At 38.7% G+C, this 121,809-nt stretch overlaps 13 protein-coding genes across 17 annotated transcripts; 6 read left to right on the top strand and 7 right to left on the bottom strand.

Annotated features, from left to right (window-relative positions):
• Positions 1–2,215: 2,215 nt before the first annotated feature.
• Positions 2,216–7,364, top strand: LOC129721447 (DIS3-like exonuclease 2). Its single transcript, XM_055674003.1, has 4 exons — positions 2,216–2,410; positions 2,707–3,749; positions 3,818–5,971; positions 6,036–7,364. Exons 2-4 carry the CDS (start codon positions 2,736–2,738, stop codon positions 6,219–6,221), a joined length of 3,354 nt encoding a protein of 1,117 aa, XP_055529978.1. The 5' UTR covers positions 2,216–2,410; positions 2,707–2,735; the 3' UTR covers positions 6,222–7,364.
• A 731-nt stretch (positions 7,365–8,095) lies between these two features.
• Positions 8,096–11,695, bottom strand: LOC129721448 (protein disulfide-isomerase A3-like). Its single transcript, XM_055674004.1, has 3 exons — positions 11,310–11,695; positions 10,137–10,982; positions 8,096–9,890 (listed from the first exon to the last, which is right to left on the bottom strand). The coding sequence occupies exons 1-3, from the start codon at positions 11,462–11,464 to the stop codon at positions 9,419–9,421; spliced, it is 1,473 nt and encodes a 490-aa protein (XP_055529979.1). The 5' UTR covers positions 11,465–11,695; the 3' UTR covers positions 8,096–9,418.
• A 3,001-nt stretch (positions 11,696–14,696) lies between these two features.
• On the top strand, positions 14,697–16,514 carry LOC129724606 (actin-related protein 6). The gene is made up of 4 exons (XM_055679616.1): positions 14,697–14,793; positions 14,882–15,050; positions 15,106–16,095; positions 16,156–16,514. The coding sequence occupies exons 2-4, from the start codon at positions 14,971–14,973 to the stop codon at positions 16,283–16,285; spliced, it is 1,200 nt and encodes a 399-aa protein (XP_055535591.1). The 5' UTR covers positions 14,697–14,793; positions 14,882–14,970; the 3' UTR covers positions 16,286–16,514.
• Positions 16,347–17,688, bottom strand: LOC129724607 (protein lin-7 homolog C). Of its 2 annotated transcripts, XM_055679619.1 has the most exons (4): positions 17,515–17,688; positions 17,390–17,454; positions 17,048–17,314; positions 16,347–16,919 (listed from the first exon to the last, which is right to left on the bottom strand). In XM_055679619.1, exons 2-4 carry the CDS (start codon positions 17,424–17,426, stop codon positions 16,630–16,632), a joined length of 594 nt encoding a protein of 197 aa, XP_055535594.1. In that variant the 5' UTR covers positions 17,427–17,454; positions 17,515–17,688; the 3' UTR covers positions 16,347–16,629. The 2 variants fall into 2 exon arrangements, with proteins under 2 accessions (XP_055535594.1, XP_055535592.1); XM_055679617.1 differs by having other exon boundaries at positions 17,390–17,688.
• Positions 17,689–33,764: 16,076 nt separating this feature from the next.
• Positions 33,765–37,803, top strand: LOC129719668 (uncharacterized). Its single transcript, XM_055671059.1, has 2 exons — positions 33,765–37,062; positions 37,283–37,803. Exons 1-2 carry the CDS (start codon positions 33,765–33,767, stop codon positions 37,801–37,803), a joined length of 3,819 nt encoding a protein of 1,272 aa, XP_055527034.1.
• A 194-nt stretch (positions 37,804–37,997) lies between these two features.
• On the top strand, positions 37,998–38,690 carry LOC129719667 (uncharacterized). The gene has a single exon (XM_055671058.1). The coding sequence runs from the start codon at positions 37,998–38,000 to the stop codon at positions 38,688–38,690; it is 693 nt and encodes a 230-aa protein (XP_055527033.1).
• Positions 38,691–42,222: 3,532 nt separating this feature from the next.
• On the bottom strand, positions 42,223–52,328 carry LOC129725670 (protein nervous wreck). Its single transcript, XM_055681725.1, has 9 exons — positions 51,820–52,328; positions 51,521–51,750; positions 48,431–49,514; positions 48,226–48,361; positions 47,612–48,168; positions 47,258–47,498; positions 47,060–47,179; positions 46,966–46,988; positions 42,223–44,763 (listed from the first exon to the last, which is right to left on the bottom strand). The coding sequence occupies exons 1-9, from the start codon at positions 51,838–51,840 to the stop codon at positions 44,107–44,109; spliced, it is 3,069 nt and encodes a 1,022-aa protein (XP_055537700.1). The 5' UTR covers positions 51,841–52,328; the 3' UTR covers positions 42,223–44,106.
• A 2,981-nt stretch (positions 52,329–55,309) lies between these two features.
• On the bottom strand, positions 55,310–83,094 carry LOC129725668 (PHD finger protein rhinoceros). 3 transcript variants are annotated; one of them, XM_055681723.1, is made up of 7 exons: positions 82,307–83,094; positions 72,348–72,458; positions 68,958–69,486; positions 68,704–68,898; positions 68,431–68,647; positions 68,174–68,363; positions 55,310–66,869 (listed from the first exon to the last, which is right to left on the bottom strand). In XM_055681723.1, exons 3-7 carry the CDS (start codon positions 69,191–69,193, stop codon positions 57,289–57,291), a joined length of 10,419 nt encoding a protein of 3,472 aa, XP_055537698.1. In that variant the 5' UTR covers positions 69,194–69,486; positions 72,348–72,458; positions 82,307–83,094; the 3' UTR covers positions 55,310–57,288. The 3 variants fall into 3 exon arrangements, with proteins under 3 accessions (XP_055537698.1, XP_055537697.1, XP_055537699.1); XM_055681722.1 differs by lacking the exon at positions 82,307–83,094 and adding an exon at positions 74,006–74,422; XM_055681724.1 differs by lacking the exon at positions 82,307–83,094 and adding an exon at positions 72,816–72,834.
• Positions 83,095–86,907: 3,813 nt separating this feature from the next.
• On the top strand, positions 86,908–91,941 carry LOC129723095 (BTB/POZ domain-containing protein 10). 2 transcript variants are annotated; one of them, XM_055677063.1, is made up of 4 exons: positions 86,908–87,473; positions 87,750–88,285; positions 91,244–91,621; positions 91,677–91,941. In XM_055677063.1, the coding sequence occupies exons 1-4, from the start codon at positions 87,283–87,285 to the stop codon at positions 91,835–91,837; spliced, it is 1,266 nt and encodes a 421-aa protein (XP_055533038.1). In that variant the 5' UTR covers positions 86,908–87,282; the 3' UTR covers positions 91,838–91,941. The 2 variants fall into 2 exon arrangements, with proteins under 2 accessions (XP_055533038.1, XP_055533037.1); XM_055677062.1 differs by having other exon boundaries at positions 91,674–91,941.
• A 200-nt stretch (positions 91,942–92,141) lies between these two features.
• Positions 92,142–95,153, bottom strand: LOC129723094 (glycerol kinase). Its single transcript, XM_055677061.1, has 3 exons — positions 94,379–95,153; positions 93,444–94,325; positions 92,142–92,588 (listed from the first exon to the last, which is right to left on the bottom strand). The coding sequence occupies exons 1-3, from the start codon at positions 94,868–94,870 to the stop codon at positions 92,409–92,411; spliced, it is 1,554 nt and encodes a 517-aa protein (XP_055533036.1). The 5' UTR covers positions 94,871–95,153; the 3' UTR covers positions 92,142–92,408.
• A 14,209-nt stretch (positions 95,154–109,362) lies between these two features.
• Positions 109,363–111,714, bottom strand: LOC129719665 (uncharacterized). Its single transcript, XM_055671057.1, has 2 exons — positions 111,001–111,714; positions 109,363–109,677 (listed from the first exon to the last, which is right to left on the bottom strand). Exons 1-2 carry the CDS (start codon positions 111,712–111,714, stop codon positions 109,363–109,365), a joined length of 1,029 nt encoding a protein of 342 aa, XP_055527032.1.
• A 258-nt stretch (positions 111,715–111,972) lies between these two features.
• On the bottom strand, positions 111,973–116,267 carry LOC129719664 (uncharacterized). The gene is made up of 3 exons (XM_055671056.1): positions 116,032–116,267; positions 115,399–115,954; positions 111,973–113,562 (listed from the first exon to the last, which is right to left on the bottom strand). The coding sequence occupies exons 1-3, from the start codon at positions 116,265–116,267 to the stop codon at positions 111,973–111,975; spliced, it is 2,382 nt and encodes a 793-aa protein (XP_055527031.1).
• A 686-nt stretch (positions 116,268–116,953) lies between these two features.
• LOC129722328 (acireductone dioxygenase) lies at positions 116,954–118,113 on the top strand. The gene is made up of 4 exons (XM_055675693.1): positions 116,954–117,207; positions 117,430–117,635; positions 117,696–117,792; positions 117,854–118,113. Exons 1-4 carry the CDS (start codon positions 117,085–117,087, stop codon positions 117,977–117,979), a joined length of 552 nt encoding a protein of 183 aa, XP_055531668.1. The 5' UTR covers positions 116,954–117,084; the 3' UTR covers positions 117,980–118,113.
• The last annotated feature ends 3,696 nt before the right edge of the window (positions 118,114–121,809 follow it).

Below are 121,809 nucleotides of genomic sequence, written 5' to 3'. Positions count from 1 at the left end.
TAACAGCAGCAGCAGTACCTAACAATTGCAGTGGAACCAATGCACTTGATAAGTCTTTTACAACGGGAACTGGAACATTATAGGCAATCCTTGTGGTAAGACACTATTGATATATTGCAATATATTCCTAATATTCAGTATAACAAATTATTTATCGTTGTATTTTTGGGCACCCCTCTCTTTATATCTTAGCTCATTGACGTTGACTTAACGTTGGAGGGTTGTCAATTAACAGATAAACGATAAATATCAAAATATATCAACCAATATCGAGTAATATTATCGAAATATTTTTCGTAAAAATAAAGGTGTCTAGCTCCTAGAGGCAATCAGTATTTTCGCAATGGAAATATTTCCAGTGGTCGCTTTTGGAAGCGATTCCAGCCGTGATAAACAACGGTGGTGGACTCAATGGCACTATGGCACTTTCGGAAATAGTTATAGTGCTCTACTGCAATAAATCAGCCTGCTTCGGTGATTACGAAGACTTAAATAAATTTTCTAACAAATAGCTTATTTCATCAAACAAAAGTATTTTTCTCTGGGTTTTCGAGTAGTGGTTCACATACTTTTTCACTATAATATAAAACTTTCGATTCGTTCTCGGCTACGGCAAAATAGTCTAGCATATCGTAGCGCATGCATCAGTAAGGAATCTTGCCAAACTACTTGCACATTTGATTGCCGAAGGTGGATTTAGTGTTACTAGTTCAACAGGTGATAAATAGAATGATAGTTGATGGAAAACGACAAAGCTTTGGTTGGCGAGGTGAATTGGAAATTCTACTGATGGGGGAGTAGATTTAGTGTCTCGAGGTTTTCATTCAATTTGTCCTAGTTTTAAGCTGAAGGAATTCAAGGATTTGTTTGCCACTATTTCTGGAACATTTTCTGAAGAGAGGAAATACAGTCGCAGCAGCAACGATTAAATCTTGCTGAACGGATGCTTGATACCTCCGAATCGAGAGTTAAGTTTAAATTTCGTTATCGTACGAGTTGCGGAGACTTTTTCGGTCCAGTTCCGAAAGAATTTTGTCAGGTAGTTTGTTATTTCCGTGTAGAAGTTTTTTCATAGTATATAGAACGATGCTTGGTTTTGTCAACAATTCCAGTACCAAGAACAGGTCAAAAATGACAATGTTGCCAAAAAGTTGGGGTGAATAATATCCGGACTACTTCATGATTAGGGCGAATCTTACGATAACTACAAAACTCAAACAAGACAAACAAAGTTTTCAATCAAAAATTCAAATCATAAATAACGGTGAAACAATATATTTGTCATCCAAATACTCTAACGAAAGCAAAATTTTTCTAGCTTTGTACATGGTTAACCTAAAACTTGAATTTCAGTCGCTTTACATTGTATATTCGAGAATTTATAGTTTCGCCCTTTACTATGCAACCTTTTCGATCTGCTCGAAAGTATCGTCCTTTAATTTGCGCCTTATTTAGATCTGCTCGAAAGTATCGCCCTTTACTATGCACCTTATTTTGATTTGCTCGACAGTATCGCCCTTTACTACGCGCCTTATTTTCATTTGCTCGACAGTATCGCCCTTTACTATACGCCGTGTTTACGTTATTGTATTGGAATACGCCCTTTGCTTTTAATGTTTCACTTGTTGACAACTTTGATTTCGCCCATTCATCAAGACGAAGTCAAGATTCGCCTTTTACTAACGTAAACAACAAAAAGGGCGTATTCCTCATTCTATTTCGTTTTGATATAAAGTAGATTCCGCCCTTAACAAACATCGGACTTTTTAATAGTTAGAAAAGAGATACATTATTTTTTGGAAGTTTGATGGTAGATAGTAGCTCACTTGATACGTTTTCGGTAAAATCTCTATTTGTTTACAGTTTGTTAGATTCGCCCTTGTCACGAGGTACTCCGAATTTGTTCGAAGAGTTATGTCTGTTAGTCTATGGTATAACATTAACGAAATATTTCTCATGAAAATAAAAATGTCTAGCCCCTAGACGTAAATATTATTACCGCAGATTATTACTAAGCAATGTATCCAACTCTTTCGAACACCCCTTGAAACGATAAATTACTTCTCGAGATATTTTCCAATCCCGATCGAATGGGGATTTTCAAAAATTGTCGAATAACAGAGTTAAGAAAACCACAAGGATTTTTTAGCCTGCTCGCGCCCAAATGAAGACTCGTAAAGAACTGTCAGCATATGAACAACATCAAAAACAACAAATATTACTCGTACCGTCGTACCTGTGCCACATTTTCCCTGGTGAAATCCGTACAAACCAAAAAAAAACACATCAGAGACGCATGTTGCTCATGCAAATCATTCGTTAGTATTATTAATTATTGTTGCATATACTATCTCTAGCTGTCTGAATTAAATCAATTACATTATACGGTTGATTTGTTGAATTGGAACAGGTGAGTATTTGTTGGAACTTGAATTTCAACATGTTTGTTAAAGCAACGTCACTAAATGGACTGTTGAGCTTTAGTCTTTTATGTTATGACAATGATTATTATGATTTTCAAATAATTACCCATGAAAAAGAAACGAAATATATTTTCTAATGTATCAAGTCAAAGTACGTTCACAAAACTTCTGTTTATTCTGGGTTTCATCGATGATCTCGCGGTATATTGATAGATGAATTTTTTCCCTATGAGTTCTTGTTTACGCAAAATTTCTAATAGTTTTGTGATGTTTTTCGTTGAAGCTTGATTGGGACAATATTTCTGCCAATAAATGTCCCAAGACGACAATTTCCGTAAAATACGAGAGGAAATAAAAATAACAACCGCTAATATGTTAGCGAATACTAAGCCATCCTCAGAACCATTGACGGAGGATACAGATGCAGATGTATCTGCCCCAAACATAAATGAAACAGATGGCGGTTTTGAGTTTGTTTCGCTAACTTCTGCGAATAAACCCGATATACAGAATGCCCGCAGTATAAAAGAACCCATTTCTTCCGAAACATTGAAAACGGAAATAAAGAAAAAGTTGGAAAGTATCAAATTACAACTAGAAGATAAGAAAGAAAAATGTTATAAGCTGGAAAGTAAAAATAAAGAAGCGCCCATGTCGAACTCGATTAATAATAAAAATACCACAAAAGAGAGTTCTGTTGCAGAGGCCACTGGCAACGATGCCACGAATAAAAAAAATAGTGCAAAACCTAATCAACCAAACCCCCCAGTAACTACTAAAACTGTCACGCCAGCTAAAAGCAGCAGCAATGATTCATCGAATAAACTTCCAGTTGTGCTAGACAAAATTACAGAGATTAAACTTAAAATGGAACAAATATCCTTATCCACACAAGCAGGACCAAGCAATATAAATAATACCGTAAACAAAAGCGGTAGCACTTCAACTCTGTCCAGTAGTTCAGAGTGTCCGAAACGAAAAAGACAGAAACCTAATAAAAACACAATTAATAAGTTATCGGACGCGAAGACGAATGTCGTTTCTAAGGAAACGGTTCCAGCAGAGGATTTACTTCTTCTCACATTATTATCGCTTAAGCCTAAGACTCGAGATAAATATTTACACAAGATTGCGAAAAAACGTGGTCTGGAGGTTCCCGATTACCAAGGAATTATTGAACCAAGGTTCGCACCACTAGCTAACAAACTTAAGTTGGATGCTTTGGAGTTCTGCTTCGGAAATCAGCAAAAAGTGGTAACACAGGATGATATAAATAGGCCCTGTTTGGTCGTGAACGATTTGGAGAAGATTCAGAGTACGAAAAAAGTTAGTAATGTAGTGTTTGCTCTCTGATTTGAATTTTATTTAATTTTCTTTCTTTCAATTTGATGTAGGTAATTGAACGTCGCACATTTGAAGACGAGGTGTCATACCTATTAAACAACGGTAAGACCACGAACTTAAAAGATTATAGAAAGGAGTTAGTGTTGGAGAATGTCTGCAAAGCAGAAACTAATAGTTTTCTCGATGAAAAGAATCGCGCAGCGCTAGAACAGCTAGTGAACCGTCTGGTTTCCGAAAAATACGGCTACATAGTTGAGGGAGTTCTACGGGTCAATATGTCTAATAACGCTCAGGCTTTTGTTGACGATCATACAAGAGAAGCTGATGTGTTTATAAATTCAATTCTTTTGAGAAAATGTGCCATGGACGGGGATTTCGTAAAAGTTTTCGTTCGACACGGCGAGAACGGAGATGTGTCACCAAACAAAAGCAGTTCTCTCAACAACAACGATATCGAGAGGAACTCAGCAGATGATGGACTATTACAGGAGGAATACATTGAACAGGAAAAACCCAAAAACAACTGGGGATTTGTAGTGGAGATCTTGGAAAAACGTCACAGTCGTTTGTGTGTTGGTACTTTTATGCCGTTTTCACCTAACAGTAGTCAGTTTATAAAGTTCACACCCAGGGACCACCGGATTCCTATCATGCGGGTTTACAAACAAAACTGGCCAGAGGCAATATTCAAGAATCAGTTCAGTGAAATTGAATCAGTTATTTATCAGGCTGAAATTATCGACTGGAAAAACGATATTCCCGTTGGTAATGTGCTGAAATCGATTGGAAAGTGCGGCGATCTTGAGGTCGAGTCACAGGCAATTCTAGTGGAGTATGATTTGGACGTTTCCCCATATTCGGAAGCCATTATCAAAAGCTTGCCTTCGTCGCCGTTCCAAATTCCGGCGGAAGAAATTGAACGGCGCATAGATTTACGAGATGAGTGCGTATTTACGATTGACCCGCTTACTGCGAGAGACTTAGACGATGCGCTGAGTTGTAAGATTCTTAAAAATGGCAACTTTGAAATAGGAGTTCACATTTCCGATGTAACCTATTTCCTGAAGGAAGGTTCTGAGCTGGATGAATTAGTAAAACTTAGGGCCACATCAATCTACATGGTAGACAACGTGTACCACATGCTGCCGAAACCATTGTGTTTTCTGTGTTCTTTACTACCAGGAGAAGATAAAATGACCTTCTCTGTTTTCTGGGAAATTACACCGAATGCGAAAGTTTTGCGAACTAGATTTGCCAGAACTATAATTAACTCCTGTGTTCAGCTTGCCTATGAACATGCACAAATCATGTTAGATAATCCAAATGAAGACTTGAATCCAAACGATTTTCCCGAAATTTTGCATGAGTACACACCGAACTTTCTCAGTCGAATAGTCAACCAATTGCAATCGGTTGCAGTTAAACTGAGAGCACAGAGAATGGAAAACGGGTGTCTAAAAATGAATCAGCCAAAGTTGACTTTCACACTGGATCCGGAAAGTGGTAAGCCAACTGCTTTTGCTAATTATGAATTGCGCACAGCAAATCAAATGATTGAAGATTTTATGCTTCTGGCAAATTCTGCAGTAGCCGAATTTTGTCGTTCGAAATTCCCCGACAAAGCTGTACTCCGTAACCATATGAGTCCGTCAACAATTCAAATGAGCAACCTTGCAAAATTGCTTGCTCGATATGGCCACGAACTACGAGTGGATACGTCAAAGGCTATTGCGGAATCGATAGAGTCCATTGTCGCGGCTTCCCCACAACCAGATGCTGCTCGTACTGTCTTGAATGTAATGCTTGCTAAACCGATGACTCGTGCACAATATTTTTGTTCGGCCTTTGCCTCTACTGACGAAGAATTCTTACACTATGCATTAGCCATTCCCATCTATACACATTTTACCAGTCCGATTCGAAGGTACGCAGACTGCATGGTACATCGTGTCCTTGCTGCTGCTTTGGAACTCACAGAACCGCCCACTCGCACACCAGAGGAGCTTAGCAAACTTACTGGTGTTTGCAATGTCAAAAAGTACAATGCCAAGTTAGCTGGTGATGCTAGTTGTTTGTTATACTTTAAACACTACATTCGTGATGTGAAGAGCATGGACATGGAAGCCGCTGTTTTGGATGTTACCCAACACCACATGGATTTAATATTGATTGCGGCAGGGCTGCTGATACGAGCGAATTATAAGGTGAGTTTGCTGGAGGTTTATCGAGCCAGATGTCTAATGCAATATTTCTCTTTTCACGCATCAGCGGTTGGCCAAAGCTAGCGAAATTGAAGTCATCGAGAAGTCTAAAAACGTACGACACTGTGTACTCAAGAGGAAAGATATCCCACCGGTCACCATTCAACTGTTCTCAAAGGTGCTCGTTAAAGTAGAACTTGTTAAGGATGCAATCACTGCCACAAGCGTTATTCCTTTGGTGGAACGACAGTGAACAAAAAACTTCACGAGCCACCGACAACCTACGCAGTGTACATTTTATTGCATACTTTTACGAGTATTTAATTTTACAATTGCCAAGAACTGCATTGATTAATTACAGCATTGTTCAAAATTCGTTATATGGGTGAAAAATGAAACGGACTTGTTTTTTTTTCTACATTCATTACACAGTGATAATAATTACGGAGAATTCCTCCGGACTGAGCGGCTTGGTGTTAGTATGGTAACCAATAAAATGGAGATTAAATTTCCTTTTGTTTATTCATAAAATAACATTTGGAAAAGTTCTGAGAGCTCTGAGTTGTTTTAATGAAACCTGGTCACCTATTCTACAACAATGAGACTGAATTAGTCTGTTAATGAAAACAAGAATAATAAAGACTAATAAAAAAAAACATGAGGCCGTTTTTTAGGTTTCACCTCTTGCTCCAACGACGTTGTATAGTTATCGTTTCCGAGATAATCGATGCACATCCCAGAATACAGATGAGGTAGACTTTAGAACCTGCTTGCATGTGTCATCTATTGATGCATCGATATAGAAGATGCACAACCCTATACACTACTCCTAATCTTCAACAAATGATTGGCTTATCCTTGTTTTCGTACGAAAGCATCGACAATTCGTATCCCTATTTTCGCTCCAATCAATTCGAACGTACAAATGTCCTCTCATTTACCTCATTCGAAAGCAAGATTAGCCGCTGGTACTAATTCTAGAAATTAAGGAAAAATAATTCTGCTGGCGCCTTAAGAATTTTTCATAGTTGACTCCCAGAATTTTATTAATAATTTGCTGCAACATAACACGCAGCGTTGTGACTTTATTGATTCGCTTCTTAGTGATGCAAATTTTCAATTGGCGGATTTGCGATTTGATTAAATTTGTTAGAAATTTGGCCTTTGAAACACAAACCGCTGATTCGCAAACACTTCAGGAAAGCAGTAGAAAACGTTTATGCATACTTCGTGAACTGCTGATAAAAAGTAAAAATCGCTTTACTGCTATAGTAGCTTTTAGAGCATATGTTCCATCAAGCTACTCTAATCAAAGAGAACCTAAACATTTAAGTAATGAGCATAAATATAGTACATGGAATATGATCGGTTTTTCTTCCCCTCCTGGTTTTGAGGTATGTTACTATGGTCTATTAAACCAGTTGTCATAAATGTGACAGCTAAATCGTCCAGCTCAAACAGATGTAGCGGAATGAACAATAGCACAAATCACTTTTGTTCACGAAAATAAGTTGCTGTTTTTTGTTTGCTAAGAACGATAATGGATATCGTGGGTTGAGGAAAATTGTACGTTGTTACCACTTTGCTACATTATGAACCGCTAACAATAGATTTCGTCATAGAGCGACTCTCTGATAAAACCATGTTAGCATTGTTTCCATCAAATAGAAGAGAAATTCAGGCATTGTTTGGCTATTTTCGATACTTTTTTGTCGTATTCCTGCGGTGTTTGTCATCATATCATTATAAATAATTGCGATCGCTCGCAGTAATGTTTCTAACCCTTGAATGTGCAATGTTGTTTTAAAAAAACTTTTTAAAATAAATAGGTATATTTTAGTTTCACAATAATAACAATTCATTGCAACAGTTATCTATGCTTCAATATTTCTTTAAGCCTAGATAACTTTCCCAATGATTTATTATTCTGGAAAAAAAACTAATACATTTGATTTGAAACGTTATTCGCAATTTTGTGTCGAAACAACATTGCGCATTCAAGGGCTGATGATAACTCCTAGATCATTATTTAGAAGAATTGAGAAATATAAAGTTCAGGACAGTCTTACCAGTTATTAACTATAGATGAAGAGTTCTTTCATGTATTAGAAAAGCGAACAACAGTCCTTAACCAAAATTGTTAGATTATCATTTATTCGGCTTTGTTTCGTTGAAATGCACTGCACAGATGAGCCGGTGAGAGCAAAAGTGGTACATGTGCCATTGAGTAAATTTTTCAGGAGACGCGATGGACGAAAACACTCAAATAGTAAATTATTTTCAACATTTTTTTCCAGCATAACTGCACTAAATTATTGCTGGAGAGGTTTCAAAAGACGGTACATGAAAGCATAACGAGTTCTAGTTGAGAAACTCACACAAACTTCAATGGAAAAACATGTACCACTTTTGTTCTATGGGAAAAATAATGACAACCAGAAAACGTTGAGAGCAAAAGTGGTACATGTCTAGCGTGAGCATGAAGGATGCATTATAGCTCTCTAACCTTAGGACATAGAACTTTCATGTCTTCAGAAGAGTTGTCCAAGTGATTAAGTACTATAGAATGATGACCTGATTGTTAAGGAATTCTGTCTCTTCGTGGCGCTAGTGTATATGTATTTGGTAACAGCATACGAGTTGGTACTGAAATAGGTAAAATGCTTTCTGTTACAAAATAGTCACGGATACACTAGCGCCACGTAGTGAGAAAATTCCAAAGCAGACAGATCTTCATCTGAAGGTACTCAATCATATGACCAACTTTGCTGAAGACATGATTGTTTTATATCCTAAGATTCTCGACTTACAATTCATCTAACATGCACAGACTGGACATGTACCACTCTCGCTCTCAACGAAATGGTGATTATGTTAATTACCAAAAAATATGTTGGCTATAAATTTGGTTTAGGTTATCAGATCTCGGTTTTTCTTGGATATTCTAGTACATTATTGCGTTCTGCATCAATTTATGCAAAAAACCCAAAAAGTGTAAAAATGGCACATGTACCACTTTTGCTCTCAACGGCTCAAATAACTTCTGCTTAGTACACATTCTTGAAAACGTGGAAACGTTTCGGTACGAGTAAACATTTTACTGTTTATCTCGAATTACACTTCGACCAATGAAGCATTTTCATTATTTATTCTTTTTTCACAATTAATACATAACTAAATGCATCTTTTGTTGCTTATCAGATGAATCTGTTGCACATAAATTTTTCTTGATAGTATCGGTTTAGTTGATTGGACACGCAACTGATATTAACGGAAGTAAAAGTTCCGAAATGGTAGATACAACCTTTACGTAAAATATTCGATGAGAATAGAATTTCAAAGGAACGATTTCTTTTTAACTTGAGTTGATAAATGATGTACTTTGGGGTGCGATTTTTGCTTCCGCACTTAATTTCCGATTGCCTACCCTGTTTTTTCGTACCTACGAGATTATAACTCTACTTTCTTTACATTACCTTTGCGATCCCATCCCTTCAGTTCTTTAGTGGAATGCTTAGCAATATATTTGATGAAGTCATCTACTTCGCGACCGCCTTCATAGCGCATGGGATTACTCTTGTCGTTCTTCGGTAACCAATAAAGAGTTGGAAAACCGCGAACATCGAACGTTGGCGGCACATCATTGGCAGTAGCATCCATCTTAACAATAGAAACTTCCTCGTCCTTTAGTTTAGTGGCCAATTCTTCGTACACCGGTGTTAGCTTCTTGCAGTGTCCACACCATGGGGCATAGAACTCCATCAATGTATCGACGCCATTGTTCATTACGACGTCTTGGAAATTCTTGCCAACAGCTACTTTCACCGGAGCATCATTACTCTCTGGCACAGGTTCTGATTTGACATAAGGTTCCAAATTGCCTGCTTCCAGCTCGGTGGCAAAAGCTTGCAGATTTTCAACTCTGTGAAGAGAGATAGAAACACATATATTTGTATTTAGTGTGACACAACGAATTACCTCTCATTTTGCGTAATTGTTATGCAACGAGATAATCGCATAGGTAGTTTACAATTACTCTGTATAATTTTCTAACTGACCATGCCATATTGATGATGTGTTAGCTTCAATTGATGTTTTATTATACGACAACGATTTATGAGACTTTAAAATCTTGTTTCTAAATCAAGTAAACAGCTAGAACACTTACGAGAATGCATCCTTCATGATGAACTTTTGGTTTTTAGCATCACGAGCTAGCGCCAATGGTTGGTCTCCAACGTAATCATAGCCATACTCATTCAACTCGTGCTGGAAGTCATCTTTGGCACTCACAGCAAAGCTGACTCGCCCGACAAATTCTTTGGCGACCTTCAACACGCGGTTGCGCCAATAGTTGGTTCCTTTCGGGTTCTTGATGTAATCTACAGCATAATAAACAACGACCATCGGGGGTTTAAAGTCGTTTACGGTGTCCCGGGTCCGAACCCCGCACAGTCCGTGGAAGTTTTCCTTGACGAAGGTACTCAAATCATCCTTAGTCTTGCCTTCGAACCTAACAAAGTCTGATTCGAATTTGTTTGCAAACTGCTTAGCCCGAAATAGGACAATGGCATCGGTTTCACCTTGCTTTTCCAGGACATCTTGAGCACTGCTGTGACCAAATCGTAGTCGTTCTCGCTGACTATCTGCATATTTCAGGAACACGCCTTTGAGATCGGACTCTTTTTGGAAGAAACCTACCAAGGTGGTCTCCTGCACTTTTAAGAAAGCCTCGAAGGCATCCAAAGTCAATAGATCTTTGGATGCTGGTCCGACTATAGATTTCATGTACTTTGCGATACCATTTGCCTCACGTGGACCATTATATTCCTGTGAAACTTCGCCATTCTTGAAGATTTTCAACGTGGGATAACCCGATACCGAATACTTGCTACATGTGTCTTTGCCTCCCTCAGTACAATCAACCTTGGCAAGCGTAATCGGGGGGTCTTCGCCACGCAACAACTCGGCTGCTTTGGCGTATTCGGGTTTTAACTTTTTACAATGGCCACACCTGTGTAAAAAATAATGATATGTTGAACGTTTGTATTAGTTTATAATACTACATATATTACTTTAGTATATTGTTTTATTTCAAAATAAATAATTTTGACTCACGGAATTCGTAATGTAAAATCTACATTATTTTAAATTTTGATAGTTGAATATTGAGGCATAACTTTTTTAAACACAGGTAGGAATATTGATTGATGTTCGGGCTATTTCTGGTAAACATAATGTTTATCAATGTTTGAAAAAAATTACAATGTGGTTTTCAGATGTCATAAGCAGGGAAATTATGATGCAGGTATGAATGAAAAAACAGCATTAGATTTCTTACCATGGAGCATAAAACATAACCAGTGTAGTTTCCGTGTCGTAAAGTCCTATCCGAGTGGAGAAATCGCTATCAGTAAGTTCCAGCACATCGGCTTCACCGGCATATCCGCAATGGATAATACCAAAAATAACGAGCAAAACTTTTGCTGGAGTCATTTATCCCGACTCAAGTAGCACCTAGGCGGCAGCAAATGTACAAATTTTGAGCTGCAATTTATGGTTTCACACCCCGTACTAATGACCGACTATTTTCCAGTTCTCAGCTCAAATCAGCTTCAGACAAGAGGGAGTAGACGTGGCCACACTGAAGAGCGCTTCCAATGCTGCTGAAATGGTGGACAACACAAATTCGCTGTCTCAGCACGATCTTTCTGCACTGTATTGATGGTGCGGTAATTTTTATGTGTTGGAGTTTGCCGGTGCGGTGCCTGCCAAGACGTTAGTTGAAAAGAGACAAGTTGAAGCCCAAAGCACTGGTTATTCTATTCTCGCATTTTTGAATGATTCGTTGTTGTTTGTTGGCGCTCGCTGATTGGTTACAAAGTAAGCGCTCTTTGTTGAATAATTTTCTTAAAGTAAATTTTCTTGAAAATATTTGTTACTGATTTGAAATGACGGGTGAATTCGAAGCTGTAAACCAATTGCTGGAACTATATGTGGAACAATATTGCCCCTTGCATGACTATTTGGTTTTCTGTGATAATCATTCATTGCCCAATTTCTTATTTCGCTCTATCAAATTGACACCTCAGTAGCGCAGTGGCACAGTTTTTTGGGTTCATTGTTTGTTTTTTTTTTAATTTGCAACATTAAGTATATATTTTTGAGCAGCTTTAGTTGAACATTGGATTGAATATCAAAACTAAACCAACAAAACTAAAGCCTGTATTACACTCTTTGACCAAGCGTCAAATATTTGTCACTTTTTGACAGATAAAAATTTGGTCAAATATAATTGTTTGTCACTCTCCAATTTTAACATGAGGCAAACACGGGCAAACAACAACCATGATGTCAAATAAATTTGACCATTATGTCAGAAGGTCAAATATTTGACCATCAGACAAAGAGTGTACTACAGGCTTAAGTGTTACATGATTGATTGGGTGATACTGAGTATCGATACTTTCTCAATCGTCATTGTATCGATACCAGATCTCATGGTTTCAAGTATACACTGGGGTCTTCTTTTACGCGGGTTAAATTTATGAGTTTTTTCAAACGCGATTTTTTTACAATAGCGCGGATTATTTTTACGCGATTCGGAAGATTATTTGTACGCGGTATCGAATAAGTTTAGTATAAGTAAATCTTATCTAATCTTTTAAACGGGGTACAATCAACCACGTAAAAAAAGTCCCCAGTGTACTTCATTAGTATATATAGGTATCAAGCACTGAACATTGCTGGAGTGATTTTTTATTAACCTACCAAGGTAGCAGTCATGATAGAGATTTTTTTGTCTATGTAATTAAATATTTCTGTCAAGCGTTTCGATAACGCTAGTATCGATACAACAATACCGCACGCTTAGCCTTGGGGCTAATAGCGGTCTCGATCAACTAGATTAGTTGAGAGAATTCGTTATCGTTTTTGGCACATTTTGCATGTGTAGGATAAGTACAACGATACACCGTGCCCCAGTCGAGAAAATTTCCAGCTCGAAAAGATCCTCGACTCGATCGGGAATCGAACCCGATATCGCAACCGTGTGGGAGAGCTAGCCGACCGACATCGCTAACCACAGAACCACGGGGACCACTGACCACTGAGTATCGATACCCATCACCCAATCTGCGAAATCGTGTGCGAGATTCGACTGTGATAATCGTGTATTTCGGGGTAGTCCAATTTGGCGTAAAAGTCGCAATAATACGTGGATGAAACTTTTAAATTTTTAGTTAAAGTTATGTTTAGAGCTCCATGCAAACTGAAAATATCATATAAAATGTTTATTTTTTCATTTCCGTGAAAAATGCAAATTGTCGAAATTTCACTCCCGACGAACTTTCATTTCGCTTGGAACTAGGGATAAACTCGATCTAATGCCTTGTTCAGACTACGCCGGATATCACCTGATATCGCCAGATGATATCGGATATCACTTCGAGCGTTCACATTGGAGTGAGCTGATATGATTTGGTAATTGGAAAGAGAAAAAAACAAAAACAGGTCAAAGCTAAAACAGGACAACAAGAGCAATGGGATTAGGATAGAGATGTCAGCTAGTTGGCTCGCACCAACGCGAACTCTCATATGCAATTGTCAACATGTGCGGGATGAAAATAGCAAAAATATTTCCTTCCTTTTTCCTCGCATGCAACGCGAATTGCGAAATTTGTAGGGTTGCGTCAAATGTCTGTTGGCCGTGTTGCCAACTGCTGGAAATGTGGTTATTATTGATTTTCGAACATGATATCCGCGATAGCATGTAGCCGAGGTGATATCCGTTGACAGCTCGATTGTATGGGATATCAGGTAATATCGATGGTGATATGGCCTCGATAGCACGAATTGCCTGATATCAGGTGATATGCAGTGTAGTGTGAACTATAGACACTATATATATAGACCTGCGGACTGAACCGCAGCGAGCCAAAATAACTGTCAAACGTGCGAGCCAAAATGAACACAATGAAAAATTTGTATCAAACAAATAACAAGAATATGAAAAACCAGCGATTCCAATGCTGCCGCCATCCACTACGCAGGTCTATATGTATAGTGTTTATATTTTTTTTTTCTCGCTTATTTTCCGTCGGTCTAGTCCCGCCACTGTTGTGGCCAAACACCGACGCCCAGGGAGGCGACTCCACACCCAGGACCCTAACTCACGACCCGTTTATTAACTATAGTGTTTATAGTGTGAACGGGGTATAACACGGGTAAAGGCCCAAGCACAATGGATACGTTTGCGTTGCGTTGACGTTAATTTGACAGAAAATGTATGGGCTAACTGTCAAATTGCCGCAAACACAGCCGCAACGTATCAATTGTGTTTAAACCTTAACACTGAACATCCTTTCTCTTTTCTACGCACAAGTATAATAGATTGTTTGCTCAATAGGAATCGCACTGACAGATAATTTTTATAACATTTTTGACAGTATCGCCACTCTATATATCTCGCCAAACATGTGAAAAGGGCCCTTTTGACAAATGTAAACACGTTTTTTAAAGAATACAAGTTTAATCTACTCGCACAAATAGCATTGTCTGATGAAAAATAAATTCTCTAATCAACAAATCTTATCGGTAAAGGTAGATTTCGCTTGCAGTAACCAAAAGAACAAGAAAATTTGGCTTGTTTTCATATGGCACATGGGCCCTTTTCACATGTTTGGCGAGATATGAGCGTGGAAAGCTGGATTGGAAGTTTTTACTATACGTTCATAGATGTCGTTTATACAAGGTTCAAATGAATGACCTTTTTCATTGCTTTCTTTGGTTCTATTTATGCTGGAAAATAAACATAAAAACAGAGAGTAGGTATTAAAAACAGATCTTTTTGAGACATCAACATATAGCAATTGTTTTCATATCCAAAATTTCGATTTATTTGGATGTAACAAGTCTGTAGGGTGATATGCAAAGTATCTCTTTGCCTGGAGTATTGTCACAAATAAACTGATTCAAAAATCCAGGTAGACGTTGTTGTAAGAATGTCTGATAGCAATGTCTTTGTTTTGGACAATGGTGCGTTTTTCGCTAAAGTTGGAATGTCCGAATGGAATGCACCTAAGTAGGTGGAGTAAGTTCGCTCTTCATTGCCTTTTTCAATGAAATTATCTTTGTAGAGTTGTTCCGAACTGTATCACTAAAGCCAAATCAGAACGAAGGCGTCCTTTTGTCGGCAGCCAAATTGACGAATGCCGGGATGTTTCCGGGTTATTTTACATACTTTGTTTTCAGCGTGGCTATCTGGTAAATTGGGACATACAAAAGACCGTATGGGATTATATTTTCAGTCAAGAATGTTGCCCAGTAAATTTTTCTGAAACCCCGTTGTTGATTACGGAGCCACTATTCAACTTTCAGTCTATTCAAGAAGCGATGTTGGAAATTCTTTACGAGGAATACGACTGTGATGCGGTTTGTAAAACTAGTTCAGTTGATTTAGCAGCATTTCACTACACTCATGGCGAGCAACGAAAGAAACCACTGTGCTGTGTGGTGGTCGACATGGGCTACAGCTTCACACACGTCGTTCCATTTATAAAAGGAACCAAACTTAAGGAAGCAATTCGACGAATCGATGTAGGTGGGAAGCTGCTAACAAATCATTTGAAGGAAATTATTTCATATCGACAACTGAACGTAATGGATGAATCATATGTGATAAATCAGGTTAAGGAAGACAGCTGTTTCGTATCGCAGAATTTCAACGAGGACATGCAAATTGCTCGAAAGCGATACCCAGACAATACCATTATAAGGGAATATGTGTTACCAGATTATACTCAAATTCGCAGAGGATACATGCGGACACTAGATCCCACTAACAGTGATAATGATGAATTACAAACGCTACGGATGAATAACGAGCGCTTCGTTATACCAGAAGTATTACTTCATCCTTCTGATATTGGAATATCACAGATGGGAGTTGCAGAAGCTATTGTGCACTCCATTAATGCTTGCCCGGAGGAAACAAGACCCCATTTGTTCAGCAACATTGTGGTATGCGGTGGCAGTGCGTTATTCAGTGGTATGCAGAGTCGAATACAGCAAGAAGTACGGGCTTTAGCTCCAGATGAGTTTATCGTAAACGTTACTATACCAAAAGAGTAAATCTAAATCATCACTTTGGTTGGCTTGTCACTAACCTTTTAATTTTTGATTTTCAGTCCAATATCATACGCCTGGTTTGGAGGTCAACAGTACTCGCAGTCGCTCAGTTTTATCAAATCTTGTATAAGTCGTAATCAATATGAGGAGAGTGGTATCAAACACCTAGTAGAGAAGTGTGACCAATAACTTCTTTTAAATGTTGCTTTGTAAGTTGAGAGATTCTTTCCATTGTTCATTGATACTGCTATTAACACGATACAAGATTTATTGGGTAAACTTTGACACCGGTGCAGTGAATTTATTGAGTTTTGGGTAAAACAAAACTTAGTTTGCTGATTAGTAAAAATAAACATCAAAGTAACATTAAATAAGAAATATTTAAAAACAATAAATCATGAAAATGCTTCAGACCTCACATGAGAACGTATGTTTTATATTTAGATAACATGAACGGTTAGGTTATAGTTGCACTGCTAAATAGTCTATCGATTAGCAAAATGCTGAACACGAATATCTTGAAAAAACATCCATTAATATTGCTGGCGTCTTCTAGCTGCTCGTTGTTTATCAAATCGTAGCTCCATTTCTTCCAGTACTTTGGGAGTGTATCGAACAACCAACTTTACTGATCCAACAGCCTGTTTTAATAGCTCAACAGCTTTTTCGTGATTTTCACCTTCAACTGAAACTCCATTGACAGAGAGTAGCTGGTCACCTCTCTTCAGCCCACCGTGACGATCAGCAACACCCCCGGGAATAATACGAGATATATATATGGGGGAGTTCTGCTCCTTCCCTCCCATAACGTTAAAACCCAAGCCTGTTACAGAAATTCAAATATAAAAACGTTTTATGTTACACTTTCATGCGAATAAGCAGATTAAACTAAATTGGGGGTGTGTCAAATTTCGTAATATTGTAACAGGAATTATAAGTTAATCTACAAACCTTCATCAGTTTTCGGTAGCTCAACTACTCGCGGATGAGCATGGCCTTCGCTGGCCGCGAAAGCAGCAATAGTAGCCTTAGCAGTAGCGGAAGCACGAACATCTAGTGAACCCTGAACGTCCACTGTCTCATAGACATGCTCGTATACCTCACGTACAGCATTCAAAAAATCACTCTGCAGTACTTTTTGCAATGCTGCCAACTTGGTCGCTGGGACTTCTCCACTCCGTTGTAGATTTTCCAGCAATTCTATAGAACGCTTAACATCTGTAGAAAACAAACATCGTGTATCATTGTACTTTATTTTTAGTCTCAGCTATAACACTTATTTCCGATTTATACCTTTGGCAAGTGTTAATGGCTCACAAACGTTGGCCATATTTTTTTTTATTGTAGCAACAAAGATGCTGTAATGAAACACAAACTAATCGATTTTTAATTACTTTCACGTTGCTTAGTATTATTACACAGAGAAAATAGTAGAATTCTCCGCAGAGTTACAAACAATCAGTAAGAATTTTGTTCAGATGATTATTATATCCAAAAATAGTCAAATAAATTTTGTTTTTCTAGGGAAAATGGGTTTCTGTCACAAACAAACTCAACTTCGTATTGACTCAGAAAACCACCACCGAAGAGTGGTGAAATAAACCTGCTGCTAATCAGGGATGCCAGTTTTTGTAGAAAAAAGGTGACACAGACAAATATCATGGTTGTTTCCATTATGTTAGGGGTTTTGTCAATTCAGAAATATATCGAAAGCGACGAGTCGCCCAGGTAAGGGTTCTCCAGCGTAGTATCACATACTTAGACATACGTAACACTGGCGATTTTTTCGGTACTCTTTGCCCCACATCACCCGGTACCAACATCAGTATGAACTGCTCGACAAAAATGAACGGAATGAATTTTCTTCGTAGCGGCTCTACTTGAGTCCCCAACAAAATCCCTTACGAAACTGTCAAAAAGTTGTTTACAAAATCAATGCTGCATTTTTCGAGTGGGAACGAGACAAATGTAGGGCTGCGCAGGTACACAACCTCCATAAACTACTCAAACAGAGGTTTTTTTACAGAGGTTACTTTCGAGTAGTTCATTTTGTACCAACTTTTTTGGAAGATTTCTTCCTGAGTGTTACGTATGTCTTATGTATGTGGTAGTATTGTCCTTTCACAAAAAAATTAGAATGCAGGGTATTTTCAAGAAAAAGAAGAGGCAACACCCGCAACTCACAGACATCACAAACACTGGTAAAAAGTGCTGTAAGGAATAGCACTCGATACACGTTCAACTGGGGATAGTGAAATCACAGAGAACAGACATTCATGTTCATATAAAGAAATTTGAAAATCGTGTGTAAAAATTTGAATCCAAATACATTAATACACTAACGACATCTGTCTTGTGGTGCCCCAGTTGCACTGCATAAATATTGCTGTATCGATATTTTATCGATATCTGGTTTTTGATTTTTAAAAGTTACGAGCGCCACATAGCGGGCGCATTACCACTTACTGTTAAATAACGGTTGCAAGTTTTTACACATATTTTAAAAATAAGATGAACGTCTGTTCTCTGTGGTGAAATGTTCGTAATTAAAATACAAAAATATCCGAATAAGTTTTATTCTCTACACCATGATGTATAAAGACATGGTGTAACGATATGCCAAAAGCCGAATCGGCCATATTGGAAAAAAATTGCCAGCGTACTCGTTTGTTTATAAACAACTAGGGCATGAAAATTATCACATCTCATAATACATCATTTGATACGTTTAAAATATAAATATGGCAATGCTACATACCTTGCTACCAATATTCATCAATTTAAGAAACAATTTCCAACTCAAAACACCTGAATTTGCGGTGTTCAATTGCCTGGTTAGTGAGGATATATCAATAAACACGAAAAAGTTATTCGCTGTTGCATAGTGATGCTTCGTCTCCAACCCTCCAAAGTGAAAAAACGCTTCCTTACCCCGTGCCTACTTTTTGGTCAAACCGTTGCATCATGTTCTACTCATCATGCTCTACACCTCATTAGTCAATTAGGGTCTTTTTATTTGTTTTTTAGGTTTTCGTTTGTCTGATCGGGCAAAGAATATCATATTCATCATCAAAGGCATGTACGATTCATTGCCATCAGCGATGGGCACCATTTCGTCTATTTTTAGATCGGTTAGTGAACATGGTACGACCACATACATAAGACATACGTAACACTCAGGAAGAAATCTTCCAAAAAAGTTGGTACAAAATGAACTACTCGAAAGTACCAACCTCTGTAAAAAAAACCTCTGTTTGAGTTGTTTTTGAAGCCAGTGTACCTGCGCAGCCCTCACACCAAAATTTCTCTTTATGGTTCAGCAAAAGACATTGCTGAAAGTGTATCAGCAAATCACTTGTTTACTGAATCACAGCATTTTTTTCAAAAGTTTACTGTAATTCAGTTCTACTATTTACTGAATTTCGTTCAGTAATTTTATTTTTGCTGTAAACCAGTATTTCATTGATAAATTTACTGAAAACCAGTAATCGATTCAGTGATTCGTGAAAATACAGCAAATCTATTTGCTGAACAGAAAAACAGTAAATGAATGTTTGCTGGAATCCAGCGAAAGAATTGATATGTCAAAATATTTTACGTCAAGCTGTCATTAGTAAAACGCGCCAAATCGCTGTGCAGCTGGTACGGGATCATCGCTAAGCTCCTGATAGCGGATATGGGACATAGCTAAGTCACTGTTGGGCTAGATGAACTCAAAGGTTGAAATGATAATCATATATCTCTAGTTCAACAGTAATTTGGCTATGATCCGATGGGCGGATGGAAGCTGGTGCCTGAGGGAAACATGGTTCCCTTGAACTAACTGGTTAACCAGTTAATTGATTTATGCTTTGCTGAATGTACAGCAAATTGTCATAGCTGACAACCAGCATGTTGTATTTTGTTTTACTGAACGTGCAGCAAACGATCTGTCACTTTAATGCAATTGAGCATTACTGAATAATCAGTAAATTTCATTTTGCTGAACAGATTGCTGGAAACACAGCACACCAAAAATTAGCAAAATTTTGCTGGTTGCCAGCAATGAAAATTTGGTGTGCTGCATTTGTCTCGTTCCTACTCGAAAAATGCTGCATTGATTTTGTAAATAACTGTTTGACAGTTCCTTATGGGATTTTCTTTGGGGCTCGATAAGGCCGAGAAAAAGAAAATTCATTTTGTTCATTATTTATCGAGCAGTTTGACAGGGCGAGGTACGGAGTACTATGGGGCAACGTGTACCAGAAAAAAACGCCAGTGTTACGTATGTCTTATGTATGTGGTACGACAAAATAGAACTGGCACATACATAAGACATACGAAACACTGCCGTTTTTTTTTTCTGGTACACGTTGCCCCATAGTACTCCGTACCTCGTCCTGTCCAACTGCTCGACAAATAATTAACAAAATGAATTTCTTTTTCTCGGCTTTTACGAGCCCCTAAGAAAATCCCGAGCCATTGACATCCCTATAGTGTCAGATAAAGGTGTATGAAAAGTGGCGGTGATATACTATCTCGTTTACACATACGTTGAGATTTTCGCCCTTGAAACATGGCGCGATGCCATTGGGCTGGTAAATCCCATAGACCTCTCCAATCGTGCATGTATTGGTGCACTATACACCGTGGAAGTCAGATTGAAAATAAGGCCAGCAATGTGCTGTCAAAATGCCTGCATTTATTGCGAAATTTTCATTTTCTTTCACTGACTTGAAACTTAATTTATTCCTACGCGGTAGGGATGGGCGATACTGTTTGAAGTATCGATACCTGAGTACTCGAATACTTTTGCACAAAACGATACCAAATATCGTGGTATCGGTATAGAAAGTATCGATGCCAAAATACTCGATGCTCTTGGCCAAAGTATCGTTACCGCTGGTATCGATACTGGTATCGCCTATCCCCAATAGAAGGCATCGGTGGTATCAGTATCGTTTCAAAGTATCGTTGGCAAAGTATCGATACCGCTACTCATCGCTAGCAACGAGTATCGATGCCGAAATAGAGATAAGTGACTTTTCACCTACGCACACTAATGAACGTGTAAACTCATGTAAAGTTGCTTGTGTTTCCTCCAAACTGTAAATCATCGCATCTCGCTGCTCCGACTTTTTATCACTTTTTACCATTTTTGGTCGATAATGTTCAGCAGCTTCCCCCGATTCATGATCACGAATGAAAAATTCATTCAGAAACGAGTTTAGAACTTATAATAAGTATTCAACTGAATATTTGTCCAGCTGCCAAAAACATAGCATAGCAAACAAAAAGGCGATTTGTAAATACTTTCCTCAACTAGGTGCACTAATACATTCGTACGTAAAAAGGTCTATACTCGATGCTTCAGCTCCATGTATCGATACCGTTGGTATCGATACAAGTATCGCCCATCCCTACTACGCGGATTGTGTGATTTGTTTACGGATAGTATCCTACAGAACGAGTATTTGATTTCCAGTACCGAGCAACTCAAAAAAGACTATATTTTTCGATTTGCTTAGCCCCGGTAGAGTTAAGCAAGAGTCATTTATGAGGCAAAAAATCCGAGTTTAGTGTGCGTGACTGAGCTGTCAGAAACAGGGCTATGCTATAAACGTCAAATCCGATATAAAAGTCGCGTTACCAAATTTTATAGCGGTACCACTGACATTGTGGTACCACTGCACAGTGGTCCAATAAGGCAAAAAGTGGAACTTAATTCCATAGCGCCTTTGACCTTCATCCTAGCTTAAAGTGTCTTCGGAACAATTGTTTGTATGAATGACCCGCATATTCGCAAATTGTCAAAAAGTATGAAAAGTTTACCGTACTAAAAATAAGAAAAATAACTTCTTTGTGTTAAGAGATAGAAGAATAGTTCATTCAGCAAAGTTGTAGGAGATTCAAAAATATGAAACTTTGTTGAACAAATGAAAACCCTATCTTTTTTTTGCTACAAAGTTATAAAGTATATAACATGAAACTTACCTAAAAGTTAGTTTTTTGTGTTTAACTTTTGTGAGTTGCATTTTACACGAAAGTATTGTTCGGAGGAATTGTTAGGGCACACAAAATACACATTTTTACCAAAGGTCATATATCTCCCGGACTTTTTCTTACAAAGTTATATCATATTTTAGCTTATTTTTTCGATAATTTCAAAAACGTACAGGTTAAAAAGGGGCAAGTGAAATCAGGATGACAATACTTTCCCTTGAAGTTAAGCTGAAGTACTATAAACATCTTTAGGCTCCATTTGTCCCAATCCACCCATATTGGAGTACGGCGAGCACATGTTACAGTAGGTTTTCATATATCAAAAATACAAACTTTGTTGTGTTAAGAGATAGAGGATTGGTTGATTCGGCAAAGTTTTAGAAAGTGCAAAAATATGAATCTTTGCTGAACAAACAAAATTCCTATCTTCATTGGGTACAGAGTTACAGAGTATATTATATGAAAGTTACTTAAAAGTTAGTTTTTTGTACTTAACTTTTATTAGTTACATTTTACAAGAAAACGTTGTTCTAAAGAAGCATTTGGTCATACAAAACACACGTCTTTGTTGAAGACTACACATCTCCAGAACTTTTCCTTACAAAGTTATAGCACATTTCAGCATATTTTTTCGATAACTTCAACAACGCATAGAATAAAGATTAGGTGGATTGTGACAGATGGAAATTATAACAGTTCTGAGCACTCGAGCTAAACTTCGAGAAAAAGCATTAACATCATGATTATACTTACCACTTTTTCCTTGATACGTTCTTAAAGTTATCGAAAAAATAAGCTAAAGCATGCTATAACTTTGTAAGGAAAAGTTCTGGAGATGTGTGGCCTTCAACAAAAACGTGTGTTTTGTATGACCAAATGCTTCTTTAGAACAACGTTTTCTTGTAAAATGTAGCTAACAAAAGTTAAGTGCAAAAAATTAACTTTTAAGTAACTTTTACAGAAAATACTCTGTAACTCTGTACCCAATGAACATAGGAATTTTGTTTGTTCAGCAAAGATTCATATTTTTGCACGTTCTAAAACTTTGCCGAATTAATCATTCCTCTATCTCTTAACACAAAAAAGTTAGTATTTTTGATATATGAAAACCTTCTGTAACATATGCTCGCCGTACTAACATGGGTGGATTGGGACAAATGGAACCTTAAGGAGTTTATAGTACTTCAGCTTAACTTCAAGAAACATTATTGGCATCATGATTCCACTTGCCCCTTTTTAACCTATACGTTTTTGAAATTATCGAAAAAATAAGCTTATATATGATATAACTTTGTAAGAAAAAGTCCGGGAGATATAAGGCCTTTAGCAAAAATGTGTGTTTTGTATGCCCTAACAATTTCTCCGAACAATACTTTCGTGTAAAATGCAACTAACAAAAGTTAAGTACAAAAAACTAGCATTCAAGTAAGTTCCATGTTATATACTGCATAACTTTGTACCAAAAAAAGATAGGTTTTTCATTTGTTCAAAAAAGTTCCATATTTTTGAATCTTCTACAACTTTGCTGAATAAACTATTCTTCTATCTCTTAACACAAAAAAGTTAATTTTTTTATTTTAAGTATAGTAAATTTTTCATACTTTTTGACAATTTGCAATTATGCGGGTCATTCATACAAACAATTGTTCCGAAGACACTTTTAAGCTAGGATGAAGGTAAAAGGCGCTATGGAATTAAGTTCCAATTTTTGCCTTATTGGACCACTGTGCAACGGTTTGATCGTTGGTGAGACCTTTCAAGACAACCTTGAACGGCTTGGCGTTCTTGGTGTCATATGTAAAAAATTTGTACATCTTGTCAGTTAAATACTGAACAAGACGATCACGACCCTTTACTGAGTCGGTTAATAAGCGGCATTCACCTCTACGGCCAATTTGATAGGTAACTTTAACGTCAGAAACAAACGTTGAAAGTTCCTTTTTGAATATATTAAATTCAGAAGAAATAGTTACCACAATAGGTGGAACTTTCTCCTTTTTTAAAGATTTTATATTTTGTATAGTTTCATTATTAATAACTTCCATTTCATCAGCTTCTTGCTCAGGCAAAATATCAAAAGGATTGTCACTACAGACACTCGAAGTGTCAGAAAGAGATGCCTCTCTTTTCCTCCCCGCAGCGATGCGAGGTTTCTTTTTCCGTCCAGCCATTTCAGGTGATACGAAAAAAGTTAAAACAAATGTTAAATTCAAAAGTAGGTAGTCTTGAGAAAGACTGATGGGAAATAACTTTCAGGTAGTCTTTAAAAGACACACTGACAAAACACAAACTTTGAAGCTATAGGCAGTCAAAGACCAGTCCACAAGCAACCGAAAAAACGTCTGATCTGTAGGACAGTTCAAGACGCACTGATAATCGTTTTGATTTAGAAATGAGAAGCGAAAGAAAAGCCCTTCACAAAAAGAACGGTTTGTCGATATTTCAACATTGGATTCAACTATGATTCAAATTTTCACCCAAAAATCAACTTGTACAAACTAACAACATTAAATATTAAATTCATTAAATTTTTCTGAAGTTGGAGGGATGTGCAGCAGGCACTCTATATTGACAGCAAAGACGCACAACCATATAGCACGCTGTCATGCAATCTCACACATTACCAATTGGTTCCTAATTTGTCACATATAGGGTAGGGAACATATTCTAAGCAGCTTTAGGAACTGCCTGTGTATTGAGACGAAATACTCAAAATGTGTTGGGTTAAATTCGAACAGAAGTATATCAATCTGTTCCCTATCCTTTTCTCTGTTAAAACTTGTTTTCAGATTGTAAAACTAAGTTAGCAAGCTTCAACAATAATCAATTAAAGTTACCAAACGAGGGACACTATTCCAATAACCCCGAACCTATTCTAAGCAGTTTCCATATGTTTTGCAGGCGTTTTATTTTAGCACCCGAAGTGGCTCCTGAATGGCTGTAATATAGGTCGATTTATTTCAATTGGAAATTGTCCACAGATTGCTTTTAACGGTATTTCTTATATTCGTAAGATTAACAGATTAACGGTATTTCTTATATTCGTAAGACAGCTAGACAATCAAAGTTTTCGGTTCCATCATTGAAACTGTCAATATTGATCAAAATTCAGGAATTTGAGGCCTGTTTTCTTCGACTGATTAAAATAGGCGCTACTGCTTAAGTTCCTTACCCTACGTACACTTCCGCTGCTGTCGAATTTAAGGACGCAGTGCAAGCCTAAGGGGCGACATCTGGCTTCTTACTCTTCTTCCTCATCTACCGCGATGATCCCTGTTGAATTTTTCGTAAGTGAAGCCATTCACTCGGAAAATACTTGAATGTTTTTAATGCTATATGCATTATGTACAATTCCTCCTACAGGCGATAATTTTACCGTCTGAGGGTTACCGGAGAGTCTGCATCTTTAATATACTTAAAATCGAACGTGTCATCCATCAATGATTATGATTCATTCATTGACCCATCTGAATTGTACTCTCCGCACCAACAATATGCCTCAACAGGTATGTTCCAAACTTAATCCAGAACGGTTTCAAAAGTAGAAATAAGCTCACACTACACTATTTACTCTCGACATTGTGCAGCGCACAGTGGGGCGACTTCATACAAAGGCTGGCCAAGCAAAAAAAGTGTCGAGAAATGCGGCATCCATTTTTTGTTTGAGGCCGTCCATAAAGCACGCTACCCAATTTTTAATGTTTTTGGTACTTTTTTCTTTACGTTTTTTTTATAGAATTATATTTTATAAGATCTTTGACCACACGCAGCGCCACTGGGAAAAAATACGTAATTTATGGACAACCCCTCGAATTAAACATTTTTTCCTAAATTTCTATATTTTTTATTTAATTAAAGCAACATAAGTAATACAAATTAATTACAAATTGAAAAAATCATCATCATCATTATCTTCCGCTGTGATTGCTTAAATCTTCTGTTAAATTGTTTCCAGAAAATTTGAAATTCATTATACTTATCAGCAGAAAAAAATCTTTCGCTGTTATTTTCATTTCTTCTAGTGATTTTCGATGTTTTATTGTTTCATATATATGTTGTCTTTCTAATCCGGTTTCTATGGTTAAAAGAGGACATGTAAAAACATGTATAAAACCATGAATTGACAACTTACTAGACATTGAATTAGGCGGAGCCTTCAACCATATTCAAATTTAACGAATTGACGAATTTGAAAACTAAGACACTGGAATGTAATTCCAGTTCTAACGTTCCAAATGAATACGAAAAGATGCGGAAGACGACGACTGTTCCTTGTTTTTTTCTCACTTAGCAAATTGTGTGCTTGACTTTTGTATGCAAACGAGTGCGAAGCAAAAAGCAATCTGCAAGCGGGCTATTGTTAGCCGGAGTTTGATGGTATGAATTTGCCGCTAGGATTTGACACTTCAATCAGTTAAGCGAATTTCATGATCCCAAATTGAAAAGGGCTGCATGTTTTCAATATTGTTTTAAATATGCAGAAAGTGATACATTAGTTTGATATAATTAAGATTTCATAAATATCTGTTTACTGTTTTCTTTTTTTAATACGTATTTTTATAACTTTTTATTCATAAATTTTGTGATTTTTGCCTAAACTTATAGTTTATCCTTACGGATTGAGTTCGATATCATAAATTTTCATTAGTTGGGGAATCATGGTTATGAATAAAATTAATCCTAGATGAAATTTCAACTTAAAAAAAAATAAATAAAAAAATCTGCTCTCGCTTTTTTCACAAAAGTGGCAATTTGCGCAGTTTCGCGCTACAGCGGACAGTATGCTTACGTTTTTACCTAAATTTTGAATGTAGTCACGACCGTAGCAACTAAACTTTTAAGCTACTTTTCTACAAAAAATGACGTTTTGCCTTTCTCCTAGAAAGGTATAGCAATCACTGGAAAAATCAAAGGTATAAAAGTGCTCCAAAGGGTCGAATCTCGTATATCAATCGACTTAGTTTAACGAGCATTTTCTGTATGTGTGTGTGTGTGCGTATGTGTGTGTGTGTATGTGTGTGTGTTTGTGTAACGCTCTCCCAATCTCACTCGATTTTCTCAGATATGGCTGGACCGATCTTCATGAAATTAATTGCAAATGAGAGGTCTAGTTGCCCCATAAGACCCTATTAAATTTCATTGCAATCGGATTTTTAGTTTAGAGGTTATGTTTAAAAATGTGAAAATCACGAAACATCATTATCTCAGAAACTACTCAGCAGATTTTAACAAAATTGGTTTTAAATGAACAAGATACTTAAAAAACCCTTAACTTTTGAGTTTCATGAAGATTGAACGTGTGGTTCAGAAGTTATTCAAAGAAACGTGTTCTGGAGAGTGTTCAATCTCACTCATGTTTCTCAGAGATGGCTGAACCGATTTCCACAAAATCAGTGTCATTTGAAAGGTCTAATTACCCCATAAGACCCTATTGATTTATTTTGCAATTGGACTATTGCTTTGCCTGTTATGTTTAAAAATGTGAAATCCAGCTTTGAAAAGAAACATATTCCGAAGACTACTTAAACTCACTCACTTTTCTCAGAGATGGCTGAGCCGATTTCCTCGAAATCAGTGTCAAATGAAAGGTCTAGCTGCCTCATAACACCCTATTGAATTTCAATGTAATCAGTCTGTTACTTTGTCTGTAATGTATCAAAATATGAAAATCACGAAACTTCATTATCTCAGAAAGTACACAACCGATTTGTACAATATTGGTATCAAATGAACGGGCTAGTTAAAGGTTTATTGATGAATTTTATAGTGATTAAACACGTGGTTCAAAAATTGTGAAAAGAAACATGTTCCGGTGACTTTTCAAATTCACTCGTTTTCCCAAAAATGGCTGGACTAAATTCAACAATCTTAGTGTCAAATGAAAAGTTTAGCTTTCCTATAGGTTCCCATTTTATTTGACTATAATCGTATTTTTATTCCAACCGTTATTTATTTAATTATAAACACAACGAAAGTCTATTATCTCAAAGATCACACGACTTATTTGAACATATCTAGTGTCATTTGAAAGGGTTGTCTCTCAAACTCACAAGTAAGAATTTCCATAGCGATTTGATATGTGGTTCAAAAGTTATGAAAAGAAACGAAATTCAAAGACTATTTAAAACTGTAACTGCTTTGATCAAAACATATGGCCTCAACAAAATTTAAATTTGGTATTGTGCTATTCGTACGTTCCCGGTATTGCTCGAGATTGAAGTGTACGAAATTCAAAGTCATTTTTTTTATTTCGCTATTTCTTCAGCACGAATATTTTACTCCTAATTAATAATTTTTTTCAACTTTTTGCCTTTTTCCTAGAAAGGTATAGCAATCACTTGCAAAACCGAAGATATGAAAGTGCGACAAAGGGCCGAATGGCATATATCACTCGACTCAGTTCGACGAGCTGAGCATTTTCTGTGTGTGTGTGTGTGTGTGTGTATGTATGTATGTATGTGTGTGTGTGTGAGTGTGTGTGTGAGTGTGTGTGTGTGTGTGAGAGAGAGTGTGTGTGTGTGAGTATGTGTGTGAGTGTGTGTATATGTGTGTGCGTGTGTGTGTGTGTGGTTTTGTGGGTGTGTGTGTGTGTGTGTGTGTGTATGTGCAGATTTTTATTTTCACTCACTTTTCCCAGAGATGGCTGGACCGATTTTAATGAAATTATATGCAAATGAAAGTTCTAGTAGCCCCATAAGATCCTATTAAATTTCATTGTAATTGGATTTTTATTTTACAGGTTATGTTTAAAAATGTAAAAGTCACGAAACATCAATATCTCAGAAACCACACAACCGATTTCAATAAAATTGGTATCAAATGAACGGGCTATCTTAAAAACTCTTAACTTTTAAATATAGATTTTTTTATATAGATTGAATATGTGGTTCAAAAGTTATGAAAAGAAACGTCTTCTGAAGACTGTTTAATTTCACTCATGTTTCTCAGAGATGGCTGGACCAATTTCCACAAAATCAGTGTTATATGAAAGGTCTAGTTACCCCAAAAGACCCTATTGATTTTTTTGCAATCGGATTATTACTTTGCCCGTTATGTTTAGAAATGTGAAATCTAGCTATGAAAAGAAACATATTCTGAAGAATACATAAACTCACTCACTTTTCTCAGAGATGGCTGAGCCGATTTTCACGAAATTAGTGTCAAATGAAAAGTCTAGCTGACTCATGACACCCTATTGAATTTTATTGTAATCGAACTGTAACTTCGTCCGTAATGTACCGAATTGTGAAAATCACGAAACTTCATTATCTCAGAAAGTACACAACCGATTTGATGAATAGTATTATGAGATGAACGGGCTAGTTAAGGGTTAACTGATGAATTACGATTGAACACGTGGTTTCAAAGTTTGGCTGCCCTATACGTTCCCATTTCATTTGATTATAATCGAACTAAGCGACCGTTATGTATTAAATTGTTAATAAAACAACGAAATTCTATTATCTCAAAGATTACACGACTTATTTGAACATAAATAGTGTCATACGAACGAGTCATCTCTCAAGCTTACAAATAACAAACTTCATAACAATTTGATATAAGTTTGAATGAGAAAGGCTGGGTCTGACCGCTAGATGGATTAATTTAGGTTTTTTAAAATATTTTTAGTGTCAAGCCTACTATGACCCAATTTTACAATATCTAATGAAAATCTTACACAATATTTACAACAACTTTTCTTTTGACGTCAAAAAAAATCAAGCTATCATTGAAGCTACAGAGCGTTTCAAAGTAATGTACTTTTTTTCAAAAAAAAAAAAAAATAATAAAATAAAATATTCAGATTTCATGATATTGCGCCCAAATTTTGGATTTAGACACTTGAATGTTATAGCAATAAAGGAAAATATTATGAAACAGCTAACGAAAAAAAAATTTTTTGGCTGATGGCCAGCGATTCCCCATATGGCAGCGGTATGCTGTTCTTATGCTTCACGCAAAACCGTCATAAGCCCTTGTGCACTTTTGGATCTTTTGGTAATTGATATTAGTGAAGATCCAAGTCGGATCTCTTACTACGCCCGTATTTGTACTCTTTTTAATGTTCACTTTAAATTATTTTAGATTATAACAGGTGACATCTTAAAAAAACATAAATCAAAACCACGAACAATGTTGTTCAGCAACACTGCCAGCAAGCCTGATGATAAATTTTAACGCACTCGGAGTTTTCAATTTCAACCAATCAGTGAGTGGTTCCCAAAGTGGATGCAAATCTATACCCAGTTGTCTCCCCTTAGGAACCATTCAAATATTACATAAGGGCAATTCCTGCTGAAACCAGGCCACTAGTGACACGATGTCTTTGAAAATTGATTTTTCTATTTTAGTTTAATTAAACACAGTAAAAAAATAATAACTGCACATAAATTTGTTCCATTTGGTGGACCCCTTGTTCGCCAAGGGGTGAACAAATTTTTAGAAAAGTGAAAATCGAATATTTTTATCGAGCTATATTTCAAATATTTGTCCCAAAACCCCCTACAAACAGCATTTAATTATACAGAAAACATCTAGAGCTTTCATGTGAAGTATTCAAAAGTTTGACCGCCATCTTGGATTCGCCGCCATTTTGAATTTTATCATTAAAACGCGTTTTTGAACAGGTTGGCAACCACCGATTTCAATTCTGAGACAACCATTGGAAAGCTGAGAAAAAATCCTACAAAATACATTTAAAGAATCAGGTGTGTCGCGAAAGAAACATGGCCGTCGAGCCAATTTTTTATACCGAGTTTTAACATTTCCAACGCGCGCCGCGCGATCGATATAGCAGCAAGCGCTGCTTGCCACGCAGCGCACACTGAACGCACATCGTTTAGTATGCGCGAAGTACATGTTTTGAATAGGTCTTTATAAACAACTTATTTGGATAGGGTAGAACTGCCATAGATGGACTACTTTCTTTAGTGGACAAGATACTTCGCCAGACAATTGGTGACCATTCACCCATTTGTAATTTACTACTTGAAACATGGGAGGTTAGAGCATGAAAGTTTAATCATAATAACACCTGTTCTCGACCACAACTATGTGCTTGTTCACTGTTGCTTCAATGAACTGTTTAGTTACATGAAGAGAAATCTGCCACACGTATAAAAACGCACTCTGACGGCGCTGAAAGTCAATACAAAAATAAGTATAATTTTACAAACATTTCGTTTATGAAAGATGATTTCCGAATGGACGTGGAGTGGAATTTTCACGCAAGCTCGCACGGGAAATGCCCATGTGATGGAGTTGGTGGAACCATCGAGCGAGCTGCCTGTAAATATAGCTTATCTCCCGACAGAGACAGGCTGTTTACAGATGCGGTATCGTTCTACGAATGGGCTGTGGAATACCAAAGCAAAACAATGACATTCGCTTACGTCGAGCAAGCGGATTACGAAGCGGCTCAAACTAAACTTCAACATCGGATGGAAAATGTCAAAACTATCAAAGTAACGCAGAATTATCACTATATTTTACCTCAAGAACAATATGATTTGTTTGCTAAACAATATTCCAATAGTTCTGAGAGTGAAGTCAAAAACCTCAACTGTACACTAGTGCCGCCTGGTGACCTTATCGCTAGAATAGATTTTTTTTCGCTGCTGTACGAGACTAACATCACTGGTAGCGCTATCTGGTTACGAATTGCTACTACAAAAAACTTCACACAAGTTTGGAACTCAACTTGGACGTCTGCCACTTGGACGTACCACTCAACTCCATACCAGGTTAGAAGCACCAATCCCAAAACATCAAATATGTTGTTCCGAATTGGGGCACAGGCTTACAACCAACTAGCTACACGCTATCAATGTAATCTGTGTAAAGCAATCGAGGCCAGCCACAAAAGACATTCATTCCTGTCGCAGTGGCACTTCTGCCCAATGCCCTTCAGGCATACAAACAATAAAATGTGATGCTATATATTCCGGCATAATTTGTCATAATTCACATTTGACTTGATTTGACCTAAGGTGAACAATTAGTATGTTCCCGAAAACCGCTCTGGCAGGATACGGTAGAAAATTTTTGTACGCTGAATTGAGGAGTGTTGTGATGCAGTCGAGTCAAACTCTAACCAGTCTGTTGGCAGTTGTTTGAATACTTCAGCTTTAAAGCTAAACCTATACTATAATCTAAACATATTTGTATCTTACACCTAAATTTGTCAACTTATCTTAAAGCTACTGCGTTATATACTAGAATCTAAACAACTACACTTACAATCTAATGAACCTACTTCCAATGTGAGATAAAAATGATAACACGAGAGAAATTACTCTCTAGTTGATTGGGCCATCCACACATGCATACGTGGATGAAACTCAAACGGTCATCGATCGTATCTGATCGAGAGCAATAAATTAGTCGAAATTAAAAGGTCAAAGCGTTCAGTTCGATATCAATCCATAGTCCCAAAGTAATCGTGTAAACCAACTCGAAGTTGAGTCCTTGTTCAGAAGATTGGCCTTATCCACTACTTTAATCGGCGTAAAGTGGGAAAGGCCGAAAGGATCCCAAAGTGAAGCCTAGAAGGCTAAATTTTCCTATTAGAAGGTGGCCTTAATTGCACCTCCCCGTCAGTGAACGCGGACGCGCTTTAGTAAATGCAAATGCACTTAGCCTCTGACTGCCACTAGTTTTTGGCGAAGAAAACCCTTCGGTTTTGGCATTACGATCCGACTTGGCTCGATCATTGGTCCTTCGAGCCGGATCGAAGGAGTCCCCGATCAAAAGGCATAGTGCGCCAAGCGATATTCTGGTCGAGTGCGTCGGCCACGTAAGTGAAGGGCGTTAGAAAGACGCCATTGCGATTGCGGTTAACCGCGCTAGATTAGTTGTGGAGAGTTGGCCATTGTGGTGAACGGCCATCGCTAAATTTATTGTTGAGCGTTACCGCCTTTTTTGATTAGCGTGGCTTGGATAGCCAACACCAGCAGCAATTATACGCTGATGCGAAGAAATATTGTGTGAATTTGGCATAAACTTTGACTATCTAGTATCTTGGTGGTAAATTCCGTTATCCGTATAGTATTGCACAAATCCACGAGCTCATGACGGCGGGAAGGATATTCGTCCGCGTCGGGAAGGAGCAACCGTTTTACGTCCGCGTCGGGAAGGAGCAAACCGTTTTCGTCCGCTTCGGGAAGGAGCAAACCGTTTCCGTCCGCGTCGGGAAGGATATTTTCGTTGTCGTATTCCGCGTTCGCTTCGTGTAGATTAGTGCAAAATGCCAAAATTTGAAAAACGATTATCTGAGCTGGTGGTAATAAGAACGGCGCTCAACGCTCACCGCGAATCAGTCGAAAAATTCATTACCAATTTCGACGATAACCGCGACCAATGCCAAATTCCAGTTCGAATTGAATCACTGGACAGAGTGTACAAAGAATATTTAACAGTGCAAGAAGAAATCGAGAAGCTAGAAGATTCGGAAATGTTAGAGACCCATATGTCAGAAAGATCGACTTTCGAGGACAAATAATGTGTGGCTAAAGGTTTTTTATTGTCGAAGCGTGTAGAAAATGCAAACCAAACCATGTTGAACGCTTCTTTGCCTGCGAACCCCCCTACTGCGTCGAATTTTCACCTGAGACTACCGAAGATAGAACTCCCCAAGTTTAATGGTGACTTTTCAAAATGGCTTTCCTTTCGTGACACATACACGTCGATGGTACACTCAAATGTTGAAATACCCACTGTAGCTAAACTCCAATATTTGCTACAATCACTTGAAGGGGAAGCCCATAAGATTTTCGAAAGCGTAGATGTAGTAGCTGATAACTATGCAGCCGTATGGGATAATCTGCTCAAGCGTTATGACAACAAAAGGTTTTTGAAAAAGCAATTGTACCGTGCTCTCCATGATTTGCCAGGGTTGAGGAAGGAGTCAGCATACGAATTGCATGAGCTTGCGGATGAATTCCAACGTCACGTAAAGGCCCTCGCTAAACTGGGAGAACCAATCGAGTTCTGGGACACCCCGTTAATAAACATGCTGTCCTATAAACTTGACTCAGCAACAATCCGAGCGTGGGAAGAGAGAGCCAGGCAAATGGACGAAGAAGATGTAAAGTTCACTGATCTAATCGAGTTCATATATCAACGGGTACGAATATTAAAATCAGTGTCGTCCGATATTTTCCAACGTGCGCAGCCGGCTTTGCCAAAGGTGGCCGGCAATTCTCTCGCTCCGAAGAAGTTCCTTACATCTAAAATCGCAGCAAATGCCGCTGCTTCCGAGAGCAAACGAAGTGCTCCATCCTGTTATGCCTGTTCCGATAAACATTATTTATACCAATGTCCGGCATTTGCTAAGATGTCGGTCAGTTCTCGTCGAGAATTAATTTCGCATCGTGAGCTTTGTTGGAGCTGTTTCCGAACTGGACATCACGCCAGGAATTGTGGTTCCAAATTCACCTGTCGTACCTGTCGAGATAGACACCATACGTTGCTACATGATGTACCCCATTCCGATAAGATTTCCTCTACTACTCCAGCATTAACCGCTGCCCAAGAACCGCAGCCCAGCTCAATCCCTCTTGCACGTTTTGACCACCAAGAAGCTTCGACGTCATCGAGATCCCAACAAGTTAGTATGACGGTTCAATCCAACACAAGTACGGTTTTACTGGAGACAGTAGCGCTGAACGTCGTCACTGATAGCGGAAAGGTGTTTCAAGCAAGAGCGCTCTTAGATTCAGCTTCAATGTCGAACTTTATGTCCAAAAAACTTGCTGTATTCCTCTCCAATCGCCAACTCAAGGTGGATGTCACGGTTGCCGGTATTGGTCAGTCCGTGCAGAAGATGAGACGCTCTGTTACCACTACCATCAAGTCTAAAATTGGTTCTTTCAACACTAAGCTGCAGTTTTTGATAATTGATAACCCCAGTGCAGATTTACCCACAGTTCCGGTGCAGATTTCCACATTCAAGATCCCAGATGTTCCCCTAGCAGATCCGCAGTATTGTGTTCCCAGTGAGATTGATGTAGTAATTGGCGGTGAGGCATACTGGGAACTGCACACGGGCAAGAAACTTCACCTAGGTCCAGGCCAACCACATATGATTGAAACCTTGTTCGGTTGGACATTCTCCGGTCCAACATGCATTGATTGCGCTGGTCCAACGGCCTGTCGTGTATCCACCAACGACGGTTCGCTCGATGCTACCCTGCAAAGGTTTTGGGAGATCGAGGCCATACCAACCCAATGCACCCATTCCGCTGTAGAGCGGACCTGTGAAGAGCAGTATAACGAAACCACGACCCGGGACACTGCCGGGCGATACATAGTTCGATTACCCAAAACCGACGATCCAGAAATTGTTTTGGGAGACTCCCGAGACATTGCCGAACGGCGATTTTTCAGCTTAGAGCGTCGTCTGGAACGAAGTTCAGACGTTAAATCCGCATACCATCAGTTCATGGCTGAGTACGAACGTCTAAGGCACATGAAACGCCTTGAAGAACCTGTAGATAATAACATACAGCACTGTTTCCTGCCTCATCACCCCGTGTTCAAATCCTCCAGCACGACAACTAAGACAAGAGTTGTGTTTGATGCGTCCTGCAAGACGGCATCGGGTTACTCTCTGAATGACTTGTTGTTAGTCGGGCCAGTCGTGCAACAAGACTTGCTGTCACTCATAATGCGATTTAGGACACATGCAATCGCCTTGGTAGGCGATATTGAAAAAATGTATCGCCAGATACAAGTTCATGAGGACGATCAATCACTTCAACGGATTCTTTGGAGAACACATGTGGGCGAACCCATCGCCACCTACCAACTCGAAACAGTGACTTACGGCACAGCGTCTGCCCCCTACCTTGCTACCAAAACGCTACAAAGACTTGCTAAGGATGCAGGTCATCTTTTCCCGCTAGCTGCCGAGCCGGTATCCAGTGATTTCTATGTAGATGATTTTTTATCTGGAGCTCCAGATGTACAAGCAGCACTGCAACTTCGACGAGAAGTGTCCACAATGCTCAGATCCGCAGGATTCCCAATAAAGAAGTGGGCGTCCAATTCCATCGAGGTACTCGAAAATGTTCCCCCAGAAGATCAAGCAATCCAGCCTTGGCACGACCTCCAAGATGAACAGTCCGTGAGCACACTCGGCTTAGTGTGGGAACCGCGGTCTGACGTGTTTAGTTTCAAGGTGCAACTTCCCCTACCAGCAGCCGTTTTAACGAAACGTACGATCATGTCGTACATAGCACGCATTTTCGATCCGTTGGGACTAGTAGGTCCAACTGTTACAAAGGCAAAACTATTTATGCAGCGCATGTGGGCGCTGAAATTTTCCGACGGAAAACGCTTCGATTGGGACCAACCTCTTCCACAAAACATGCAACTTGAGTGGAAAGAGTTTCACAACACAATTGATTTACTGCGCCAGGTGCGAGTTCCACGATTCGTGTCCAATTCGGATGCAACTAGCATCGAACTGCATTTTTTCGCCGATGCATCAGAGAAGGCATACGGCGCCTGTTGCTTTGTCCGCGCTAACACATCCCACATGGTTACCGTTCAGCTCTTGACCTCCAAATCAAAGGTCGCACCGCTTGCCACCCGTCACACTATTGCGCGGTTGGAACTCTGCGCGAGTCATCTTTCAACGCAGCTTTACAAGAAGGTAGCAGCTGCTCTCAAGTCCCCCTACACAGCTTACTTTTGGTCTGGTTCTACAACGACGCTTCAGTGGATTCGCTCATCCCCAGGACGTTGGAAAACTTTTGTTGCAAACCGTGTGACACACATCCAGCTCGCGACTCCAGTTGATAACTGGAGGCACATAGCAGGTATCGATAATCCTGCAGACGACATCTCGAGAGGCTTAAGTCCCGCTGAAATCCTTGAGAAATCACGCTGGTGGCATGGGCCTGAATGGCTCACTCTCCCCCCGGAATCCTGGCCTGCTGGAGCGCTTTCCAGTGCAGAATCACCTGAAACATCTCAAGAAAGTAGAAAAATTCTCATTGTCGTTATGACCACGGCGCAAACAAGGTTCAACGAAGAACTATTTTCCCGCTTTTCAAGTTATTCAAAACTTCATCGAATGACCGCCTATTGCCTGCGATATTTTCAGCTGGTGCGTCATCTTTCATCGTGACAGCCCAGAAAAATATGTACGATTGATCATAGTAAAAAATACAAAGGTGTTTGTACGAAGTCCAAACACAGATGAACTTCAGTCAGCCGAACGGACCCTCTGTCGTATAGCCCAGCGGGAATGTTTTTCCGAAGAACGCAGCGATCTTGCTGCTGGTGATAATGTTTCCAAATCCAGTCTTCTCAAATGGTTGAGTCCCCAAATTGACCAGTTCGGAACCATTCGCGTTGGCGGACGTTCTCGCAACGCTGCATTACCAGAATCTACCAAGCATCCTATTGTTTTGAGCGCTAAACATCCGTTAGCCGATTTAATTGCAATCCACTACCACAAAACATTACTGCATGCTGGACCCCAATTGATGCTTTCCAGCCTGCGACAGGAATTTTGGCTGATAGGTGGAAGGAACTTGGTTCGACGAATCTTTCACCAGTGCCACGTTTGCTTCCGGAAGGAACCCCAATTGATTCAACAAACTGTCGCCGATTTGCCAACATCCCGAGTCACTCCGACTCGCCCGTTCGCCGTTTGCGGCATAGATTATTGCGGTCCGTTTTCGCAAAATCTGAAATACGAAAACGAGGACCGATGAAGGTATATGTAGCGATTTTTGTTTGTTTCTCGACACGCGCCGTCCATATTGAACTAGTAAGTGACCTTACCACTGCTGCATTTTTATCTGCGCTGCGTCGTATGATTTCGGAAAGAGGACGGCCGGCGGAAATTCATTCCGACAATGCAACTACATTTAAAGGAGCTTCCCACGCACTTCATCGCCTATTAGAGATGTTTAAAAACAACCATGCCGCACGTAACGAGATGTTCGCATGGTGTGCGAATAATGAAATTCGATGGAAATTCATTCCGCCACGCGCACCCCACTTCGGCGGATTGTGGGAAGCCGCCGTAAAGTCGGCCAAATTTCATCTCCTCAAGGAAATCGGAAACCACTCTCTCACTCGCGAGGACCTGATAACGTTACTCGCTCAAGTCCAGATGATGTTAAATTCACGGCCTTTGACACCTATACCATCACAGCCACAAGACCTAGAAGCCCTGACACCAGGCCATTTTCTGATTGGCACCAATCTTCAAGCCATAGTCGAGACCGATCTGAAGGGAGTTCCAGATAACAAACTCACACACTGGGAGTTGACACAAAAGCGTTTCCAGAGTATATGGGCACGTTGGTACCCGGAATATTTACAACAGCTACAAGCACGGGCTACTAAAGCATACCGAACACCTACCGATATTCAGATAGGGCGAGTTGTCATCATTAAAGAGGACCACGTACCACCTGTCCAGTGGCCGCTTGGACGGATTATCAAGACCCACCCAGGAAAAGACGGAATAGTCAGAGTTGTCACACTGAAGACTGCGAAATCGGACAACGTTGTTCGACCTGTCGCGAAACTTGCTTTGCTGCCCATCCCCGACAATCGTTATCAATCAGAAGCTGCCATTAGGAACCAGTAGAGCAGTACAATACTAGCTCGAGGCGCATTTTGCCTGTGATCAGGCGGACGATGGGAGATCTGTTCATCCTAGGGTCATCCTCGAACCCAAGCTGCATCCAGGAGCAGCTATGTAAGATGTCATCAAGATGCATTCCATTTACACTAATGTTGCGACTAATGGAGCCAAAGAAGTGAGACGGAGAAATGTTGAATATTTAGAATATCTCAAAGGTGGCCGGAATGTTTGAATACTTCAGCTTTAAAGCTAAACCTATACTATAATCTAAACATATTTGTATCTTACACCTAAATTTGTTAACTTATCTTAAAGCTACTGCGTTATATACTAGAATCTAAACAACTACACTTACAATCTAATGAACCTACTTCCAATGTGAGATAAAAATGATAACACGAGAGAAATTACTCTCTAGTTGATTGGGCCATCCACACATGCATACGTGGATGAAACTCAAACGGTCATCGATCGTATCTGATCGAGAGCAATAAATTAGTCGAAATTTAAAGGTCAAAGCGTTCAGTTCGATATCAATCCATAGTCCCAAAGTAATCATGTAAACCAACTCAAGGTTGAGTCCTTGTTCAGAAGATTGGCCTTATCCACTACTTTAATCGGCGTAAAGTGGGAAAGGCCGAAAGGATCCCAAAGTGAAGCCTAGAAGGCTAAATTTTCCTATTAGAAGGTGGCCTTAATTGCACCTCCCCGTCAGTGAACGCGGACGCGCTTTAGTAAATGCAAATGCACTTAGCCTCTGACTGCCACTAGTTTTTGGCGAAGAAAACCCTTCGGTTCTGGCATTACGATCCGACTTGGCTCGTTCAGCAGTTCATCTTCAACCCACACCCTTAAGATGAGCCTATGGGTTGCACTGAGCACCTGCTCCCGACTTTAATAAGTTTGGTTGGTAAGCTGTCGTGTTTAACTGATTTGTATGCAGACTTGGTTTTCTCCTCCGGGCGACCGAAGAGCAAAGTGTATTTTTCACTTGCAATACGCGGGAATCAAAGGACTCCGCGCGCGCGATTCATTTACGCTGCACCTAAGAAGCAACTGCTCACTCCTATGCATTCTGCACGGGAAAAACGAATCGTTTACACTTCAGCAAAAGAGAAAGCCGAAGCTTTACACCTAAAACCGAAGTTTTGCTCCGCAAAGCCGAACGATGCCACTCGGCGTCCGTCATATAATTGCCATGGCTAGTGTGATTGATATTCAAAGCCAAGGTAATTTTTCCCAGCAGTCAAATGAATATTCTAAGCATTTTTACTGCCTGACGAGCCGACAGTAGCAAAATGACTCCAGAGATTTTCTGACCAAAGCGCATTGGACATAATATGTTGGTCACAAACTGAACTTTAATAAGCCACTCTAGTTTTTCAGCTTTTTACAGCCTTTTGCAAACGATCGCAGCTTTTCTTTGCCAGTTCTTCGCATCTTTTAATTTGTTCAAGATGTCCTTCTCTTGGATTCTCAGGTCAGTGTGACAACTTGGTGGTATAAATAAAAATATAGTGAGAGTAACGAAGGAATAAGCACGTATGGTCCATGTTGTTAGATGCTCATCCACTAGAACAATAGTGAATATTCCTAATTGCCTCTTATTTCAAACAATTTTTCTAAATTTCTTTCTACTAATTCTTACAGAAACCAGATAAATCCTATTTCTAGGATGTCTTATAAAAACTAAACGAATTAGAACTAAACCTAAAACTAAAACTAGCATGCTCTTTTTTAATTACCGCGCGGTTCGATTTGTTGTTTGATGAGCACTCCTTTGCTTTTCAAGTACCGTCAGGCCGGATCAGATTGTGAGGTTGTGACTTCTAACCCGTGACTTTTAAGCCATCTCTTCCTGGTCAGAAGACTAGTCTTTCTTGGTCGAGTATTGGAGGGAACTTATTCGAAAAAGTTTGGTATTGTGATCGCCATGAGATGGCTAACAAACAATGGGTTTGTATGGCACAATTTCACCCCACTGGCACAATATTACTTCGATTTACGGAAGTCATAAATCAGTATCGTTCATGCCATGTTTCCTTGGTCCAGGATACCACAAACTGGAACATGAGTATCCAAAAGTAACGATCTGGTGCCTCGGTCAGCACCACCAAAACGTACATATTGTCATGATGGTTCAATCCACAAACGCATTGATTACTACCTATCTGTGAGCCTGATTCGCAGTAGATGTGCGTCTAATCCGTAGTGAAAGGACAAGGTCTGCCAGTTTGAAGGCGTACTCTGACGAGAAAATTGCAAAAGCTTATTGTAGGCAATTGTAGGTCTATCATAAATATCACCATTCGTTGCGCCCACCTAAGCCAAAGTGTCCACCTTCTTATTAACCGGAATGAAACAATGAAAAGGGATCCACACTAAGGTAATCTAATAAGATTTTTTGGATAAAACATTCTGATGTTCCTGTACGTGTACGGAGAGTGCTTCATCGTTTTCATCGACGAAGAGCCTGAATAGAACTGAGACTGTCCGTAAAGATGAAATAATGGTCCCGGGGCATTTTTGCGGCGTAAAATCTCTGTAATACTTCTGTTTTCCAGTCATTATGGCACGAAAATCAACTACTCAACACGTGTGACTGAAGTTTTTTCTCCAATATAAAGTAGACAAAGCGCAAGTTATTAGTTTTCTCAATTGGTTACATTCATCTACACGGTGCACCAGCCGTGTACTCGAGAAATAACACACGTGCACCTCACAACTAAGGGATCATTCAAATAATACATAACGCTCTAGGGGGTGGGAGGGTATTCAGCGGAGCGTTATATTGCATGTGGTCAACATGTAAAATTGCGTTACATGGGGGTGGGTGGGTATTGAAAATTGCCGAATTCCGCGTTATGTAATATTTGAATGGTTCCTAATGCGTGTTCACGGCGTGCGAAAAAAATTCTCTTCGCGCGAATCGAGTAGTCTGCTCCTCGTGCGAGTCGACGGGTACACCTGGTGCAGAGAAATGCCAAGTCTGTTTGTATGTTTCAATTCCTTACAAACTTTGTTGACTTTGTTCAAAATTGGAGGTTCCACAGCTTGTTCATCCCCCTCAATCGATACGTGGTAATCATTTTCAGATTTTAGTACAGCCAACGTTGCCAGTATGCCAGATAAATCTGGATTTTGCCAGATTTCTGTTTGCGCGCCAGACAAACAGATAAACCTCAGAATCTGCCAGATATTTGTAAATGAGCCAGATATTTGCCAGATTTCATCCGCGTCGTCTCGCAAAAAGGCCATTACTGCGAGATGGGCCGTGCCTGGCTTTCACCTACCTACACCCGGCAAGAGCAAAAAAAGGTCATCACTCTCAATTCTGCCAGGAATTTTATCCAAAAATGAGTGACAGAATTTTGCCAGACTTTTTATTTTCGTTTTGCCAGATTTTATTCAAAACTTAGTGGCAACGCTGAGTACAGCAGAAAACATGAGGCTCGGCAGTAACTAATGTCGCATTACTATCCTTGTATTTCAAAAGGGATTGACTCAATAGCGAATAAGAATGTAACAACTACCCTTCTGTTTGATTCATTTATTTTTGCTCTTCTGTATGATTTCTGTGTAGAGGATTTAATCAAATATATGATTATACATACCTATAATATCATTAAAATAATAATGATACTAACAATAATTATATAAGATTTTAATATTGACATCAGATATAACAAAACAATCACTCCTGAACTTTCATGTTTCGTTAAACGGTGACAATAATGAACTCTTGAATTAATGAACCGTAAAATGTTTCCGATATCTATTCGAAAAGGTGATGGTTTCACTGGCCATCCACATTTACTGAAGATGTGTACACTACAGGTTAATATTCGATTATTAACTACAGCTTCTGCGAGCAATATATTCTCATGAAAAAAAAACAAAAAAAAAGATTCAAGATAGCTACACAGAATAGGTACATATTCGATTAGTTTAAGTCTAGAACGATTTCAGGCTTTTCTAATAAGGTTACGTAAAACAGTAAATTTTGCGATATTGCAGCTTATTGATTTGTATCTAGTTCAGTTATTTACGATAGTATAGCAGCTCAACAATTTCAACGGTCTACAGGTAGGTATAGTATTGAACTGCAACTCAAATTTCAGTAGGTCGATAGAACTAAACTCATAAACAGTATAGCATAGCCAGTTACAGCTTTTGTTGTGAAATAGTACGCGCAAATTGTTAACTTATTCAACAGAATCCCTCGCTTGAATAACTTCTCAAGTTGTACCGAAGTTGTTATCGAGTTTATACGTATTGCAATCGGAGATAATCTCTGTTACTGCTAATTCGTGATCCATACAGCGTGGAAAGCTTTTGCTCAGTAATTAGTCGTTAAACCTACAATTGGTTAGTGATAATATATTTTTCCATAACTATTACTTCAGATCGCGCCATACATAATATGCTAAGAATGCTTTTTATACGGATTTCTCATATATTTGTGTTGTGGGTTACTAACGAAGTAATTGTAGACTAGTTTTGTTATAGGCAATAGTTGTTTTCTTTTTTTCGACCAACTGTTTAGAATCGTCTATTATTCAGTTGTTAGTTACCACATTGGATTATGCTTCTACATAACACACGTGTCTCATAGGTATGCTTTTTTGTTGATAGTTTCTAACCGGAATATTTCAATAGCGTTAAATATATAGCCTAGTGAGAATATATTGAAGGAGCAGGTTAAACTCATCATAAAAGCATTTGATTCAGGTAGCATGTGAATTGCCTATTTCGAGTGAATACATTTATATGGCTTCCGTGCTATCCCTCACTAGCGACTCAAGACGATACATTTTGCGACTATCGTTACCAATAATTTTATGCAAGTTAACGCATATTCTTGGGAAAAAATATCACAAATCACATACGTGTAATGATTCAATTACACATCCGATGGAAAATTGAAGGCGACAAGCTCGTTACGGAGAAAACCACGAGAAAATCCATTTTTCGGCGATTGCACGTTACATGTACGTTACTGGTCCTATGTTCAAAACCTTAAATTTCTCTAGCGATATGATCTGAGAGAACCATCGTTATATTGACACCGAATGCAGTTCAAATTCGAATGATGTTATTGCGTTTTTACATTCATGGTTGTATCATCTAGCGTCGAGATTGTAGAATTTGCTAAACATATATGTAAGTACATACTCAAACAATCATACATATATCATACAAATCTAAAAGGAATATTTCTACATGAATTACACAATTGCGATTCGAACATATCATGACTTGTCTAGCGTGATTGCATTTCTCGGCAAGTATGGTATTTGTTATACTAAACTGATCGTTTTATTTTCGGCATTTAAGTTATTGAATTTGAAAATGTTTCAACAGGCCTTGGATTATCTTTACCCGGAACTTATCTACCCAAGCATGTTTAGCGACTGGCCTATGCATTGGACTCCTTGAGATTTTGCAAACGCGCCAACTGATGTGGTTCGAGTTCCTCGGGTATGCTTGCTCTGCCGCCTACCACCTGCTTCGGTATTTCTGCGGGACCATTTCCAAAAGCATCATCGAAATTAGCAGCAAAGTTGGCTTCAAATTTGGCATCGAATGTGGCTTCAAAGGGAGCTGCTGGCTCCTCCAAGGGTGCTGGTGCAAATTCTTCTTCATCAGATTCTTCCTCGAGTATTTCGTTGACGGGTGGTGAGGTCACCTTATGCTGCTCCTTTGGTGGAGATTCAGCTTTCGCCGGTTTCGGTGGTGAGGGTGGCTTCACAGGCTTTGGCAGAGTTGGTGGTTTCGATGGCGGTGCCTGTTTTGGCTGCTGTGGTTGTTCTTTGGGAGGAGACTCTGCCTTGGACTTCTCCTTCGCACTGACCTCTTGCTTTTCCTGCTCCTGCTTCTCAACGATTTCTTCTGGCTGGTTGTCTTCACCCTGATCGTCATCTTCTTCGTTAGCCGGTGGTGGCGGGAATTTTTTATCGGCGTCCTCGTGCATGGGAGTAGCGGCTGTTACTATGATTTGAGCAAAGTTGAGCTGATTCTCGCTTTCGCTAGCAGTAGCTGCCGTTGTATCGGGAGCAGATTCCATCTCTTCGGACTATAAAATCACAAAGCAGAATATAAGTTGAATTGCTTCTGTCTACAATTTGAATAATAGGTTACAACTAGAAAATGTAAGATTAGAGGGAAAAATGTAACATCTAGATGATGTTTGTCTGCTGTTTATGAAAAATCAACTCAATTGTTTTGTTCCATGTCGATAAAAATAAGAACATGTGCTTTAAACTTGCACATTTCTAAGTAATAAAAGGTATTTTCAAAATCTGATTACGGTTCCTTCATATAAATTGCTCTACTTGTAAGAATCAAACGATGAAAAAAAATCAAAATTAGGGACGATCCATTAATGATGTCACGCAAAATTTGGAAAAAATTAACTCCCCCCTCTTCCTTGTCACAAGCTGTCTCAACTTCCTTGACCCTCCCCCCTTAAATACGTCACGTTTTTATACCCCCCCCCTCCCCTTTCTTTGGTAATAATTGATTGAAAATCGAGAAATTTGTTAGGAATGTATTTATTCTTAATAAGAACGATTTTACTGAAAGAAAAACTGAAACTAAAAGGAAAAGAAGATTATAGAAGATAACTAGAAAAGGCGTTTAGTTCTTAGCCCAAGGATGCTATTGATGGAGTCGCATATCGACGACATAGCAAGCCGAGACAGTAACTGCAGCATCATTGCTGATTTTTGAAAGACCATCAGTATTTAGTTCCTTTTCTTCAATCGATTCTCAATCCAAATCTTCTCCTCATGTTACAATAGCCAAGCATTTTTATTTACGTTTGGTCACAATTAACAAAAACAGAATTAACGAACATTATGCTTTTTTAACGAGAAAATTGTCATTTATTTTATCTAAAGCAAATCTTAAGCAAAAAAGGGATCGTAGAACTATAAATGATTGATGCAAATATCATGAATAGTTCTGAGTTGAACCACATACATAAGACATACGTAACACTGGCGTTTTTTTTCTGGTACACGTTGCCCCATAGTACTCCGTACCCCGTCCTGTCCAACTGCTCGACAAATAATGAACAAAATGAATTTTCTTTTTTCTCGGCTTCATCGAGCCGCAAAGAAAATCCCATTAAGAACTGTCAAAAAGTTGTTTACAAAATCAATGCAGCATTTTTCGAGTAGGAACGAGACAAATGCAGGGCTGCGCAGGTACACTGCCTTCAAAAACAACTCAAACAGTGATTTTATTCAGAGTGTGGTACCATTCGAGTAGTTCATTTTGTACCAACTTTTTTTGAAGATTTATTCCTGAGTGTTACGTATGTCTTAAGTATGCGGTTGAACTCTGTGGTTAGGTATGTGACTTTTTTATTTATAATTTTTTTTTGAGTTGAAATGTGAGGTCACACTCAAGCTAACCCCCCCTCCCCCATATGTCACAAAATGTCACAATAATTGAAACCCCCTCCCCCCCCCCCCTAAACGCGTAACATCATTGATGGATGGCCCCTAACCCGAAAACAAAAAAAAAATAGTTACTGGTTAGAGAAAAAATAGCATTGTTGAAATAATGCTGATTGGAAAAACCCAAGGAAAGTCATACATAAAAGTAATACTAAAAACTATAAAAAAAACATCTTCTACTGTAAACTGTTTGCATAGGGCCGTTACTAACCACGTAGTTCGCTTTTTGTCAAGTTTCATACCCCACCTCCTAGTTGTGTTTTTGCTAACAACCTCACACGACCAATAAAATAAAATTTGAACTCTGTGAAGCTTGTTTTTTCGAGCTGCTCCATCCAGTAACGATGACAGAAACAAATTCTGTTGCTAAAATTGCTAGCTTTTGCTGCCAAGCTCAAATTAGCTATCATGGTGAATTATTTTGTCTATCCTATTAAGATAGCAGGGAAGCAATATGTAACCATGTGGAAAATGTATGGGATTTCGACGATTTAAAATTTTCACTTTTTTCAACTGTTAAGCAGCGAAGTAACAAAATAAGGCATCAATCAAAAAAATTATACTTTTTATCTAGTGAAAATATCAAACCTAGTCCCTGCTGTTTTTTCCAGAAACAGTGATGAGTTGTAACTAGGGATGCTTTGAACCTTGAAATTCACCGTTGAATTGAACTAAAATCTGTTATATCAACGGACTAGAAATAGCTGAAATACTACTAAAAGTGGTACAAGAACCTTGTTGCTAATTACCAAAACTTGCGTATTATGTTAACTACGAAAAGGACTTAAGTCAAATTGTTTATTTTACGTTACCTCCGGTTCTTCACATATTACCACTGAGCAGCGTGTAAAACATAATTCAATTGATTTCGTGATATTGATACGAACAAACTAAATCCAATCTCACCTGGTGGTGGCTGCGATGGCGGGGGAGCAGAAAACTGCGAGTCATATTTATCGTGCTGGTTATTGTCCATTTCAAACTCGAAACGATCAATCGCCGGTACCGAACTGTTAGTGTCTAGAGCTGAAAAAATAAAAACAGATTTTAGGATTGCTGTTCACTTTCGCAGAAATTTCCGTATTTGTCGAGTCTCAAACGTACTTGGACTTTGACCCTCCGGTGGCGTTGCTTCCTGGAGAACCATGGGAGGTGGTGCAGGTGCTGCAAATGTTGGTGGAGCGGATGGTGGCGGAGATTCGTCCTCGGCATCGGTCAATGGCTCCCCATTTTCGTCACATTCTTCCACAACCAAGGAGGGAAAGTTACCGATTTTTCCGTTCAACTCACCTTCCCACCATCCGTCATCTACTCCGTGGGGGCTCTTGGTAATTAGTTTTATAATCTGCACGAGTTAAACACAGTGAGGTGAGGAGATAGATTAAAAATAGTTATACCTAATAACGCATTGCTAGGGTGTGGTGAGCTAACAACAACAGACTTTCATGCTATACATACCTGTCCTTCTTCAAAAGTGAGTTCATCCTCTGCTGTGGCATCATAGTCATACAATGCAATACAGTACATTTGGTGCACCTTTCTCGGGGCAGAGATCACCGAAATTTGGTCAGGAGATTGACCGGAATCTTGCATTTGATCTTGGTCTTCGTTGTCCACTGTATAGTCAACTGAGGAGAAAGATATTTGTGTTGAAAGCTGCGCCGGTGTATGTGTATCCACTGGAGTGTCACGTTCGACGTCCAAGTAATTATGAGGAACAAATCCTTCCTCGCCACGGTAATTGCGTGCACGCAACCACCCATCACCATCGCCATCTCCGACTACTTCTAGTTGCTCGCTCTCGACTATGGACAGTTCATCCGGATTTTGTGCAGTATAAGAATACAGTGCAGTGCACTTAAATGTTTGTCCCATCGGTTGTTGCGCTGACACAGAAGCCGCAGCACTTGCGGAAGCAGCAGGTGCAGTCTCTTCTGCTCCCCAATCCTGAATGGGATCGTCCCAGCCATGCGATATTTGTTCAATCTTCTGACGTTCTTGTTCGACTTCAAAATCTATAATGTAAAAAATGGTTTTTAAAAATATATGAATGTTACTAAAACCGGTATTACCTTCGTCTTCATCACTTTCGACAGGGAAATCATCGATCGGAGGTTCTGGTTGTTTCGGAGCTGGTGAAGATTCAGATATCGGTTGATCCTGCTCAGCATTGTCACTGTCATAGAACGAATCTGAACTTGGATTTTCCTTTGAAAATATTAAAGAATCAATTTATTTCACTGATTAAAAAGCAATTCATAACAAATGCACACTAACCCCTTGACCAGAAGCATCGGTACGCATCGATAACGAACTAGCGGATCGAGGCATTTCTTGCACGCTAAGTGTTTCCGCTTCTTGCAGCCACTCGTCGACACTAATTCCTCCGGCCCGTAAACACTCTAGCCTTGCCTCCGCCTTGCATTTTGCAGTCTCTGCTTTGCGTATGTTTTCACGGAACTCGTCGATCTTTGTTTCTAAATCTGGCCCATTTTGATCGTTAGGATCGTTGCGATGTCCAGCCTCCCGCAACGCTGTACATACAGCAAGTTTTCGAGCATTTTCCCTAATTACGTTATTTTCCCGTGCAACGCGTCCCGCCCATCGCTTTCCTTCTCTATTCAGAGTCTCTGCGGCAGAATCATGATCCGCAGTAATCTTTCTAATAGGATCATTGTCACACGGCTCGAACTCGTACTGAATGTGCTGCTTAAGTACAGGATAGTATAAGTAACAGCACTGTAGATTGTATTCACGCGTCAACTGCTGCGCTTGATCACGAATTTTCCCAAACGAATTCTGTGTTGCCGAACAAGTCAACAATTCTGTACGACCAATCAATGCTAAATAATCGGCTACCCGTTCGTAAACATAATTTTCCATCGTTGCCATTGTGGTTTGCAGATCAATGGTAAAGTAGTGGTTTTGATGTGCGTTAGCTGAGGCTAAACTTAAAATGTAGTCATTCCTCGCCCCTGTCGATTTTTCCTCCAGTTGTTCTTTGCGTGATGTCACTCGGGCACTATTCTTCTGCAAAGAAGTTATCGACTGGAAAAACGAACCTTTTTTCTTTTTCAATTTTTCCTCAATGTCTCGTGCCTTGTCACGAACATCATGGGCACAATGCTCCTCATCGAAGTAACATTTTTTTGTTTTATCCACGTCCTGTACGGATAGTTGCAGTTCCTTCTGAACCTGACTCAGATGTTCTACGCCTTTTTTGCTACTTGCCAATTTGCTACTACGAAGCAGCTTCGCTTCATCGGCAATCTGCTGTTGAAATACCTCTACAGCTGCGAGACGAGCTCGTGCCAGCTTCTCGTTTTCCTCCAGCACCGTTTGCCAAACACTCCACATGTTCCTAACGAAAAAGTTTTGAAAATTTATCGATTTTTAGTTCCAGCAAAAGATGCATGACAGGTGCATCACAAATTGTTCAGAATTTTACATGAGAAACTAATTAAGCAGTTTATGTCAAATTTATGCCTAATGCCGCGGAAGTTCAACTGAAGTTCTTAATAAAATACCTTCATTTAATTTGAAGCTCAAGGTGAAAGGTATATATTTTCACTTGACGATTTTGAGCGTGAAAATCTCAGCTTCCACCAAATAAGTTGCGCTAGAATTGTCACTCTTTGCATTCGTCGTTGGGGCAAACAATCATTTCACACACGTAATTTCAATGATGTTCGAAAAAAATATCTTGCAAATTTTGAAAACGGAGTTTTACCTTAAAAGTTTATGAGTACATCTTTGCCTTTCAAAACTAGCTAGTGAGTCAAATTATCGCCTCATTTCATTCACATAACTCATCATTCCGAATCACATCAAATGATAGCAAAATAATTAGTTATAATAATTAATATCCAATCAGTTATGACTATTTTGCTTCATAAGCTTAAGTATGAGCCCTTTACTTGCACACAGCTTATTTCTGTATAACACTAGAGCCTTCCCAACAAACAATTTTGCTGATTCACAGCTTATTAAGCTATAATTAGGCTGATTTTGGCTGAATTATAGACTTAGAAGCCATTATTCAACAAAATTGTTTGTTGGGTTGACGCATACCGCGATGTTAAATATGAGAACAGGAAAATAGTTATAACTCCCAGGAATGTTTCTCTATCTTACTAATATGAATGTTTCCGCTTATTTCATGCTCACTTCTCTTTGATAAGCCTCTTGACCCTTGGAATTAGCGCAGCATGTTAGAAATTAGGCTGAACGACAGAACGACCTATCGTGTTTCCCTACAATATTGAAAAATTATCCTAGTTCTAGTTGTTCGTTCTAATAAAAAATCAAGTCTTTCTTAGTTTCTGTTTTTTTTTTTTCAAGTACCAAGCTTTCAGGCTACAATTTTGAAAGGTTTACCCCCTACCCCTTAATTCAAATCCTGGTTAGTTCTGGCTACGCATATGCCACCGACATCCCCAATTTTGGCTGAAGAGTGTTCTCATGCACAGATCTTTCTTCGATGTTCACTATTCTTCTCGCTTATAACAAAAAACCGAAATTGCCGAAGTTATTGAACATGAAACCGAACGTTTCGAAGATTTAAATTCCAGGCAAAGCGGTTTTGGGCAGATAATAGACCGGGTAATGCTTCCGGAAAAAATCCAGTACAACAAATCATTGACAGAAAATTGTCTACTCGCATTACTATGGATATCACTCTTACAATTCTATTAAACTTTGTAAGTTTGATTTTAGGCTCTTTTTGGACTTAGGCCGTCCATATTGGGGAAAAACTTCAAAATGTTTTTGTTCGCCGTAGGTACAAAAAAATAGTAAAACAGTTAATGCAATTTTTCAATTCGCAACTCGGAATATATTGTCTGGAAAAAACACATGTATATCTGGAAATCCTTAAACTTTTCACTAGAGTAACACAAAGACAGTCACCTCGTTTAAATATGTATTTTGTTTACTTTATTTTTACTGAGCCCGATTGCTTTGCTTTTTTTTAAATATAATAAGCTCTTCTTTCATATCTTGCCATTGAAAGCTCTCGTTAGCTTTTTATCAATAAATTTCATCCTGTTTCACCTAAAACAAATGGTTTTAAGTCGTTTCTGATGCATGTCTAGAAACTTGGTGGAAAAAAAACTAATTAAATCATGCTTATCATCTTTTGCTCGTTAGGTGGAATAAAACCAATTAAAGCAGCAGCAGTTTTTTATCGCGCATGAAACTGCTACAACATAGTCAGCCCACGTTAGCAAGTGAATGCGCAAAATATTTTATATACCTACTCTTGAAATAGAAGATTTTTTCCCTGTTATTCAACTTTCGATTAGCGCCAACGAGAGCTGATTCTTAATCATATTTTTAGGTGTGCTGGTTCTTAGAACGGATATTTACCATTTCTCCTCTGCTCCATCCATTTTAATTTCCGGTATACATGCCTGCTTCTTGTTGAGATATGCCGACGAAATTTTGAGCAGCGCTTCGCTGTATGATTTTTCGATTGCTGAACGCTTGAGCGTAAACTGACGGATGTCCTCGAGAAGTTCACATTCATTTTGGTTCTTCAGAGCAAGTTTTGCTAATTGTTCGGAATGGAGATTTTTCAAAAATTTGGTGTAGTTTCCCTGATGAAGAAAAAAAATCGTTGAAACCGCTACCTAAGGCAACAAACAGATACTCAGATGAAAACCTACTTTTCGAGGGGGTGGCTGCATGTTGGGTTTATTTTTTTTTTTCAACCAAGAAGTTTAGGAGAAATGATTTAAGATGTTAAAATCTAGCTGCAATCCACCGAAGCACAGTGATTTTGGGTCTTGAGAACGAATATTATTTCGGGTTTTTTTCACGCTTTCACTAAACTATTGAAAATATTCGAATCGACACTCGCGTGCTTTATATTGCACCCTAATCAATAAAAGATAAAAATTTTCGTTTGCCCTTTCCTCGACCCGATTTCTACACTGCAAGCTTCATTTAAACACACATTTAAAGCCTGCGAACCAACATTTGTACCTCAGTTCCTGTGAAATTGTCTCATGACCTTTTATGTAATCTACCAAAAGCACCCGATAATCATATTTTTCATCTCAACCGCACAAATGTACAGAAGTGCAAAATTCCTCAACGTAAAACACCCCAATCGACCGAGTGTTACACACATATCGATTGTTCAATTTTCCAAAGTGAATGAAAATGGTCAGGTTTTTCCTCACTCCGTCATCTACGCTCTCGCTCATTCTCACATAGCACTTCTCACGTTCTCTCTAACTGTACAGCAAACGACCGAGAATGAAGTTCGAAAACAGGATATTGTGAGAGAATAGAATCCTTGCATATAGTCTGTATCAGCTATACCACTATACCAGCTTCCCTTGATGCAACTTTGTGTCACTGTCACTTACTCTGACATCCCGATTAGGAAAAACACCATGCGTCCCCCTTTCATGCAAATTCGAAAAATAACATTCATTTTCTCTGTATCTGGGGTTAGATACATTGTTATAGATGGATTGAAATTTGTTCTTCTTTCTACCCCAAGAGCTAACGATGAATCCGCCTTCTATATGATGTGTCAACGTTGGGAATTTTATTTTGGTGTGACCGAGCAAGTTTTTGAACGTGTTTTTTTATTAACACATTTGGGTATATTTTCATCAGTAAATAGTGGCTTATTACCTCAAAAAAGCCATTTTAAATGTAAAATTTCCCAGAGTTATAATGTTGTTTTTTTTTATATTTCTTAGCAATTTCGTAAACGCATGAAAGTTAGTGTTCCTTTATTCCTGAATTCTACACTGTTTCAAACATCAGTGCTTGGAAAAATCTACAAATTTTCTACTTTTCTTACAGTTCTGATTTTTCAAACTTCTGCTTTCGGACTTATTTTTAATAAGTTCCAGCGCTCAACTAATGCAATTTTTTAATTGTTGATTCTTTTTTACTATTTGTAATTCTTGCTGAATTATACGAACTCCATAGTATGGCTTAGTAAGATTTTGCCCCCCATAGATCTTATGTAAGATTTTCTTTTTCAGAAAAAAAATGTTAATGAAGAAGCAACATTTTTTTTTACATATGGCGTATTCGTGGTCCCCATGGTTCTGTGGTTAGCGATGTCGGTCGGCTAGCTCTCCCACACGGTTGTGATATCGGGTTCGATTCCCGATCGAGTCGAGGATCTGGAAATTTTCTCGACTCAGCACTGGGGCACGGTGTATCATTGTACTTATCCTACACATGCAAAATGTGCCAAAAACAATATCGATAACGAATTCTCTCAACCAATCTAGTTGATCGAGACCGCTATTAGCCCCAAGGCTAAGCGTGCGATATTGTTGTTGTTGTATTCGTGAAGAATAAAAACGAAACAATTTAACCAATTCAGTAAGTTAATAAAGCTGAAAATTAAGTAAACGAAGTAAAATACATTATCATTCAGTTAAGATGAGTTCATGCTTTCCCAGGGTTCAAAACTGTTAGGATCTCAGCGAGAAATAATTCAACTAATTTTTTTTTAATTTTATAAGTTTTTGTTTATATCTTAAATTTTCCAATCTTACGTAAGATTTTCTTGAATCCCCCTCTCCCCCTCGTAAGCATTCGTAAGAAATTAGGACACCCTCCCCTCTCCCCCTTAACCCTTACATAATTTGTGGATGACCCCTTAGGTTTATTATGGCATTATTTTGTACAGTATGATCAATACACGTTTTGTCGTTTTTATTAATAGTAAGTAAGCAAGCCTTGGGGTGCTACATTCCGATTCGGAAGTTGACCTTCTGTTTATTATACACAGACTTCGCAGCCAACTGTTTAATGTACAGGGCAATTGCGGAGCTAGCGCTACGAGCATCATACTGACTACTCACAGTCTCTTCCGAGTCGAGACTCGAACCTACGACAACTGGCTCGTTAGGCCAGCATCGTACCTCGAAACCAACTAAAAGGTGTTGTTCATATGTTTTCTAAAAACCGTAAGTTTTGTTATAGAGCAAAGACTTGACAATGGCTTTCGAGAAGACACATTTCCCAGCTGTTCTACTTATGTACGCAGAACTGATAGAAACTAGGACAACTCTGTGTAAAATGGTAATACGCTTCTATAATATCCAAAATTTAACAGGTCGTATACAAATACTCGTATCGTAAAAATACTCGTTTCCATTGACAAATATTGGAAAATACACAGTTTACGGTTGGATATTATTACACGAGCTTTACCGGAAGACCCCTAAAACATTTTTAAACCGTATAACCATATCTACTGTATTTGATTCTTTTTGTATAACCCTGGGCCACTATGTGTAGATGTTGTGCAATGAATAGTGATAGACAACTTGGAAGAAACAGCTGTCGTTTGGACTCAACTTACCGTTCTACGGAAATGGATTCTTCTCCGACGCGTTTTTCTTGTGCTTGTTACACCGAGATGCAAATTGGATGCCATCGGATCTCAATAAAGGCCAGCTGTGATTTTAGATCACCATATAAATCCAGATATATGTACAAACTGTAGAACAAATAACAAAGAAAACTTACGACATCCGAATGTTAGCACTTGTCTATCCGACTACAGTAGTCGATTGGCTTTACGTTCAATGCTAATCAATTTATCAATTGAAACCTGCCAAATGATAACGCATATCTATGAATCACTGATGGCAATGAGTCAGTGGGTTCGAGTACCGATCTATTTTGTTTTTAAATCTTACAGTTTGTTAATTGTCAATAATTATATTTCTAATGTCTTATGTAATTATATTTTCATAGCCTGCTATTGTAACTAATTATTAATCAGCCTTATTATTGTTATACGTTTAAATCCAGGTCGTACTCTAGAAATGATAAAAATGAGAAATTCCTCGTACGAATTGAGAAAATGGGCGTTACTTATAGCGTAGGCGTTATGGGCGTAATACAGTGCAGTGTCAAATAGGTAATCTTATTTTGGTATCAAAATTTGAAAACCTTTATTTCCCAGTATGAAATCGGAGGAAACCGTTGTTTTTGTTTTGTGGTTATTTGACAAAGTATACCCTTTAAATCCGGATTTATCTCAATCCTTTTTAACAAATTCGAAAATAGTGTTCTTAATCTCTACTGGTCCGAAAATAGGAACGAAACATGAATGTTCTACACTCGATGATAAACTAGACGGCTGTGACATGGAATCAATAATCCGGGTTTGGTTATTATTTTCAGTTTATGTATTTGTAAGAATAATTTATTTATATTGATTTTGTTGTAAATTTTCATAATTTACAGAGATTTAAAGGAAATTAAATATAAAATAATAATAAAAATATATTGCGTTTCTTCAATGCATTTCCTCTGCCTTTCGTCTCTGTTTAAATTACCATGTTTAATTATGCTTTGTTACATGATATTTGACATTTACTTGTTCTAAGAAACTAAGAGAGAATATTTTACTCATATTCACAAATTACCTTTCACTTTTGTTTTCTCTTTTGTTACTTGTTGCCTTTCGACATCCTTACATTAGTTTAAATTTATCTCCATTGTTTGTTTTGAATTTTCTACTTTTTCACGTGTGTGTGTGTTAAGTTACGATATAACTTTGTCCTGATAAATTAAGTTATAATACATTCATAGTTACGATTCATTTAGTCGCATTTCTTCCTTCTAAAATAGTCAACTGTATGTGTTGTTTTTTTCCTTGTCTCTAAAAAAGAGTGTAGTTCACTTTGTGTATTTTTGTATGTTCACTAAGATTAACCGTTTCTTTTATTTTTACTTAATATATCCTAATCCTACGTAAAGGAGGGGTTTTTCATAAATAAATTAAATAGTTTATATGGGCAAACTATATGTATAGTAATCGCAGACATTACGACATAAAAATTAATACTAATCGTAACTCAAGTGTTTATTCTCTTTCGCTAGTTTTGTTTTTGAATATATTTTCTTTCATTCTTACAATTCAGTTTAGCTAACGTGTCTTAATTGAATAAGGTGAAACATTCTTTTCATTTTCTCGGTACTATTGTACACACACACGTAACAGATTAATGAATTAATGCTCGGTATAAAACGAATCTTGGTCACTTAAAATTTACAATAGTTTTACAGCTAGTTCCAATATGTACAATATTTGTGGCGAACCTTTTACCTCCTTTTAAGTTTAGTGGAGCATGTTAATATATTTTTATTCCGGCAGGGGAAACTCGGTGGCGCCAATGTTGCGATGCTAATAAGAAGATATTTACAAGATGTGTGTGATACGGGGGAAAGGGGAGAACTTTATAACTACGTACAATCTCATCGTGATAATTTCACACCAGACCCAACAACAACAATATCAGGCGCACTTACGAACACACGTATAATTATTTTAAACAGTTAACCGGCACAACGTCTGCATTCGAGATCGATGGTTTTTTTGCACTCCTCTCATTTTATGCTATTTGTTTGCATAGGCTATTGTTTTGTCTGTATTTTCTGATGTTTATACCGTTTCTCCTGTGTTAATGTGTAACCACAGAGAACGACAAATATTTAACAGAGGGTAAACTAGATTATTCAGCTGTTGATAGAACAAAATAAGAAGATCCGATTTATTTGCTGGTATTTAAATTGTTTGCATCTAGTATGTAAGTAGATCTTCTTTTATTTGCAAGTTTGCCGTTAACAATTTTGTCGTTTTCATTGCTGTAGGGTTTATTTTTAATTATATTACAATCTTGCAAACTTTAGCGATGATTTCTTTTACTATTTTTACATTTCTGTTAAATATTTCATTTGATCTGCTACATCGCAATTAAAACTTTCGTTCGACTATTTACAAATGGGAAGCTTAGCTTTCTTACATAGTAACATGTTTTTCATTTGAACAAATGAGGTTTTCCTAACTAAAAAGTAATAAACCTAAAACAAAATAAACTTTATTTGCCACCATCTCTTAAAGAACATATCTCGGAAAGACTGAAAAAGGTAAAGTCATACAGAGAAAAATTACTTGGCTTTGAAGCTTTCGAAATTTTCCTCGCTTGCGACTTTGTTCCGCTTCGGCGTCCCTTGAAAGACTTAAAATTAAAACAACGTTCTTAAAATGAAAATAGTACCAACAGGAAAACAATTTACACAATTTGACTGGAGAGATTTGCACAACAATGAAACATTTACACGATTATTTACATAAAACGTCATCTTACTTCACAGTCTTTGGCAGCGGCAGATAAATCATGCTGCTGCTGTGCTTGCTGCAGCTGAGATTGTGGCAGCGTATGCTGTTGTTGTTGTGGAATGGAATTTGCAAACGGATTGAATTGCGTCCCACTGTTACTGCTACTGCCGCCGCCTGTACCAAAGTTATTGCTGAAAGACATGGTGGTGGAAGCGGTGGTAGTGGAAGAAGTAAATGAGCACATTGCACCAAGGTCGACAGTCTTGCAGGGATGTGACGATGATGAATTAAAACTTGCTGGCAAAGTCGTTTCTTTAATCGAATTAGTTACACCAACGAAGTTAGGTAGCACATTATCTGTGCACAAGGAGGGAGCAGCACTCAGGTCGATTGTCTCCGTATTGAACGGAATGTCTAGTTTTGAAAGTACGATATTCAAGGTTTTAGTTTCCTCATAACTTTCCGATATTTGTCTATTCGACTGTTGTTGTTGCTGTTGTTGTAGAAGTTGATCGTCAACCAGTTTTTTATTCTTTGAAGACATTACGTATCCGCCACCAGATGAGTTTCTGGCTAATTTGAGCCGAATTGGTGTTATTTGGGGTTTTACTATTCCACTGCTGCAGTTACTGCTGTCATTGCTATTGTGCAACTCTGCGAGATCCAAAGCTAATGGATCCGTTTCTGGTGAATCCTGTCGGCTAACCGTAGGATCGGGTATTGATGTATTTATACCTTCTTCGCCTAGTGGTTTTTTAACGCCTAGCCGTATGACAATTCGAGGTGCATCTTCAGACTTGTTAATAATCTCCATCTTTTCTAGCTTTTCACCTTTATCCTTTTTGTGCTTCTTTTCTTTTTTGCGTTTTTTATGCTCTCGATCACGTTCTTTATCCTTGTTTTTGTGCTTTTTCGCTTTACGACCCTCCTCTTCATCTTCAAACATCATTTGCTCAGCAAACATCAACGCATCTCTGCGCAGATCTTCTAGACTTGGAGGTACCATAGTTGCCAAACGTTTCTTTGGCGGTCGTACTCGATCGCTATATGAACCGGAGGCCTCCATTACATCGGAACCAATTTTAATTTTCAGCTTGGGAGCCGCCTGCGGCTGATTTAAAGCCGTAACCGTGGCTGTCCGATTGTTTCGCGAGCGCCGTTTGGCTACTGGTGAAATATCGGCAGCCATATTACTGGTTGACCCATTGCTACCGGTAGAACCGACACTTCGTCGACGCTCGGCAATGTCGTGCTCCGTAGGAACCAGCCCACGAAGCTCTCTTGACATATTCGACGAAAGTTTCCTTCGTTTCTTAAAGTCTACTCCTCCATAATCTTTATAGTCGTCTTTGGTAGGCATTGTACAAAGTGAGTCAACTGCTTTTGGAATGCCAACGGTCCTGCTAATAGAGGTGGTCAGTGAGAGACTTGGATTTTGGTCTACTACCTGTAGTCCTGTCTGGTCATCGTGGTTCATGTCTTGAGTCCAGTATTGCCGAAGTAACTCTTTCTTGCGCATTCTTCTAAGGTTAGATGATCCACCCCCTATGTTGACAGCTAGAGGAGTGGACATGATCGGAGCATTCAAGCTGGAATCCATAACATTCACGGTTTGCTGAAGTGTGGTCGTCGAGGAGGAGGAGCTGTTGTCCAGTTGTGCCAATGGTCCCTTAATTTTGAGCTTCATAATATTTCTAGAATCTGACAATGATACTTTCGTAATTATGCTATCCGAATCATTTGTCTCCTCTTGTGGTAGCTCGATCGGCTCTAGTATGGTTGGAGTAATGGTTAATGTAGTAGAAGCTGACAAGCCGGTCGACAATGTTGCAGTTACAGTTGAAGAATCGGAACTGAGGGCAGCCTGAGAAGCGATTGCAGAAGCTGAAGGGGTTGTAGCAACCTTGTTATTACTAGCTTTCAATGCAGACTGCCATTCATTTTCCACATCTTCATCTATTTCGGCTAAAGTTTGATCAGCAATGCCACTAGCAAACGCTCCAAGAAGATGATTATTGTAGGCATCCGTGTTGGTCGATGAATCAAAACCACTGTTGTACGTCCGCATATCGACAGGACCTGGTAATACTGTCGGAACCATATCTTGAAGGCTAGTACTAACAGTGGGCTGCGTTACATTAATGTTTCCTCCCGTAACTATACTTGAGCTAAGGCTGGGTGCTAATGATGCAGGTGTAAATGAAGATCGGTTTTGTTTATTTGCTCCACCGAGGCTAGCATTTTGCGACGAATATATATTCAAGCTAGGAAACTTTGGTGACTTTGAGGGTTCACGAGACGCTCGGAAAGAGTCTTGTAAACGGCAGTCAATGGATCTTCGCCTGTCGCGCATATCTTGCAGCTTCTCCATTCTATTGCAGGCTAAGTCATCATCAAAATCGGGATCGTATACCGTTCCTATCAACTTAGTATGAATAGTGCCACCTACGAAATCGTTATATTCATTGTGCGCCAATTGCTGGATGAAACCAATCTGCTGTCGACCACCACGTCCCTGTCTTCCATTTTTACTCTTTGCTGTAGCTCCACCACGCTGACTTGAACTGTTTGCTCGTGGCCCTCGTGGTCCTCGTTTCGCCCCACTTTCTGACTTTTGCGGTTTCCCACGTAGTGAATCTGTGACCATTAACTGGGAATGCTGAGCTTTGGGATCAAATGTTTTTGGGCTCTTACCAGGACTAATGTTGGGAGACTTTATTTGACTCAGAGCTACCGTAACCGATGCATCGTGAATTTGATTCTGAATTCGCGAAGAAGATCGTGCCGACTTAGTGGGTGATTTTTTAGCTACGCTGTTTTGATCCAGTGATTGGAGAATACCAGCACTGTCTTGTTGCTGTGGTGTCTGCTGCTGCGGCATTTGTGGCGTCTGTGGTCCCATCATTGCCGGTGAGTGATTCAGCATGAAGTTATGCTCTGGAGTTGGCTGTTGCTGTTGATTATTGGGCGAAACCATAGCCGTTAGTGGAGAAGCTGCCATCCGAGGAGTCAACGGTTGCTTTTGCTGTTGCTGAGGGGTGGGAGGCGAAACAATTGCTTCCGTCAGTGCCATGTTGTGTGATGATGAGGTAAAAGTTGCTCCACAGAGACTGTTTGGTACGACTATGTCGTCCGGCTTACTACCGCTTCGAACAATATTCGCCGTTGTTTGTTGCTGTTGCTGAGACGTAGGAACCGAAGTTTGTTGTTGCTGCTGCTGTTGCTGCCCACCAGCTGCCGCAGTTGGTAGCATTGGGTGATGTGGTGGCTGCTGCTGTTTACCGGATTGGAAGTTCGGTGCGAAATTGGGAGGGAACATAGCCGCACCAGGAGACGGAAATGGAACCTGAACATTGGTAGGCGGAAACAAAGCTACTGCACCAGGATACTGCGAGGTTTCGTTGAAATTGTATTGCTCGAGTGGGTTCATACTGTTCGGCGGCGGCTGTGACTGTTGTGATGCTGACTGAGATTGTGGCAGTTGGTTTTGTATATCCATGAAATTATTGAGATCATTAAGCTTGTTACGGTGATTATTAGCATTCATATCATGCTGTTGCTGCTGCTGTTGTTGTTGTTGCTTGAGTAACATATTTTCTTTCTCTTGCATGACCGAACACTCATGCTTCTTTTGATTTGGTAGAATATCATTCCAACGACGTTGCTGTTGTTGTAGGTTTTCGAACAACAATGAGGTAGCTTCATTTTGATTGGCAACGCTTTTGATGGTCTGCATGAAGTCCAACTCTGGTAATTGGTTAATGTCCTCCAAATGCGGATGCTGCGTTGGATGGTGGTGATTGGTTTGTGTTACCATACTCTCGAACAACCCAGATACCTGGTCATTCAGATGAGACTGTTGCTTCTGATTATTCGAGCCAGATTGATTGTTCAGCAAAGCAGTGGCGTCCAAGCAGCTTGGAGGCTGTTGCTGTTGGTGCAGCATTCTTTGATTATCACTGATTGTAGTGGACATTTGCTGTTGTTGTTGGCTGTGATTTTGTAACAAAGATGGAGGTACCCATCGCTCATCAGAAGGTCTGCTTGTGAGGTGATCCAAATGGTCGTCCTTAAGATTTTTCTTACTATTTTGTACTGAGCTTTCAATTTCATCGTTGGAATTATACTTGCCAAAGTACTCAACGTCGTTGCTAGTTGTCGGTTTTCCTTTTGCCATTGTTTGAACAATGGCAGGAATGTCTTTACCACTGCTACTGAACTCTAACGAAGCAGGTTGGCCAGCAGGTTCGAACATTTTCCCTTCATCGTCAATAGACATAATCTCGTTGCGAGATTCTTTGTCTTGGTCTTGCTTGTTATCCTGAGCTCCGGTTGAACCTTTTTTGTATTTTTGGCGCAGCTTCTCAACAAGATTGAGTGTTTCTCGTTGTGTATCCTCTTTACCATCTTCCATAAATGGGAAATTGAGAGGCGGATTCAAGCCGAACGTATCGTCCGAAACCGATTCAGTCACTGCCGGTAATGACAGCAAGTCGAATATCGACTGACACAAACCCCCACTGGATGTGTTCAATCCGGCGTCTTTAGAAGCCAAATTATTGCTATTGTTATTGGTATTACTGCTAGTAAAATTGTTCATAAGGTTGCTCATACTGTTCGTAGTTATTGGAATGTTCTCCATACTTAAAGGCGCTTGAAACGACGAAGTTGTGACTGGAATAGACTGAGAAACAGCAGCCATGGCCAGTGACTCCAGTTCAAATTGTTTCTTCTCTTCAGCTAGCGCAAGAGAAGCTTTGATTGGCGTCGGAATCTGTTCAGAAAGCTCAGGCTGTAGATTATCTGCTGAAAAATCATTAATGTTTTCTTCCTTCTTAGTTATGTCGCTATTCTTCTCAGTTTTGCTATCGCTCGAACCGTCTTCTACTATAACTACTTCGCGGCCATCGTTAGACCTTGAATCGTCTACCAGCGAAATGATCTCAATGTCTTTCTTAGTTTCAGTAAAATCTATGGATTTGTCCTTCAAAGGGGCAGATGCTGGGTCATGTATTCCTGTTAACGGTTTGATAGCAACCTTTTTCTCTTCAATACTAGCGTCCTTGGCATCATACAATGCCGTCTGCTCTGTTCCCCCAATTTCGAGTTTCGAACCATGGTCTTGAATTTTTGAGTATTTATCACTGTTAGTTCTCTCAATTGGGTTGATTTTATTATCATCTTTCTGCTCGACATCGTTTTTCACACGATCAATCACACTCTTGCCCGTAACTTTCAATACTTCACTGCCTTTTTCTTCACGTTGATTTGTCGTTACTACTGAGCCAAGCGCTGACATGTGTCTTGCTTCCACCGGTTCATCTTCCTTTCTACCGGCGCTACTTCGTGATGACGAATCATCGATGAGTATTACATCTTCCTTTTCCTTACGGCTACTTAATCGGCCACGAATATTTCCTCGGTCTCGCTTTTGCTCTTGGGCTGGCAACGGCTCTTGTTCTTTGCGATTGGCATTAAGATCTTGAGTGGATGGTGATACTGCCGTTCGCGACACCACTCTTTCATTAATTACAACTTTTTCGGCAAGCATGAGCTTTGCTACTTCTGGAGATTTTTCCTTCTCAGTAAGTGAAGTTTTTCCTGTGCCATCGGTTTTTCCTACCACCTTTTCTACACCTACACCTTTCCTTGCCGCTGTTCCCTTCTGGTTTCCTGCTTCTTTCTCGAAAACTGCAATCTTTCCTGCAGTCTTCTTTTTTTGTTGCTCTTCCTTAATCATCTTTTCAGCTGCAGCTGTCAACCGTTCCTTTTCTTTCTTTTCTCGGTCGAAATCAACATAAACAGATTTGCGACGACCTCGAATAGATACCGGCTTGCTGGTATCTACTGATGGTAGTGGAGGTTTTATCTCGTTTGCTGTAGCAATAAGACACGAATTTCGCCGATTGGGAATCATTTTATTACCAGCGACATTCTTAGAATTATCTCCCGATTTGAGCAGGTCAGCAGTTCGGGATCGATCGTGAGGCATTTTGCCATCTTTGATGGGTGAGGCAGGCTTTGAGGGTGTAAGGTTGCTGCCACTTGACGGCTCAGTGCCGACGGGTGTGAGCGGAGCCTTGTCCGGTTGCCTAGAGTTATTGGCAGCATCACTGGTTTTACCGGGCACTGTAGTTGGTGATTCTCTTTTAACGGTAACTGTAGTCTTATCAGCTGTACGTACGGCTGCATTCGCCGAAGCAGCTTTGCTCCCGGTTGTTGATGCTTTTTTACTACAATCGATTTCCTTTCGACCGATTTGTTTCTTAGGACTAGCTTCTCTTCTTGCCAAGACGGATTTTCGTCGACCACCTTTCGCTTGTAGTCGCGTCGAGTCATTACTCTGACTACTGCTGGAGTCGGAGTCGGTATCGGACGAGGAAGAACTGGAACCAGATTCGGAAGATTTACTCTTGTCAAGAAAGGGCATCTGCCGATCTGTTTTGCGGGCTGCAGTAGCAGTGGCCGACTTACCAGTAAGTGACGAAGCTGGGATAGCTTTAGAAGCACCAGCCGTCTTGATTGACTGCGAAACAGCTGTCGCCTTCTTACTGTCGTTTTCCTCTTCTTCCTCTTCGTCGCTATCCGAATCCGAGCTGCTAGAACTAGAGCATGACGACGAACTAGTTTCTGAACTGGAGCTACTAGAAGGTGTAGAAATTTTCTTCTCTTCCTTGCGACTCGCAGCGGTGGGAACTGGTATCTTGGCTGGAATCTTTGTTTGTTTGGTTTCTTCCGGAACAAGGGACATTGCTGCGGATGTCACAGTTGTCTCGGCCGGTTTCCCCATGCCACTCTTGATGTGTTCCGCAGCTTTCTTTGCAGCTTGTCGCTGTGGTACGTAGGCTAGCATATCTAATAAGGACGATTCCTTGGAGTTTCCGCGTTGCTTTTCAATCGCTAACTTTTCTTTATCAACTTCTTCGCGATCTTTAGGTAAGGTCTTTTCTTTGTTCGGTGCCCTTTCTCGCTTATCTTTTTCAGTGACTCGATCCTGCTTTTCTACTGAGTGTTTCGTCGTGACCGATTCAGCTGTAGTCTGTTCAATGGGTTGTTTAGCAGCTGCTTTACTGTTGCTTCTTTTCGCTGTTGAAGAAGATTTCTGAGGAACTTCGTTCACAATCTCCTTACTATGTTTGTTACCAGTACTAGTTTTTTGTTCCATATCCTTAGTACCGCTACCTGTACTGATGCCGCTGCTACTACTACTACTACTCACACTGCTGTTGCTACCGGTACTGCTGATTGAACTAGTACTACCACTACTACTGCTGCTGCTGCTTGAACTGCTACTGCTGCTGCTACTACTACTGCTCAGAACGGCATCCGTTCGTGGTTCTTTGATTTCCTTCTTACCCACAGTTGATGGATGACTTGCGCTGGTTTGGACCAGGGACGATGACTGCACTGCTGGGGCTTGAACGTTTGTTTTCATTAAATTCTCAGAAGCTTTTTTCGCAGCTTCACGTTGAGGGACAACTAATAAATCGGTCGAAAAATCTTTTTTAGCTGCCTGTTTCGAGCTGTCTTTGTCTAGCTTTTTCCTATTGACATTGTTTCCAGCCTCTTTACCAGATTTACTAGTGGAGGAATAGCCACTGCTGGTTGCGGGGGTAGCTGCAAAAACTGTGTCTGTGGATATTTTCTTTGTGTCTGCCTTTGAAGAGCCAGTCATAACCGATGAAGACATTCCTGCAGATGATGCAGTCGAAGTCGCTTGTTTCGTTGGCTTCACTGGCGATAATGATTTTTGTTTGAGCCGGTCTGCCTCTGCTAAGTTAAACTCTTTCATAGCTGCTTTAGTGCGGAACGGATGTTGCTGCGAGTCGCTGGCAGTATTATCAGTCTTGTCCTTGTCGGTACTATCAGAATCTGAATATATGTGTAACATCTTCTTGTTGCTGTAGGTATGCGCCGTTCCAGTTTGATTACAGGCTCGTGACACAATCGGTACTATCTCATCACTGTCATTGGAGTCGGAACACCGCATCCTATCGTCAGCGTATTCTCTCTCCATCTGACGAAGTGAATGATTGCGAGATTGGTTACCCTTTTTCGCTTGCGGTATCGATTCATTCGTGCCGGGTGTTCCCTTGAGTCGATCATTACCTCGTTCATCTTCACTAGAACTCTCCACCGAGTTTCGCCGATTTTTCTCAGTGGATGAATTAATTTTCCTTCTTTTCCGATCCGCGGCTTTAGTTTGACGGGCTTTCTTTTTCGTGGCTGGGGAAGAATTTTTCTTTAAATCATCTTCCTCTGCCGAACTTGCAGTTGTGCTCACGCGTCTCGAGTGTTCTTCGCTTTCGCTTGAAATATCACTCATACTACGCTGTGCTGCACCGTTTATATATGTTCGTTTGTTATCCTGTTTATTACTAGCTTGTCGTTGAGTTGTGGATTTGTTCATTCCATTGATATCTGAAGGTTTCCTACTATTAGCAGCAACTTCTTCTTTATCGACTGATTGTGACTGTCGCAATTGTTGCTGCTGTTGTTGTTTACGGTTATTTACCTTACTACTGTTGCCAGTAGAACCACTACTATGTACACCAATTATACACCCTAACATATTCTCTAAACTCAGTACTGCACTACTACTAACGGAATCACTTGAATATAGTCTATCATATATCGTAGGACCGTGGTTCGCTTGTAAAATAACATCGATTGTAGATTCATCTAGAGGTCTCTTATCGTTAGCTCGCTGACATAGAGAGGCGATCTGTTTATGAAAGGTTTGCTCTCGCATACGGAAAAATGAACGTGATAATTTTTCGCGCCTGCTAACCATATAGCACAAATTACGAACCCTTTCGAGATCCTGCCGTAGATGAACAAACATTTTCATTTTCTCTAAATCATCCGCTTGCTCCTGATTCTGGGTTACCATGTCAACATCATCGGATTTGGGAGGTAAAAGTGGACGATTGTGACCAGATTTGCGCTTCAATACCCAATAATTATAAATGTAATGAATAGCTTCCTGATCAACATCTAACAAATGACAACTAATATCTTTAACACTAACATGCTTGTCAAACTCGGCCTCAATTTCTTGCATACGTTGAGCCCGCGCTTGGTTGCGTTCTTCCGACGTCATGTCTTTGCGCTTCTTACGTTTTACCTCTCCACTGCTTGCGGTTTCATCGTCTGTTGCAGATCCTGTGTTGTTGTTGGAATTTTTATTATCACGTTTACCTTTATGAACACCATGCTTCTGGCAATACGAGCGGAGCTTCACACCATCCTCAGCATTCTCGTCTTCAATTATGGCCCGCATCTCCAACCCATGCTGGAAAGCACACGTTACATGATAGGCGGTTTTACAAGTTTTTACCGAACACTGGATGCACGCTCCAACTCTTTCCCTGCAGAGCACACAAATCAGAGCCCATCGACTGGCCGGTATACTGGAAATTTTCGTTATTGGTTCCATGCGATCGACGGAACCAATGCTGACCTCGGGGATCCAAAGAGCACAGGAAACATGTGCCCATTTTTGGCCGGATCTGGTAGACTTCATCGCGCCACCCTTGTTCGGGCACAGCACACAATCGGGTTTCTGTCCCATGGAACACGTACGACACATCCATTGTCCTGAAAAGATGTGAAAACTTTATTGCAATCCTTTTCTTTTTATTCACTAAAATGCGAGTCTTCTATTTTTTCCGAGTGATGAAATAATAAGTCAGTCAACAAACAATATGTACACTTTAATGAGTAAATGCAAGATGTGTTAAAAGTGCGAGAGCAAAACAAAATAGGATTTTAGAAAGCTAGACTTAGGTATAATGTTTTGCAGTGGTGTGACGGAACGTATCTGACCGAAGATAGTTGTAGGTTTGTGTCCCACCTACTGAACTATATTTTTGGAAATTTGTATCATCCTATCTTTGAGTTAAATTTTGCAGCCTTCCTTTCTACATGATAACATTTAGCATGATTTCTCTATCTTCTCAGGCTGTTCAACAAACATGAACAGCTTCGATAAAACAGAAGCTGCCTGCCTTGTGAATGCGGTTTGATGACAGAGCTAGAAACATGACTCAGTGTTTGTCAAAACCAAATCTTATTTTTGTGATCTCATGATCTATCATAAGGAACATATTGAATCCAACAGAAATGATATTGGATTTCAAACTGAGTAGGGTAGGGAACATATTCTAAGCAGCTTTAGGAACCGCCTGTGTATTCAGACGAAATACTCGAAATGTGTTGGGTGAAATTCAAACAAAATTATATCAATATGTTCTCTATCGTTTTGTCTGTCAGAATTTGTTTTCAGATTGTGAAACTAAGTTAGCAAACTTCAACAATAATCAATTAAAGCTACCAATCGAAGGACACTACTCCAATCACCCCGAACCTATTTTAAGCAGTTTCCATCTGCTTTGCAGGCGTTTTTTCCTCAGCACTCGAAGTGGCTCCTGAATGGCTGCAATATAGGTCGATTTGTTTCAAATGATCTTTGTTCAAAGATTTCTTTGTGATTAACGGTATTTCTTATATTCGTAAGACAGCTAGACAATCAAAGTTTTCGTTTCCATCATTGAAATAGTCTATATTGATCGAAATGCAGGAGTTTTAAGCCTGTTTTCTTCGACTGATTAAAATAGGCGCTGCTGCTTAAGCCGTTCCTTACCCTATATTGCCCATCACCTACGATCACAACTAATACAAACGACGTTTTGAATAGAAGATGAAATCCTTACTATACACTATGTATATTGAAATGTTATTAAAGATTAGTAAGTCGTAAGGTCTTACGACTTCTTATTTCCACCCACAGTAAATGGAACAAAGTAAGGGACAAACATCTATTTTGTTTCAGCCAGCTAACAAGTGGTCTTGAACAAATGATACTTCTTATTTTCAGCACAGTTAAAACAAAAGTTACTCACCAGACGGTATATTAGTTATCCCGTAACAAGCTTGATGCACACATATATTGCAATTATCACAGAACACCATCTCGTTGGCTTCCTCTGAGTCTGGCGAACGACACACGTCGCAGATAACATTTTCGTCGTACTCTATGCCAAGACCTTCCTCGCTTTTCATAATTGCCTGGATTTTATCCCAACATCGAACCTGATAAATATACCCAGAAAAAATTCATCAATCAGTTTGCCACACTGTTTCAGTTGACATAACGTACTTCTAGCTCTTCAACGACTCTCTCAAATTGCTCATCAGTCACTGGCACTAGTCCGGCTAAGTTTCGTTCTCCATTGAAGACCTTCAACCAGGCCTCATCGCACTGATCGAGATCATAATAGCACACCTGCTCGGAAATGGCTGGTGTGTTGGATAGGTAGTGTTGATCGTGAGAAAACGATTCATCCTTGGTTATTCGAATATATTTGTTTTTGGGACTACAATGCAAATATTTGTAAATTGAAGAATTTTTTTGAAATAGTATGAAACTTACAGCTTAAAATCTTGTCGTTTTTTGTAATGATTCTCCTGTATAATTGACACCGAAGGCTCCGGTAGAGAATCAGGATTAACCGGAACCTGCACACCTCGCTCCCATTCCTGCTTCCATTGGTCATTGATGACCCAATACTCATCGGCAGCTAATGGCTCCGAATCGGGTAGCTTCATGGCACTGATAAGATCTTTCCTGTTTATTTGAAGGAAAAGTTACAATTTTAGAACAAAACATAAATCGGAATTTATTACCTAAACAGTTCAGCCGGTGCTTCCGGTGCAGTACGGTTGTATATGCTGGACATCTTGATGTCGATAACCGCCCGGGGTTGCCAGTTCTTGGTTGGCGTTGTCGGACCACCGGTGTTTGATGTAAGCGAGTTATCGTCTTCCATAGACGATACCGCCGGGCGACCCTTCCGCTTTTTGATTGGGGGTGGTCCATCGTTTTCGACACGGTTCGATCGCTTTTGCCCCTTCTGCGACATACTTCGTTGGGCCGTGTTGCGGCGTCGTTGTTTACCACCCTAAAATAGAGTGGACACAACGCGTTCCCCAATTTGATTGGTCTGGTGGACTTGGAGTTACTGTGGACTTAGCTATGCTAAATTTTACAGATGTGTTGCCTTTTTCTAGTAATCCGTAGGAGCGGAATGACTGCTACTATTAATGCTGATTTTGGATACAGTTGTTTGATGTATTTATATGTAAGCTGAGTTCTACGATTAATGCTTCTTGAATATTGAATATTACGTAAGAGTAAGTATTTGAATATGATAACCTGAAAGAGACGTATGAAAATATTAGAAATTTACTTTCACAATTACATCTACAAAACGCAAAGGGTCTGAGAAATTCAATTATGGTGTGCAAGACGAAACATCTGATTTCGTAAGCAAAGTTTTTTTTGTTCCTAACATTTATTTGACACGGCACAATCCAAAATAATGTTCTACGGAGCCAATCATATCGTAAGCAAAGATGTATTTGTTGCACAGCAAACGTATATGTTTTTAGTTTATTTTTTCCTACCTACATTTTTGTTCAGTAAAAAGAAATATGATCAGTACAAGAGACATTTACGTATTCATTAAACATAGAAAAACTGCCGAAAATTTACTTTCTGGGCATAAATTTCGAAGCGAACTGTTTGTTCTGTTTGACAACAGCGTGGCTAACCCAACGTTTACTGTTTTTTGAAGTAGAACTACGTCTAACTTTTAAAGGGCTGATTTTTTGCGCATCTCAGAAAACGTTTTTATCTACCCAACGATATGTAGATTATTTGTAATCCAATATGTGATTAAACGGGTAACAGGTAACCCTACGTCAAAACATTTACCATTTACTATTCACGGCTTATACAATACTGCACCCAACGTTGCCAGTATGCCAGATAAATCTTGATTTCACCGAATTTCACAAACAGACACACATCAGAATAAAAGTAATGGTTTACAGTAGCGTCTGAGGCTCAAAAGAACAAAAAGTGTTTTGTCAGGTGACGTTGCGGGTCCCCTGAGTATACTGAAGATTTTCAAAAGAGGACCAGTGATGAGCATGAATGGAGACTGGGTGGCACCCCAGGATAACTAGGACATTCTCTACAAAGTATTCGAAACGTCGCTGACTGGGAAGTCGGAGTTCCAAACGTTCTTCAGGCTCACAGATGGCTCGAAAAAAGGTACAAAAACCGGTGCCGAAATCTTCGGCTCTGGAATTAATATTCCAGTGGGTATGAGACATTGGCCAACAGTGTTTCAAGTAAAAATGTTTGCAATATTTGAATGTGAGAATGTTTGTCTGACTAGAAAATACAAACATGCAAATATTTGTATTTTCTCTGACAGTTAGGCAGCGTACATCCAAAACTGTCTTGGAATGTATTCTCACATTTCGACTCACATTGGCCCTGAACCTTTCTGTGCAATATTAAACTGTGCAGTAAAAATGGAGCTTAAACGTTGGGATGATCAAAAGGTGATTGACTGTCAAAAAGTGTGTCCAATCTAAAAGGTTCAGGTATCGTAACAGCGACATAAGATTATGCCGAATTTTACTGTTTTTATGCCGAATTTTATCTTATTATGCAAAAACGAAAATAAAGATAGATAGACAGAAGATAAAACTTGTTTAAACCATATCCAACTTATTCAACTGTTTTTTCGTGCAACTTAAAAATTTTTTATCATTGATTTAGTTATAAATACATAATGATAGCGTGGTTACATGTTATTGCTTGAGTGGTTTGACATACTTTCGATCTGAATTTTTATAAGTTTTATTCTCAAATGCGAACTAATCGAATAAAATTCATTCTCGGCAGTATTACACCTTAACAGCACACCTACAAACGCTAATCACAATTCATTGTGTTTCTGATTGTGGTCTCGATCGAACGTATGGTTTCGAAAGTTTTGAATAAACCGATTTGTTACGTTCGGGTTTTAAAACAAACGACTACAGCATGTTCATGAATTAATCCACACATTGTTAACAAAAAATACCCTTGTTGTTTGTCCTTTTACTGCTCTTTCGTATTCGTACATCTCGCATAGCACTGTAATTTGTTATGACAACTGCATACGCAGACAATGATGCTATTAACTGGAGACCAACAAGCTTGTGATTGTCGATTTTTAATGATTTTGTACATGACTTTGTATGAATCCACCTTCAAGATTGCTTATCACTTTAAAAATCGAATTAATCCGAGAATGTGCAAGTTTCAAGTACATTTTGCATTGATAATTCACAGCGAAAGGCAAATAAACAAATCACATAAACATGACGACAATAGGCAATACACTTTGTAGCCAGGTTAGAGCACACATACATTCAAACTCTCTCGAGCAACTCTGTTTCTCACTGTATCCACACTATCATTACTGTTGCTTGTTTTTTTTTTCAGACATTATAGCACTATTCGTTCTCCTTTTCTTTCTTCTTGACGTGATGATGTGTACATGCATCAAAATCAAAATGTACCGATATTCTCACATATGCAGATTTCTCTATCATTTTTTACGGTTTCGACTTGGCACTTAGTTATTTGAATTATGCGTGAGCGTGTGTACTTCATAGACACGAAATTCAGACGAAGAGAGAAAATAATCAAGAAAGAATATAAAAACTTCTTTCTTTATATCAACACAATTTTCTTCACTGTCATAACATCAGATTAGTCGTTTTTTGGAATCACACCATCAGCGGATTCCGCCTTCTCTTTACACAACGTTCACATAAAAACGAAAGCAGCTACAGGAACATCGAAGGATTTTCTCACCCAGCACACAATCACAGAACACGATGTTAAATGAACGCTTGTTTAACGTGACAAATAAACTCTCACTTGCTGCTTCTGTATGTTTTCAACACTGGATGCTGCGACAGTATTGCATCCATTTTGACAATGACTCACACTTCCACATCCGTAATGGTTTCAGATTATGTTGACGGACAAGTGAATCGCATAGAAAATATACCTAGGAACAGAAATGGGTGAAAACATAGGTAATGAAATAGCAAAATGACCCTTTGCGATCGTGTAGTAACAAAACGTCAAAATTTTATCAGTATCGCTATTATTCCCTGCGAAGGTGTCCGTGGAATTTTAAAGAGAAATCTATTACACATACTCACGTTTGTCTGTTTGCAAATCAATCGATTTACTTTTATCCGCAGAAATTTAAACTGCTGTAACCGTTTCCCACTGTGGGGTCATGTGCGACACATTTACAAATCCTTATGTTTCTGAAAAAACCAAAATTAAGGAAAAGGGGTGAGTCATTTAGAATGCACTATTTTTAAAAATGGACTGTCTATCGAAAACAAATGAAATTTGGTACTGCAAATTTTTTGCTTGTAGTAGCATAAAGGAAAAAAACTTACATCGAATATTTAATATTATACAAACAAACCCAATTTGTTGTAACGTTTGTCAATGTGCCATATTTTAAGGCCGAACTATTTTATATATGTAGGTACAATTTTTTAATATTTCCCATCAGAGATCAAGTTTAGAAAGAAATGCAAACACGTAATGTTATGTTCAGTTACGTGCTAATTCTATTGGTAGTATACGTTTAACATAAACAACATGAAACTAACCATGTTAGAAAAATGATGTTTGTAAACAAAACAAGCTAGGAAACAAAAACATCTCCTGCTGTATGACAGTTCATTACTTATATTGTACTTTTCATACGCAACATTTTTTTTATTTGGCATCGTCTTCTCTTAACTAGGATCCTCGCAAGTGGCATCGGGCAGATTGATTTAGCAGCAACCATCGCGGTGAAAACGTACGTGTTTTTTAGTGCTCTACCTCTCCGTGCTCAACACTTCGTCTTTAACGTCAGCCAACAAGCCATACCATACAGCATACAACACAAACACTCCAAGGCGATTCGTGATGTTTCTGCGACCAGCAGGAGGATGATGATAAGTGTTGGTTTTGTTGCTGCTGGCTGCAATGATGAATGGAGTACAGTGTGCCCCAGAAAGGGGGCAGGGTACGGAATGTGTAGGGTGTATAGTAACGGGCCACCGTCATCGTCACCACCACCATCACCATTGGAACTAACTACACATCACCGTAGCAGTATCGTTTAGCGCTTTGGCAAACAGTGCTGCAAGCATTTATCATCGAGGCTGTTAATGTATTAAATGATTGAGCCCATGCTTCTATGGAAAAATTGCATCAATGTGAGGATGCAAGTGATTTGAGCAAAAAAAAATCCAATCATTCTTTTGCAGCTATTATTCAACGTCCCATTACTGTAGTAATTAAGACTAATGTCTGATACTGGCTTTCAACTTGCAAAGCTCAATACCTAAAAATGTCCTCCCACCAGCTGGCAACATTGAGCAGAAGCTCTGCTCATGGACATTCATGGAGACGAAGGCTGTGAGCGAGAAAAGTGACGATCCAACCAGTTAGAAGAGCGGCGCAAGAGTAACTGCTATAACTGATTGTATGATGTAGGTAGAGACGCAGATAGGCAATGGACGGTCTAGCAGCTCTCGCCTCGGTATGGACCGGGGGAGGAACCACGGCGATGAAGATTAGTCCTTTTTCACGACAGGACCAGAAATTGTCACTCCATTTCAATCTGATTTTTTCTTGCACGGCATTTTCCATTTAGTAAAGTTATATCCAAATTGATAGCGGTGAAATATTCACAAATCGATTTCCGCGATCCCCATTTTGCAAGTGCATTTTTGCGTTCTTTGCTATTGAGGAACACCTCCGCTAGGAGCCAATAATCTATAATGTAGCACACACACAATTAACTCACTTTTTCCTCCAATTGTGCAATGTCCAGAAAGGAAAAATTGTAGCTTCAAATTTTACAATATTCATCGTCGCAGTTGGTTTTTCTCTTTTCTTCTTTTAATATATCATGTACCAACTTTTCTCTGTGGCTGCTGTTCAATGATCAAAAGTGCTACTGCGAAGTCTCCAACAGTGAAAAGTTCCTCACAAGAGTAAACAACAATTATTGCTCGCCATTGTTTTCACGAAATATTTTGCCCGAAACTAACGGTTTCACCAAACACTGGCCACCCGAGGGCCCACGGTCACTTTACCCGCCCGTTAGCAACTATTATTTTGCACCCGAATCAGATTAAATGCGTTTAATTCGAGAAAATAATCGACACGGCGAGACAGCACCGCCATTATAATTTTCCATCTTTTTCTTGATGGTGTGCGTTCTCCTCCTTCTTGACCAATCTCTCTCGCTCTCGCGCACTTTTAGTCCAATGTTTAGCTATCCTCTTCGAACGATCTTCGAAGTTCGAAACGTTTCTGGTGAAAATCGAGCACCAAGGTACTCGACGCTACAGGTAAACCTTCAAGCACAGAAACGGTGGAGTCATGAAATCATTTGGGAAGAATAGATTGATGTGTTATTTCCAGACCGATGTCATGGCAACAGTTTCCTGAAGCCGCCGCCGATGATGATGGCGCTACTGTTGCAAATATGGTCATAAGCTCCGTTCATTGTGCCGCATGTGTTACTGTACGGATTTTTTGCGTGCTTCTAACTATATTGAATGTAGGGCTATCCGGAACGTGTTGAAACATGTTCGAACGTGACCATTTATGTCCTGCACAAAATCCATAAAATGTTAAAAACAAAACAATCGTTTTTTACTTTCTGCATTTCTTCACCCCACTTGCAGCAACAGTTGATCTCGCATGGACGGTGTTTAATCGCCTGTTTCGCAAGCACTGACAGCCTTTTGACGTTTAATCGAGCCAGAAAGCCAGAGAAAAACGGCTTCAAGCGAAATGTATGGGGATGACGTTCGTGACAGGGATGTGGTTATTTCGGTTTATTTTTTTTACTGTCATATTTAATTTTCAGCGTTTAGCAATTCAAAAATGCTTATGAATCTGAATTATTTCTCGTAAAGATAAGCTTATTATTTTGTAAATGTTAGTTTTTCAACTAATTAAAAAAAAAATAGATAATTAGCCTGTAATATGATACTGTGCAAAAAATTGTAGGAGGTGGTATCCAAGACATGACCGCATAGTTGACGTAGGAGTACAATAGTTTTATATTTCCCTTTGAGGCTCTGTTTGATTTGAGCTCGTTTTACTTTTGGCACGGGTAGATTTTGGCACACATGTGCCAAAAGAGAGCGATTATGTCTAATCACATTTCTTTGTTTTCTTGATTATTTCAACCAATTTAGGCTCAACATTCTCCAAAAGAAGGGTATTTTGGTTCTTTATGTTGCCAAAGCGGATGACCGGAATCGGCAAAACGGTTCCTGGAATATGACCGGAACATGTGCCGGTAATATAATGATCATGATCTAAGCAGTACTAAGCCTCTAATTACTCGAGTAGTAATAGCTAGTATCTAGGCCGTCAGCCTTAATTCATAAAGCGACACCACAAACGACTTAGAACTAAAACTAAGTCATTGGTGGAAATATCTATGAAAAAAGTCATGAAAAGAAAACCGTTCATTTTTGGCATGGTTCAATCTTGTCAACAGGAAAGTTCTGCCGTGTCGTGTTTGTTAAAATCAATCTGGGTCTGTATTTTGATTATTTATTTGCACCACTCTATTTTAAAAGAAAAAATATTCTCTTTAACATTGATGAATGTCATTCATTCTAATACAGTAAATCAGTTTTAATAACGTTCTAAAGCAAACCGTAGAACTGTCTGATGGTGGAGGTGATTACGAACTTTCCGAAAAAGCTTCACCTTCAAGACATCAAATCAGTCTAGGCTCATGGAAGCGAACATTAGTTGACCTATTGGGACGGGGAGATTCTGTCAATTTTTTTTGCCACTGCTATACAGGATGTTACAGCAGGCAGTTGATGTCTACTCATGAAGTCTGTGCCAGGCGTGCTCGCATGTGATTGGTACATTGTTAGTGAAAATTCGATCTTGAAACTTTTATGAAATTTTCACAGTTTAACAATGAAATGATAATGATAACTGAGGAATTACAAAATTGTCCATCATTCTCTCAATCCAACGACATATTGATTATTGTAATCCATCATGTGGTTACATCAGTATCACCGTTTGAAATCTTTCATTCCAACGTTACACTTTGATTTTAGTTTCCGCAGAATGTATCTCGATATAGTGCGATTAGACGTAGTCCTACGTCAAAATTAGTTTAAAAATCAAAACATTTTCTCTCTGGTATTACCCATACTACAATGAACACAAAATTGTGTATCCAGTGCAGAGTATAAACAACATAACATGCACCTTAGCTTTACTCTACTTGATGATATCTGAATTAATTCCATTCTATGGTGCTGAGGAACACGAAGAAAACTGCGCAGTTTGTTATGCTTGTTTAGAAATTAATAATATTTCGACTTTCAAATTGATTTAAATTATCGATAAATGAAAAGAGAATTATCAATAATTAAAAAGAAAATTTTATCGAGGAAAATTACGAAAAGCTGAATTAAGCATTTAAATGTAGTTGTTGAGAGTTACCTTGCGAGTTCTATTGTAGTGTAGCCAATTTTTCATCTATATATATATATATATATATATATATATATATATATATATATATATATATATATATATATATATATATATATATATATATATATATATATATATATATATATATATATATATTTTATATGCTACAAAAATATAGTGGTATTTGCCTTCGAGCTAAGTGGTTATCTTGATTTCCTTTTTGTTTTCAGTGATCAGTGCGAATGGGTCAACGAGATGAACATTAAAATAATTTACATTTGGTTTGGAACGAGTTGTGAGTCATTTTAGAAGCCAGATCTTAAAAAAATCCATATTAAGCCTTCGGTTACCCAGAAAACAGCTAAGGGGTTATTCATCATTTATGTAAGGGTTTAGGAGGAGAGGGGGGGTTTTAAATTTCTTACAAATGCTTACGAAGGGGGGAAAAGGAGGATTTGAAAAGTTTTAAATACAAACAAAAATTTACAAAACTAAACAGAAAAAAATAGTTGAATTATTTCTCGCTGAGTTCTTAACAGTTGAATCACAGACAAACAGACGTGCCTCTTCGTACAAAAAACCTGAAAAATCTTCGTTCTTATTTGAAACGTTACACTCTTGGGCCACCATGTGAGCTTATTGAAATTTTGCACAGATCATTTTTTTGGGTCAATGAACAAAATGCACCTCACAGACTTGACAACCCCTAGCTTCGTGTGCTTTCGCCCATACACATTGTTGAAAATTTAAATAGAGCATAGACTCTGGTCTAGAAGCTTCACCAGCTTCCTATAAGCTAACGTTTACGGAAACATTATCTCATAAAATTACCTAAGTAACAAAAATCTCTATCCCTTCTCTTCATCCGAAATGTTGGTAATATGCTTCGCCTATGGCTCTTCCGTCGCAGGATCAGTCCCGAAACGCTGTTTGTTTCAGTTTTAAAAGTTAACTAGACGCAATATACTACGTATTAATGGAGTACTATCGAGGAAAAAGTAGCAAAGCACGCTGTAGGGTAACGAGGGTATTTTGGCCAGCTTTGGGAAGTGTTCGCACAGCTCATTCAAAACAGACACAATTTTTCAACATAAATACTTACTCTATTATACCATTGTTAAAAGCTAAGTGTCTATTTTAATATACACCGTTCAACAATGCAATATATTGAAAAATATCCAAGAAATATCAAAATTTCTACGAAGTACTAAAAACATATTTTGGTCCACCAAATTTTTACTTTGGCCCACCTTTATATCTACAGACGTGTATGGAAATAGTTCGGACTAATTATATTTAAGATCATTATCGGTATTTTTTGAGCGCAAATAGTAGGTTTGAGGAAAACATCCTTCTGCTGTGATTTTTTGTAAATTTTGGGCATTTAAAAATTAAACGATTTGGCTTATAGCGGTTTGACAGGCATTCTCATCCATCTTCATATCGTTAAATGTGATAAATTAAGAAGTAATCACCTGTAAATTGTCACAAGCTGCTTCTTTGTTCACGTGCAACGGCCGAACGGTAATCAAAGGAGATGTCAAAACTTGGCATGGCCAAAATATGTTTGCTTCAGAAAGAGGCAAACATATTTCAGCCATGCGTTTAACCACTTTTTCAACTTTTTCCAACATGTTAGATTGTATACTCTAACATGTTGGAAAAAGTTGAAAAAGTGGTTAAACGCTGTTTCTATGACGTTTTATTGATGTTACTACAACAACGAATTGTTTCAAAAGCATACATATTTGTTACAATAACTTCCGGACGTTGACTTGTATATACCACTTCCTCTTGACTTTGGGTTGACCCAGCCATGACTTTGAATATGTATGAACTAATTCCAAAATAACACTACCTAGAGCCAGTTTTTAGCCGAAAATTATAGTGTAGTATGATTCTTAGGTGTGTTATTCAATGTTGCATGCATAGTTTTCTAATATTCATTGAATTTATCAGCTGAAATGCGTAAAATGTTACCCAAAATATGCATGTGGGCCAAAATACCCCCGTTACCCTATTAGCAGCAAAAAAAAACTTTTGCTTTGAAATGCTACACATTTGCTGCACTCCATCAAAGCTAACACGTTGTAGTTACGAGTGTATGACTGAATTGTGTAGAATACTTAAGGTCCAAACACAATGGATACGTTTGCGTTGCGTTGACGGTAATTTGACAGAAAATGTATGGGCTAACTGTCAAATTGCCGCAAACGCAGCCGCAACGTATCCATTGTGTTTAGGCCTTTATTCATTAACGTACCCTGTCGTAAATTTTAACCGAAAAATTAACCTTTTTTCTTACAAAATAACTACCACATTTGTTCCAGATTTTTTTAATTTTACAGATATCGACGAAATCGACCAACGCTGGTGAGCTATGAAAAAGAGGCATCGTGCCCATCCGTAGTACAAACTGTTTTCAAAATGATAACGGATCTGAGCTGTGCTACCCATAAAGGTATACTTTGTAATATACATAACTGTATATAGCTAACCATATGAAAAAACATGAAGAGCGAGAAAGATGGGAGTTATGCATTTGTCCATAGGCGTCAGCTGTTCCGTTGTCATTTTGACGAAGAATTGCGTCTGACGGCAACATGTATAGGGATACAATCTCAAAAACGAAAACATCGAGGCGTCAAAACACCTGTTCACTTTCAAATGTTTAAAATTTAATCAGTTTCCAACGAGTTTCCTTTATTACTATAGAATTGAACTATAAAACTAGCGATGCGTACACCAAAATGCGGAAAATTGTGATTTTGTGATGCTAACTATCATGCTATTAAAATATGCATATATATGAGCCGTTGTGGAACAGAGTGGTCTAAGGACCATTTTTTTCGAAAATGAGTTTTTTGCATAAACCGCATCTACTCAAGGAGCTGAAGTTGGGATATTAAGTAAATTTCGAAAAATCGAACTTTAAACCTGATTTATACCGTGTTGAAATTTCGTCCGAAACAGAATGGCCGTTCTGTTTCGGGACAGAGCGGTCTATGTACATAAATCGGTGTAATACTATCATGTAACACGTTACATGTAGCATATTACATGTGATAAGTATCATGTCACACGTGATATGCAGCATGTTACACGTGATGTAACACAAAAAATGTAACATGTAAAATATTATGTAATATGTAACATGTTGTGTTACATGTAATGTTACACGTGACATCTTACATGCTATATGTATCATATAACATGTGACACTAGCCATTTCATACGACTTACCGTCATTTTCATGGTCATTAACCTGGTTCATGTACATAGACCACTCTGTTCCGAAACGATTCGAGGATTCTATTGAATTTATATATGAAGTCAGAGTGGTCTATGTACACTGGTGAGATAAAATCACTTATTTCGCAAAAAAACTGTTAATTTTATGTATTTCCATGTTAAACCACTTCATAACCTTCATATTAGAACATTTTGTCTGAAAGAATCCGTTGAAAAGAATTTTATTCAGATATTTATCGAAAATTGCTTCTCCTGAAAAATTTGCTCGATGGCACATAGACCACTTTGTTCCGCAACGGCTCATTTCATACTATTAAAATGTGCAGAGAATGCATGAAGTTGAACGCATGTTTCGACCAATAAGAGCTGATACAAGGCCTTCTCCTCCAGTACAGTCGACGCTAAAGTATACAAACAATTTGAAATTATACTCGGTTTGCTGTTGTTGTTTTACACAAAGACACGCCTACCAGAAGTTTACTTCTCAGTAGTCATGTATAAAAGCATGCTTATGCCTAAATGTTTATTCGATCACTGCAGCAAGAGGATTTTATACTGGACCAGCAGCCCAAGTATAGGTGACAGTTCTACAAGGTATGCTACATTTTTGTCTATCCACGCACACAAACAAATCTTGTTATGAAAAATTTCGCGTTTTGTATGGAATTCGGAACATTTTTGGAAATTTCTCGTTTTATGTTGTTTTATATCTGATTTTTTTGGTTGGAGAGTGAATCTCCAGTTGAAACACACTAGAAATTGATATTAATTTAGATTTAGTGTGAAAAATTGCGACAATATGTCGAAATAAAATATATAAAAATGCTATATTTCTAATAGTTGGAGCATAATCTTAGTCATTGTCATAGCTCATGACTTTTGTTACTGTATGAAACATAAGCGACTCTATTTAGAAGCGCTATTAGAGTACAAGAAAAAAACGAAAAGTGCAAAAAGGTTACCGGCAAATTGATGAAAAATAGCATATTTTACCAAACCGCAGCATGTTTATGTATTTCCCACAAATAAAACATGTTTCGACATCATTTCTATAACTTTTCAGGAAAGTATGTTTTATAAGTTTAGTTTTAAATCCAAAATCATTTCAAATTTGATACAAAATTGGAAAAAGTTCATAACGATCACTAATACCAATGCATCGACGTGAATAGCATACCTTTTAGAACTGTCATCTATACTTGGACCAGCAGCAAGCGGCAGAGCACAGCTGATTCTAGCGCAGCAAAGCCGGCCAGGCGATTTATTCGATAGTATCGTTCCTCAGCAGACGGACCAACCGGTCACTGTATAGCATTGCTGAACATGTTCGAATATGTTAGTAATTTTGCCCGGATTAATCGCGTCGTATTTACTTCCAACCACTACGCCAGATGTGAGTGTGCCGGTGGCGAACTAGATACTTGATGTCAAAGAACAACTTGTAGAGTGGATTTCAATGTTTAATTTAGTTAACAACAAATTCCATGTTTATCACACATTTCAGAGGGAAAATTGCAGTTAAGTTCTCAAAAAACATTTGATTTCACGTTTGTTCCTTTCTAAGTGCTTCTAATTTTTTTCTAGTTGGACGTTTTTAAGATACTATTGATTACAAAATTTTCCCAGCTTTCCAACAAAATCAACAGAAATTAGCTAGCTATCACACTTCTTGTGATAGACCTCGTTAAAGGAAAATATAACCGAAAACTGAAAAAGTGAATAACTCTGCAGTAGTTGAATTCTGACCATATGCGTAGAAGGATATTTTTCATCAAATAGGGTCCTCTATCACCCCTTAAACAATTTTAAGTAAGCTACCTAACACCCTGTATAATTTATGTTTTTCAATAATCTTAACAAATAATAATGATTTTTAGTTGCCTTATTCAAATTAATATAAGACTGCAATTCTTTATTCTATTCCGAAAGTTTTCGAAGTCCAAATTTCAGTTTTAGATGAATTAAGATATAAATAAGCTACTTTTGGGATGATAAAAATCCACATGGGACAGTTATGCTTTTATGGGCAGTGTAATATTGAACACACTGAAAAAATATAAAATTGTGGTTTGATTTTACGCTCGAAATAGTTGGTACTATTGAATAAATGACCCTAATTAAAAGGCCTCGAAAGAAATAACCTTTTAGTAACCAGCCTCAAAATGGTCACTATGAAACGACATGCCAGCCTTGTAAATAACAATTTAAGAGTGATATTTAGGTTTTTAATATTGTTTCGCTAAATATATCTTTCATGTCAAAAAACATTTTTCACATTCTGTTCTCATCGCATAGCTAATTTCATGATAAGGAAACTTGATGGTAAAAATTTTATCATATATAACATTTTCCAACTTGCATTTACCTGTTGTTCGCTAATTGTCAATGTGTATTAACCGGATGACGTCACGAAACGTGTAGTTTCTTCAATTTCTACTAGATGACACTTACAACAATTTTAAAGTTTTGACAAGAACCTCACAATATAACTAGTGTCGCCACCTCGATGTTTACTGTTTACCTGCATTCTTTTTACTTGGCGAGCGTAATGAATTACAGAAAATTTAACTCCAGTTTATTCTAGAATTGAGTTTAGTTAGTTTATTTCCTGAAGCTACATATAATCTAGTTTTTAAACAGATTGTTTGGCAACTCATTTAATGATGCACTTGATTAAAACACTTGCACAGTTGTCATTTTTCACCACCTCTCGTTTCTCCATGTCTGCTTCGATTTTGTTTAACCAACACCAGATTCCATAAAATTCATTTTGCACTGTTTTATTGTTAATTTTCTCCAATAACAAAAGAATTGCCTTTTCCACTAAGTATTTGGTGGAATATGTACTATTTTACACGAGTTAGCACTGATGATGATAATGATCAATCCTTTCTATCGATCCGCTGCTCCCTTCAAAACAATTACAATCATCACTTTCGCCAAAATCAGCGAAATCCATTTTGAAAAAAAGTCACTTCACTTTTAGTTTTACCATGAGCCAATGGTAAATAACATAACCGCACGAATTAAACCGAATTTACATTGTTGTTTTACGACGTTTTCGTCTGGTTTGAAACCGTAATGGAAAAAATATTAGGAATTTTCTGTTCAACACAGACAGAGACTACTCAGGAGTTTTATGTATCAAATTTATATGAGAAAATACAGTCGACTCTGGTTAAAAAGCAAAAACGTCAACAGTGTCAAAGTCGTCCGTAAACAATGCCCAAAATTTAACAACTTTATAACAGTTTCAGGAAAAAGGGCTGTTAAAAATATACGTTCGGTTGTAAGGTCAAAAATGTTTTAAAGCCCTATTTATTTTTTCATTTTTTCACGCTCGTGGAAAATGCAACCTGCAAGAATTTCACTTCGCTTGGAACTGTAAACAAATTCGATCCAGCGAAATCGAAGGTTGTGGATCTCATCTTTTTCACTTGGGTTTACTTTTTTACGCATGCAAACGTTAGTGAAAAAAGCTGCAGCAAGCGAAAACTTGTGTGCGTTTATATTCTGTCAGTTGCAGTCAATTTTCATTTCGCTCGGAGTGTAAACTCGTGACTTCACTTAATCTGTAAACTGCGGGCTGGTGAAAAATCTGCGTGTTCCACAAACGGGTTTTCACGACAGATTTCGCCAGCGAAAATTTACGCTTTTTCACTTGTCAAATTTTTCACTTCGCTTGGAACTGTAAACGATTTTTATGATTAAAACTCAAATCTGATTCAAGTGTACTGCACTGTTAATCCCTGTTTAGAGTTCCAAGCGAAGTGAAAATCTCATACAAAATGTTCATTTTTTTCACGTGCGTGAAAAATGCATCCTGCAGAGATTTCACTTCGCTTGGAACTGTAAACAAATTGGATCCAGCGAAATCAAAGGTTGTGGATCGCATCTTTTTCACTTTGGCTTAAGCAGGTACACACTCATGAAAAAAGAAACCTTTAGCGAAAACTTGACATTTCATTACGTTTATATTCTGTCAGTTCCTGCCAATTTTCACTTCGCTATTTAGAGTTCCAAGTGAAGTGAAAATCTCATACAAAATGTTCATTTTTTCAGGCTCGTGAAAAATGCAACCTGCAAGAATTTCACTTCGCTTGGAACTGTAAACAAATTCGATCCAGCGAAATCGAAGATTGTGGATCTCATCTTTTCACTGGGGTTTACTTTTTTCACGCATGCAAACGGTAATGAAAAAAGCAGCAGCAAGCGAAAACTTGCGAGCGTTTATATTCTATCAATTGCAGCCAATTTTCGGAAAGTAAACTCGTGAATTTCACTTTACTTAAATTGTAAACTGCAGGCTGGTGAAAAATCTGCGTGTTCCACAAACGGGTTTTCACGACATATTTCGCAAGCGAAATTTCACTTGTCAAATTTTTCACTTCGCTTGGAACTGTTAACTATGCTAAAGTGTAAACTCGTGAATTTCGCTTCGCATGAACTGTAAACTGCAGGTTGGTGAAATACCTGTGTGTTCCACAACTGGGTTTTCACGACAGATTTCGCTAGCGAAAAAGTACACTTTTTGACTCGATAAATTTTTCACTTCAGTTGGAACTGTAAGGAACCATTCAAATATTACATAACGCGCAATTTGGCAATTTTCAATACCCACCCACCCCCATGTAACGCAATTTTACATGTTTGCCACATGCAATATAACGCTCCGCTGAATACCCCCCCACCCTCTAGAGCGTTATGTATTATTTGAATGATCCCTAAACTATGCTTTAGTAGGGTTTATGTGCAACCGAGAATAAATGTGCAAGCTAGTTTTAAAACTCACGTGGATACGAGTGCAGTCACACTGCCTACTCAAGCGCAACGGACGTGAGTTAAAAATGTTTTACAATTTTTTACTAAGGATAGCGAGTCCGATTCTGACAACTTTCTTCCACCGCTTTCCAGTACGCAGTAATAACCAAACACCTGAAATAGTACAACGGTCATGTAATATTGTAGCGGATAAATATTCTGGAAACATGCCTGAACCAGTTTCAAAATCGTACTTATTGGCTTCTACAACTTTTTTGACTGCTCAAAAACCTGCGAAAAAAACGAATATTAGATGTGTATTACCAAAATATGAACAGCATCAAAGGGGGCGAACGCCAAAAACAGTCTACATGGCCGCAATCGAACTTGATATAGATGTTTTCGCTTTCACGGAAACTTACCTTGATTCAACTTTAACAGATAGGTCACTTTTTCTTCCGCACTTCAACGTATAGAAACGTATAGAAGCGATAGAAACATCTCTAATAGTGATAAAAAGTGGAAGAGCCGAGGGAAAAGGTTGTTTATAAGAAACGACCGCAAGGTTAACGTAGAATTACGACAGCCTGTCTTATGTCAATAATTTTTTGCAATAGCTTTGGAAATACACTCGATTGGGGTTAATCATTTTAATGGTGTGAAGCGATATATTCTTCCGTATTTGTTTCGTATATTATTTTTGCTTAAAAAATAAACGGAATCCGTTGAAAACTAGCTGAGTTCAGAACTTTTGAAAGTGGGCAATATTCGTGACAGTGTTAATGAATCGTAATATACATCACACTGCTGCGCAATTGCAGCAGCAACAAACTGCAATCAAAGTTGCAATTTAGTAATAACCTTTCATTATGCTCTTGCAAATATATTTAGCAGCCTTGTAAAAGGCTGGTTGCTGCAGTTGCAAATTTCATTCAATTATCGCATAAATGCTTCATGGTCCCTATAGCGCGCAATATCCGCTCTGACAAAGATTTTTTACGCACGTTGTGGAATTGGATAACTGAAAAAATAGGTATGACTATAGTCGCATGGGAGCAGATTGTTGCGTGTTTGATACTGCCGACGGTAAACATGAGTATGAAGGTGGAAATTCTGCTGTGATGTCGAACTATGACCGTTTCCTTTTAAGATGTAATAGCGTAAGTGCTGCATTTCTGTTATCTGCTGCCATCCAGCACTAGAACAAGTATATATTACAACCGGCCACCAACACATTCTTGAGGCAATGTTGAATTTTTCTTGTCTTGCGAATGTTGAAATTTGCGGTTTTCCGTCTATTACACATGATGAAAAATCTTAACTACTTCAATCACATATTTGTGGAGCACCAACAAGTGCTATTATACAAACTGGAAGTTTGTTCATTTATCATCATTTCGGATAACCATTCGCCGATGATTCTAGTTCTCCCGTTTTTTTTCAGTAGAATTGCCTGCCTTTTCCAATAATTCTGCAGCTACCGAAAACTCCATAACAGCCGCCAGATAGTCAGGTGCTTAAGTATCAACGCCCCCAGCGCGATCAGCCAGAAATTGAAACCCGGCTTTTCTTTCTTCTTCACGATCAGCAACCAACGTCCGTGTGGTATCGGCACAATCATGGAATGAATTATAAATAAAACACAAAGTGCGCATTCTTAGTCAACTAGGTATATTCTGTCGACCTTGTTAGGGAAAGAAGCATTGTGCGACCAATCAGAGGTCGACATTTGCGTTACGACAAGGCCTGACAATTTTCAATAGTACAATCGTTCGAACAATTAGATTACAACTTTCTGCATTTCGACGGGTGCTTGGTTGATTTTCCAATCGATTACTGCGAAAATGACGAAAATCGGTTGAAAACTGACTGAGCTTAAAACGGTTGAAAATGGACAATTTTTGTGACGCTCTCGATGTTTTTGGTTTTTGAAATTGGATCCCTGTAATGAAACTGGTCCCCTGTCTATGTTGCCGTAAGACGTAATTCTACGTCAAAAAATTGGTCAATTCACTGTTCTCACCGCAAAATACATCGTACTTTTTCTCGGGAATAGCATCTGATATGAACGTGAGTTTCATTTTCAGTGTAAAGGTAGAGATGCCGATAATTGTATAACAGTTGCATCATTAAATTATACCAATTTGACATCCGGACGATTGGAATTTGAATGGAGAACATAATGCCCAAAAAATGACGTTAGACTATTTTTAATTTGAAGACAAAAGACGGACATTCTCAAGCAGAGTAAAACAGAGATATAGGTATTTGCTACGATTTTTTTTTCAAAATTTTCTCGCGAATTTGGCAATAGTTTGCGGCGTAAATTAATAAAAGTTGTCTAAAATTTAATATTTGATAGCTGCCTAAATGACACACCAAATCGTGAACTAGTTCCGAGAGAGTGTAAAATGTACTCGTAGTCAGATTTGTCATTGTTCTCTAGTGAAGGGTATAAAAAAAAGTATAGTCGAAACGCGTCAACGGTGTTCGCCAAAGCTCAGAATCGCAGTGGATACATTCGAATCATCTTGTTTGCGATACTTTGCTAAAATCGGCAACTGGTTCAAACGTTTGGTAATGGAATTGCACCAACGGAAGCAGAATTCAACATCCTCCTCATCCTCATCTGGTGCATCACCTGGTAACGTAGTAGGCAGTGTGGGAGCTGGCAACAAAAACGATTACGACAGTTCTCACAGCAGCAGTAACACTGAGGAATACACCGAAACGGACGAACGGCGTCGCCGAATGATGAAAAACCGTGCGAGGTAAGTAGTTTAATGTTTGCACATAAAATAAGGTTAGCATCAAAGGAGTTGAACAGTGTGAATATAACACAGGCCTAATCATTGAAAAAATAAGAATTTGGTAATTGCTGCATTTTGTGTAGCTTAAAGCCTAGTAATAGTAATCAGACTTAGTCGAAGTAAATCAAAACATGCTGTTTTTAAATACTTCGACTTAGTTTTTGGGTATTGTTTTTCGAGATACCCATGCTTTCAACTTTCGGTGATAAAACTACAGAATTTAAAATTTACTTACAGAAACAATCGTTTGATGCAGCAACACGTTCAACAGCAAACCACGGTATCCGTACCAAAACCATCATCGTCGCTCAAAAAGGTACTGGACTCCGAGGATCGTATCACATTAGTTGTGGACAACACAACGTTTTCAATCAATCCATCATTATTTACTGCACATCCGAACACAATGCTTGGTCGTATGTTTAGCTCAGGAATGGAATTTACACATCCAAATGACCGCGGTGAATACGAGGTTGCTGACGGCATTTCGCATACTGTTTTTCGGGCTGTTCTCGAATACTATCGGAATGGTATTATTCGTTGTCCGCCTACAGTGTCCGTACAGGAGCTGCGTGAGGCATGCGATTATTTGCTAATTCCGTTCACGGCGGATACTATAAGATGCCAAAACTTGCGTGGACTGCTACACGAGCTTAGCAACGAAGGAGCTCGCGAGCAGTTCGAAGTGTTCCTTGAATCACTAATCCTGCCATTGATGGTGGCTTCGGCCGAGCGTGGCGATCGAGAGTGTCACGTTGTCGTGCTCTCTGATGGTAAGTTTGCTTACGATCTATTTTTTGTATAACTGTTTTCCACAGGAAAGAACGTAAATTGCTTTATTGTGGCTAAGTAATTCCATAAAAAAATGTCCCAATTTGAATATATTTTCTTAATTGTCATTTTTTATTCGACTGAAACTTTGCATAGATGTTCTTTATGGGTTAAAAATGACATTTGGTGCTATTGGTGATTTATTTTGAATCACGACTGACTTGTGAAAATATTGTGTAAATATTTTTAGAGCCAGAACGGTTTGCTTGATAAGTGTGTAACCTTCGGCAATGTAATCATGAATATCCTTTTCTGATAAACCTTTTTCTCAAATTAGTCGTGATTCAAAAAAAAAAAAAATCACAAGGGTTGTATGCAAAGCCACGACCGCAGGTTGACGTAGAACTACATAAGGTTGTTTGTTGCATTACTTGTATTGAATATGCTTAAAATTTTGTGCGAAAGAGGAGTTTAAGTGCTATCGAATTTCAGTTTGCACATACATCACTGAACAGGAACGGAACAAATACTATACAACGCAAATAAGTTTTAACAGTCAGAGTGCATGCAGATTGAAATAATATTTTACTTTTAATTCCAGCGCAAAACGAGAAAACATTAAATCTTCAATAATTTATTTGTTATTCTTATAAGGACTGTTGTTCAATTTCATATCGTATAAAATGTTGATCGTGTCTGTGTGCTACCCCGACAGGGAGGAGATTAAGGCATTGCTCTGATAACACAGATCAAAGCTGTTTTTACACTGAAAATTTGGCGGCCCATATACTTTGAAAGCCAGCATTCAAAAACGTTCGTGTGTTGTCAAAATACGGCAACTTTTCATTAGAGGAAGAGCTGGCTAAAGTACCTACCATGATGTATAAAGACATGGTGTAACGATATGTCAAAAGCAGAATCGGCCGTATTGGAGAAAAAATGCCAGCGAGTAGGTTTGTTTATAAACAACTAGGGCATAAAAATTATCGCATCTCATAATATATCATTTGGATGCATTTAAATTATAAATATGGCAATGCTACACTGCCGCTATTCGCATAACAGTCCTATGTAAAAGTTGCGAGTCCTGTGTAAATTTTGCGAACATAAGTCCATTTTGGCATGCTTTTCAAGAATAGCCCTTAAAAAAGTGAGGTTTGATTTCCACAACCTCGATTTTAATGGCTACTCTTGTAGAGCATGCCTAAATGAACCCATTTCCGCAAAAATCAAGAAAACATAGGACTTTTACATAGGACTGTTATGCGAATAGCGGCAGTACATACCTTGCTACTAATATCATTAATTATCATTAATTTTAGAAACAATTTTCAATTTAAAACACCTGAATTTGCGGTGTTCAATTGCCTAGTTAGTGAGGATATATCAACAAACACGAAAAAGTTATTCGCTGTTGCATAGTGATGCTTCGTCTCCAACCCTCCGAAGTGAAAAAAAGTAGGAGGTTGTATCCATGACACGACCGTATAAACGTAGAACTACGTACACTATTAACAAATGCATTGAATGTTTCATTACCCTAGTAACACAACTGGTTTTATCAAAGTTTTATAGCGCTTTTTTGGCTGTATTGAGCGCTATAAAACTTTGAGAAAACCAATATTTTTACTTGGGTAATGAGTTATAATGTCTACTAATGAAGGGTCGTGCATTTCGTGAACCGGATTCAGCAGTTAGCAGAACGTGCCGAGTTAAAAACCATACACAGCACAAACACACAAGTCATACCATATCATAGACACACACACATCATACCATATCAAACAAACACATACACATCATACCATATCATACAGACACACACACATTTTATTATATCATACACACACACATCATACCATATCATCATACCATACACACATCATACCATATCATACACACATCACACCATATCATACACACATCATACCACATCATACACACACAGCAAACAAGCGACCAATCAGAGGACGTTATTTTTATTTCAACAAGGCTTGACAATTTTCAATAGTGCAATAGTTCTTAGATTCAAACAACATTTTTCTACATTTGGGCAGATGCGTGTATAATTTTCCAATCGATTGCTGCAAGAATGAAGTAAATCGGTTGAAAACCAACCGACCTATAAGCATTTGAAAAGGGACAAATTTCGTCCCAGTTTTTCAGTTTGCATCCCTGTGTGGTATGCTAAAGTAAAACGTAATTCTACGTCAAAACGCTTCCTCACCCGCGCCTACTTTTTGGTCAAACCGTTACACCGTGTTCTACTCATCTTGGTACCTACTATTGATGCTGCTCGCTACTGCACAAAGATAGCTTTTACTAGAGGAAGTGCCACTGTACCAGCTGGCCCTAACATCGCTACTGATATCACGCTGCTACTGATGCTCTCCGCTGTCGCAGCTGCAGCTTTTAAGTAAGGATTGTTGTAGTCGCTGTCTAGAACTAATATTCTATTGCTGCAAGAATGACGGAAATCTATCAAAAACTAACCGATTTATTAGCATTTGAAATTGCACAAACTTTCCACTTTTTCCTGTTTTAGATTTTCATTTTACATCTCTATGTAGCCGATCTTCCTGATAAACGTAGTTATACGTCAAAAAAAAAAAAACACACACAAACAAACAAACAAACAAACATCTGTGTACGGTACGACCGGTACGACTCATAAATGCAATGTCTTTTTTATCATTTTACGAAATATTAAACGTGTGTGATTTTGAACGGTTAAAAAAAAGAAAATGCTGTACAAACAAGAAAAAAAGGAACGATGCGTTAACAATTACTAGTAGGATTTGGTATTTTAAATATAAACCATACAGTGGATTGATTTGAATAGTTACACTTTAGATAAAAGAAACAGTTATGTCGATAATATTTATTGAAGGTGTAAATTCAGTTACTAGTTTCAACTGAAATATTTTTAATACACCGCTACCCTTCTGTTGCGATTGCAGATGACGTCGTTGATTGGGACGAAGAATATCCTCCTCAAATGGGTGAAGAGTACTGCCAGACCGTGTCCAGCACGGCAATGTATCGTTTCTTTAAGTATATTGAGAACCGTGACGTGGCTAAGCAGGTGCTGAAGGACCGAGGTCTGAAAAAAATCCGTCTCGGTATCGAGGGCTATCCAACTTACAAGGAAAAAATCAAGAAACGACCGAGCGGTCGAGTGGAAGTGATCTATAACTACTTGCAGCGACCGTTCATTCACATGTCGTGGGAGAAAGAGGAGGCTAAGAGCCGTCATGTGGATTTCCAATGTGTGAAATCGAAATCTGTGACGAACCTGGCAGAAGCAACGGCTGATCCGGCGCTTGAGTTGGATTCTGGTAAGTTTTCACCAGCATAACTGGTTTAGCATTTACTGAAAGCCTATTTCAGCAGGAAATCAACTCCCACAACGTCATTTCGATATTTCCAATGAACCTGATGTAGATGCTATTCGTCCGATTGTTGCGGCAGCTATAGCTCTAGATGGCGAAGAAGGTGCTGTCGGTGGAATAATCAACCCGGAAGAAATCGCTGGTTCTGATGAACCTCAGTAAATAATAAAGTTGTCATATTATTTGAAAACTCTATAACAACAGCATCCGCGCTATCTGCACATTTGCTAAGCTGCGTTAGAAAAAATCTACATTTTAATCCCAGACATAGTCGCATTTTCCAATTGGTGAGAAAAGTCGGTTGGTTTCAAACTAAACGGCACCTTTTATTCTAACTAACAACTTTGAAATTCTAAATGTTTGATAAACGTAGCTTTATTTTTTAGTCATATGATTCGCAGATCTGAAATTCCCGTGTACCACCAAACGTGTTTTTTGTTCAAAGAAAAAGGACTTATTTCAACAATTGTTGAAATAATGTAATCATTTTATTATCTTTATTTTGAACAGACAATTAAGACGTTTTACGCGATTTAACCATATATTTCTTTTCCCCATAATACTACCGTACACAGAACTGCGATAACAACTAAAATCCTCCTTATTTATCCTCCATTCGTTTTTCTTCTTATTTACAAATATGGAAAGTCAATAAAATGTGTTATTTGAGAAAAAAAGTAAAACTCTTTTTCTAAGTAAAACGAAAACTTTTCCATAATGCGCTTTGAACGATTCAACCTAAAGCATTTCCTTCCCAACCAAACGAACGTTCAACGGCCATCTTCCATTTGTTGTATCGCATATCTCGCTCGTCCTCCGAAATCTGCGGTTTGAACGAAGTACAATTACTCTCAACGCTAACGTTCTCGATATCCCAGCAACCAACAGCCCGTCCCGCGGCCATAGCAGCACCCTGCGAAGGAAAATATTCGGTGATTATGATTATTACGAAACAAAATCATGTTTATGCTGTTCGATTCTGACGTGCAATTTTGTTTAAAAATGGGATCGTTACAATATGTGACCTGATTTCGCACGTTTGTAGCTATAGCTCTGTTATTTTTCGACAAAAAATGTTTTTTCAACAAAAAATATGAAATAAAATTTAAAATAATCATCTGAGAAATTATTTTTTTTTTAATTTCATTTTACCTATAAAAAATACAAAAGATTAGTTTAAAATTAAAGGTTGTTTGACCATGGAGAAAAAAGAAACAAAAAAAATTAAAATTTCCCAAAAGAAAAAAAAGCCAAAACGGTTTGTTTGATTGGCTTAATATCTCCGGTAAAGTTGTAGACAGTAATTTTGTCCTTCCAGAAGAAATTTGTACACCGTAAGACAAAAATTTTGAAGAAAAAACACAAAAATATAATTTTAAATTCAATATCTTAAAATCTGTTTTTTTTTTTCTATTCTGCAGAAACTACAGATTGTAAGCTAAACAATGATAGTTGACAAAAATTGAAAAAATATTTATTATTTTTTAGAAGAGAATAAAAGGTTTCAAGAGACATTTTTTTTTCAAAATTGTTTTTACAGTGTATATTTTTTACACTAGATTATTCATCAATACTTTTTTTACATAAACCCCTTCACAAATTAGTCGTGATTCTAAGAAGAAACTAACAACACCAAATGACATCTTTAGGCTATGGAAACATCTGTGCGAAGCTAGCCAGATCAATGATATTTGCCCGTTTTTAATGTTCAGAAACAAAAACTCGAATTTGAAAAGATGGCATCGGGAGGGACAGAATGACAACTTACCAACGCTGTTGTTTCAACCACGACTGGTTTCTGCACTTCCAATCCAATCAGGTCAGCTTGCCACTGCATCAAAAGAGAATTCACAGTCATTCCGCCGTCTACCTTGAGCTTAACGAGAGGAAACCCACAATCCTTGTTCATAGCGTCCAGGATATCTCGCACCTGAAAGCAGACCGCCTCGAGACTAGCGCGAACTATATGACCGCGCTGCGTATCTTCAGCAATACCACAAATCACTCCTCGGGCTTCTTGATTCCAATACGGCGCATAAAGTCCACTAAAAGCTGGTACAAAATACACATCGCCGTTATTCTCTACAGATAATGCTAACTCTTCGGATTCCTTTGCGCTACTCAAAAGATCCATGTTGTCCCGCAGCCAACCAAGAGCGGCACCGGCGACTGCTACAGATCCCTCAAGAGCGTATGTCGGCACATCGTCAGGTCCCATTTGGTAAGCTACAGTCGTGATGAGTCCGTGTGTTGATTCGATTAAAGCATTTCCAGTGTTGTATAATAGGAAACAGCCTGTCCCGTATGTTGCCTTTGCTTTACCACGGCTTAAGCATTCTTGGCCTACTAGGGCAGCTTGTTGGTCTCCGAGACAACCACAAAGCGGTACATTCTCCAAGCCCTTCAAACGTATTAGACCGTAAATCTCAGAGCTTGATCGGATTTCGGGTAAAATATCGAAGGGTATATCGAAAAATTTGCCCAGCGTTTTGTCGTAGCGAAGAGTTTCGATGTTCATCAGCATAGTTCGTGATGCGTTGCTTACATCAGTAACATGAACACCATCATGCGGACCGCCGGTCAAGTTCCATATTAGCCACGTATCCACCGTTCCAAAAAGGCAGGTTTTGTTTCTAATAGCTATTTTAACCTGAGGATCGCAAACTATAATATATGCAAAGTATTACTTTCAGTGAAACTGACCTTTGGTACATTATCAATCAACCAGCGAAGCTTTACAGCTGAAAAATAAGGTGATAACGGCAGTCCACAAAGTGGTTTCAAATAATTCTTATTCCGCGTTTTATTCGGTACAGTTTCTAGCAGTTGATCGACTGTTGAAGATGTTCGCATATCAAGCCAAACAACAGCGTTATACAATGGTTCACCAGTGGTTTTGTCCCAGACTATTGTTGTTTCACGTTGGTTGGTTACACCAACTCCTACTATATCTTCCAAACTTCCGCCAAGCTGCTGGAGTTTCTCGAGGGTTTTTTCGATGCATTCCAAAACGACGGCTAGAATTTCTTTAGGGTCTTGTTCAACCCATCCTTCTTGAGGATATATCTGACGTAACTCTTTCTGGTGAAAACATACGATTTCAGTAGTCTCTGCGCGGAACAAAATAAACCTTGCCGAACTGGTACCTTCGTCGATGGATCCGACTAAATCTCCAAATTTTTTACTGCGTGACATTATTAAATTTTTTTTTTTTTTTTGTAAGAATGGTTTCGTGAAATCAGTATTATCTCATCTATAGAACAACGAACTTTGATATTGGCCGTCCTCTAGTACACTGCCGTTGTGCAGTCGTTGGCTTATGTTTATTTTTTATCTTATCTGGTTTGACTTGATGTATTACATTAGGATTTATTTCGCTTCAACAATTTTATAACACAGAAATCTTAAGAGAGAAAAGTTTTAGCACACCAAGCTTGACACGACAAATTGATAATATTGATAAGAAACAATAAAGTATACGTCATTTCTTCCGCCCAAAGCGTCATTCACAAATTACGTAAAACTATTTCGAAATTTTCGATCCACTCTTCCCACATAATGAGGCTTAAGCAAGTATTACACGAAGCAAATATTTGCTATTTTTGATACGGGTTTTATTTTGTGCAAATAAAAATCGTACCAAAAATAGCAAATATTCACTTTGTCTAATACCTGCTTTAGTAAGATTTTGCGTTACAACTCTCCCTTCATAAATCTTATGTAAGATTTTATTTCTGAAGAAAAATTTATTTTTAAAGATATATTTATCTTAATATATAGCGTATTCGTAGAGAATAAAAACACAACAAGTTAACCAATCCAATTCATGTTAATATCATGTTAAGGTTAATAAAATTAAAAATTAGGTAAACGAAATAGAGTATAAAATTATTCATCTGATAGCGAATTTCTTTATTCCACCAGTCCACCTCGTTTTGACCTGGAGCCCACCCAACTGCTGTCAAAACCCTTCTTTATTCGCTCGATTTTTACCCAGTATTGACCTGGTGTGCTGCCCGAAGAGTACCGTGAAACCAATGTGGTATACAAAGGTGAGGAAGAAGAATATTACAACATATTACAAGTTATTCATATGAACATGTGAATCTAGTCTAGGGAAGGCGAAACTGAATGAATTAGTAGTCACACCGAAATGATGGGTTATTCTGCATTAATATTGCTTCCATTCGACCATGATTTAAGTAAATTCGAAGATTTTTTAAAAAAAGAAAATATTAGAAATAACAGTTTTATTTGCACGGAATGCTTCGAGTATTTTCACTACATGTTAAATTAGTTTAATTATAACTCTACAATAAATAACGTTTTACAACTAGGACAAACTTGAAAGATTTGCGCTTCTGTTATAGTGTTGTCAATCATCAATATTAAGAATTCATTCCATCGCGGCGGTTGAAGGGGTATAAGGATGGATTTGGGTTTTTTCTTCGCGCGACCCGCGAAAAAAAACCAACAGGACGACTAGTTTCTACACATGCTACCGCTGTCTGTCCGATTTGTTAAAAGTAGCCGGCATGCCGTATGCCTCTAAGGCGATGGTGAGATCTTCGACTACATGTTCAATGTAGGATGTCTGCGAGTTTGTGTCACAAAAAAATCTCGGGAAAATACAAAACCTCATCAAATCCTTGATTCTCAACTACACCGATTTCATTCGTAGTGGACTCTTTGCGGTCCTGACGAACTAATGTCACTGTTTTTTCTAGATGATTTTCAATTCCTGATTATGTATTCTGGTTTTCAGCGATACCGATAGCCTCGAAAAGAACGTCGAAATTGTGCTATGTGCTGTTCAACAACTCCTCTGAGGCAGAATTATTTTTCTCTTCATCGTATGCTTCTACCAGCTCAGCCACCAACTCTTTGCGGGCCTTCAGTTTTGCACGGACGGATTGATCCGATAACGGTGTGATCTGAGGTATTCGTATTGTAGGTTTAGCTGGAAATGGCGATGATTTGGTATTTTTACCAAGCAATTGATTCATATCATATAAACATACCTGTTTTCTTTAGTACACGTCGCACATCCAAGCTGTAGATATTTTCGAAGTCCGATGCCTCAACATGAAGAGAGCAAACAACGTTTTCCGCACCGTTTTCATTGTTTCTGCAAAATTTTTCCCAATTCTTCCTTCTTGACTTTTCTTTGGGGAAAATATGCAAAATCACTGACCGTTCACTCTTTTTAATGTGGTATGCCGAAATACCGCATTCTTGCACGACACAGAAAGGCTTTTTAACTGTATTATATAAGTAATATGTTCATAAAATACGCGAAACACTTTGATAAAATTAAAAATGTGCTTTCCTGTTTTCACTGTTTTTGAAGTTTTACGTCACTGACAGCATCTTACACACATCTCACGAGTACTGTGACAGAATTTTGCATTTCACTACCGCATCTACACCTTTTCTTCCGTACCTATGTATACTCCATTGCCGTGAAACGTCAGTTTCAATCCAACCATGCACCACACGAGATTATAGTTCATAAACGTCGGAAACAATTATCTGGCAACTCTTTCTTACTTGCGTCGTAAATCAGATTGTTTTTTCCTCGGCAGATTTGCCTTACGCAGTGGGGTGAAGGAATTCGCTATAAGATGAATTCACTGTTTTCCAGGGATGCCAGACATTTTTTCCAAATGTCTTGACGTACCAATAAAAAATGTCTTCACATGTCTTCCACCCCGAGATGGCTCGTTAGGACCGACCAAAGAGTGAAAAAGTTACCGGCAAATCGAAAACTGTCGAGCAAAAACAAAAGGTTACCACCTCTGCAAAATGCTTCTAAAGTCTTCAGATATTTTTGAATGTCTTCCATTTGTATTCACAAACAAAGATGTCTTCACCGCAGGGTAAATGTCTTCCAATCTGGCATCGCTGCTGTTTTCCCAAAATTCAACTGTTGAGATCCCAACGAGAAATAAATTTTATTTTGTTTTAATTTTCCAAGTCTTTGTTTGTATTCTGAAATTTTCATTCTTACGTTTCTCGACCCCCCCACCCTCCTTAGTAAGCATTCGTAAGAAATTCGGGAACCCTTCTTTTCCTAAACCGCATTCTAGTTTGAGTTTGATCCACTGTCACGGTGCTCCCACCAACCCGGTGGCATCGGCCTTGTTACCTGAAGCTGCCGTGAAAGACAGTGGCGCTAGTCTCATCTATGTTTTTGAAGGTTTGTTAACACAGAAGTGTAAGCATGACGAACGAAGCATAAAATATGTTGTACAGAGTTATGCGCTTGAATCAATATAAATATTAAAAATAGCTTGGCTTAGCTTTGTAAATGTTTAAAACTGGCATTGATACGCTTTCTCTTTAACATATACATTGAGATGGTATTCCTTAAGTCATCGCATCGTTTGCCAGCTACCTGCAAGAAACACCGCCATTCGCAATCGGCAAGAACAAATGTTGTGTACATTCTATAGCAATGCAACGCTATTGTTTTATCAAGTAAAGCACTCGACGTTATGTGCAATAAATATATCATTCGAAAACAACACGTAAGTACACTGCCGCTGAACACCGACACTGTGTGCACGTATGAACAATGCTTTTTATCTTGTTTCGATGAATCAGCTGTCAAATTGCATGTAAAATCGATCCAGTGATCCAGTTAATGCTGGCTCCACTTGTTTTGTTCGTAAACGTCAGTGATGCCACCGGGTTGGCTCCCACAGATCGTTATTATAAAAAAATGTACCAAAGAAACTGAGTACACCATTCGATTTGTTATAACGTCCAGAATCTCAAAATTTCAAAATCATCGTACGGTACATTTTTGAGTGATGCAGACAAAATTAAAGACAAAAAACTGATTTTAAGGAGAGGTGTTCCACAAAAAAACTATTTTGTCGTGTCCAACGTACAGATAGGACATCGCAGTATTCGGCAATTGTTTTTCTTTTGAATTTTCCCACAACTTTGCTAAAGGAAGCAATCTGGTATGATCGAAAAACCAAAAACGCCAAAAGTAGGGCCACTTTTTTGTACTTTACAACCTTCAAAAGGGCATTACTCAAAAATGTACCGTACGATGATTTTGAAAATTTGACCAGAGATTCTGGACGTCATAACGAATCAAATGTATAGACACGATATACACTAAGGTCGCTTTTTACGCGGGTTTTTTTACGAGGCTTTTTTTACGAGGCTTTTTTTACGCGGAATCCGGAATTTACGCGGTTTTTTTACGGGGATTCCGGAATTTACTCGTTTTTTTTACGCGGATTTCGGAATTTACGCGGATTTCGGAATTTACGCGGATTTCGGAATTAACGCGGATTTCGGAATTTACGCGGTATTTTTTATTGCCCGGATTTCGGTTTCCCTTCACTCGTGCAAAATTAACGATGTTTTTTTTACGCGTTTTTTTTTATGCGGATTCCGGAATTTACGCGGTTTTTTAACGCAGCACGTATCCCCCGCTTAAAAAGCGACTTTAGTGTATATATATATATATACACACTTAGAAAATTTCGCCGAATCTTGGCATTGTTTGTGCCGAGATTCGGACAGCCGAGTGCTCGGCAATCATCTCGGCTGAATCTCTTTTGCCGAGAATCTCGGGAAACCAATATTTGACAGATGTCATTTTATGCCGAGAATCACGGCACGCATTTGACTGTGCTCTCGGCAAATCAATCCAGCTGAGAGGCGGCAAACCAGTCTAACGAGCTTTCGGTTATCTAAGCTGAATGCTCGGCACAGTAAAGAGCCGTTTTTTCATTGAATTGGATTTCAATTGGCAGAGAATAATTTCGCTTAGAATTAGATAGTTTTCTTTCAAAAAATCAATTATAGGCTCGATGAGTTTTAATAAGTAATAAAATTTATTCATATCTAGTTCCGAATGTTTGTTTTTATCTTGGTCGCATGTAGGGCATTGAGCAAAACATTCAGTCTAATACTACGTCTAACGCTTACCATTAAAACAAATATAATAATATTGCATTTATACTATTTCAAACCACACTTTTTCGACTTCCAGCCGCTTCCCACGAATCTGTACTACCATTTTTCGGCTAACAGATTGTAAACACCTGTAGTTCGCACAAATTTCAACCATACTTTTATCTGGTTCCAGTTTACGGGCGACTAAGACGCACAAATTTGCACTAAGAAAAATGGCGGCAACTCGTTCATGAGAATGACTGCTGTTTTGCCGAAATACAGCAACAATTAAAATTCGTGCTGAGATCCCAGTAATGTTTTTGCTGACCTCGGCATCATCTGTGTTTAACGATAAATTCGGCAAAAATAGAGACGAGATTCGTCAAGCTTTGTTTATTTGGCGAAGTACCGGCAAAACGATTTGACGACTTTCGGCAACCGGCGTTTTAATGCAGAAATATCAGTTGAATCCCAAGTTGCCGAGTGAACTCGGATGTTTTTTTTAAGTTTTAAATGTCTATATATACATATATGTATATATATATATATATATATATATATATATATATATATATATATATATATATATAAATATATATATATATATATATATATATATATATATATATATATATATATATATATATATATATATATATATTTATAAATATATATATATATATATATATATATATATATATATATATATATATATATATATATATATATATATATATATATATATATATATATATATATATATATATATATATATATATATATAACTATATATATATATATATATATATATATATATATATATATATATATATATATATATATATATATATATATATATATATATATATATATATATATATATATATATATACTAGCTGAATATACCCGGCCTTGCTCGTGTAAAAATTTCTGCTTTATTTATAAGTTTCTATATTTCCATATATTTTTTCCAACCCATCATTTCAAATTATATTTCTAGTTTAGTTATAAACTTGCTTATATACCACCTTTTTCGTTGCTTAACAATCGAAGCGGAGGCATTCCAGCTGGGTCGAATATGTTCCGTTGGAAAATGGATTGCCTCATCAGCATCTTCGACGGTATCGATTAACTTACAATTAGCTCAAATTACACTGAAATTACATAATCAATAGCCTAAGCACACCTCTGATAGTTAAAATTATTGCTTGCTATGTCTTCTCGTTTTATTTTTTTGTGTAAACAATATTAATATCATCCTTATAGTTGAAAATCAGTATTCATGAATTAATTAATAATTTGGAGATACGGGGAGTTTGGTATGATATTGAAATTATTTAACCATTTTACTCAGTTTTACACAGCATGACAGAAAGCAGAACTCGCGGAATTGATTTCAAAACAATGTTTCAATATTACGTCCAAGCCTTCTTCTGTATTCTAGTAACAATTCCAGAAAATGTAATCCGCAATGTACGATTTAAAAATTGGCGCCGGACATGAATACACTAAAGTCGCTTTTTACGCGGGGGATACGTGCCGCGTAGAAAAAACCGTGTAGATTCCGGAATCCGCGTAAAAAAACCGCGTAAATTCCGAAATCTGCGTAGAAAAAAAAACGCGTAAATTCCGGAATCCGCGTAAAAAAAACGCGTTAATTCCGAAATCCGCGTAAAAAAAACCTGCGTTAATTTTGCAATCCGAGTGAAGATAAACCGAAATCCAAGCAAAAAAAAAAAATACCGCATAAATTCCGGAATCCGCGTAAAAACCCACGTAAAAAAACCGCGTAAAATGCGACCTTAGTGTATTTGGATTCTGGGCGTCATCTTGATACCGAAAATATGTATATTACAGAGCGTATATTCGTTTTTTTACAAAATTCTGAAACCGGAAGTCGCCATATTGAATTTAAAAATTGTCGTTGGACTTTTATTTCTGGTTTCAAAAGGTCATCCTGGTTCCGGAAATACCAATGTTTGGAGGTTTGTACCTTTTCGTACCTTTTCAAAAAGTTCCCATAGGGCACTAAAAGACCTGACTTTCTTATAAATTAAGACCCCCTCCCTTCTTATAAATTAAGGCCCAGCTGTCCCTTTCTCTTTTCGGCATCATGGTCCGGTCTCCAGACATGACCAAAGGCCTAAAACTATCGTATTCATTCAGAAAGTTCCTATAATGCATGAAAAAACTTGATTTTCTGACCAATTAAGACACCTCCTCCTTTGGGGGGTGACCCCTCCCCCTATCCAATATTTCTATGACCACTTCCTTTGTATAAAAAACACGTATGCCAAGTTTGGTTGAAATCGGTTCAGGCCTTTGAGAGTTATGTTGGAACATACATACATACATACATACAAAACTTCTCTTTCATATAAATAGAAGAAGAAGATATATATATATATACAAAAACGAATTTCCCAATAATTTTTATGAAATGTTTCAAAATAAAATTAAACGACAATCAGTGGCTAGAAAACGTGTCACAGTAAAATTCACAACAAAACTTGAATGCAAAGTTTTAATTTGATCAATCTGTTTCCAGCATGCATATTAGAGCAGTCGGGAAGAAGAAACCAACTCAAAAAACCAACTCAAATTTCATTCAAATTATTGTTGTGGTTTGAATTTTAATTTTGGCTAAAACACTAACCTGGCGAGTGCAATTGCACTTCTTGCAGAAAAGTTAACACCCAAACAACACACTTGCTGGTTACCAACACATCCCTGTCACGAACGTCATCCTCATACATTTCGCTTGAAGCCGTTTTTCTCTGGCTCTCTGGCTCGATTATACGTCAAAAGGCTGTCAGTGCTTGCGAAACAGCCGATTAAGCACCGTCCATGCGAGATCAACTGTTGCTGCAAGTGGTGTGAAGAAATGCAGAAAGCGAAAAACGATTGTTTTGTTTTGAACGTTTTATGGATTTTGTGCAGGACATAAATGGTCACGTTCAAACATGTTTCAACACGTTCCGGATAGCCCTACATTCTATATAGTTAGAAGCACGCAAAAAATCCGCATCCGATGGGTTGGAAAAAATATATGGAAATATAGAAAATTATAAATAAAGCAGAAATTTTTACACGAGCAAGGCCGGGTACATTCAGCTAGTATATATATATATATATATATATATATAATATATATATATATATATATATATATATATATATATATATATATATATATATATATATATATATATATATATATATATATATATATATTTTTTTTTTTTTTTTTTTTTTTTTTTTTTTTGTTTCAGGTGGAGGGGAAATTTGCATCCAAACCCCTGAGGTGACCAACCTCAGGGAGTGTGGGGTTGGTTTGAATCAGTGACCGGACCCACTAAAACCCCTCCAGTCTCCAGCCCATAATACTCCCCGGGACCACCGCTAGGTATTGCTTCGGGGAGCGGCTTTTGTGCTCTGTGCACCCTCTTGGTTCTATAGATCTCTTTGCTAACTTAGCTAACTAACCTGGAGACTGGCCGTTAGCTAACACTGGCGTGTCGGTGGTCAACCTGTCGCCTGTTTTGCAATTCTGAAACTATTTGAGAGGCGGCTGTACAAACCGCCCTCCAAATGTTTGGGTCTTTACACATCCTCCGAACTAGGTTGTCCGGAGTGGTGTCTGGCCCGCTCACTACCATCATGTCGCTCCGCGCATGCACAAAACGAGGGCACACGAAGAAGACATGCTCAGCAGTTTCTTCCGCATCCGCACACTCGGGACACATGGGGGACCCCGCATGCCCGAATCTGTGTAGATACTGCCTGAAGCAACCATGACCTGACAGAATCTGTGTCAAGTGGAAGTTAACTTCTCCATGGCGCCTCCACCCATCCGGATACGTCCGGAATAAGTCGATGCGCTCCATCTACCCTTTGCGGAATTGGACCATTCCTGCTGCCATCTGATCATCGAGAATGACCTTCTGGTGCCTCGTATACCCTTGTGTCACGTTGATCGAAGCATTCTACGTCCTCCTTAATGGCTATGCTGATAGGCAATCATGCCGGACAGGACGCAGATTGCGTCGTATGACACTGTACGGTACGCGCTCACAACCCTCAGGCACATGAGCCTGTAGGTACTTTCCAGTTTTCGACGATGACTGTTGGTACCTAACGCTTTGGACCACGCTGGCCCACCATACCTAAGTATGGACGAAACCACGCTGGCAAGAAGTTTACGCTTGCTGCCAAATACCGCTGAGCTATTGGACATCATTCGAGATAGTCCTGCAGCGGCCGTTGAAGCCCTCTTACAGGCATAATCGACGTGACTCTTAAATGTGAGCTTATCGTCAACCATAACCCCCAAGAGCTTCAAGGAACGCCTTGAGGTAATGGTGCAGTCACCGACTCTGACCACCGCCTGTTGCTCTAATTTGCGGTTGTTCACAACCGTAACCTCCGTTTTATGGTGCGCTAACTCCAGTTTCCTAGAGTGCATCCAGTCTTCGACCTTGCGTATGCAGTGCGCGGCCGTCAACTCGACCTCTTCGATCGACTCGCCGTAGACCTCTAGCGTGATGTCGTCTGCGAAACCGACGATCACAACCCCTACAGGGAACTTTAGTTTCAACACCCCGTCATACATGACATTCCACAACACCGGGCCCAGGATGGAACCTTGCGGTACCCCTGCGTGTGATTGGGACGCACTTCTGACCCTCCTCCGTGTTGTAAACTAGTACCCGATTCTGGAAATAATTTTCCAAAATCTTGTACAACGACACCGGTACGTGGATGCTCCCTAAGCGCGAGCGCTATGGAGTCCCAACTGGCGCTATTGAATGCATTCTTCACGTCAAGCGTGACGATTGCGCAATAGCGAATGCCCAACTCTTACGCTGGAGTGCTACCTCTGCCGTCTTGGTGACAGAGAGAATAGCATCCAGCGTGGATCTACCTTTCCGGAAGCCGAACTGGTTACTTGCCAGACCGTTTACACCCTCTGTGTACTTCACCAGTCTGTTGAGGATAATCCTCTCAAGCACCTTGCCTGTAGTGTCCAGCAGACAGATAGGTCTGTATGCCGATGGGTCCCCTGGCGGTTTCCCAGCCTTCGGCAACAGCACCAATCTCTGTCGCTTCCACCTGTCCGGAAAGAGGCAGTCATCCAGGCACTTCTGCATGACTGCTCGAAATAGATCAGGGGCCACTTTCATGGCCGTACTGATGGCCAAGTTCGGGATTCCATCCGGTCCCGGTGCCTTTGCTCACCTTTAGGGAGTTGGCGATCACGATGAGTTCCTCATTCGTAACCCTTACCTCCTCCACAACCTCTGCACGGCTGCCGTCTCTCACGGATTGGATGCCCGGCAGGTTGGCCGACCATCCCTGGTCTGTGTCAGAGATACTGGAACGTCGGACGTGAGACTCAGCAACCGGAGGCCAAGGATTTGGCTCGTGTCGTGGAAAGAGTCCCTCGATGATGCGCTCCAGCATCGCTGGTGATCGCTCTGCAGGCGCAACACGCCTTTGGTCTTCGCCATTACGACTCTGTAGCGTTGCCCACACGGATTCGTATTGGCACTCGCGCATAGCCTATCGAAGCAGGCCCTTTTGCTCGCCTTTATCGCACTTTTAAGCGCCGATCTTGCAGATCCGAATACTACACGGCGCTCTACCCTCTGTGCATCGGTACGTGCACGTTGCAACATCCGTCTTGCACGGAGGCACGCGCTACGGAGGTCCGCTATCGCGTCGGTCCACCAGTATACCGGTGACTTACCATTCCTAGGTTGGCGGGTCCTAGGCATGGTGGCGTCGCACGCCATATATATATATATATATATATATATATATATATATATATATATATATATATATATATATATATATATATATATATATATATATATATATATATATATATAATATATATATATATATATATTTATATATATTATATATATATATATATATATATATAATATATATATATATATATATATATATATATATATATATATATATATGTATATATATATATATATATATATATATATATATATATATATATATATATATATATATATATATATATATATATATATATATATATATATATATATATATATATATATATATATATATATATATATATATATATATATATATATATATATATATGTATATATTTAAATATATGCCGTGGGCTTGCATTTTTACGTAAGCGCCAAATTTTCAAATTTAACTTTTTTACATATTACTATAATATAGAAAATCAACTTCATGATGCTTGTTGCCGTTTCCAAAAATTTTGATAAATAACTGAGAAATATCATAATAAGAAAATAAATATACTAAAAAATAACTGAGAAATATCATAATAATAAGAACTGAGAAATAAGAAGTGACGTTAGCGCCACTTTACATAGAAGTGACGTTGAGGTACGAATACAATAGTGTATCATGCTTGTGGAGTGCATAATTTTATTTATATCCTTGCTGCTGACTACCGACCAGTACGCATGGCAAACAAGACTATTCAGGCGTACCAACGTCACTTTTAGTGCAAAACTTTAAAATGGTTTTGCTGTTTTGCAAGAGAAGTGACGTTGGCATTAAAACTCAATGCGTTTACATAAACAAACGTGTTAAAGCAATGGGGTATGTTTTTCATCATATTTACTCAGATTCTATCAGATAAGTTTGCGTAATAAAGCGCTTCTGTTAATTTGTAAACGATTTAGATCTGTAGCGATTTTGTGCTTTTGGCGCTTACGTCAAAATCCTAGCCCACGGCAGTATAAGCTTCTTCCTCGGCAATTTTTATTTTTCGTTTGGATTCGCCCCGAAGCATCATTGCGATTGGTAATACTATTCACGGTGAATATTCATCGGCATTGATCTGAGTCACAAAGGCTTCTGGAACGATGTATTCCCATCCGATCTCTCAATATCGCTTCGGATGACTTGAGTAAATCGTAGCCAATACGAATCAAACACGAAGGTAATCATATTACGTTTTAATAACTATTCATCGCCCACAAGCCACTCATAACAGTTCAGTTCACTATAGGCGTTGTTTCCATTGCTGAGTGAATACACTGTTGCCACGTGTTGTTGTGCTTCGGCAATAATGAATGAACACGAATGCAACGAAGTGATATTCAGCAGCCCTGCAGAGCAGAACATAACAAATAAGCTGCTCATTGTTTTTGGCTGTTTGAAGAACATCATGACGCCCCAACAACAAATCACCAGTTTTAAAACGCGTTTAATTTTAGTTTTAATCTTAGATTTAATTTCAACGCGTAGTCGACAGCGAGGATAAAAAATTTGTCTTTAGTTTTTAAGATACTTTATGAAGTAAAATTCAAGATATAATTGGCTCCGTAAAACATTAACTTATATTGTGCCGTGTCAAATAAACGTTGATTGAAAAAAAAAAATTGTCACCCACTCACCCGCATACGTCGTCAGCGCTCACCCTCTGCACAAGCTGTAATGTGTAATATACATAGCAAAGAGAATTAAAGTACAAGAAGACGGAGATGCCACGAAGCAAAAAAGTAAGCAAAATGTTTTGGGGCTACACCATGCGCTCTATGTAACTTTAGAAAAGCACCAACGAAGAGATATCCGCTCTGTGGTGCTGGTGGTATTCTTCATTCTTCGCGTGCCGAATCATCGACCGAAGCACCCAGCTCAAGTGCGTGATACTTAGCAAGCAAGAGCTCAATTTTTGTTCCACTTCTAGTGCGGTGCGTGCTTTACTAAGTCTGGTTTTCAGGATTGCAAAAAATCGCTCCTTCGTTGCGTGTTTCCACGTTGCATCGGATGTTTTCCGCGGTCGTAAAACATTCAACTTCGGCGTCAGTCGAATCACGAATCATGGTAACAATGAACACCGGTATCACGCATACTTTGTCCGTGTGGATCACGAGAGCAGAGTGGCGAGTACAAATACATGAGGTTAAGTTCAGATGGGCAGTTAGACCGGTTCGGTGTTCGCAAGATTTTGGGGCCCCTTTGAGTGGCGGGACTGGTGCGGACCGCACCCCCCTAGCTACGCTACTGCTCCGAAGGTCTATAGACCTATGTACGTACGAATGTGTTAGTGCCACTCATTGAGAAAAATATTCATAATTCGCTGTTTTGTTTGCAATGCTATGTTTTTAGCAGCTGGACAAATGATCAATTGAACACTTATTATAAGTTCTAAACTCGTTTCTGAATAAATTTTTCATTCGTGAATCGGAAGAAGCTGCTAAACATAATCGATCGAAAATGGTAAAAAGTAATAAAAAGTCGAAGCAATGAGCTGCGATGATTTACAGCTTGGAGAAAACAAAAGCAACTTTACCCTGGTTTACACATTCACTAGTGTGCGTAGGTGAAAAGCAACTTATCGCTATATATATTGTTTATAATCAAATGGTGTACTCAGATTCTTTGGTGCACCAAAAAATGCATTTTTTTATAATAACGGTCCGTGGGAGCACCGTGCTGCTTATATCTGCGTTATGTATTGTATTAATAACCCCTCCATCTCAACTTAATATTGAAACACCAGCGCCCCTGCATATCAAACACTTGAAAATAAATCAAGTATGATTGGGCGATCTTCAGAGAAAGATCGATCTTTAGGATCGATTCAGCCGAGAGGTCCTATGATCGATCTATCTGAAAAATCGGAGCCCCGGGATCGATCTCTATTGAATTGATTTTTGAAGCACTTTTTCTGTCGCTGTGAAATTTACCGAACCAAGCACCATTTTTTTTAAATTAACTTTGGTATTAACACCAGTGTACGTGAGAAAGAATAATCTATTATTCATGAAGAATCCAAGTCACTTAAATAGTCGCCTCTCGTCACTGACGAGATGAGCAAAATGTTATATTAGAGAAAACGAGTGGAACTTGGCTGGTGACAGCTGAGTCAAACAGTCCAAAATCCAGCCGACTCACCATCTGCAATATAAAAATTGGTCAGGCGACTCGTCACTCGCCTCGTTTTCTGTAATAAGCCCCTATAACAAAAAATCCCTAAGTGCGATTCCTCGAAATGATGTTTTTGGAGCTTGGTTCGACTGTTGTATTATGGGCAGGAATGGAATGGACTATATGGAGGCATGATGATGTTATAACCGCACGCAACCATTCAAAAGCCGATAAAATAACATTAGCCGGAAACGATACACGATACCTGACCTGACCAGAAACGGTACACGGTAGCTTGAGATTGAGCTTGAACGACCCAGGACTATGCTATCGCTGTCTAATCTTATATATTTGCTGCGTACCCAACATCTCAACGGTCTGCGGTTCGCCTGACAGATACGAGAGAAGTCCAGCAAAAATTCCATTTAACTTGAAATGGTTGCCGGAAGAACTCTTCACTCTCACATTAGAAAGGGATAGTGTTTCCGGATATCTCAAATGAAATTCTGAGTGGACTGTATCTTGTTCCAAAAACAAAATCTTTTCGTTTCAATACAAACACGTCCATTGTTCTCGTCTTTCGTTTTTATTATGAAAACAGGAAGTGCATTTTTTCTTACGAACGCAAACGAACGCAAACAGTGTGCCAATGACTACACTGTGTTAGAAAACTACACAAAAATAGGAATTTGTAACTTGAATAGTTTTTACTTCTAACATTCTCCCCCTTTGGGCCTTGTCCAACACTATTTTATTTCTTGCTCTTCATTGTCAACAGTTGGAAGCACTGCAATTTTCGTGGTTGGCCTGACATACACACCAGATGTTGTACGCACCGTGACGACACGAACTATTCCATCCTACCCTGGATTCACACTGACGACTCGTCCAAGATGCCAACTCTGAGGAGGAGTATTCTCTTCTTTCAAAAGAACCATCATGCCATTACGAACAGCTGTAGGTGTCTTATTCCACTTATATCGCCGCTGAAGCTCCGTCAAATAGTCATTAGACCAACGCTTCCAGAAGGATTGTTTCCGCTTCTGAATCAATTGATATCTAGAGAGCGAGTTTTCCTTTATATCGTCGTACAGAGGTTCCGCAACAGCATTCAATTCGCGTCCTATAAGGAAATGTCCAGGGCTAAGCGCTCGATAATCGTGAGGATCATCTGACTGTTCGCACAACGGTCGTGAATTTAAAACAGCCTCTATTTGTATCAATAAGGTATTCATTTCTTCATACGATAGAGACGCTTCGTTCAACACTCGGTAAAGGTGATATTTCGCGCTTTTAACGCCTGCCTCCCACAATCCTCCTTGGTGAGGTGCCTTAGGAGGGTTAAAACTCCAAGAAATGCCTCGAGCCTGACAAAAATCGTTTACCCTTTTTTCTAGCACTTGCAATCTAAGGAGCTCTCGAAGTTGTATGAGTTGCCGGTTGGCACCAATGAATTTTTCCGTTATCGGAAAATAGTTCAGCTACATGGCCGCGCCTACCCACAAATCTTTGCAAAGCTGCAAGAAATCTATCAGTCGTCATTGATGTCACGAGCTCGATATGTGTTGCCTTTGTGCATATACATATAAATAATGCGATGTAAGCCTTTATAGGTGCCTTCATTCGTCCCTGCTTCAGCAACACTGGTCCAGCGTAGTCTACGCCAGTTCTTAGAAATGGTTGAGCTGCTGTGACCCTCGTTGTAGGGAGATCACTCATGAATTGTCTGGTTTCTGACGGCTTCATTTTAAAACATGTTAAGCACTTTCTTATTACCCTGCGGATCGCTTGTTTTCCCTTCAATGGCCAAACGGTACGCCGCATAACTGCCAACAAACCATTCTGCCCTAAATGCAGTTGTTCACGATGGAGTGTGTCTATAAGCAGCTCAGTCAAGTGGTGTTTTTCTGGGATTATCGCAGGATGTTTTTGGTCATACGGTAAATCCGAATGGCGCAATCGTCCACCAACTCTCAATAATCGATCTTCGCCATAAAATGGATTTAAGTTCAATAATTTACCGGTAACAGTTTTTCCCCTTTCAATGCATTTAATTTCATTCCCAAACTCTACACTCTGAACCACTCTAATAAGTACCTGAAAGGCACTCGGAAGTAATCTCTATTCAATTTACCGCTACGTCGCTTTTCCACGGGCGATCTACAATTCACTATGAATCGGTTCATGTAGCCAACAACTATTTCCAACCACCGGAAGTTACTAGTACTCAAAATCAATGTTAGTAAACGGTTATCTGCAGCTTGTTTGATTTCTCTACTGTTCAATGTGTGGCTACCAATTTCAGTACATAAGAAAACCATTATATCAGTCTCTTCAGATTGTAAAAACTTAGGGCCTCTCCACCACAGCTCATTATCCGCTAGCTGCGTGGGATACACACCACGAGATATGAGATCGGAGGGATTCAATTTAGTTGGAATGTATTTCCACTCGCAGCGATCAGTAATCTGGCGTATTTGTGAGATTCGATTTCTCACGAAAACCGGCACATCAGGTTTCATATTCTCAATCCAGGAAAGTACGATTTGTGAATCTGACCACAACACAACACGATCCACCTCAACCTCCAATGCTGCAAGTACAACAGCGACTTGCTCAGCCAACAATTTGGCAGCGCACAGCTCCAAACGTGGCATTGTCATTTCTCCTGGATTTAACTCGTTTCCAGGTTGTCTCTTTGTCTCTTTTATTGGTGTTACCCGAGATTTTCCACACAGCAAATGGAGTTCAGCCGAACCGTCTGGCCTCACGTTCCTCAAATATATACAACAGCCGTAGGCTTTCATCGATGCATCGGAGAAACCGTGTATTTCGTATCGAAATGCAGAATGTACCTTCACTAGTCTCGGAATTCTCATCTTTGCAATCTCTGGTAAATCATCTCTCAAACGTTTCCACATAATCAGTTGATCATCAGTTAATTTTTCGTCCCAAGCTAAACCTTCACGCCAAAGGTCTTGCATTATAATTTTAGCGATAACTATTATAGCACCAAGAAGTTCCAAAGGATCAAAGAGTTTTGCTATCTCCGACATCACCTGTCTTTTCGTCACATTATCGTAGTTACTCTCTACAGAATTCACTCGAAAAGCAAAGCAATCCTCTACCGGATCCCATAGAAGGCCAAGTGTATTGATGGTTTCATTTACTTCGTTGTTTTTGAAGTCTAACTGTTTCTCTTGACGCTCCATAGGAATATCGTTCAACAGTTCAGCATTATTTGCACGCCATTTATGCAATTCAAAACGAGGGAAGCAACTGCACTAAATCCACCTGCAACTGTTTTGCTTCATTAAAACTTTCAGCCCCTGAAAGCACGTCGTCGATGTACACACTCTTCTTTACGACTTTACTTGCAGCAGGAAAACTGTCATTCTCGTCTTCAGCCAGCTCGTTTAGAGCGCGTGTTGCGAGAAACGGGGCAACAGCAGTCCCGTATGTCACAGTTGTCAGTTAATTTCCTTCAATTTTTTAGTTTTATCGTCACGCCACAAAATTCTTTGAAAGGAAGTGTCCCTTTCATCCACCAATATCATTCGATACATTTTTTGCACATCTGCCGTAAATGCATAACGATAAAAACGGAACCGCAGAACTATGTCGAATAAACTATCTTGCACCGAGGGTCCAATCATCAGTAAATCGTTAAGTGACTTCCCCGATGAGCTTTTCGCTGACGCGTCGAACACAACTCTCAACTTTGTACTTGAGCTGCCGGGTCTAAGAACACAGTGATGTGGCATATAATAAACCAGTTCGCTGTTGGTTTCAGTTTCTGGGAGAATCTTACAATGACCTAGCTCAATGTATTCTGTAACAAATTGCGAGTAAAGATTTTTCAATTTCGTGTCTTTCTCCAATCTTCTTTCAAGCTGGTATAAACGTTTTTCAGCGTGCCGTCGTAAATCTCCTAATATTCCAGCGTCCGTACGGAATGGCAACCGTACTACGTATTGTCCCTTATCATTGCGCGTAAAAGTTTCCACAAAATGTCGTTCTAGATCATCTTCTATTATTTCATTGAATTGATTGTCAACTGCCCAAAACTTTTTTAGGATGCTGACTAAATCTTTATCTGCTTCACGGAGAGTCGTCGCATGGTACGATCGTACCGCTGTCACAGATGACGACACGAAAGGTCCCGATACGAGCCACCCTAGTTGGCTTTCTTGCAAAACCGGAAGATTATCTGTCATTTCTATTTTACCTGAAAGTAGAAGACTGAAGAATGCTTCAGCACCGACAAGCATGTCGACGCACGACGGCTCATAAAACTTTGGGTCTGCCAAATGCAGGCTTGTTGGTATTGGCCAGTCTTGCACATCCAATCTCGTCGCAGGCAACGCTGCAGTCACACGTGGTACAACTAAATATTCCAAGCAAAATTCTCGATCAGAAATGTTTGATTTTATTTTGCAACGTACGCTGAACTTCGCTGCCGTCGTCATTCCGTTCACACCAGTCACAGGGATATTTACGTAGTTTTTCTTCAGCCGCAACATGTCAACCAATTGCTTCGATACAAAATTTGTCATAGCCCCTGAATCGAGAAGTATACGACATCTGTGTTGTTTGCCGTTCACATCGAAAACATTTACCAAAGCAGTAGCCAACAGTACCTGCTTCATTGGTTTGACAGCATCGCCAGGAATCACACAATTCATAACGGTTGCTTCATTTTTAGGTTTTTCACTAGCATTTCCTACCGTAGCCTCTACTTGAGATTTTTCCTCCTTCTGAGACGATTGGTCTTCAGGGTGCAGCATCAAATGGTGACGTCTAGAACATTTCGAACACTTCGTACTATTTTTGCAATTCGTCGTTCTATGTCCTTTTTTCAGACACGCGAAGCATAGTCCAATTTGCTTAGCTTTTTCGTATCGCTCCTCTACATTTAATTTCTTAAAAGTATCACATTTATCAATCAAATGATTCTCACTGCATACGTAACAGCCATCGGTCTTCTGAATTGTAACGGTATGAGCCTTTGCCGCCGCTGGTTGAATAGGTCGTCCAAGCAAATTAGCTCCCTTACCTTTCTGCACAGTTTTGTAATTTTCACAGCGTTCCAAAACATGTTGCTGATTTCGCAAGACCGCGATCATTTCTTTGAATACTGGTAACTGTCCGCGCTTTATATTCGACTCCCAGATTCTTCTTGTATCTGGGTCCAATTTCGTCGAAATAAGTGTGGTTATCAGACTTCCCGTGCACGCGCTTTTTTTTTCAAACGACGAGAGAAATCTTTCTCTCGCTCGTAGAATTTCCATGCATGTGCGACGAGACGAGACACGTCACATGCAATTTGCAGGTTGCTCTTTCACTTCTCTTTCGGTTCGGATTGCGATGCGCAAGGCGATGTTTCATCGCACTACGAACTGAGCGAGACGCCCGTACTGTACATACTTGATACAGCTCGTGCGCTACAGCTCGTGAGACTTTCTCGTGTGCACAGACTTCCTGTACACGCGTTGAAACGACGAGAGGTTTCTTTTCTTTTTTTTCTTCGGTAAGAGACTGCGGCGCACCACACGTTGTCTTATCGCTTTACGAACTGAGCGAGACGCCCGTACTGTACCTTAGTGAAACTGTATATTAGAGAAATGATAAAGCACTCACCGTTGAGGAAACTGTCAACATCAAAGCGGGCGAGCTGTATAGTTTTGCATTGCCGTTATCCGTTTTGATGTTGACAGTTGCCTTAACGGTGAGTGTCTTGTCATTTCTCTAATGTATAGGTTCGCTACTCTGATGTATAGGCTGCCTACCGTACCTACATACGATATATGCCGTCAGACCCTTCTGAAGGTGTATTAATCGGAAGAATTCACAAAACTATATTACTACGATCAGATTATCACGAACCTTCAGAACCTGATTTGCAATATCTATACACTAAGGTCGCTTTTACGCGGTTTTTTTACGTGGATTCCGGAATTTACGCGGTATTTTTTTTTCTTGCGGATTTCGGTTCCTCTTCACTCGGATTGCAGAATTTACGCGGTTTTTTTTACGCGGATTCCGGAATTTACGGCTTTTAACGCGGCATGTATCCCCCGCATAAAAAGCGACTTTAGTGTACTCAATTCTAAAATTCTATCCAACATCAATATGTACTAGAAAATATAAACAATTTCAATGGTTTTACTATTTTTAACTCCCGAAAAACTTATGTTGTAATTTCAAACCATATTTTTTATCCTTAGAACTACAAAACAGAGTTCTATCATAAGATAGTCAATGACATCTAAACCGACGAGAGGAACACTTCTGTTAACCAACGTAACACTCTGCAGCCGGTGCATTTTCGTACCGTTAGCATAATAAGTATAGTAACAAAACGTTCTTAATTCATGTTAACAAAAGTCGGATGAATTAATCATAGAATTTTGAATTGATAAATAAATGAACTAGGTTATATCATTGATAATTCTAACGGTGTTTTGATGCATGCTGCTATAACACGGTAAATGAAAAAAACATAAAATCCCCTGCCTGTTTCCTTCTGCGCAAAATCAAATTCCTTCTCGCAAAGCAACATGCGAGGCAAGCTCGCGAGACGAGCTCACGAGAATTTGCACGCAAGCTGTCTCAAGTACGCGACGCCCATGCACCGCACTCGTTAAGTTGAGAGACGAGATATCTTCGTGTACGTCGCAATAAAAATTCCCATGCGACGAGACGTGGCTCGTACGAATGGTAAGTTTTCTCGCTCGCACGCTGCACACAGCACGAAGCGACTGAATGACAAACGAGACTTGTAGCGCAAAGCACACTGTCTCTTCTTTGTGCGAGCGAGATTTCAGGAAGTCTGGTGGTTATGATAGCTTGAGAAAGTTTGTCCATTTCAAGTCATGAAACTCTAATGAACTTACACACTTTTCCACTTCATCTGTAAGCATTTTCAACTGCTGGAATGATTCGTTTGTCATCATCTTTAAATTCAACAACTTCAAAATTGTATCGCTGATTAAGGCTGGCAGATTTTCATACTGCTGCGTGAGGCTCGTCCAAGCGCCTTCGTAATCATTATCACGGATTATTTGCTGATCGATAGAACCTTGAGCCCTGCCTACCAAAGCTTTGTCCAAAAAATGCAATTTGGTAGCAGCAGAGTCACCTGTACACTTATCTGCTATATCTCGAAACATCTGTTTAAACTTGAACCAATTATCGTAGCGGCCGTCAAAAACAGGTAACGCAGCTTGATGCAGCACTATCGTCGGGGTTGCTCTAACTGGTGGGCCACTGCCGCTGGTACCAGGTTGCGGTTGATTACTATCAGCATCCGCACTCTTTATTACTTTCTGCGACTTTCCGTGTTCGTCGATCATTTCACTAATCGCAATTCTAGTGAACTCGTAAAGCTCTTCAAATTCCACAAACTTCGGTTCAAACTCATGCTTTCGCGTAGGATCAGCTATATAAATTCTGTTTTAAAATCGTTATATTCTTGATAAGCTGCGTCAACTGTTTTCATATACAACTGTAATGCGTGTATACTAAACCGCTTATAATCTAGATGCGCAGCTTCAATGGCGTTCCGAATACGATTCACCTTTCCTTTTGCCGATTCGCAGCAACCACTAAAAGCATCAATGTTAGCAGGCGTAGCCATCTTTGTTTTCGTGGCCTCTTGCTCAGCTTTCTGCTCACTAACCGATGTTTTTGGCACTCTTGGTGAGGAAGAGTCTCCGGTACCATCTAAATTAAGCTTCTTTTTCTGTCCAGAGCGGTGAACCATTTTCAAGCGATTTTCAATCTAAACATCACAAAAGGAATCTTTGAAACTATCTTTTCCGCTTTCTAGGTCGCTACCAGTAAGCACGTTTTTCACTCTTCAAGGTGAATCAGGATTTAGATTTCAAAGAAACCACTCTTTCAATCGTTCGAAATAAAGTCACTTGCTTTTCAAATTGTTTCTAACTAAATCACTTATCCGGCTCGAAGGACCAATGTTTCCGGATATCTCAAATGAAATTCTGAGTGGACTGTATCTTGTTCCAAAAACAAAATCTTTTCGGTTTCAATACAAACACGTCCATTGTTCTCGTCTCTCGTTTTTATAATGAAAACAGGAAGTGCATTTTTTCTTACGAACGCAAACAGTGTGCCCATGACTACACTGTGTTAAAAAAATACACAAAAATAGGAATTTGTAACTTGAATAGTTTTTACTTCTAACAGATAGCATGATGTCATCCCCTTGGAACGACCGCACATGACCAGAAACGGTACACGATACCTGACAATTACTCAAATTCGCAACTAGTAAAAGTTCTGCACGCTGAAAAATAAATAAAATTTTCATTAGATTGAAAAAATCGGATCGAAAAAAAGCGATCTTTTCGATTTTTCCAGAGCCGAAAAATCGATCAAAAAAATGAAGAATCGGGGTTGAAATGATCGATCTTCCGTAGATCGATTCAAGATCGACCAATCCTAAAATCAAGGACTAATCAGACTAATCAGAACAACAAAAGTCAACAGGAGATACCACTATCATTCGCGTTAAGACAAACGTTCTAATCCAGATTATAAAGTTATTTTATGTTATAAAAATGGTTCGTGCTTGGTTCATGGATGATGATCCCTCCGATCAGCGTTCAGAGCATCAACTCAATCCACCGGAATTTTTAGAACTGGCAGAGTTGTTCAACAATACTGGGGTTGAGTATTTCAAGGTCAGTGTAATTCAATTTGTTAAAAAATAGTTTTTTTTAATGAGAGGCAGGGTTATAATGATTGATGTTTTATATACACACTGAAATTACTACGCTAGTATTTATTTTTATGATTGTGAATGTTGTTTATTTTATAGTTTTACACGCCCCCGAATCTTTACTCCAATCTACGCATATTAACATAAACATAATGAAAGAAATATTTTTTTATTTTTTCAACAGCTCAATGGGGCCACTTATGAGAGCGATGGATTATTAGATAAAATCCGTAGAGAGAGGGGCTACAGTTATGAGGACGAAATAGTTTGCTCTAAGGAGTGTCTGCCGGATTATGAGAACAAACTCAAAAATTTTTTCACTGAGCATCTACATACAGATGAAGAGATCCGTTTTGTTATCGATGGTTCTGGGTATTTCGACGTACGCAAGTACAGTTAGATTTGACTAAATTCTTCAATTGTTGAACTAATAAATTATTTCCATTTCAGCGGTAAAGATGACCGTTGGATTCGAATTGAGGTCATTGCGGGCGACATGATAATCATTCCGAGCGGCATTTACCACAGATTTACATTGGATACTAAAGTTTTAATTTTTCACGCTTTTCAGACTTTTTGATTGTGATATTTGATTATTTGTGTTCTAGAATTTCATACGGGCCAAGCGCTATTTTGTTGGAGAACCAGTTTGGTTGCCCTACAATAGGCCAGCAGACGAAATGCAGTGTCGCAAAGAATATCTGAGAAAATTGGAAACTGGTTTTGCTGCTTAGTATGACGGTTCGAAAGCAGGATGTCACATGTGCTGCAATATATAACAGATCCGTAAAGATCCGTTTATATCATTCTATTGTACAAATGGTCAATATTCTAAAATACAGGTGTTATAGAAAGAAGTAAATAAGTACATGGTGTTACGGAAAAGTAAAATATGTGTTCGAATATGCATTCACATTAGGGTGGGGAAAAGTGATTGGTTTTCCAGAACCAGATTTTTTCGGTTCCATGTGGGGCCTCAAACCGGAGGTCGATTGGTTTTGTCTCTGCTTGGCGCATTGCATTTCATTCATTTCATTTTCCTTTCGGGAGAGCTAAGCAATGCATTATCAATGTACTACTCTACGTAAAAGTATAGTATTTTAAATGCCTTACAACTTTGCCGCAGACACTTAAGAGCTAGGATGTCATTAAAAAAATGCTATAGCCGTTCAAAGTTGAGTACATCAACAGTTGAGTTTTCTGCCAACACTACCAATGTCCGGTACATCAGCACACTAAAAATAATTTTCCCTTAACAGTTACATGAATTTTCCCATACTTCCCCATTACTCATCATTTCTCGTGATTTATGTGATGTATATGGTTTCCACGAATACATCTCATGAGAACTACGTTTTTATCGTGTTATTTCAATGTAAACTGACAGTTGAGAAAAGAAGAAGAATAAAACTTACGTGAATTTCCTATGTGAAAAATCAAAAATTCAATATGGCCGATAAGTTGATTTCCGATTTGGAACTTCCAAAGGATTTATTGAATATTTTGATGAACGGTAACGTATATTGAAAATGAAGGCGGAATTTTTAATTCATTTTTATTCTCAGATTGCGATCTCGTACTTTCCGAAGTGATAAAACTTAATTTCGAGCAATTTCAAAGTTGTTTTGAGTCGACTGGAATCGATTGGTGTTGTAGGAATATTTTTGATAAAATAGATGCCTGGAGACAGCGAAATGTAAGGTTTTATCAACAATTTTCAAACTTCAAGGAATTCCCTGGGCTTGGTGGTTGAACTCCAATCTTGGGTTCTTATACATCGAACAAAAAAGGGAGAAGAGGCAAATAAGGCTCAGGAACACACTTAGATAATATAACCGAGTACGGTAAAATGAATTACCGAGATTTCAACAGCTGAGTTCTCGGTAATACATCAAAATACCGAGATTCTGTAAAAGCAACAATTGACAACTTGTCAAACTTTAACGAAATTCTCGGTAATATTTCACCGGGACTCGGAAAATTTAACTGTCGAATTATTACGAAAATTTCACTGAAGTACGCATTTTGCGATTTTTCAGATAAATCCAGGAAATGATAAAAACGATTAATTATCCGTATAATTTTATTAAGTATTTTGTCAAATGATTCGACTTATTACAGCATTGCTTCCTGGAAACAAAACAACATCTATCACTGCAACTTCCATCCTGCGAAGCGAGTCGTTAAGCTACAAAATTGAGTGAGGAGAGATTTAATTGTTTTCTTTTAGTATTATATTTGCAATAAACACAAACAAGATCTGAGAAATAATGTTGTATACTTACTCAACATTTTAGGTTAATCTGAATATTACAGATTTCTTCGGAATTCGCGTTGACGGTGTTGCTGATATTTGTTTGGTTTTTGCATGCGAAAAAGAAGGAAGGAAATATTTTTGCTTTTGTCATCACGCACATTTTGACAATTACATATGAGTGTTCCCGTAGGTGCGAACAGCCTTCAAAATCTCTTTCAACGCGAATAACCCGAATGATGATTACCCGCGAAACCTGTTCCTTTTACATCTAAACCGTAACACGAAGAAAACTGATAGTGAAGCTTTCTTTATTTTGACAGTTCTATTTTTCGGAATCTCGGTAAGAGCTTTTTTGGTTCAACGAGATCACGGTTAAATGATGTCAAGCTTCCGAGATTCGGTATTTTAGTTTACTGAACCCGGAAATTTGCTGTTTCACGGATTTTTTCGGCAAACAAATTTACGGTATTCCGGTAAACACATTCGGTTTCCGATTTCTCAGTAATTTTGTTACGGAACAACGGTAAACGAAAATGTTTTCGAGTAGTTCGGTATTTTACTTTACCGAGAAAACATTATGCAGTTAAGTGTGAAGGACAACTTTACGGCGCAGAGATAGCTAACTGATGGTAAAAAAATATGAGAGGCTTTATTATTGCGATTCTTAAGATTTAAAGCATTTTGAAACTTTAAACGGGTTCCTGACTGACTTGAAATTTTAACTTAAGCTTCTTCGTAAGATTATCTAGTGAAGTACATACGATTTTAGCGATTGATTAATAACAAAAAAAGTTATAAACAATTGAAGCCAATTTTTTTTTTGTCGAAAACGAATTTTTTCTTCCAAACCGTTGTCATTTTGCGAAGAAAAATTCTAGAAATATAATTATGTGTACTTCACTAGCGACATATATGTAGATAATGAAAAAATTTTGTTTTGATGTTAGGTGGAGTTGGGTACGACTTTTACTGATCGCCGCGTAACAAAAATAGCAATAAAATTTTATTTTCTGCTCTGCAAGAGATGCTTTATCCAATGATATATTCTTTATATACCTTACATCTCAAATGTCCTTAAAAAATCATAAAAAAGCCTTGTTTTTTCGAGCATGGATATTACCCCTTAAATAAGCTTTAAAGTTTGATTGTTTAAATTTCCATCATCTCCTAAGTTCAGTGTTTTGGGTAGATGCGGTTTATGCGAAAAATTCTTTCTCGTATAAAAATGTTTGTAGACGACTCTGTTCCGCAACGGCTCACCCGAAAAAAAAAAAACATCAAAAAAACTTTAAAAGTTGCTGTAATTGTATATAGTTATACTCTAAGACGTTATACTGTGGTTATACCTGTTACAATTCACTTGCTTCTAGTTGCCTTTTAACTTCCCAGCTTCGGGTCGTTACTTTGGTCTCCTGTAGAAAATTCAATCGGGTGGACTTTCAACCCACCTATACCGTTGGTCACTGAGCGAAATTCACAGATTGTACACTAATACTGAGCGGAAACAAGTCAAAAGGACTCACAATTAATTTAACAAAGAACAGCTTGAAAATTACGAGACCATACAAAATTTCTATTAAAATTACTTTTCGCGGGAAGGGAGAGTTAGTAGGGATTTATTTTTACTTGCGCATATCTTTTTTCACGATGAGACGTCCGTCGGGCACTCCGCTCGGTGGGGGTGTAGATGTTGATTGGGTGGCTTGGCTGCGTTGCTGTTTTAGAGTTGCGGTGATTTCGCTGGTCGGATCCGGTCTTCTGGCCAACTGGGCGTTGTAGTATCGGACAAGGCGGCCTCGGTAGTTATCGGTGAGGCGTCACAAGGGTAGCAACGGCTTGTCGATCGCTGGATAATCGGCTGGCGGGTAACCCGGAGGGTGTCACTGTTGCACTATGGATGACTTCAACTGGCTTTAACTCGTCTTTCACTACGGCCGCGGTTTTCAACGACGCGCCAAAACTTAGCGTACAAAATGGTTTTCCAAATTGGCCACAAAGATCTCACTTAGGGCGTTATTCCGCCAAAACTTCGAAACTGGATATTCAACGCGCGACTACACTCCTCCGGGTTATATCAAAAATTCTCCCGCATATTTGCTATCCGACCTTTTTATTTACAACCTGTCCGCTTTCCATCGTAGACCCTCCCTGCCGCGTAGCGCAGTACCCCGTTGTTTGTACCCGACGACTCGAAGCTTTTATAAACTTATCGTTTAGTTTGGTGCCAGGGTTTCATTTATCATTATTTGATTTTTTTTTAGAACAATTTATTGACTTGACCTAATCTACGACTTGTTTTCTCCTAAA

This window comes from Wyeomyia smithii, chromosome 2 (assembly GCF_029784165.1).
Source record: "Wyeomyia smithii strain HCP4-BCI-WySm-NY-G18 chromosome 2, ASM2978416v1, whole genome shotgun sequence".
Taxonomy (NCBI): domain Eukaryota; kingdom Metazoa; phylum Arthropoda; class Insecta; order Diptera; family Culicidae; genus Wyeomyia; species Wyeomyia smithii.
Note: the sequence above shows the minus strand (reverse complement) of the source record. Positions and strands in the feature narration are given on the sequence as shown.

What these genes read in the sequence shown, in the direction of transcription:
- LOC129721447 (XM_055674003.1), top strand. Translation starts at nt 2,736, where the DNA reads ATGTCCCAAGACGACAATTTCCGTAAAATACGAGAGGAAATAAAAATA. An exon ending in AGATTCAGAGTACGAAAAAA is followed by an intron (nt 3,750 to 3,817) that starts GTTAGTAATGTA and finishes AATTTGATGTAG; the next exon opens with GTAATTGAACGTCGCACATT. An exon ending in TGATACGAGCGAATTATAAG is followed by an intron (nt 5,972 to 6,035) that starts GTGAGTTTGCTG and finishes TTCACGCATCAG; the next exon opens with CGGTTGGCCAAAGCTAGCGA.
- LOC129721448 (XM_055674004.1), bottom strand. Translation starts at nt 11,464, where the DNA reads ATGACTCCAGCAAAAGTTTTGCTCGTTATTTTTGGTATTATCCATTGC. An exon ending in GTTATGTTTTATGCTCCATG is followed by an intron (nt 10,983 to 11,309) that starts GTAAGAAATCTA and finishes TTTTTTACACAG; the next exon opens with GTGTGGCCATTGTAAAAAGT. An exon ending in ATCATGAAGGATGCATTCTC is followed by an intron (nt 9,891 to 10,136) that starts GTAAGTGTTCTA and finishes CTCTCTTCACAG; the next exon opens with AGTTGAAAATCTGCAAGCTT.
- LOC129724606 (XM_055679616.1), top strand. Translation starts at nt 14,971, where the DNA reads ATGTCTGATAGCAATGTCTTTGTTTTGGACAATGGTGCGTTTTTCGCT. An exon ending in TCCGAATGGAATGCACCTAA is followed by an intron (nt 15,051 to 15,105) that starts GTAGGTGGAGTA and finishes TTATCTTTGTAG; the next exon opens with AGTTGTTCCGAACTGTATCA. An exon ending in AACGTTACTATACCAAAAGA is followed by an intron (nt 16,096 to 16,155) that starts GTAAATCTAAAT and finishes TTTGATTTTCAG; the next exon opens with TCCAATATCATACGCCTGGT.
- LOC129724607 (XM_055679617.1), bottom strand. Translation starts at nt 17,426, where the DNA reads ATGGCCAACGTTTGTGAGCCATTAACACTTGCCAAAG. An exon ending in GCCATTAACACTTGCCAAAG is followed by an intron (nt 17,315 to 17,389) that starts GTATAAATCGGA and finishes TGTTTTCTACAG; the next exon opens with ATGTTAAGCGTTCTATAGAA. An exon ending in GCTACCGAAAACTGATGAAG is followed by an intron (nt 16,920 to 17,047) that starts GTTTGTAGATTA and finishes TTTCTGTAACAG; the next exon opens with GCTTGGGTTTTAACGTTATG.
- LOC129719668 (XM_055671059.1), top strand. Translation starts at nt 33,765, where the DNA reads ATGGTACACTCAAATGTTGAAATACCCACTGTAGCTAAACTCCAATAT. An exon ending in ACCTGAAACATCTCAAGAAA is followed by an intron (nt 37,063 to 37,282) that starts GTAGAAAAATTC and finishes GTCCAAACACAG; the next exon opens with ATGAACTTCAGTCAGCCGAA.
- LOC129719667 (XM_055671058.1), top strand. Translation starts at nt 37,998, where the DNA reads ATGTTTAAAAACAACCATGCCGCACGTAACGAGATGTTCGCATGGTGT.
- LOC129725670 (XM_055681725.1), bottom strand. Translation starts at nt 51,840, where the DNA reads ATGCAGCCACCCCCTCGAAAA. An exon ending in GCCATCGCAGCCACCACCAG is followed by an intron (nt 46,989 to 47,059) that starts GTGAGATTGGAT and finishes CACGCTGCTCAG; the next exon opens with TGGTAATATGTGAAGAACCG. An exon ending in TAATATGTGAAGAACCGGAG is followed by an intron (nt 44,764 to 46,965) that starts GTAACGTAAAAT and finishes GTGATTTTATAG; the next exon opens with TCCGAAGAGATGGAATCTGC.
- LOC129725668 (XM_055681723.1), bottom strand. Translation starts at nt 69,193, where the DNA reads ATGTCGCAGAAGGGGCAAAAGCGATCGAACCGTGTCGAAAACGATGGA. An exon ending in GCACCGGCTGAACTGTTTAG is followed by an intron (nt 68,899 to 68,957) that starts GTAATAAATTCC and finishes TCAAATAAACAG; the next exon opens with GAAAGATCTTATCAGTGCCA. An exon ending in AAACGACAAGATTTTAAGCT is followed by an intron (nt 68,648 to 68,703) that starts GTAAGTTTCATA and finishes TTTGCATTGTAG; the next exon opens with TCCCAAAAACAAATATATTC.
- LOC129723095 (XM_055677062.1), top strand. Translation starts at nt 87,283, where the DNA reads ATGGAATTGCACCAACGGAAGCAGAATTCAACATCCTCCTCATCCTCA. An exon ending in ATGATGAAAAACCGTGCGAG is followed by an intron (nt 87,474 to 87,749) that starts GTAAGTAGTTTA and finishes ATTTACTTACAG; the next exon opens with AAACAATCGTTTGATGCAGC. An exon ending in CGTTGTCGTGCTCTCTGATG is followed by an intron (nt 88,286 to 91,243) that starts GTAAGTTTGCTT and finishes TTGCGATTGCAG; the next exon opens with ATGACGTCGTTGATTGGGAC.
- LOC129723094 (XM_055677061.1), bottom strand. Translation starts at nt 94,870, where the DNA reads ATGTCACGCAGTAAAAAATTTGGAGATTTAGTCGGATCCATCGACGAA. An exon ending in TGATTGATAATGTACCAAAG is followed by an intron (nt 94,326 to 94,378) that starts GTCAGTTTCACT and finishes TGCGATCCTCAG; the next exon opens with GTTAAAATAGCTATTAGAAA. An exon ending in TGGTTGAAACAACAGCGTTG is followed by an intron (nt 92,589 to 93,443) that starts GTAAGTTGTCAT and finishes TTTCCTTCGCAG; the next exon opens with GGTGCTGCTATGGCCGCGGG.
- LOC129719665 (XM_055671057.1), bottom strand. Translation starts at nt 111,714, where the DNA reads ATGGAGCGTCAAGAGAAACAGTTAGACTTCAAAAACAACGAAGTAAAT. An exon ending in AACCTGATGTGCCGGTTTTC is followed by an intron (nt 109,678 to 111,000) that starts GTGAGAAATCGA and finishes TTGTGCGAACAG; the next exon opens with TCAGATGATCCTCACGATTA.
- LOC129719664 (XM_055671056.1), bottom strand. Translation starts at nt 116,267, where the DNA reads ATGGTTCACCGCTCTGGACAGAAAAAGAAGCTTAATTTAGATGGTACC. An exon ending in GCGCATCTAGATTATAAGCG is followed by an intron (nt 115,955 to 116,031) that starts GTTTAGTATACA and finishes ATTTTAAAACAG; the next exon opens with AATTTATATAGCTGATCCTA. An exon ending in CAGATGAAGTGGAAAAGTGT is followed by an intron (nt 113,563 to 115,398) that starts GTAAGTTCATTA and finishes AAAACTGTGCAG; the next exon opens with AAAGGTAAGGGAGCTAATTT.
- LOC129722328 (XM_055675693.1), top strand. Translation starts at nt 117,085, where the DNA reads ATGGTTCGTGCTTGGTTCATGGATGATGATCCCTCCGATCAGCGTTCA. An exon ending in CTGGGGTTGAGTATTTCAAG is followed by an intron (nt 117,208 to 117,429) that starts GTCAGTGTAATT and finishes TTTTTTCAACAG; the next exon opens with CTCAATGGGGCCACTTATGA. An exon ending in GATTTACATTGGATACTAAA is followed by an intron (nt 117,793 to 117,853) that starts GTTTTAATTTTT and finishes TTTGTGTTCTAG; the next exon opens with AATTTCATACGGGCCAAGCG.